Source organism: Odontesthes bonariensis, chromosome 14, assembly GCF_027942865.1.
Source record: "Odontesthes bonariensis isolate fOdoBon6 chromosome 14, fOdoBon6.hap1, whole genome shotgun sequence".
In the NCBI taxonomy this organism is placed as follows: Eukaryota; Metazoa; Chordata; class Actinopteri; order Atheriniformes; family Atherinopsidae; genus Odontesthes; species Odontesthes bonariensis.
Genome location: NC_134519.1, coordinates 8,387,230 through 8,496,108, shown reverse-complemented (window position 1 = coordinate 8,496,108; position 108,879 = coordinate 8,387,230). Strand labels below are relative to the sequence as shown.

Genomic DNA, 108,879 nt, shown 5'->3' with positions numbered 1-108,879 from the left:
AATTAGGGTAAATCCCACAGATGTTGTCTGACTTTTGCTTAGTCATTAAAAGCTTTACAAATCAAATCAAATCAAATTTATTTTTATTGCACCTTTCATGTACAGAACAGTTCAAAGTGCCTCACATAAAGTAAAAGCATTGCAGCAGGGAGTGGAAGAAGCATTAAAAATACATAAAAGAATATAAAGAGAAACGAATACAAGAATTTAAATGAATATAAAAACAAGCAACAGTCCAGATAAATTAAAAAGATATCATGCAGAAAAAAAAGGAGGCAGGACTGGAGGTAAGGGGGCAGATTTCTGACTCCAACGTGACACAATTGTCTTTATTTTGATTTCCATCACTGCACATTCTGTACTTCTTCGTTAGACGTGAAAAATAACTTGGTCAAGGTTTGGAGAGAATTGTGGGTAAGCTTTACAATTCATGTCATGTTAATATGTAAAATAGGTCATACGTGTCCTACTCAGGGATCCGTGCGCATCCCAAAGTGGCTATAAAACAAACACAGGGGGCCTCTCACCCAGGGTACATGAGCAGTAAACTCAGGGGGGGCAGACTGCAACAAAATGGAAAACACACGATTCAATTATATTCAATTCAATTCAATTCAATTCAATTCATAATGTATTTATATAGCCCATTAAAACAACCTCAGCTGACCAAAGTGCTTCACACAATAGCAACTGCATCACATATTAAGAGAGCCATCAATAAAATAACAATAAGAATAACTTCATCACAGATAAAATTAAAATTTGAGATAAAATTAGCAATAAAATAACAATAAAAGTAGCAATAAAAGGTAAACTCCATTTCAGCTAGTGGAAGCATGTTGTGATTTAGTTTCTCTGCCTGTTTTTTGGTGTTTGTGTTGTTTTTCACCTCAGGGCCGTCTGAGCAATAAGTAAAGAACAAATATGATCCATAAGTTGAAAGCAAGCGTTGGAGGGAGCTCTCTTACTCAATGCACGATCTGGGAAGAGGAGGCGTCTATGTGTACGTGCGTGCAGGCGTGCGTGCGCGTGTTGTGTCGAAGGGGGCGGTAACCACTGCAGTCTACTACGCTGACCCCCCCACCCACACCACCACCCTCCCCGTCTCAAATATCCGGTGTGTTATCCGCGGCCGCCGGTGCGCTCGCAGGGGACTTCTTCGCGTCTCACTCACAGGTGGCACAGACCCGCGCGGAGATGGCAGGCACGACGGGACCGAAGCGGCAGGACACGCGCAAATTTTTTGAAAACCTTTCGGGCACCGGTAAATCCATCGCGGTGCTGACCAGCGGCGGAGATGCTCAAGGTAACAGTGCTGAGTTAGTTTGGAGGAGACTTTGTGCTGTAATCAGTGCGGCCGCAGAGGCGCAGCGGAGCCGGGGAACTAAGTGCGCCCCGCAGCCCTGCTGTCTGCACACTTTCTGCTTCAGATGGAGGTGTTTGGGTCACTTTAACTTTCAGAGTGCCACTTTCCTCCTCACTGTTACTGCAGGGAGGTGTGACAACCGGCAGCTTTGTTGGTTGCTCAGACTTAATTGGGTGTAGACATGTCCGGACAATGGGTGTATTTTTTGGGGTTGGTCTGTCTCAAAGTGCGCCCTCCCAGGGGGGGGTCCAAGGGAGAGGCGCGTTTTTTTATGTCAGAAATACGAGCTTTATTCCCTTGTATTCATGAGTAATTTCAAATAAAATGTCCTTATGTCCCGATAGCATCTATTTATAGGGCCTTAAAAGCATTTTTAGTGACCGTTACGCAACAGCCTCCAGGCGCTCCTCTGTCCCTCATGGAGGCTGCAGCGTTTGGAGCATTTAGCGGGGAAGTTATTCTAAGAATTATGATGTGCTGTAAGTAAACACGGTATAAAAATGTTCTACCACTATACCAAATGATCAACAAGTGATCGGTGAACAACTCGTTCTGCACACGTTGTCCCCATCATGCACCAGTCACGACTGCATTAGTGTGTGATGCCATGCCCGCCCGCCCGCACGGATGGCGCAGCTCTGTGCGCGCATCATCTTCAGAGCGTTCCACCTGCACGATTCATCACTTTAATGTCCCACTATAGTTGCAGCTGCATTACCTGATCCAGTCCACAGTTTTGTCTAACTTACTTTCTGAGATATTTGGCTTTCCTGATGTAGGATTTTCAGGTTTTCCTTAAGCAGTGCTTTTCTATGCAGATAAAGCAGATTCTGTAGATAAACATACTCAGGCCTATTTATGAGAGTAGTCGCGTGAAAACAAGTCGCCCTGCATCATGGAGGATGAGTCACGACAGGACCAGTGTGAAGCAGCCCGAGTCATTAAAAGTCCAACTTCCGGGTGGGACATCAACAGTAAAGCAAAATGTAGGCATTTTGTGCTTCTGCGCTTTTATTTTGAAGAGGAGCTGCACGGGACTTCCTGCGCCTTTCAGCAACTCCGCTCACCCCTCCGCTGAAGGTCGAGCAGTCTGAGTGAGGAGCAGCGAGATTTCACAATGATGATGCAGAAAGAGACGGAGGGAAACATAAACAAATCAGAGTTTAAATTTGACCCTCAAAAATGATATTTTGAGATGTAAAAACGACGTTAAATCATTCAAATGAAATCAGTAACTATTGATTATCAGTAAAGGGAGTATTTATGTTCCCTTAGTGTGTTTGAATCTCTATTATCACCCTTGTAGTGTGCCCATAATGTGAGTTAAACATCTTCCTCTTGGATTTTCACAGACAGAACACATTGTACTCTGTTGTCTCCTGCACACATGACCCAGTAATAACCGCAGCCATTGGCTTACAGGCTGTTACATAAGACAGCCGCCCAATAGGCTGAAGTGGAGTGATATCTTCTTTCTCAGGCTCACTGCAGCCTCATCAGTTGCTCGTGGTGAATATTGTGGTCAGCCTTTATATTCAGCACGTGTTCCTTATGGCGGCAGCTGAGCTTTAATAATAGCTTCACCTTTTAAGTGTGGAGCCGGTGTGGAAATAATGACTCTTCCGCCCCAAAGGAGGACGCAGGGTGTTGGCTTTTTTTTCTAGTGACACAAAAATCTCTCTGCATTTGAATCCTTTGATGGATAATCTTGGGTATCCTTTAGGAGCTCGTCCTGCATGTTATGTAATGTTAAATACTCGCCTCTAGCATTCATACAGTTATTCAGATAGATTGCAAACATGCACCGGTGGCTTGCAGCTTCCATCATAGAAGTTTGAATAAAATAGAAACTGTCTTTATATACAACCAGAATTCTCCTTTGACCAGGCGTCCCCACCTTCAGGTTTTGCTTTGTTACTTATTACAGCATAGGAATGAGGTAAATAAATACCAGGGAACTAGATTTCTGGCCGGTAGCAGTCTGTATTTGAATCGTTCTTTGGTAAGGCGCAAGGATCCCAGTCGAGACTATCAGCCTTTAATTAAAGATGTTGTTCACAACAAGTGGCAGCAGCCATGCTGAATGTTTTGCCGCTTGGGGCTGTGTGTGTGTGTAGATGAAATGGTGACATTGATGCATTCCCTTTATAGACTCTCATTGAAAAACTTTAGCGTCGTGCGGTGTGTTTATTCACTGTGGTCATTTAGAAAATAATTCCAGAATTAAACATGTATTGTAAGCTTCAAAGATATACACTCAGTGGGGTCACATGGGACTGAAAGGATCGGATTATTGGCTAAATTACAATAAGAATGAGTTGAGCAAGGGTAATTCTCCTTGGATATATGGCGGTGAATGAATGGGATCAGAGGCACAAAGCGTGTCATACCCCGGTATGATAGGTGGCGCTGTACCCATTTCAGCTATTGCTAATAGAGCCACTTCCTGTTGACCTCTTCACCACCAACAACAACAACAAACTCAGGCATTGGAGAAAGATGGAGAACGCAGAGCAAGATGAAGCTACGTCCCTCTACATTTGGTCTGTGATGAGCTGCTTGTTGCACAAACTCGATGCCCAACGGAGCATTCTCCATCGCGTTGTTTGTTTCTTTCTGACGGTGACAACAACAGGAATATCGTGTCCTTTGACTTCCGGGTCACGACCCCGGGAAAACATCTGGAGCATGCGCAGAACGCAAAGTCTAATTCACCACGTGCTTCACCGTCTACAAGCTGGTTTAGAGTGACTTTCAACCCAGTTATCTCGGGGTCTTAATCCGATCGCGAGTAACTCGATTCGATCCAATTTCTTGTCAGATTAAGGTGTCTACATGAACTTAATAACTCAGTTTTATTGTAATTTAGCCAATTATCCGATCCTTTCAGTGCCATGTTACCCCATTGACTTATATATAGAATTAGCATCCAGACATTATGATAAAAAAGACTAAATTAATTGAATCAAACACACATCGTGACGTCTGCATGTGAAGATGAAGAACAGCCATTGGTTTCATTAACTATTCTCATGTAGTGCCGTTTGCTTCCACATATTTTGACTTCTGGAATGAAACTTTCAGGGTTTTTTCCTGCAGTGTTAACCTTTTTGATTCTTGCTCTCACATTTAGCCACAGATGTGTGCTCATAGCAGCAGACTGGGGAGGCTTTCTAGAAGCTCACCTGAACATATTAAAAAGTAAACGAACATGTACCCATCACCTTTAACCGTCATCTGCTGAAACCACCTGTTTATTTCCTTTATTGATTATTTCTAAAACTCATTAACCGCACTGTGCAGTTCAAGCACATTTCACATGTTTGCATTGACACCCTGCAGCCAGTCTGCGTGCTCAGGTCTCTAAGCAACACGAGAATCAGTTAGCATTTCTGTTAGCATCTATCCAGAACACAACATGCATTGTACTGTTAGCACTGCAGCCTCCATGTCACCAGTCTTTAAGGAAATGGGACTTTTTTACTGAAAGTTTGTGTCAGTGAGGCAAAAAATACAATTCCTGTTGAATCAAGGAAATTTCCGTGCAAAGACGGAGGCTGCGTTTTACGAGCACATGCTAGGTCAACAGAAAGGTGACATAGTGGCTGAAGCAAACACCTCTTGGGATTTTTTTCTGGAATCAAATTAAGACTGAAGCCTAAAGGGCATCTTATAGAAGTGTTAACCAGTATGGATTTTTCAATAGCAAATGTTGACTAGAGAAAAAGGGAGCCGAGGTTATATGTAGAATGCAGATATTATGTTATTGTTATTGTTTTCGCATCAAATTAAGTTCAATTGGTTGACTCGGGTGATGTCTATTTGCTTACAATACATTTGAGAAAAATTGGGACTGATTGGCAAAAATAGATGAAGAATGTTTATTGAGGTATGACAGGACAGGAAAGTGATTATTTTTTATAGTGTTTTATATTTTTTATATTATTTATATGTGTTTAGAACTTGCATTTAGACATCAGTGACATCTGACACCCATTTGTCTGCGTTGTCGGTTTGTTTCAGCACTTTTGTTCTGTCATGTGCTTTCTGTACACTATACATGAAAGTGAATATTAACTAAATGATCATCCACAATATCATTCTCACAAATTCTGCTCCACAGCATGTGTCTGCTGTCCATTTTTGTTCTCTGGCCTCATGAAGTTATTGTTAGCCAAAGCTGATTATATGAAAATGACAAATAATTGTCCTGATTACCCAGCCTGTCTCTACTCTGTTCTTTCATGGCCAAAACTATGTGAACAAAGGCAGAAATATACATATGTATTCTTTGTGCTAGATTTATAAAGACACGGGCAGATATTCTTTAATAGATCTCAATCCTCATGACATTTTCTGTACATGCACAAGCGAGATTTCCACTCCCATTAAAGGCTAAAAATGGGACTCTCTCCGACTTGCATATAGAAACCCTGTTAGTTTGACCAAATATGAACGGGAAAATGGCCTGTAAGTTAAAAAAAGGACCCTGCAGAGATAAAAGAGTATTATAAACAAGAGGCCAAGAAGTGCATCACCTCACAAGAACAGTTTTCTTAAATTTGCATGAGCAAGGTTTCCCGACAACGCCAAAGCAGCCATCTTTAGCTACAGTTACAAAACCCACAATTAGTATATTATAAAACCTAAAATTGAGAAAAAAACTCACCTTTTTGCACATTTCCACAGCACCATATCACGGCTCATTTGATCCAGAAAGCTCATGCAAACATGGACTTCAGAATGTGTGAAATGTGTGCAGTCTCAACATACATTCTTCCATTTTTCCATGTTTGTATGTAGGACATGGTTTTTGTGTTAAGGTGGTTTATGCATCCGGTCCCAGGCATTATGAGATACTGATACATCCATTCTTTTATAATTGTTTTACCTATATTTATAAACTTATATTAAGTGTGTGTGCCATATCCATGCACCTCCTTAAAGGACGTTTAGTCTCTCACTGGTCTTTTTAGATGCCTTAAATGGGACGCTGCCTAAAGTGTCTGAACAGAGTCTGAAGCATGACTTTGCCATCCAAGGAGCAGTCACATCCCATACGGGGTTAGTGAAAGGTATCGACTGTTAACAGCATGGGGTGTGGGAGGAAACCTGGCGACAGAGTCATGTCAGCTGTGAGGAGCAGCTTGTGCCCTGAGCTCAGTGCTTGACTACACTGATATTGCCTCTGAGAATGGGCCCAGCAAAATCCATACCATGGTTTTTCCTCACTGGTGACACAACACGCTGGACTCGTAGGGCTCCTCAGTCCTCTAACGATTTGTTCTTATTCTTGTGCCTCATTGATTAATCATTAATTTGAAATTAAGGCTGGGCAACGCTAAAAAATTTTAATCTAATTTATCACATGATTTCCCTGATTAATCGCGATTAATCGCATTTGTACGCAAAAATGAATCCAAAAATGAATCCAAAAGTAGTGTATAGCTTTTAGCATTTAGTTTTATTTTAAATGTGCTGCCATATGAATGAAAGTGCCATAACATTTGTTGTGCAAACACACTTTTAACATCAGCATCTTTCTGTAGTTTTTATGTAGAAGCCTCGCTCCACTGTCTGTTTCCTTGAATGACTTGCTGCTATCAGTTGTGTGTTTTGCCTTTAAGTGATATTTTAGACTGGAACTACTACGCTGAGAAGACAATTCAACTTGGCAGTGTTTACAGATGACTTTGGTTCTGTCGACTCCGCCGTCTGGAAGAACTTTAAAATGAAAATGGCCGAGTAAAAGTTTCGTACCCTTCTCCGTGTTTGGTGGATCCGCCGATTACTTTCTTTTCTGGTTCCACAGCAGACACCAACAGACTTTTACAAAATAAAAGCCTGTGAGCAACAGATTTTTACAATAATAAAATAAATAATAAAACCTGCGTTAATGCGCGATAAAATATTAAATATTATATTAAATAAATTATTTTATTATTAAAATGAAATAATTAGCTAGTTAACGCGATAATAACGAGTTAACTCGCCCAGCCCCATTTGAAATTCAATTGAATGATATTTCTATCAGTCCCCAAAGGGGAAATTGTGTTGTTGCAGTATAAGTTGTTTAACATTATGGTGGTCGACAGTGTTTCCTCACAGTAAGAAGGTCCTTCTGTGTCTGCGTTCTGTGTGGAGATTGCATGTTCTCCTTGCACATGTGTGGGTTCTGTTAGGTGCTCTGTCCTCCTTCCAACATCCATGTTAGGGTGACTGGTCATTGTAACCCCACATCCAAATTCGACTCACCCTGAATTCGATTAAGCGGGTGTAGAAAATGGAATACAGTATACATTATTGAGTAAATCTCAATCAATTAAACCATCATTAGTGGATAAGTCAGTTGGCAGCCTGTGGGATAGTTGAAATGTCGCAGAGTGAGGGAGATGTGATTCAAAATCATATGCTTTTTGGGTGTTTTTTTCATCTTGTCAACAACTTTGTGTCGGCACAGTGTCGACAGGTGGGGAAATCTCTTAGTAGACAAAATGGGATAAACGTCAAACCCAAGAGTTCAACATATTGGATGCGGATCGGCTCCTCTACAGTGACATGTCCAGGATTACACATCTGGTTTAGCAAACACCCCTTTGTCTGACAGTTGTGTCTAAAATCTAAAATCCTGAAGAAACACGAGGCTCTGTGGCGCAATGGACAGCGCGTTGGACTTCTAGTTAAAAAGAGAGATGTAATTCAAAGGTTGTGGGTTCGAGTCCCACCAGAGTCGTTACTTTATATGGCACTGGATAGTGTGTGGTGGTAAGATTGCCTCCTTTCATGTGGGTGACCGGGGAAATGAAAGGTACAACCTCCAGTAAGGGTCCTTAGGCAAGACCCCCTTAAGGCTTCGGTATGCTTCTCCGTCCCTATCCGTCAGTCCGACTCCGTGGTCACTAAACCTTTCAAAGGTTGGGATGTCGGATACACAAGGCAATTCAGTAGGCGTCGCTACATTAGACGACCCAATCTCGCAACGTCTATCCTGAAAGTCGTTGATTGATTGTTTCTCCATCGACCGTGACCCTCCCGGAGACGCTCTCCGTAGACGACCATAAATCACGCTGGTAGCGTACCTGGGATATGAGTGAGTGTAAGTCGCTTTGGATAAAAGCTTCTGCCAAATGCATAAACATAACACATAATAGTGCATTCCCAATAATTCCACGACATCCTCATCAGCACTCCAAGCTTGCCCAGCCTGTAATTTCACCTTCCACCATGATATCCTTCTTCTTTCTCTCGGCTTTGCTCCTGCATCTACATCTATGATGTCTCCTTTTCAGGTCTTTGAAAACCTAAACCAGTTTCTCCCACATGTAAACAACCTCCCGCATGGCATTGTTATTTGTCATAACAGATGTTAGAAAGTGGCACAAATCCCAGAAGAAGCAGGGTAGAAAAATGTTTCAAACATCAATGTTTGCACAGAAAAATAGCTAAGTGAACTGACCTCAAAAAGACATAAATACATAATACGACCTCGGTGACTTCAGCAGGCTGATGCCAGTACAGCACCTTTCTGGAACTTGATTCATAAATGATTGATAGAAGTTGATTAGCTGAGCAAATGTTTTTTGTGCTAAACGTTTGTGCCTCTCTTTGCTTTATTTATTAAAAACTAAATATCACCTGGCTCTGCAAACCTGTCCGAACTGAAGACAATCAGTTCATTTACTAAAAAGTAATAGATGAACTGATAATGAACATTTCATCAGTTCTAATTTAGTCTTTCTTTCTTTGCTTTATTCTCTTATCATACCTATTTTTTTCATTAGGATCATTGGTCTTCAGCTTAACATCAGCCTGACGCGTCCTCTGAGTTTTCCAGCAGACATTTCTTCTGATCGCCCTGATCATATCGACCTCTCCTCGCTACTATTCTACAAAGCTGTAGAACCTGTGTGATCCCAGACTTGTCTGAGATTTAAAGCTTCTCCTATTTCTAATTGTACAAAGTGCTCCGACAGACTCTTTAGTGTCTTGGCACAGAATCTGCAGGGGGACTCTTTACTCTGTCCTCTCCCTATTCTGACCTCATTACCCTTGCCTTTGTCTTCTGGTCTGTCTGGCTTTTGCCACTCCCTGAAACTGGTTTGGTAACTGGGGGTGTCATTACTTTTTTTTTTTTAAGATAATAAAAAGAACTGACGCTAACAGTATTAACATCTATCTATCTATCTATCTATCTATCTATCTATCTATCTATCTATCCAATCATCTTGTCAATCAAGTCGTATTTTGACACCCCGAGGCACGATTTCCCACCGTATAGTTAAAACCTGAATTTATTTGTACGTGTGAGTGTTACAGCAGACTTGAGCAATCGATCACGAGTCAGTCTGATCTATTCCAGCACGTTCTTCATCTAACAGATTTTTAAGGATTCATGGTTAATTTGCACATCTATTCTTTAAACACATGCTGTTTACACGAGCACATTTTTAACAGGTGCTACACTTGGCTTAAATACTTGCAGTTAGCTAAAACAGCAAGATAATGCCTCTGTCCTATGTTTCCAACATGGAGTGATGAGTCGTTTTTTGTTTTTTCTATGACATATGATAAAGACACAAATAAAGACAAATAAAACAATAACCTGGTTAAAAAAAACCCCACCAGGCTATAAACAGACTGCCCGGTAATCAGGGTTGGGGAGTAACGGATTACATGTAACGGCGTTACGGTAAAAGGATACAAAATAAAAGTAACTGTTATCCGTTACAGTACAAGCAAAAACGATGTACTCAGATTACAGTTACATTCAGTGAGAATGGGGGTTACTTAACAGGATTACAATTTGTGCGAGGTTGCAGTGACAGAAGTACAGAGCGGCAGGGTCGGACTGGGGAAAAAAATCGGCCCTGGCAATTTTCCCCGGGACCAGCCCCCCCCCCCTCCCCAGTATTAATTAGTATCTCCAATCTAATTAAATAAAAATAAAAAAACGAGCACAGACCGCTCATACAGTCAATGGCATGTACCCATAGAAAGAATACACACTCACTCACACATCACACAACCTGACTATCGACTGCTAACAACCATGATCAGTAACCCACACAAACCCAGACACATAATGGCTCAACGCCAGCATCCAGGAGATCATCGTCACACACTGGCATCAGTAAAAAATAATATCTTAAGGTAACAACACTGCATGTGCTCTGTTTCCTATTGTCAAATTGTGGCAGAAAGTCATATTTTATGAAGTTAACTCTGCCAGCCCCATACTCTTGCCCCTGCTCAGCCAACTCCTTGACGTCGGGTATGGTTGCTAACGTTACGGCGGCTAGCATTAGCAACGAGGCTGCTAGGCTTGCTAAATCGGTAAGCATTAGGCTACTGAAGAAGAAAGCTAGTCTTTTTAGCTACGTTATATTATCATCTTTCTTCTCGGCTATAAGTTAACCTTTGTTTACGGCCACTGGCCCTAACCTGACGCGCTAGCTGTCAAATCACCGGAAGTTTTCACCGGAAGTACTGGCGCACACACACAAGCAAGGGTGTGCAAAGAAAAATAAAATGTGATGTAAAAGTTTTACTTTGCTTATTTATTACTAAAGTAGAGCACTTCATTGTCATTGCACATGTATTAATGAAATGCAGTTCGGCATCTTATCAAGTGTAACGCGTGCAGATTGTATAGCATGCAGTATTTAGAGATAAAATGCAGTTATTTACAGCTAATGTAAGGAAAGATGGTTAATAGATATGTTCAGAATAGATCAATTACCTAGGGAATTGCATGTATGTGCAGAGAATGTATAATGTAGTTATGGCAGTACAATGAAAAGAAAAATAGCATGGTATAAATAAATGTGATAAATACAGATGGAATCATACATATAATATACAGATTATCCTATACCACAAATAGGTAAAAGTAATCCAAAAGTAATTAGTTACATTACTTTTTTTAAGTAATCCAAAAAGTTACACTACAATTACATTTTAAACAAGGTAACTTGTAACTGTAACGGATTACATTTTTAAAGTAACTTACCCAACACTGCCTGTAATACTACTTGTGTTAATCTGGTGCAAGTGTTAGCGTCTCTGTGGGAGTGGGTGTGCATACTCGTATGTACCTACCGACGGGTCGTACTGTCGACAAAGAAAAACATAGAGGTCAGCTAAAATAATGGAGGGATAATGGTGGTGTTAGGGTCAAAGGTGGAGTGGGGGTTGGGGTTGGCAACCAGATCAAACAAAAACAAAGCAAGTTCTTCTCTTTCTTTTCCCTGCCCTGCCCTGCCCCCTCCCAGCACTGTCACAATTCCTGGTGTTATTAATAAGGTTTTGGAGGGTCTTCATAGGACATCAACCCCCCATCCAATTGGGCCTGAGTGGGGACAGGGCATCGTACAGCAGAGCCTCAGAGAACTGGCTGGCAGGGTTATACCCAATCTTCTGTTGCTCCTCTCAGAACAGGGCTGAGTTTAGTCCTTTCTTAGACTGTCCACAGACCCTGTGGAGGGAACCTGTTCCCAATGGACTGGCTACCGGACTTGTAGATGCTTTCAAAATAGAGGAACACCCAGTCTAAGCAACATATGAGCAACCCATCGGCATGCTGTTAGCTCGATTCTTTCATTGGAAGCTCTAGAACAAGCCGGAGGAAACTCAAGTTAAATTAAATCTGTAGGACGAGTTCGATCTTATGCAAGGCGTGGAATCGGTAAAAAATGGCACGAAAACGCACTTTCCAATCAAAATGGCCACCTTCCTGTGGACGTGGGACCATGGCGGCATGAGACTTTTTTGTGCGTCTGGGCATGATGAATGAGTGTATCGAATTTCGTCGTCCCACGCAAAACTAACCCCAATAAGGGGACCATTTTTGAGCATCGTAGGGGGCGCTACAGAGTCAATGAGCGACTCCCCAAAATATAAAGTTTAGATTCTTTCATGTCGTCGACTGCCAGGTGGCGCTTGCAAAATTTCCTGAGTTTTTGCGTACCTTTTGCAAAGAATAAGAAGAAAGAAAGAATAAGAAGAAGAATCCTTACAAAAACAATAGGATCCTTGCAGTTTCACTGCTTGGTCCCTAATTAAGTATTTATTGGTGGTCACATGTGAAGTATAGCAGCGCTGGACTTGGTGGGACAGAGCTCTCGCAGGATATCCGTCAGACCGTGCCCCGATTTCCGGAAACATTTCATATTTATATGCCCCTTTATTTCCTAGAGGTTGGACCTACACTCGACAGAGTATAATTGGACATGAGCAGGTTAAACACCGTCCTCGTCATGTTCTCTGGATCAGCCAAACAATGTGTGTGTGTGTGAATGTTGCTTTAAGCGTGCATCTGCTTTCCCAGACTCTTTATCTGACCCAGTTATTTAGTCCCGTAATGTCACCCTGAGGTCTTGGACATACATTGCGTTTATATGAGCAGTGGAAAAGTACAAACTAGGAACATAGATTATTTAGTAAAATACAGGATATGCATTCATAATGTCTAAGAACAAAGCCAATTTTAAAACTCTGAATCACCTCCTCCGCCAGAACAACTCAGGATACAAGGCAAAGCACCACCTGAACACCTTAGAACAGATGGTGGCTTCAGTGGTGACAGAAAGGGCAGAGAATATAGTAATCATCATCATCATCAAAACAATGATAAAGTATGTTATGTCAAGAGTGATGTGAACTTGTTTCCAGTGTTGTTTTACAGCCGTTTGTGGATGTGAAAAGTCTGTCTACCATCCACAAAGCTTGAGGTTCTGTAAGTCAGAACATTTTCTGTGTTAACTGAAATAGATAACGTCCATCTAAAAAACCCTTTTTGGGATAATTCAACAGTTTGAAACAAATTCTCAAATAGTAGAATTACTTGTGAAAAACAGCCTTCGAGGTAGTTTAGGGAAAAACAAGCAAACGGTACGTCTCATTTGTCAGTCTGTGGAAACGCACCAAGCTTTTATGCCACATAATACATTGATGCATTTATATGATAATGTCACTAACAAGGCTTCTGCTCTTGTCCTCATTCCAAGGTATGAATGCAGCTGTCCGAGCCGTGGTCCGAATGGGGATCTATGTTGGAGCAAAAGTCTACTTCATCCATGAGGTGAGGCCCGACTCCAGATGTGATCTCAGGAGGGAGTGAACTGAATTAGTACTGATGACTGGCTTCTTTACTGGGCTGGGATTGTCTTTCAGAGAGAAAGCATTCCTCAAAAGCTTTTGCTGACTATACTTTAATACAATTTAGATTTAATGCAACAAAAAGACTTTCAAGTCACATTTACTTAACTGATTTTCCTCCAATTTATTTGATTTTCCGCTTAAACATCTTAAAATAACTTATTCTGTATTAGAAAAGGACAACTCTGGTGACTCTGCAGGGTCGCATAGATGTAAATGTTGTAAAGTTAGCAAATTCAAAAGTTACACACGATATTTCATGCTACCCAATGAGCACTGGACGTGATGTCACAGTGGGAGGAGTCAAAGCTCTCATGCATATCTCCGGCTAAATTTAGACCACTGCCCGAGCAGTTTAGTCCCTTCATTAAATTTTATATCATTTAAACAACTGTAAATATGTAAGACTGAGTCTGTAAATTGTGCTAATGTCCCATAAGATGTAATTTAAGCACATTTAATGTTATATACTAATTGCTATGAACATAGAACTGTACAGGCTGTATGCTGCCAACATGATGCATTCGGAACATTGTAAAGGGGCTAATTAAATACATAAATATGAATAATAAATTAAGCTTGCTATTGTAATACATGTTTGATGTAAAAATGGTTTATAACTGCATTTATCCATAACTCTTAAAAGAATTAGTTCGGATTCCCTTTTGATTTCGGAGTTACAGTTAGTTAGTCTTAAATGGCTCGATAGACAGAAATGTCCCCTGGGATGGGCATCACACTGATGTGCTGCCCACCGTAATAATATGATTACTCAGCTCATAAAGTTACAAGCAGCATGGGAAGGTGAAGCTCTGAAGTGCAATTTCTGAATACTTCTTTTTTTATACTACCAATCCGGGTTAAATCTGGGCCAAATGCGAATTTTTAATCGACATTTTCTAAGTTTGAACCGCAACATTCACAGACCATTTACGTGTCTGATAGCTGACTTTTCATCCAAAATGTTCTCAGTGGGTTGGCTTACCAGGAGGATGGGAAACGTGTGTGTGCAGCCATATCCAAAAATATGAAAGATTTAATGTTAAAGCAGCCACCCATAGCAACACTCACTGATATATTGATCAATGTAATGCCTGTTTCCAGTGTTTTATTGCATTTAATTTCCAAAAACGCCTGCATTTTCCATCCACCCTCAGTCATGGTATATCACACACCAAAAAACAAACAAAATAGATCAATAAAACTATCTATCTGGCACAAATGTTTGGGTTATTGAGCTGAATCAGTGGGTTGTGTATGTGAAAAGTTTCTGTTCTGTAGTACAAGTTGTTCAGTCATTCATCTGCATTAGTTGAACATACTGTATGACATACAGTGTATGTCATGGTGGACTGTCTTTTGAAGATTTCCTTTGATATCTTATTACAGTTGCTGTGAAGGAAACACCTTAAAACAATCATCTTTTAATTCTGGACTCTTGGTCTGTGTTGGTGTCATGTTCTCTGCAGGTTAAGCATATTCATTGTAAGCAGTAACAAGAGAGAAATTTGAACCCTCTGTAAGCTTGGTATATATTTATAAACTGTTGGTTGCTGGACAGGTGTTTGCATTACATAGATAGTGTACATATAATGTAGTTTGCGTGGAATTTAACACCATTGTTGTGTGTGTTGACTGACGGATCAGCGGTGCAGTGCAGAATTCACACAGAAATCTAAATAAAATCCATAAAGACTGAGAGTATTTACTATTTTTACACACCCTGGAGTGCTGTAATAACTTGTTATAACAATTCCAACATCCCCCTTCTCATAGTCAGCTCATAGCAAACCGCTGCCACTCATCGTTAAGCAACAACTTTTCCTGAATGTCGTCGGATAATAAACATCTGACACTCTGACACAAATGAGCCGCCTCTAATTGGCACTGATGGCAGTGACCGGAGCAGGTAGACACAATCTGGTCTCACTGTGGATATAATTGGATTGCCAGGGGCAGGATTCATCCTTCACCGGCAGCATGGTCATTCTCATCATTCTGGAATAACCACTGGGTTGTGAGTAATGACAGCTGAGTGCTGTGATGCTTTTATTTAGGTTGGGACCTCGCCTCTGCTCTCTACATGACTCTGCAGCTATGGAAACAGGGCAACCTAAAAAAGCATGGTCTGAGTCAAAAGAGGCCTTTACCTTCACTATGACTTTTATCTGAAAAAGTATGTTGTTGTAAATTCTTAAAGAGAAGCCAACTGGACAGGATGTTTCACCTCATCCGAAAGGTGTTTTTAGTTTGGAGTTTCAGCCTTCCGAGCTGTTTTTGGGACGTTCAGATTAACATTTTATGAGCCTGAAAACTTCATTCTGAAATGCCTTCAGAAGTCCAGTTGCTTTTCTTTTAGCATTTAAGAATGCAGACCCAAGATACTATATTTCATGGTTTGTCTTCTCCAAATCATTTAATTGTCTGAATCCAATGAGTGTTTTTCTGATGGATATAAGTATAAAAATGGCCCATGGATGAACCATAGTCCCACTGAGCACTTTGGAAAGGTGTCTAAAAGCTTAAAATTGCTTTCCAAAGTGAAGAAAACTCTGTTCTCAGTGTATCCATGTGCAAAAGGCAAACTGAGGTTTTCGCACATGCTCACTACTCTATGTGTAATGAGAACGCCTTGGAAACCATAACAACAATGGCATCTGTTGATGTTTTTCTCATGATTTTTTTAGGCTTTCGTCCCTTTTTACTGCAACGTCACATGAGCAACAAGTGTACTTCACTGTCCTGCAATTAAAGACCAGCTGGGTAGTCAAATGTGCGTTTTTTTTTCAAATGAAGATGGTCTGCAGGATGCTCCACATGTGTGTTTGAATGGATCATAAAAAAATGACTCTGGTGGGACTCAAACCCACAACCTTTGAATTACATCTTTCTTTTTAACTAGAAGTCCAACGCGCTGTCCATTGCGCCACAGAGCCTTGATAATGCTACATTTTACAAGGAAGAAACCTGCAATTGAAGACCAACTGGGTAGACAAATGTACATTTTTTTCAAATGAAGATTGGTCTGCAGGATGCGCTATGCATGTGTTTGAATAGATCATAAAGTACCAACTCTGGTGGGACTCGAACCCACAGCCTTTGAATTACAACTTTCATTTTAACTAGAAGTCCAACACGCTGTCCATTGCGCCAGAGAGCCTTGTTAATGCTACATTTTACAAGGAAGAAACCCGCAATTGAAACTGACTTGTTTCATTCAATCAAATGAAATGTCTGCACTGAATGTCTTAACCAGTTCAGTTGATTGAATGAAACAAATCAGCTGTGCTGCTGCAGGGTTGGAACAAAAACCTGCAGCCACACCGGCCCTTTCCCGGTTCACTTTGACACCCCTGGTCTACAGGATGCTCTGCATGTGTGTTTCAATGGATCATAAATTACTGACTCTGGTGGGACTCGAACCCAAAACCTTTAAATTACATCTCACATTTTAAGTAGGAGTCCAATGCACTGTCCATTGCGCCACAGAGCCTTGATAATGCTACATTTTACGAGGAAGAACCTGCAATTGAAGACCAGCTGGGTAGACAAATGTACATGGGTCCACTGGATGCTCTACATGTGTGTTTCAATGGATCATAAATTACTGACTCTGGTGGGACTTGAACCCACAACCTTTGAATTACATCTCACATTTTAACTAGGAGTCCAACGCGCTGTCCATTGCGCCACAGAGCCTTCATGTGACAGCTGTAACTTCTTCATAAAGACGAGTCTTGTAGTCATTTGTCTACAACACTGCTGCAGATATGTCACATACTATACAACAAGTAGGACTTCTAATATCCAGATCACAATCAAAACACATCTTGTGAACCGTACACAATCTGACAACTCTTAAAGTCATGTAGTCTGAATTAGACTTCACAGAATGGAGGATTTACTGTGTGACCACAAACAGAAGGAGAAGGACGATATAAAAACATATTAAGCTCTGTTCTTTAATCAGAAGTAGAGACAAGTAATTTATTTAGGAATTGGCATCAGTGCTGCTCTGTGATGACCTGGCGACCCGTCCAAGGTGTGCTCTGCCTCTCGCCCAATGACAGCTGGGATAGGCTCCAGCCCTCCTGTGACCCTGAGCTGGATAATGCGGGAATAGCACAGGGATGGATGGATGGATTAATGCAGTTTTAAGCCTGTTAGAGGTTTTTCCCTGTTATGCATTATTCTAAATTAGTTGGAGGTTTTGTCAGTTTATGAACAGCTTTATGATTATCTGTGATATGTGTTGCTCCTACCAGGGGTACCAGGGGATGGTGGATGGCGGAGACAACATCAAAGAGGCAACGTGGGAAAGCGTCTCCAGCATGCTACAAGTGGTAAGCAGAACCTCCTACTTCTGATTCAGGTCACACACACTCACACACGTGTTCCTCTCATGTCCCAGAAACAATGACGCTCTTATTTGCAGTAAACAGCAACACAGTAAAAGTGATTCTTTGTTGGTTAGCATTAGCATTTTGAAATTATTTGTAAAGAATAGACAGAGCAACTAAGCTTCTAGCATGCAGCCTATGATCAGTTTTTTTTCTTTCTCTAAAGTTTATGAGGAGTGAATGAACAGAGTATCTGTCAGGGTGTTTTCTGGCTTTTCCGTATTTAAACCTCTTGGTTTTCATCTTTTTAGGTTTCATTTGTCAGCTCAGGATGTATTTTAATGCCTGGTGTGAACATACACACATAAAAGTGTCCTCTTGTCATGTGATATTCTGGGAGACATGGTAGTAAAAGTAAAACAACTGGTGGGACTTGAACCCACAACCTTTGAATTACTCCTCAAAGTCAAAGTCAAAGATTTAAAAATGTCTCCATTTGGTGAAAGTTTAACCTCCACTGGCAGTTTGTTCCACTTGTTTGCAGCATAACAGCTAAATGCTGCTTCTCCATGTTTCTCAAGCATTAACTAGAAGTCCAACGCGCTGTCCGTTGTGCCACAGAGTCTGTTGATGCATATATTTTCATAAAAGTCCAAATCTTAAGTCTTTCCTTTGCTACACACACCCTTTGCCCTTCTGTTTCTTCTCCAAAAACTATGAATCAAAAAATTGCTCCACCTTTCCTCTCTGACGTTATCTTCAGTCCAATGAAACAGATCTGCGGTGTCATATGACACTTTATGTTCTTCAGCAACAAAACCACCATTTACGAGTCAAATCCTCTGAGCGGTTCATCTCTCGCCTTGTTCCACTGGTTTTTTGGATGTCATGATGTGACGGAGAGTCTGAACAAGGTGCTTTTTTATTCGATTATCTAGATACTCAGTGACAAAATAGTGCTTGACTTCCTCCTCAGCTTGATGCTGCTTCCAAGGAAAATAGATTTGGTGCTTTTTTTTAGGAGAGTGATTGGTTGAGCTGCTGGTGGGTGATCTGTATGTGCAAAGAGCTACAGGTTTGAGGTAGAATGTATTTTATATTGAAACTACTGGACCACTAGTAGTCAGGTGCACTGTTTATTATGCCACAGACCCTTTTTTTTTTTTAATGGAGCACTAAGCAAATCATAACCTTCAGAAAAATTCTCTTCTTAGAAAAGATTGTAAATGACGTCGTTTGTAATGTAATTCTGATTAAAGTATTACTTTACTGAGAAAAGTCCAGCTTTAGTCATACTTGAATTCACAAGGGCCTTTCTGCTATGACTCTATATATACACAAACAGAGATCTGCACTTAGAATACCACAGATTGTTTATCTTGCCATATTTTTAAGGGTTTTGGCTGCGTTCCAAGTAGTTTGGTTCAGCGTTTGCAGCTATAAATCCAAGATTTCTGAAGGAGCATAAGGAGAGAAAGTATAACTGAAATATTTGATCTTCTGTTTTTCACTAAGAACATTTCTAACTGATTGAAATGACCCAGATGTATCAAAGTAGCAGCTATGATAAGACCTGTCTGATTCCCCCAGTTCCTTATCACCGCAATGTGACACTCCATGTGATTCATATGGATAAATATGAGGACAGGAGGGTGAGCGTGTGCACCCAGGGGCAACAATATCTTCCACTTTTGTGTCTAATTCTTTCCTTTCTTAATTACTTAATTCCTCGTTCAGTGAGTGGGGACAGATGAATATGCCACAACTCAGGCTCTCAGCTTTTCCTCCAACTCTGCTATGCTGCTTGTAAAGTGCAAATGAGAATGAAATAACGATCAGAGTTGCGAACCCTGAGTCCTGGAATCATGGGCTTACACTGTATTTCTGCCCAGGTAACAGAGATGTATAGTAACAAAGTAGAACTACTTCACTACTCTACTTAAGTACTAAAATGCTGTATCTGTACTCTACTGGAGTATTATTTTTTTCTCCTACTTCCACTTTTACTTCAGTACATATTTTCAATGAGTTTAGTACTTTTACTCCGATACATTTTTTATGTGCTGCATCGTTACTCGTTATTATAAACGCACACATAAAAACGTACACTCATTCATGCACAAACACACCCACACGCATACAAACACGCAAACATACATATAAAAACACACACAGAGAGACACACAAGCATGCACATAGTTTAAGAAGGGGAAAAGTTGTAGAGAAAAATAAGCACAAGCAGGGAAGAGAGGGGACATGCTTGATCTGTTTGTTCACAAAGAAAAAAGCCCAGTGTTTTCAGGTGTTCAAATCACTTTGTTTTTACATGAAATTTGTATTTGTATGTGGCCTACTGGCCTTGAGATTGAGAAGTTGAAAGAAAATGACAAGGATGAAAAGAAAATGTGTAATGTGTGAAGTGATGGGAGATGCTTTAAAGGGGGAAGGGACATACTTGCCAATACATATTATTTTGTTCAAACGAGTTAAGCTCAATGTTTTAAGGTGCTCTTGTACATTCCGCTGTACTGCTGTTACAACCAAACATTTTGAATAATATAAACAATTTGATTTTCAAACTTTAGACTGATTTCTTTAATAACTACATTACACAATACTTTTACTTTCAGTACTTGAGTAGTAATTTTAAAAATAAACTACTTGCAATACTTAAGTACAAAACATGTTTAATACTTTAGTACTTCCACTTAAGTATGGTGCTTAAAGAGCATTTCTACTTCTACTCAAGCTACTCTACGCAGCCTTTGTTTGCAGCTACTGGCAGCATGAACTGAAAATGAGTGGGACAGAGAAAAAACATGGCCGCTCATATCCACGGTTTCTCCCAGATAAATGGTTGGAATGGAGTCACTTTTCATCAGAAGTATAGTGGCAAACCCAGTTGTTTTTTAGTCAAATTCAAGAGTGGAGGAGATTAAAAATGCAGAGCTTTTTTTTTTTTTTGATGGGACACTGTGTCTGTAGATAAGCTGAATCCACTTCTGCTTTAGTTTGACATCTTTACATAAAAGCCTACAGAATCCGATTTCATAGTCATAAACAGCACATGTCACATTAGTCATTTTAGCTACCAGAGGAAAACAAACCGACTTGCTTCTCCACTTTACTTGTGTTTGCTTGTCCTATAAATTGCTTGAGCCGCACTCACCAAGTAGTCCAACTAGTTGGAGCTGGTTCATCCAATCAGCACATTCAGGCTTTTTGATGGTGCTCTGCAGATTCAAAATGTAAATTTTGCTTGTGATATGTCTTGTACACATAAAAAGGTGAAAGGGTTTGAATATCTTACATGTCAGCTTCTAAGAGAGCATAAAACATCCCATAGTTTGTTGTTTTTTACGTAAGTGTACTTGATTTTCCTTGTGTGATTTCATTTTGACCTCAGGGCGGTACAGTCATCGGCAGTGCCCGCTGTAAAGAGTTTCGTACCCATGAGGGACGCCTGAAAGCTGCTCACAACCTGGTGCAGCACGGCATCACCAACCTGTGTGTGATTGGTGGAGACGGCAGCCTGACTGGAGCCAACCTGTTCAGAGAGGAGTGGAGCGGCCTGTTGAATGAGCTACTTGAGCAAGGTGAATGGTCGATGTTGTTAACTTTACCTATGAAAACACTGTGACTCTTCAAACCATTATTTGACACTATATATTTATTTATTTTCAGGTCTCATCGATGAGGAGGCCGCCCGCAGTAACTCTGTGCTCCACATTGTGGGCATGGTTGGCTCTATCGATAACGACTTCTGCGGCACGGACATGACCATTGGCACCGACTCGGCCCTGCATCGGATCATCGAGGTGGTGGACGCCATCATGACCACTGCTCAAAGGTGAACAAATTCACGACTTGAAGCTTTACAAGATCCGAAAAGAAGCAAAAAAAAGCATGATGACAAAGGGCAGAAGGGCAGTTGTGTGTAGTTGTGCTTTTCCTTGTTTTTGACATTCTTTCTGTTTTCTGCAGCCACCAGAGGACATTTGTCCTGGAAGTCATGGGCAGGCATTGTGGGTGAGTTCTACACAAAAATACTGAACACTTATGAACATAATTCTACTCATTCACGAAGCTTATGCAGACAACTTTTTTAACAGTTTAAGCATCTAGTTCCACTGTTTTTTTTGAGGGTATATTTCTCTGCTACAGTTAACTTTACGCAAAAAAGATGAACAAGTCAAGTGAAGTCTGTGCGTGTGTAGAAGATCTGTAAATATCTGTTTCACAGAGGGGATTTTTTTAAAATAAATGTTGGAATAAGAGAATTTATGTGTGTCTCCAGATACCTGGCTCTGGTCAGTGCCCTGGCATGTGGAGCAGACTGGGTTTTTATCCCAGAAATGCCTCCCGAAGATGGCTGGGAAGACAGCATGTGTCAGAAGCTGTCTGAGGTAACACACCCAGCTTTTTAAAAAGCTCTGAACCTGAACCAGTTGTGCATGTACTCAAACTCACCACAGTTGAGACTGCAAAAGTTTCTTTTAAAAAATGGTGAGTATTAGGATATTCCTGTTGAGAAGGTAAACCGTCAACTCTGGTGGAAATTATGGAAAGCCAAAAGGGTCATTTTTTAATACACTACAATAATACAAAAGCTGACAATTCAGTTGTCCTGTAGTCTGAATTAGACTTGAAGATGAAGATGGGTCTACAGGAGGCTCTACATGTTTGTTTGAATGGATCATAAAGTAACAACTCTGGTGGATCTAGACCCCACAACCATTGAAGTACATCTTTTGTTTAACTAGAAGTCCAACACGCTATCCATTGCGCCACAGAGCCTTTTTTCAAATGAAGATGGGTCTGCAGGATAGTCTTCATATCTATTTGAATGGATCATAAAGTAATGACTCTGGTGGGACTTGAACCCACAACCTTTGAATTACATCTTTCTTTTTAACTAGAAGTCCAACACGCTGTCCATTGCGCCACAGAGCCTTGACAATGCTACATTTTAATGGGAAGAAACTTGCAATTGAAGACCAGCTGGGTAGATAAATGCACATTTTTTTCAAACTTAAATGGATCTGCAGGATGCTCTTCATGTGTTTAAATGGATCATAAAGTAACAACTCTGGTGGGACTTGAACCCACAACCTTTGAATTACATCTTTCTTTTTAACAAGGAGTCCAACGCGCTGTCCATTGCGCCAAAGAGCCTTGATAAGGCTACATTTTACAAGGAAGAAACCCGCAATTGAAGACCAGCTAGGTAGTCAAATGTACATTTTTTTCAAACGTAAATGGATCTGCAGGATGCTCCACATGTGTTTAAATGGACCATAAAGTAACTACTCTGGTTGGACTCGAACCCACAACCTTTGAATTACATCTTTCTCTTTAACAATAAGTCCAAAGCGCTGTCCATTGCGCCACAGAGCCTTGCTAATGCTACCTTTCACAAGAAGGAAACCCGCAACTTAAGACCAGCTGGGTCGTTAAAAGTACGTTTTTTTCAAACGTAAATGGGTCTGCAGGATGCTCTTCATGTTTTTAAATGGATCATAAAGTAACGACTCTGGTGGGACTCGAACCTACAACCTTTGAATTACATCTTTCTTTTTAACTAGAAGTCCAACGCGCTGTCCATTACGCCACAGAGCCTTGATAAGGCTACATTTTACAAGGAAGAAACCCGCAATTGAAGACCAGCTAGGTAGTCAAATGTACATTTTTTTCAAACGTAAATGGATCTGCAGGATGCTCCACATGTGTTTAAATGGACCATAAAGTAACGACTCTGGTTGGACTCGAACCCACAACCTTTGAATTACATCTTTCTCTTTAACAATAAGTCCAACGTGCTGTCCATTGCGCCACAGAGCCTTGATAATGCTACATTTTACAAGGAAGAAACCTGCTATTGAAGACCAGCTGGGTCATTAAAAGTACGTTTTTTTTCAAACGAAGATGGGTTTGCAGGATGCTTTACATGTTTGGTTGAGTGGATCATAAAGTAATGACTCTGGTGGGACTCGAACCCACAACCTTTGAATTACATCTTTCTTTTTAACTAGAAGTCCAACACGCTGTCCATTGCGCCACAGAGCCTTGATAATGCTACATTTTACAAGGAAGAAACGTGCAATTGAAGACCAGCTGGGTAGTCAAACGTAAATGGGTCTGCAGGATGCCCTCTGCATATGTTTAAATGGATCATAAAGTACTGACTCTGGTGGGACTCGAACCCACAACCTTTGAATTACATCTTTCTTTTTAACTAGAAGTCCAACTCGCTTTCCATTGCGCCACAGAGCCTTGATAATGCTACATTTTACAAGGAAGAAACCCGTAATAGAAGACAGGCTGGGTCGTCAAATGTAAATTTTTTTTCAAACGTAAATGGGTCTGCAGGATGCGCTATGCATGTGTTTAAATGGATCATAAAGTAACGACTCTGGTGGGACTCGAACCCACAACCTTTGAATTACATCTTTCTTTTTAACTAGAAGTCCAACTCGCTTTCCATTGCGCCACAGAGCCTTGATGATGCTACATTTTACAAGGAAGAAACCCTCAATTGAAGACCAGCTAGGTAGTCAAATGTACATTTTTTTCAAACGTAAGTGGGTCTGCAGGATGCTCTACATGTGTTTAAATGGACCATAAAGTAATGACTCTGGTGGGACTCGAACCTACAACCTTTGAATTACATCTCACATTTTAACTAGGAGTCCAACGCACTATCCATTGCGCCACAGAGCCTTGCTGATGCTTCATTTTACAAGGAAGAAACCCGCAATTGAAGACCAGCTGGGTCGTTAAAAGTACGTTTTTTTTCAAAAGAAGATGGGTTTGCAGGATGCTTTACATGTTTGTTTGAGTGGATCATAAAGTAACGACTCTGGTGGGACTCGAACCCACAACCTTTGAATTACATCTTTCTTTTTAACTAGAAGTCCAACGCTCTAGCCATTGCGCCACAGAGCCTTGCTAATGCTACCTTTTACAAGAACGAAACCCGCAACTTAAGAACAGCTGGGTCGTTAAAAGTACGTTTTTTTTCAAACGAAGATGGGTTTGCAGGATGCTCTGCATGTGTTTGAGTGGATCATAAAGTAATGACTCTGGTGGGACTCGAACCCACAACCTTTGAATTACATCTTTCTTTTTAACTAGAAGTCCAATGCGCTATCCATTGCGCCACAGAGACTTGCTAATGCTACATTTTACAAGGAAGAAACCTGCAATTGAAGACCAGCTGGGTTGTTAAAAGTACGTTTTTTTTTCAAACGAAGATTGGTTTGCAGGATGTTCTACATGTTTGTTTGAGTGAATCATAAAGTAACGACTCTGGTGGGACTCGAACCCACAAACTTTGAATTACATCTCACATTTTAACTAGAAGTCCAACGTGCTACCCATTGCGCCACAGAGCCTCGCTAGTGCTACATTTTACAAGGAAGAAACCCGCAATTGAAGACCAGCTGGGTAGTCAAATGTACATTTTTTTCAAATGTAAATGGGTCTGCAGGATGCTCTACACGTGTTTAAATGGATCATAAAGTACCGACTGGTGGGACTCGAACCCACAACCTTTGAATTACATCTCACATTTTAACTAGGAGTCCAACGCACTATCCATTGCGCCACAGAGCCTTGCTGATGCTTCATTTTACAAGGAAGAAACCTGCAATTGAAGAGCAGCTGGGTCGTTAAAAGTACGTTTTTTTTCAAACGAAGATGGGTTTGCAGGATGCTTTACATGTTTGTTTGAGTGGATCATAAAGTAACGACTCTGGTGGGACTCGAACCCACAACCTTTGAATTACATCTTTCTTTTTAACTAGAAGTCAGATGCGCTGTCCATTGCGCAACAGAGCCTTGCTAATGCTACATTTTACAAGGAAGAAACCCGCAATTGAAGACCAGCTAGGTAGTCAAATGTACATTTTTTTCAAACGTAAATGGGTCTGCAGGATGCTCTACATGTGTTTAAATGGACCATAAATTAATGACTCTGGTGGGACTCGAACCCACAACCTTTGAATTACATCTTTCTTTTTAACTAGAAGTCCAACGCGCTGTCCATTGTGCCACAGAGCCTTGATAATGTTACATTTTACAAGGAAGAAACGTGCAATTGAAGACCAGCTGGGTAGTCAAACGTAAATGGGTCTGCAGGATGCCCTCTGCATATGTTTAAATGGATCATAAAGTACCGACTCTGGTGGGACTCGAAGCCACAACCTTTGAATTACATCTTTCTTTTTAACTAGAAGTCAAACGCTCTAGCCATTGCGCCACAGAGCCTTGATAATGCTACATTTTACAAGGAAGAAACATGCAATTGAAGACCAGCTGGGTAGTCAAATGAAGATGGGTCTACAAGATGTGCTTCATATCTGTTAGAATGGATCATAAAGTAACGACTCTGGTGGGACTCGAACCCGCAACCTTTGAATTACATCTTTCTTTTTAACTAAAAGTCCAACGCACTGTCCATTGCGCCACAGAGCCTTGACACTGTTACATTTTACAAGGAAGAAACGTGCAATTGAAGACCAGCTGGGTTGTTAAAAGTGAGTTTTCTTTTAAACGAAGATGGGTTTGCAGGATGCTCTGCATGTGTTTGAGTGGATCATAAAGTAATGACTCTGGTGGGACTCGAACCCACAACCTTTGAATTACATCTCACATTTTAACTAGGAGTCCAACGCACTATCCATTGCGCCACAGAGCCTTGCTGATGCTTCATTTTACAAGGAAGAAACCTGCAATTGAAGAGCAGCTGGGTCGTTAAAAGTACGTTTTTTTTCAAACGAAGATGGGTTTGCAGGATGCTTTACATGTTTTTTTGAGTGGATCATAAAGTAACGACTCTGGTGGGACTCAAACCCACAACCTTTGAATTACATCTCACATTTTAACTAGAAGTCCAACGCACTATCCATTGCGCCACAGAGCCTTACTAATGCTACATTTTACAAGAAAGAATCCTGCAATTGAAGACCAGCTGGGTCGTTAAAAGTACGTTTTTTTTCAAACGAAGATGGGTTTGCAGGATGCTTTACATGTTTTTTTGAGTGGATCATAAAGTAACGACTCTGGTGGGACTCAAACCCACAACCTTTGAATTACATCTCACATTTTAACTAGAAGTCCAACGCGCTGTCCATTGCGCCACAGAGCCTTGATAATGCAACATTTTACAAGGGAGAAACCTGCAATTGAAGACCAGCTGGGTAGATAAATGCACCTTTTTTTCAAACGTAAATGGGTCTGCAGGATTTTCTTCACGTGTGTTTGAATGGACCATGAAGTAACGACTCTGGTGGGACTCGAACCCACAACCTTTGAATTACATCTTTCTTTTTAACTAGAAGTCCAACGCGCTGTCCATTGTGCCACAGAGCCTTGATAATGTTACATTTTACAAGGAAGAAACGTGCAATTGAAGACCAGCTGGGTAGTCAAATGAAGATGGGTCTCCAGGATGTGCTTCATATCTGTTAGAATGGATCATAAAGTAACGACTCTGGTGGGACTCGAACCCGCAACCTTTGAATTACATCTTTCTTTTTAACTAAAAGTCCAACGCGCTGTCCATTGCGCCACAGAGCCTTGACACTGTTACATTTTACAAGGAAGAAACGTGCAAATGAAGACCAGCTGGGTTGTTAAAAGTGAGTTTTCTTTTAAACGAAGATGGGTTTGCAGGATGCTCTGCATGTGTTTGAGTGGATCATAAAGTAATGACTCTGGTGGGACTCGAACCCACAACCTTTGAATTACATCTTTCTTTTTAACTAGAAGGCCAATGCACTGTCCATTGCGCCACAGAGCCTTGATAATGCTACATTTTATAAGGAAGAAACCTGCAATTGAAGACCAGCTGGGTAGATAAATGCACCTTTTTTTCAAACGTAAATGGGTCTGCAGGATGCTCTGCATGTGTTTGAGTGGATCATAAAGTAATGACTCTGGTGGGACTCGAACCCACAACCTTTGAATTACATCTTTCTTTTTAACTAGAAGTCCAACGCGCTGTCCATTGCGCCACAGAGCCTTGATAATGTTACATTTTACAAGGAAGAAACGTGCAATTGAAGACCAGCTGGGTAGTCAAATGACGATGGGTCTCCATGATGTGCTTCATATCTGTTAGAATGGATCATAAAGTAACGACTCTGGTGGGACTCGAACCCACAACCTTTGAATTACATCTTTCTTTTTAACTAGAAGTCCAACGCGCTGTCCATTGCGCCACAGAGCCTTGATAATGCTACATTTTACAAGGAAGAAACCCGCAATTGAAGACCAGCTAGGTAGTCAAATGGACATTTTTTTCAAACGTAAATGGGTCTGCAGGATGCTCTACATGTGTTTAAATGGACCATAAAGTAATGACTCTGGTGGGACTCGAACCCACAACCTTTGAATTACATCTTTCTTTTTAACTAGAAGTCCAACGCGCTGTCCATTGCGCCACAGAGCCTTGATAACGCAACATTTTACAAGGGAGAAACCTGCAATTGAAGACCAGCTGGGTAGATAAATGCACCTTTTTTTCAAACGTAAATGGGTCTGCAGGATTTTCTTCACGTGTGTTTGAATGGACCATGAAGTAACGACTCTGGTGGGACTCGAACCCACAACCTTTGAATTACATCTTTCTTTTTAACTAGAAGTCCAACGCGCTGTCCATTGTGCCACAGAGCCTTGATAATGTTACATTTTACAAGGAAGAAACGTGCAATTGAAGACCAGCTGGGTAGTCAAATGAAGATGGGTCTCCAGGATGTGCTTCATATCTGTTAGAATGGATCATAAAGTAACGACTCTGGTGGGACTCGAACCCGCAACCTTTGAATTACATCTTTCTTTTTAACTAAAAGTCCAACGCGCTGTCCATTGCGCCACAGAGCCTTGACACTGTTACATTTTACAAGGAAGAAACGTGCAATTGAAGACCAGCTGGGTTGTTAAAAGTGAGTTTTCTTTTAAACGAAGATGGGTTTGCAGGATGCTCTGCATGTGTTTGAGTGGATCATAAAGTAATGACTCTGGTGGGACTCGAACCCACAACCTTTGAATTACATCTTTCTTTTTAACTAGAAGTCCAATGCGCTGTCCATTGCGCCACATAGCCTTGCTAATGCTACATTTTACAAGGAAGAAACCTGCAATTGAAGACCAGCTGGGTTGTTAAAAGTACGTTTTTTTTCAAACGAAGATGGGTTTGCAGGATGCTTTACATGGTTGGTTGAGTGGATCATAAAGTAATGACTCTGGTGGGACTCAAACCCACAACCTTTGAATTACATCTCACATTTTAACTAGAATTCCAACGCGCTATCCATTGCGCCACAGAGCCTTGCTAATGCTACATTTTACAAGGAAGAAACCTGCAATTGAAGACTAGCTGGGTCGTTAAAAGTTAATTTTTTTCAAACGAAGATGGGTTTGCAGGATGCTCTACATGTTTGTTTGAGTGGATCATTAAGTAACAACTCTGGTGGGACTTGAACCCATAACCTTTGAATTACATCTCACATTTTAACTAGAAGTCCAACGGGCTATCCATTGTGCCACAGAGCCTTGCTAATGCTACATTTTACAAGGAAGAAACCCGTAATTGAAGACCAGCTGGGTAGTCAAATATACATTTTTTTCAAATATAAATTGGTCTGCAGGATACTCTACACGTGTTTAAATGGACCATAAAGTAACGACTCTGGTGGGACTTGAACCCACAACCTTTGAATTACATCTCACATTTTAACTAGAAGTCCAACGCGCTGTCCATTGTGCCACAGAGCCTTGATAATGTTACATTTTACAAGGAAGAAACCTGCAATTGAAGACCAGCTGGGTAGTCAAATGAAGATGGGTCTCCAGGATGTGCTTCATATCTTTTAGAATGGATCATAAAGTAACGACTCTGGTGGGACTCGAACCCACAACCTTTGAATTACACATTTCTTAATTGTAAAATCATACATTTTACAAGGAAGAAACCTGAAATTGAAAACCAGCTGGGTCGTTAAAAGTAGGTTTTTTTCAAACGAAGATGGGTTTGAAGGATGCTTTACATGTTTATTTGAGTGGATCATAAAGTAACGACTCTGGTGGGACTCGAACCCACAACCTTTGAATTACATCTCACATTTTAACTAGAAGTCCAACGCGCTGTCCATTGTGCCACAGAGCCTTGATAATGTTACATTTTACAAGGAAGAAACCTGCAATTGAAGACCAGCTGGGTAGTCAAATGAAGATGGGTCTCCAGGATGTGCTTCATATCTTTTAGAATGGATCATAAAGTAACGACTCTGGTGGGACTCGAACCCACAACCTTTGAATTACATCTTTCTTAATTGTAAAATCATACATTTTACAAGGAAGAAACCTGAAATTGAAAACCAGCTGGGTCGTTAAAAGTAGGTTTTTTTCAAACGAAGATGGGTTTGCAGGATGCTTTACATGTTTATTTGAGTGGATCATAAAGTAACGACTCTGGTGGGACTCGAACCCACAACCTTTGAATTACATCTTTCTTTTTAACTAGAAGTCCAACGCGCTGTCCATTGTGCCACAGAGCCTTGATAATGTTACATTTTACAAGGAAGAAACGTGCAATTGAAGACCAGCTGGGTAGTCAAATGAAGATGGGTCTCCAGGATGTGCTTCATATCTGTTAGAATGGATAATAAAGTAACGACTCTGGTGGGACTCGAACCCGCAACCTTTGAATTACATCTTTCTTTTTAACTAGAAGTCCAACGCGCTGTCCATTGCGCCACAGAGCCTTGACACTGTTACATTTTACAAGGAAGAAACGTGCAATTGAAGACCAGCTGGGTTGTTAAAAGTGAGTTTTCTTTTAAACGAAGATGGGTTTGCAGGATGCTCTGCATGTGTTTGAGTGGATCATAAAGTAATGACTCTGGTGGGACTCGAACCCACAACCTTTGAATTACATCTTTCTTTTTAACTAGAAGTCCAATGCGCTGTCCATTGCGCCACAGAGCCTTGCTAATGCTACATTTTACAAGGAAGAAACCTGCAATTGAAGACCAGCTGGGTTGTTAAACGTACGTTTTTTTTCAAACGAAGATGGGTTTGCAGGATGCTTTACATGTTTGGTTGAGTGGATCATAAAGTAACGACTCTGGTGGGACTCGAACCCACAACCTTTGAATTACATCTTTCTTAATTGTAAAATCATACATTTTACAAGGAAGAAACCTGAAATTGAAAACCAGCTGGGTCGTTAAAAGTAGGTTTTTTTCAAACGAAGATGGGTTTGCAGGATGCTTTACATGTTTATTTGAGTGGATCATAAAGTAACGACTCTGGTGGGACTCGAACCCACAACCTTTGAATTACATCTTTCTTTTTAACTAGAAGTCCAACGCGCTGTCCATTGTGCCACAGAGCCTTGATAATGTTACATTTTACAAGGAAGAAACGTGCAATTGAAGACCAGCTGGGTAGTCAAATGAAGATGGGTCTCCAGGATGTGCTTCATATCTGTTAGAATGGATCATAAAGTAACGACTCTGGTGGGACTCGAACCCGCAACCTTTGAATTACATCTTTCTTTTTAACTAGAAGTCCAACGCGCTGTCCATTGCGCCACAGAGCCTTGACACTGTTACATTTTACAAGGAAGAAACGTGCAATTGAAGACCAGCTGGGTTGTTAAAAGTGAGTTTTCTTTTAAACGAAGATGGGTTTGCAGGATGCTCTGCATGTGTTTGAGTGGATCATAAAGTAATGACTCTGGTGGGACTCGAACCCACAACCTTTGAATTACATCTTTCTTTTTAACTAGAAGTCCAATGCGCTGTCCATTGCGCCACAGAGCCTTGCTAATGCTACATTTTACAAGGAAGAAACCTGCAATTGAAGACCAGCTGGGTTGTTAAAAGTACGTTTTTTTTCAAACGAAGATGGGTTTGCAGGATGCTTTACATGGTTGGTTGAGTGGATCATAAAGTAATGACTCTGGTGGGACTCAAACCCACAACCTTTGAATTACATCTCACATTTTAACTAGAATTCCAACGCGCTATCCATTGCGCCACAGAGCCTTGCTAATGCTACATTTTACAAGGAAGAAACCTGCAATTGAAGACTAGCTGGGTCGTTAAAAGTTAATTTTTTTCAAACGAAGATGGGTTTGCAGGATGCTCTACATGTTTGTTTGAGTGGATCATTAAGTAACAACTCTGGTGGGACTTGAACCCATAACCTTTGAATTACATCTCACATTTTAACTAGAAGTCCAACGGGCTATCCATTGTGCCACAGAGCCTTGCTAATGCTACATTTTACAAGGAAGAAACCCGTAATTGAAGACCAGCTGGGTAGTCAAATATACATTTTTTTCAAATGTAAATTGGTCTGCAGGATACTCTACACGTGTTTAAATGGACCATAAAGTAACGACTCTGGTGGGACTTGAACCCACAACCTTTGAATTACATCTCACATTTTAACTAGAAGTCCAACGTGCTGTCCATTGTGCCACAGAGCCTTGATAATGTTACATTTTACAAGGAAGAAACCTGCAATTGAAGACCAGCTGGGTAGTCAAATGAAGATGGGTCTCCAGGATGTGCTTCATATCTTTTAGAATGGATCATAAAGTAACGACTCTGGTGGGACTCGAACCCACAACCTTTGAATTACATCTTTCTTAATTGTAAAATCATACATTTTACAAGGAAGAAACCTGAAATTGAAAACCAGCTGGGTCGTTAAAAGTAGGTTTTTTTCAAACGAAGATGGGTTTGCAGGATGCTTTACATGTTTATTTGAGTGGATCATAAAGTAACGACTCTGGTGGGACTCAAACCCACAACCTTTGAATTACATCTCACATTTTAACTAGAAGTCCAACGCACTATCCATTGCGCCACAGAGCCTTACTAATGCTACATTTTACAAGAAAGAATCCTGCAATTGAAGACCAGCTGGGTCGTTAAAAGTACGTTTTTTTTCAAACGAAGATGGGTTTGCAGGATGCTTTACATGTTTGTTTGAGTAGATCATAAAGTAATGACTCTGGTGGGACTCAAACCCACATCCTTTGAATTACATCTTTCTTTTTAACTAGAAGTCCAACGCGCTGTCCATTGCGCCACAGAGCCTTGATAATGCTACATTTTACAAGGAAGAAACCCGCAATTGAAGACCAGCTAGGTAGTCAAATGGACATTTTTTTCAAACGTAAATGGGTCTGCAGGATGCTCTACATGTGTTTAAATGGACCATAAAGTAATGACTCTGGTGGGACTCGAACCCACAACCTTTGAATTACATCTTTCTTTTTAACTAGAAGTCCAACGCGCTGTCCATTGCGCCACAGAGCCTTGATAATGCAACATTTTACAAGGGAGAAACCTGCAATTGAAGACCAGCTGGGTAGATAAATGCACCTTTTTTTCAAACGTAAATGGGTCTGCAGGATTTTCTTCACGTGTGTTTGAATGGACCATGAAGTAACGACTCTGGTGGGACTCGAACCCACAACCTTTGAATTACATCTTTCTTTTTAACTAGAAGTCCAACGCGCTGTCCATTGTGCCACAGAGCCTTGATAATGTTACATTTTACAAGGAAGAAACGTGCAATTGAAGACCAGCTGGGTAGTCAAATGAAGATGGGTCTCCAGGATGTGCTTCATATCTGTTAGAATGGATCATAAAGTAACGACTCTGGTGGGACTCGAACCCGCAACCTTTGAATTACATCTTTCTTTTTAACTAAAAGTCCAACGCGCTGTCCATTGCGCCACAGAGCCTTGACACTGTTACATTTTACAAGGAAGAAACGTGCAATTGAAGACCAGCTGGGTTGTTAAAAGTGAGTTTTCTTTTAAACGAAGATGGGTTTGCAGGATGCTCTGCATGTGTTTGAGTGGATCATAAAGTAATGACTCTGGTGGGACTCGAACCCACAACCTTTGAATTACATCTTTCTTTTTAACTAGAAGTCCAATGCGCTGTCCATTGCGCCACAGAGCCTTGCTAATGCTACATTTTACAAGGAAGAAACCTGCAATTGAAGACCAGCTGGGTTGTTAAAAGTACGTTTTTTTTCAAACGAAGATGGGTTTGCAGGATGCTTTACATGGTTGGTTGAGTGGATCATAAAGTAATGACTCTGGTGGGACTCAAACCCACAACCTTTGAATTACATCTCACATTTTAACTAGAATTCCAACGCGCTATCCATTGCGCCACAGAGCCTTGCTAATGCTACATTTTACAAGGAAGAAACCTGCAATTGAAGACTAGCTGGGTCGTTAAAAGTTAATTTTTTTCAAACGAAGATGGGTTTGCAGGATGCTCTACATGTTTGTTTGAGTGGATCATTAAGTAACAACTCTGGTGGGACTTGAACCCATAACCTTTGAATTACATCTCACATTTTAACTAGAAGTCCAACGGGCTATCCATTGTGCCACAGAGCCTTGCTAATGCTACATTTTACAAGGAAGAAACCCGTAATTGAAGACCAGCTGGGTAGTCAAATATACATTTTTTTCAAATGTAAATTGGTCTGCAGGATACTCTACACGTGTTTAAATGGACCATAAAGTAACGACTCTGGTGGGACTTGAACCCACAACCTTTGATTTACATCTCACATTTTAACTAGAAGTCCAACGCGCTGTCCATTGTGCCACAGAGCCTTGATAATGTTACATTTTACAAGGAAGAAACCTGCAATTGAAGACCAGCTGGGTAGTCAAATGAAGATGGGTCTCCAGGATGTGCTTCATATCTTTTAGAATGGATCATAAAGTAACGACTCTGGTGGGACTCGAACCCACAACCTTTGAATTACATCTTTCTTAATTGTAAAATCATACATTTTACAAGGAAGAAACCTGAAATTGAAAACCAGCTGGGTCGTTAAAAGTAGGTTTTTTTCAAACGAAGATGGGTTTGAAGGATGCTTTACATGTTTATTTGAGTGGATCATAAAGTAACGACTCTGGTGGGACTCGAACCCACAACCTTTGAATTACATCTCACATTTTAACTAGAAGTCCAACGCGCTGTCCATTGTGCCACAGAGCCTTGATAATGTTACATTTTACAAGGAAGAAACCTGCAATTGAAGACCAGCTGGGTAGTCAAATGAAGATGGGTCTCCAGGATGTGCTTCATATCTTTTAGAATGGATCATAAAGTAACGACTCTGGTGGGACTCGAACCCACAACCTTTGAATTACATCTTTCTTAATTGTAAAATCATACATTTTACAAGGAAGAAACCTGAAATTGAAAACCAGCTGGGTCGTTAAAAGTAGGTTTTTTTCAAACGAAGATGGGTTTGCAGGATGCTTTACATGTTTATTTGAGTGGATCATAAAGTAACGACTCTGGTGGGACTCAAACCCACAACCTTTGAATTACATCTCACATTTTAACTAGAAGTCCAACGCACTATCCATTGCGCCACAGAGCCTTGCTAATGCTACATTTTACAAGGAAGAAACCTGCAATTGAAGACCAGCTGGGTCGTTAAAAGTACGTTTTTTTTCAAACGAAGATGGGTTTGCAGGATGCTTTACATGTTTGTTTGAGTAGATCATAAAGTAATGACTCTGGTGGGACTTTACCCAACAACCTTTGAATTACATTTTTCTTTTTAACTAGAAATCCAACGCGCTGTCCATTGCGCCACAGAGCCTTGCTAATGCTACATTTTACAAGGAAGAAACCCGCAACTTAAGACCAGCTGGGTCGTTAAAAGTACGTTTTTTTTCAAACGAAGATGGGTCTGCAGGATGCTCTGCATGTGTTTGAGTGGATCATAAAATAATGACTCTGGTGGGACTCAAACCCACATCCTTTGATTTACATCTTTCTTTTTAACTAGAAGGCCAATGCACTGTCCATTGCGCCACAGAGCCTTGATAATGCTACATTTTATAAGGAAGAAACCTGCAATTGAAGACCAGCTGGGTAGATAAATGCACCTTTTTTTCAAACGTAAATGGGTCTGCAGGATGCTCTTCACGTGTGTTTGAATGGACCATGAAGGAACGACTCTGGTGGGACTCGAACCCACAACCTTTGAATTACATCTTTCTTTTTAACTAGAAGTCCAACGCGCTGTCCATTGCGCCACAGAGCCTTGATAATGTTACATTTTACAAGGAAGAAACCCGCAATTGAAGACCAGCTAGGTAGTCAAATGTACATTTTTTTCAAACGTAAAGGGGTCTGCAGGATGCTCTACATGTGTTTAAATGGACCATAAAGTAATGACTCTGGTGGGACTTGAACCCACAACCTTTGAATTACATCTTTCTTTTTAACTAGAAGGCCAATGCACTGTCCATTGCGCCACAGAGCCTTGATAATGCTATATTTTATAAGGAAGAAACCTGCAATTGAAGACCAGCTGGGTAGATAAATGCACCTTTTTTTCAAACGTAAATGGGTCTGCAGGATGCTCTGCATGTGTTTGAGTGGATCATAAAGTAATGACTCTGGTGGGACTCGAACCCACAACCTTTGAATTACATCTTTCTTTTTAACTAGAAGTCCAACACGCTGTCCATTGCGCCACAGAGCCTTGATAATGTTACATTTTACAAGGAAGAAACGTGCAATTGAAGACCAGCTGGGTAGTCAAATGACGATGGGTCTCCAGGATGTGCTTCATATCTGTTAGAATGGATCATAAAGTAACGACTCTGGTGGGACTCGAACCCACAACCTTTGAATTACATCTTTCTTTTTAACTAGAAGTCCAACGCGCTGTTCATTGCGCCACAGAGCCTTGATAATGCTACATTTTACAAGGAAGAAACCCGCAATTGAAGACCAGCTAGGTAGTCAAATGGACATTTTTTTCAAACGTAAATGGGTCTGCAGGATGCTCTACATGTGTTTAAATGGACCATAAAGTAATGACTCTGGTGGGACTCGAACCCACAACCTTTGAATTACATCTTTCTTTTTAACTAGAAGTCCAACGCGCTGTCCATTGCGCCACAGAGCCTTGATAATGCAACATTTTACAAGGGAGAAACCTGCAATTGAAGACCAGCTGGGTAGATAAATGGGTCTGCAGGATTTTCTTCACGTGTGTTTGAATGGACCATGAAGTAACGACTCTGGCGGGACTCGAACCCACAACCTTTGAATTACATCTTTCTTTTTAAGTATAAGTCCAACGCTCTGTCCATTGCGCCACAGAGCCTTGCTAATGCTACATTTTACAAGGAAGAAACCTGCAATTGAAGACCAGCTGGGTTGTTAAAAGTATGTTTTTTTTCAAACGAAGATTGGTTTGCAGGATGCTCTACATGTTTGTTTGAGTGAATCATAAAGTAACGACTCTGGTGGGACTCGAACCCACAACCTTTGAATTACATCTCACATTTTAACTAGAAGTCTAACACGCTATCCATTGCGCCACAGAGCCTTGCTAATGCTACATTTTACAAGGAAGAAACCCGTAATTGAAGACCAGCTGGGTAGTCAAATGTACATTTTTTTCAAATGTAAGTTGGTCTGCTCTACACGTGTTTAAATGGATCATAAAGTAACGACTCTGGTGGGACTCAAACCCACAACCTTTGAATTACATCTTCCTTTTTAACTAGAAGTCCAACGCGCTGTCCATTGCGCCACAGAGCCTTGATAATGTTACATTTTACAAGGAAGAAACGTGCAATTGAAGACCAGCTGGGTAGTCAAATGACGATGGGTCTCCAGGATGTGCTTCATATCTGTTAGAATGGATCATAAAGTACCAACTCTGGTAGGACTCGAACCCACAACCTTTGAATTACATCTTTCATTTTTAACTAGAAGTCCAACGCGCTTTCCATTGCGCCACAGAGCCTTGATAATGCTACATTTTACAAGGAAGAAACCTGCAATTGAAAACCAGCTGGGTCGTTAAAAATATGTATTTTTCAAACGAAGATGGGTTTGCAGGATGCTTTACATGTTTATTTGAGTGGATCATAAAGTAACGACTCTGGTGGGACTCGAACCCACAACCTTTGAATTACATCTCACATTTTAACTAGAAGTCCAATGCGCTGTCCATTGCGCCACAGAGCCTTGATAATGCTACATTTTACAAGGAAGAAACCTGAAATTGGAAACCAGCTGGGTCGTTAAAAGTACGTTTTTTTCAAACGAAGATGGGTTTGCAGGATGCTTTACATGTTTATTTGAGTGGATCATAAAGTAACGACTCTGGTGGGACTCGAACCCACAACCTTTGAATTACATCTCACATTTTAACTAGAAGTCCAACGCACTATCCATTGCGCCACAAAGCCTTGCTGATGCTACATTTTACAAGGAAGAAACCTGCAATTGAAGACCAGCTGGGTCGTTAAAAGTATGTTTTTTTTCAAACGAAGATTGGTTTGCAGGATGCTCTACATGTTTGTTTGAGTGAATCATAAAGTAACGACTCTGGTGGGACTCGAACCCACAACCTTTGAATTACATCTTTCTTTCTAACTAGAAGTCCAACGCACTGTCCATTGCGCCACAGAGCCTTGCTAATGCTACATTTGACAAGGAAGAAACCTGCAATTGAAGATCAGTTGGGTTGTTAAAAGTATGTTTTTTTTCAAACGAAGATTGGTTTGCAGGATGCTCTACATGTTTGTTTGAGTGAATCATAAAGTAACGACTCTGGTGGGACTCGAACCCACAACCTTTGAATTACATCTCACATTTTAACTAGGAGTCCAACGCGCTATCCATTGCGCCACAAAGCCTTGCTGATGATACATTTTACAAGGAAGAAACCTGCAATTGAAGACCAGCTGGGTCGTTAAAAGTATGTTTTTTTTCAAACGAAGATTGGTTTGCAGGATGCTCTACATGTTTGTTTGAGTGAATCATAAAGTAACGACTCTGGTGGGACTCGAACCCACAACCTTTGAATTACATCTTTCTTTTTAACTAGAAGTCCAATGCACTGTCCATTGCGCCACAGAGCCTTGCTGATGCTACATTTTACAAGGAAGAAACCTGCAATTGAAGACCAGCGGGGTCGTTAAAAGTACGTTTTTTTTCAAACGAAGATGGGTTTGCAGGATGCTTTACATGTTTGGTTGAGTGGATCATAAAGTAATGACTCTGGTGGGACTCAAACCCACAACCTTTGAATTGCATCTTTTGTTTAACTAGAAGTCCAACGCGCTGTCCATTGCGCCACAGAGCCTTGATAATGTTACATTTTACAAGGAAGAAACGTGCAATTGAAGACCAGGGGCCTCATGTACAAAGCGTGCGTACGCACAAAATAGTGGCGTACGCACCTTTTCACGTCAACGATCAGATGTATCAAGAACGAAAAGACCGTGGAAATGTGCGGTGCCTCACGGCAGCTTCAGGGCTGGCGTACGCACGTTTCTGCAGCTGTTGATTCTTTGGCGACACCTAAGGTGATGTTGGGAAACTGTTATAATAAATACATGTGAAAACAATTTGTCGTCAGACAGTGATGTGCACATTTGAGACACATGAACAATTAATACTGATAAACAATTAATACACCCATGTGTCTCCATTTACACGAGTGGATATAAAAGCAGCGCAAAGTGGTGCAATGCATACCATTAAAAACAATGGCTGCTTTAAAAGTATTAGAAGACTTTGCAAATGGTGCAATTAGAAGAGAGCGTGTGTTCACTACAACAGAGAGGATTTGTGGCATATGATGGCGACTGGCTCATCAGCCGTTTTGAGGGAAATCCTCCTGGAACTGTGCGCAGAGCTGCGGCCGGCGTTGGAGCGCAACACAGCGAGGAGCCATGCGCTGCCTGTGCTCACAGGTGATGTGCACACTGGGGTTCCAACCGGAGCATTCCAGAGGGAGCTGGCCAACCGATTGGGACTGTGCCAGCCGAGCCATGCCAGCCGAGCCATGCCAGCCGTGTGGGACAGAATTATCCGCATCTGAGCCACGTATATCAAATTCCCAACAGGCCAACATTAAAGCTCAATTTGCAGCGAGAGCCGGTTTTGTAATCGGGGCTATCGACTGCGCACACATTGCTATAAAAGCGCCATCACATGATGAATTTGTATGTTAACAGGAAACATTTTCATTCGATCGATGTACAGATCATATGTGATGCATAAATGCAATTAACCAACATTGTGGCGAGGTGGCCTGGTTCAACGCACGATTCATACATTCTGAGTAACAGCATCGTTGGGAACAGACTACAGGGTGGCACTGTGCGTGATGGTTGGCTTCTTGGTGTGTAACTTCATTCTTGTAATGGTCCTAATATTATTCCCGTGACGCGCATTGAGTATGTGCGCCCCCAGTTTCTATCCCGTCTTCACAGCATCATTATTAGGCTATATTATATATATTAGTCGGTGGTTAAAGTTAGTTTCTTGCTGTTTTTTGCTGGTTAAACTTCAGCTTAAGATCTTTCTAACAAGCCCCTGATCGTCTCTGTGGGCATATATCAATAACCCCGTGCGTAAAGTGTGAAATATCTCAATCAGCCTTTTCCCCGGCGCACTTCTGCACGTTACTGTATGAACACGTTGTTGTGAGTTACACAAAAACATCGGTATTTACCTTGGGGGTAATCAGAGTGACCCACATGAGCTCCCACCACCCCATGAGAGAGCAGTGTCACCCATAGTTGCGCCGACTCTCTGTTCAAACCGGGTCGGTCACCCCCCCACCCGCCTGTTTTGGCCACACTGCAACGGTGGGCAGCCAGTCTCCGCTTCACCTCCACCTTAATGTGGGACCACTTCTTCTTCACCTCTGCTTGTGAGGCTTCTCAGACCCCCCAGCATTAACAGCCTCAGGCTCTCCCACCCACTCCTCTTGCGTTTGCTGCTTATGCCGGATGACAGCGTACCAAAGAGTACATTTTTGCGCGCCTCCACTTCGGACAGTAGCACTTCCAATTCACTTTCAGTGTAATTTTTCTTTTTTCCCGTCTTACTCATGTTTTTTTTCTTTATTTTCTGATCGTACACAGAGGGGAATCGCAGGTGCAGGGCTCATTTAAATATGATTTGCGTATTTAAGTAGGGGCGTGGACAGGGAGGAGTTGGGTGCTCCGACATGTGCGCTCAATTCCACGTTGATTGGGATGTACAAACGAAATGTGCTTGGATACATGCGTGCGCACATATTCGTACATCCGACGTTGGAGGTCATTTTGGTTTGGCCGTACGCCATGTTTCAGTAGGAAATCCACGCAAGTCTTTGTACATGAGGCCCCAGCTGGGTAGTCAAATGAAGATGGCTCTCCAGGATGTGCTTCATATCAGTTAGAATGGATCCTAAAGTAACGACTCTGGTGGGACTCGAACGCACAACCTTTGAATTACATCTTTCTTTTAACTAGAAGTCCAACTCACTATCCATTGCGCCACAGAGCCTTGATAATGCTACATTTTACAAGGAAGAAACCCGTAATTGAAGACCAGCTAGGTAGTCAAATGTACATTTTTTTCCAAACGTAAATGGGTCTGCAGGATGCCCTCTGCATATGTTTAAATGGATCATAAAGTAAGGACTCTGGTGGGACTCGAACCCACAACCTTTGAATTACATCTCACATTTTAACTAGAAGTCCAACGCGCTATCCATTGCGCCACAGAGCCTTGCTAATGCTACATTTTACAAGGAAGAAACCTGCAATTGAAGACCAGCTGGGTCGTTAAAAGTACGTTTTTTTTCAAACGAAGATGGGTTTGCAGGATGCTTTACATGTTTGTTTGAGTGGATCATAAAGTAATGACTCTGGTGGGACTCGAACCCACAACCTTTGAATTACATCTTTCTTTTTAACTAGAAGTCCAACGTGCTGTCCATTGCGCCACAGAGCCTTGCTAATGCTACATTTTACAAGGAAGAAACCTGCAATTGAAGACCAGCTGGGTTGTTAAAAGTATGTTTTTTTTCAAACGAAGATTGGTTTGCAGGATGCTCTACATGTTTGTTTGAGGGAATCATAAAGTAACGACTTTGGTGGGACTCGAACCCACAACCTTTGAATTACATCTCACATTTTAACTAGGAGTCCAACGCGCTATCCATTGCGCCACAAAGCCTTGCTGATGCTACATTTTACAAGGAAGAAACCTGCAATTGAAGACCAGCTGGGTTGTTAAAAGTATGTTTTTTTTCAAACGAAGATTGGTTTGCAGGATGCTCTACATGTTTGTTTGAGTGAATCATAAAGTAACGACTCTGGTGGGACTCGAACCCACAACCTTTGAATTACATCTCACATTTTAACTAGAAGTCTAACACGCTATCCATTGCGCCACAGAGCCTTGCTAATGCTACATTTTACAAGGAAGAAACCCGTAATTGAAGACCAGCTGGGTAGTCAAATGTACATTTTTTTCAAATGTAAGTTGGTCTGCTCTACACGTGTTTAAATGGATCATAAAGTAACGACTCTGGTGGGACTCAAACCCACAACCTTTGAATTACATCTTCCTTTTTAACTAGAAGTCCAACGCGCTGTCCATTGCGCCACAGAGCCTTGATAATGTTACATTTTACAAGGAAGAAACGTGCAATTGAAGACCAGCTGGGTAGTCAAATGACGATGGGTCTCCAGGATGTGCTTCATATCTGTTAGAATGGATCATAAAGTACCAACTCTGGTAGGACTCGAACCCACAACCTTTGAATTACATCTTTCATTTTTAACTAGAAGTCCAACGCGCTTTCCATTGCGCCACAGAGCCTTGATAATGCTACATTTTACAAGGAAGAAACCTGCAATTGAAAACCAGCTGGGTCGTTAAAAGTATGTATTTTTCAAACGAAGATGGGTTTGCAGGATGCTTTACATGTTTATTTGAGTGGATCATAAAGTAACGACTCTGGTGGGACTCGAACCCACAACCTTTGAATTACATCTCACATTTTAACTAGAAGTCCAATGCGCTGTCCATTGCGCCACAGAGCCTTGATAATGCTACATTTTACAAGGAAGAAACCTGAAATTGGAAACCAGCTGGGTCGTTAAAAGTACGTTTTTTTCAAACGAAGATGGGTTTGCAGGATGCTTTACATGTTTATTTGAGTGGATCATAAAGTAACGACTCTGGTGGGACTCGAACCCACAACCTTTGAATTACATCTCACATTTTAACTAGAAGTCCAACGCACTATCCATTGCGCCACAAAGCCTTGCTGATGCTACATTTTACAAGGAAGAAACCTGCAATTGAAGACCAGCTGGGTCGTTAAAAGTATGTTTTTTTTCAAACGAAGATTGGTTTGCAGGATGCTCTACATGTTTGTTTGAGTGAATCATAAAGTAACGACTCTGGTGGGACTCGAACCCACAACCTTTGAATTACATCTTTCTTTCTAACTAGAAGTCCAACGCGCTGTCCATTGCGCCACAGAGCCTTGCTAATGCTACATTTGACAAGGAAGAAACCTGCAATTGAAGATCAGTTGGGTTGTTAAAAGTATGTTTTTTTTCAAACGAAGATTGGTTTGCAGGATGCTCTACATGTTTGTTTGAGTGAATCATAAAGTAACGACTCTGGTGGGACTCGAACCCACAACCTTTGAATTACATCTCACATTTTAACTAGGAGTCCAACGCGCTATCCATTGCGCCACAAAGCCTTGCTGATGATACATTTTACAAGGAAGAAACCTGCAATTGAAGACCAGCTGGGTCGTTAAAAGTATGTTTTTTTTCAAACGAAGATGGGTTTGCAGGATGCTCTACATGTTTGTTTGAGTGAATCATAAAGTAACGACTCTGGTGGGACTCGAACCCACAACCTTTGAATTACATCTTTCTTTTTAACTAGAAGTCCAATGCACTGTCCATTGCGCCACAGAGCCTTGCTGATGCTACATTTTACAAGGAAGAAACCTGCAATTGAAGACCAGCGGGGTCGTTAAAAGTACGTTTTTTTTCAAACGAAGATGGGTTTGCAGGATGCTTTACATGTTTGGTTGAGTGGATCATAAAGTAATGACTCTGGTGGGACTCAAACCCACAACCTTTGAATTGCATCTTTTGTTTAACTAGAAGTCCAATGCGCTGTCCATTGCGCCACAGAGCCTTGATAATGTTACATTTTACAAGGAAGAAACGTGCAATTGAAGACCAGCTGGGTAGTCAAATGAAGATGGCTCTCCAGGATGTGCTTCATATCAGTTAGAATGGATCCTAAAGTAACGACTCTGGTGGGACTCGAACGCACAACCTTTGAATTACATCTTTCTTTTAACTAGAAGTCCAACTCACTATCCATTGCGCCACAGAGCCTTGATAATGCTACATTTTACAAGGAAGAAACCCGTAATTGAAGACCAGCTAGGTAGTCAAATGTACATTTTTTTCCAAACGTAAATGGGTCTGCAGGATGCCCTCTGCATATGTTTAAATGGATCATAAAGTAACGACTCTGGTGGGACTCGAACCCACAACCTTTGAATTACATCTCACATTTTAACTAGAAGTCCAACGCGCTATCCATTGCGCCACAGAGCCTTGCTAATGCTACATTTTACAAGGAAGAAACCTGCAATTGAAGACCAGCTGGGTCGTTCAAAGTACGTTTTTTTTCAAACGAAGATGGGTTTGCAGGATGCTTTACATGTTTGTTTGAGTAGATCATAAAGTAATGACTCTGGTGGGACTTTAACCAACAACCTTTGAATTACATTTTTCTTTTTAACTAGAAATCCAACGCGCTGTCCATTGTGCCACAGAGCCTTGCTAATGCTACATTTTACAAGGAAGAAACCCGTAATAGAAGACCAGCTGGGTCGTCAAATGTAAATTTTTTTTCAAACGTAAACGGGTCTGCAGGATGCTCTACATGTGTTTAAATGGACCATAAAGTAATGACTCTGGTGGGACTTGAACCCACAACCTTTGAATTACATCTTTCTTTTTAACTAGAAGTCCAATGCGCCACAGAGCCTTGATAATGCTACATTTTACAAGGAAGAAACCTGCAATTGAAGACCAGCTGGGTAGATAAATGCACCTTTTTTTCAAATGTAAATGGGTCTGCAGGATGCTCTTCACGTGTGTTTGAATGGACCATGAAGTAATGACTCTGGTGGGACTCGAACCCACAACCTTTGAATTACATCTTTCTTTTTAACTAGAAGTCCAACGCTCTAGCCATTGCGCCACAGAGCCTTGCTAATGCTACCTTTTACAAGAAAGAAACCCGCAACTTAAGACCAGCTGGGTCGTTAAAAGTACGTTTTTTTTCAAACCAAGATGGGTCTGCAGGATGCTCTGCATGTGTTTGAGTGGATCATAAAGTAATGACTCTGGTGGGACTCGAACCCACAACCTTTGAATTACATCTTTCTTTTTAACTAGAAGTCCAACGTGCTGTCCATTGCGCCACAGAGCCTTGCTAATGCTACATTTTACAAGGAAGAAACCTGCAATTGAAAACCAGCTGGGTTGTTAAAAGTATGTTTTTTTTCAAACGAAGATTGGTTTGCAGGATGCTCTACATGTTTGTTTGAGGGAATCATAAAGTAACGACTTTGGTGGGACTCGAACCCACAACCTTTGAATTACATCTCACATTTTAACTAGGAGTCCAACGCACTATCCATTGCGCCACAAAGCCTTGCTGATGCTACATTTTACAAGGAAGAAACCTGCAATTGAAGACCAGCTGGGTCGTTAAAAGTATGTTTTTTTTCAAACGAAGATGGGTTTGCAGGATGCTTTACATGTTTGTTTGAGTAGATCATAAAGTAATGACTCTGGTGGGACTTTAACCCACAACCTTTGAATTACATTTTCCTTTTTAACTAGAAATCCAACGCGCTGTCCATTGCGCCACAGAGCCTTGCTAATGCTTCATTTTACAAGGAAGAAACCCGTAATTGAAGACCAGCTGGGTCGTCAAATGTAAAAAAATTTTCAAACGTAAATGGGTCTGCAGGATGCGCTATGCATGTGTTGAAATGGATCATAAAGTACCGACTCTGGTTGGACTCAAACCCACATCCTTTGAATTATATCTTTCTTTTTAACTAGAAGTCCAACACGCTGTCCATTGCGCCACAGAGCCTTGCTAATGCTACATTTTACAAGGAAGAAACCCGCAATTGAAGACCAGCTGGGTAGATAAATGCACCTTTTTTTCAAACGTAAATGGGTCTGCAGGATGCTCTACATGTTTGTTTGAGTGAATCATAAAGTACCGACTCTGGTTGGACTCAAACCCACATCCTTTGAATTATATCTTTCTTTTTAACTAGAAGTCCAACGCACTGTCCATTGCGCCACAGAGCCTTGATAATGCTACATTTTACAAGGAAGAAACCTGCAATTGAAGACCAGCTGGGTAGATAAATGCACCTTTTTTTCAAACGTAAATGGGTCTGCAGGATGCTCTACATGTTTGTTTGAGTGAATCATAAAGTAACGACTCTGGTGGGACTCGAACCCAAAACCTTTGAATTACATCTCACATTTTAACTAGGAGTCCAACGCACTATCCATTGCGCCACAGAGCCTCGCTAATGCTACATTTTACAAGGAAGAAACCCGCAATTGAAGACCAGCTGGGTAGTCAAATGTACATTTCTTTCAAACGTAAATCGGTCTGCAGGATGCTCTACACGTGTTTAAATGGATCATAAAGTACCGACTGGTGGGACTCGAACCCACAACCTTTGAATTACATCTCACATTTTAACTAGAAGTCCAACGCGCTATCCATTGCGCCACAGAGCCTTGCTAATGCTACATTTTACAAGGAAGAAACCTGCAATTGAAGACCAGCTGGGTCGTTAAAAGTACATTTTTTTTCAAACGAAGATGGGTTTGCAGGATGCTTTACATGTTTGTTTGAGTGGATCATAAATTAACGACTCTGGTGGGACTCGAACCCACAACCTTTAAATTACATCTTTCTTTTTAACTAGAAGTCCAATGCGCTGTCCATTGCGCCACAGAGCCTTCATGTGGTAGCTTCATCTTAAAGATGAGTCACATATGAAAAAGTCCCTCAAACTAATGTTACACTGAGTGAAGATTCAATCTTAAGCAATTCAAATATCCCACGAATTCTTATTCAAAGTCTCAGTCTCAAAGAGAACTGTCTTCAGAAAGGATTTCTCTGTAAATCGACAAATGGGATTTGAACCAACATCCTTTGAATTACATTAATTATCAATGTTTTGTTAAAAATATAGATAGTAATCATATATATATATGTCACTGGTTTATAATATTACTTTAGATTTAATGTGGTAAGTGTATTTTTCATTGTCCAGAGTCGATCTCGAGGTTCCAGGTTGAACATTATCATAGCTGCTGAAGGAGCCATTGACAGACAAGGACAACCCATTACCTCTGATTTAGTGAAGGATGTGAGTAGAGCTCAGTCATGGACTGATGCAGAGGGGAAACAGAAGCTGGATCAACTGGTGGAAGCAAATATTTCTCATGAAATCACTACAAAGCAGCACAGGACCTTCATGCATCCTGCCCAGATGCTTGCCACATTCTGAGAGGAGTTTCTATTGAATATTTCTGCAGTGTAGTATCTCTATCTGCACCACTTTTTAAGCACAAGTGCAACACAAAGCGCTGTACAGATCAGCTGGAAGGATTTGTAGCTCAAAGCAATTTACAAAATTATCCTGTCCTGGATGGTTGAATATCTAAAATTCTAAGTCAAGGGAATCTCCTGCAGATATTTCACATTCTTTTGAAAAACAAAAACAAAAAAAAGGGAAAACACAGCAGTTTTATACCTTCCTGAATGCCGTAATTGTTGATCTATCTTCGTCTTGATGTGTTAATGTGTGACTAAGGTTTTATTTGACAGCAGATAGAGGCAAGAAACACACTCACTATGAAGAAGTATCAAATGCAAAACACACTGGTGTACAAATACAATATATTCCGGGAAACGTGGGATATAAACGGTGTTGTTCGTAAGGAATAAACCATGAGAATTACCGACTTTTCTCTGAATAGATTTGATGCAGTTTCTGAGTGCAATTAGTGCCATGAAGCAATGTTTTATGACTACTTGCTGACTGCGAAAAGCAGCGATTAAACATGTTCCATCTGTTTGTGATAAATCGTATATCTTGACTGACACTAAGCTGAAGTCAGTGTGGGCCATGTGCATGGAAAAAAACTTTCCCACTGATATGTTGTGGATGAGGAAAAACAGTCAACAAATGAATGAGAAACTGGAGCGAAAGACTGCATACACCCTCAACAATTCCTTTCATTTAACACTTCTAACATGAGAAGAAGAATACGTGACAGAAGTAATCACGTCACAATTTAATTTTTAGATCACCTGTAGGTAGAAAGCTCCCAGAATGTGGCAAGCGCCTGCCTACAGAGGGCAATCCAGTGAAACGTCAAAGCTAAGGTTTCTCAGCCATTGTCTTCCATTGTCCGATCCAGCTTTTAGCAGTGCAAAATCTTTCCTGTCATATTTTCAAACGCTTGTGCTTTTTATATCCCTCCAGAACCGGGCTGATAAGAAAAGGCTGAACATTATTATTGTAGCCGAGGGTGCCATTGATTTCCATAACAAGGCAATAACCCCCGATTATATCAAGGAAGTAAGTACGGTGGGGAAGCCTCGTTGATGCACAAAGTTTACCTCAGACGCATGGATGTTTCTCCTTCTCCTCACGTAAAGTTGATTTCCTTCACTCTGGAAACACACACTGTGACACTTTATGCCTCGTGTGTGTTAAATGTTCCCATTTTTATTTAGTTTTTCTTACTTTAATGTTAAATATCTTATTTTCTTTATCTTGTTGCACATTATTTTCGTTCCTTCGAGTAAACTTTGCATGTGCATTATTTGGCATGCACCAGCATGGCAGGAAATGTTTTGCATGACCTTTCCCCTCTGTTATTTTTCACACTTGACACACATATACTCCTTTTTGTACTGTTTTTCTAATTGAACAGATACAGCCCCACTATATGTTATTTGATATAGTATTTGGGGCATTGTTGTTTACATTTTCAAGTACATTATTCCAACTATTAACCCATGTGCTCTTTGCAACCAGCTGGTGGTGCGTTGTCTGGGTTTTGACACCAGGGTCACCATCTTAGGCCATGTGCAGAGAGGTGGGACCCCCTCAGCCTTTGATAGGATCCTGGTAAGTCACAATCCCTCAGAATTAAAGTTAAATTTCCAGTTTTGACTGGATGGATTTTTAGATTTGTACGCCTCTGAGTCCTCTTTAAATCCTTCTGCAGGCGAGTCGAATGGGCGTGGAGGCAGTGCTGGCATTACTGGAAGCGTCTGCCAACACTCCGGCCTGCGTCGTGTCTCTTGTTGGCAACCAGGCTGTTCGACTACCTCTTATGGAGTGTGTTCAGATGGTAAGAGTGTGGGTGCACAATGCAGAGACAAGTCCCAGTATCATGTGTGCAGCACAGGGTATTGAATTGAAAATATCAGTTTTTTAAGCTGTATGTTTTCAAAGTTCACTGTTTCCAAAATAAGCACCAAGAATACCTGAAATTCTATAACAGGCTCAGATATTTGCATATATATACTATATACTGCAAGTTACAGCTCAATATACCAGAATTACACTCATATACAGTCTTTCAACTATTCAACAAGTTTGTTAAATAGCTCTTTTGCATGATGATGACACTTGCAGAGTGCCATGATCCAGCTGCATGTCATGTCAGATTCAGGATGCTGTTGATTAGCGTGGAAAAAAAAACATTTTCCAACAAACATTTCCTTGAATTAGATGTAACACATCACAAGGTTAAATAAATGTGTACAGGAAGACTCAGAAGGACAGCTGTGATGCTAAGAAGAAGCATTAGACTTCCTTTATAACGAGGCTTCTGAAGATGGATGTTACTGACATGTGTCTGCTGTGGTAAAACCACTATGTTCCAAAGATGGACGACTAAAAATACATCTTAAGTGTTTGACTTAGTCATTTCATGGTGGCTATTTAAACATGGAAAACACACTGTAAATTATAAAGGTTTAGATTTAGATAACAAACAGAACATAGGCTGTAAAACACCAATGAGCACCAGCACAAGTCAGGATTTCAATGTGGATTTTTGGTTCATGTTTGGTCTGAACGACCACATCTCGCCCTCTTTTTGAGCAGTTAAAACGTGGTTACATCCCCAATATGCCATTTTTATACAAGTTCTATTATGTTGGTTGTATTTTAGGTTTAAGATTGAAAGAGAGAACACATTTCAACACATGGAGGAAAAAGAAAAGTTTTACATTTGGTTTGTTTCATCATCAGACCCAAGAAGTACAGAAGGCCATGGATGAGAAGAAATTTGAGGAGGCAGTGCGACTGCGTGGCAGGTTTGTTCGATACAAGAAATGATAAAATGTTATTGCAATTGATTTAATAGCTATAGATGATTAAGTTGTGCTGGGAGATGTAGCATTAAGATTAAATCCTTTTTGTCTGGTGGACTGCAGATAGAAGTCATCCACATGATTTTTTGGCGGGATGCGCCTGTTTAATGTGTTTGCATTGATTCTTGATTGACTCTAAATGCTTTTGGGCACACAGCAGAAGCTATTGTGCATTAACTCTGTTTTGAATCTGCAGGAGCTTTGAAAACAATCTGAGCACCTACAGACTGCTCTCCTACCGCAAAGCGGACTCTGAACTTCCAAATGTAAGCACTACTGAAAACAAACTTTTTGAGAGAGGAAAGGAAAGCAGCAAGAAAAAAATCCCCGTTTTAATCAATCTAATGTGTCTTCTCCACCAGCTGCTCTGAGATTTGTACGTTAGTTAAGGTACTTCTTGGACAGGTGCATTGTGGGCGCTGCAGTCTTTTTGTGACACTAACAGAGTCTGTTTTTCTGTGACTGTCTGTACGAAGGGAGAAAAGGAGGAGGCAGGGGATGAAGAGCAGTTTGATGTATGTGATGGGTAATGAGGCAGCAGCTGAACAGCCTCTAGGTCAGCTGTTGGAGCTTCTGCAAATGTAGTCCGCAGCATTAGCTTTTTAGAAATTAGTTTAGATACTAATCAGTGTTTGGCTTCCAATTCCCTCCATGATGAAATAAAACCTCCCTCGTGGAAAAATAATAATAAAAATGTGGGAATTTTTTATATTTCACACCTTCATACTGTATGTTTATATGGTGACAAAGTGCCACAAAATGACAGGATCAATGCTCGTTACCTGCCGCTCTACCTGTGCTGATTTTCTCATGGCTCTGCTTAGAAGTAGAAATGCGAAAAGATGCATCAGTCCTGCTGTGAAGGATAATCACAGTGAGAGCTGTGATCTGCTTCACGTGAATCTGAGGCAGCTTCCTCACGGTTTATAGTTGAGTCCGTGGAGACAGTGGCTGCAACCGTTCTTGCTCGCCCAAAAACTCAGACTGGACAGGCTCCGTGCACTCTGAGGGGTTTGATTTGATCAGCTGAGATCAATCGATTGATTTCTAATCGCTCAGCCTGGGCTGGCCCCAAAACAGTTTCCCTTGTTTTTTTACTAACAAACTTTACAGGAAGGTTAAAAAGTTCTGCAAAGGTTAAAACCACAGGTTAATTATAGGTGGACTTGATTCAAAACCTACTTCCTGCGATGGTTGAGTTAGCCTAACTCAAAAAAATCCCCTAAGAGGCCAGGCATCTTTATTTATATAGCGCATTTCATACCACAGGCAACTCAATGTGCTTTACATAAAGACAAGGCATTTAAAAAGAACAGCATAAAGCAGCATCAAAACAAGCAATTTAAAGAGAATAAAAAAATAGAATAAAAATTAAAACACACAGTTAAAAGCAATCAAAGAAGAGGGGGAAATATATATATATATATTAAAAACAATTAAGAGGATTTATAGCATTATGCTTTAAAATTATTTAAAGGAACTCAACCATAAGCACACCAAAAGAGAAATGTTTTTAACCTGGATTTAAAAGTGCTTACAGTTGGGGCTGATTGAAGAGGCTACTATTCCAGTATTTTAAAAGAGAAAAACAACTACTGAATACTTCTAACTGATCACATGCAGAGAGGGGCAGTGGAGGGCTCTAAGTGCACAACAAAAATCCTCAAAAACATTCTCTAGCCAGGGCAGAAATTGCTCCTATATCAAAGATAAAAACAAAGGCTCATTCATTCTTGCCATCTTCACCACTCATGGTGGCCCCTCGTTAGCTGAGCGTGGTATAGAGAGCTGTTTACTGGGTGAGGATATCTGTGGCTGGATGCCAGGCCGGCAGTCTCTCCCCTGGATAAAGGGTTAAACAACACTACACAGTTAAATGGAACAGGAGCCTGGGATGCCTGGGTTCCCATGCCATGTATTTGGCACTAAATGTTCCATAAAGCTCCCCTATATATATGTGGGATTCCCATCTTAGCTTGGAAATAAGCGCTGTCAGCTGCACTGGAAAAAATGCCCCTCCAAAAATAAGTAAGAAAAACAACAAATACAAGACGTTTTTGCTTGAAATAAGCAAAAAAATCTGCCAATGGAATGAGTGAAAATCGGCTTGTCAAGATTTCTTGAAATAAAATGTGATATTTAGGACTTTTGATTTAAAAGTGATCTTGAAATTAGCTTAAAAACCTCTTAAAATGAAAAAAAAGAAGCTTGTTTCATGTAAAATATGACTCAAAACAAGATGTTTTCAAGACTTTTTCACTTGTACACACTGGAAAAAATCTAAATCTTACCAAGTATATTTGTCTCATTTCTAGTCAAAATATGTCATTACACTTAATATAAGACACAACTGCCTAACAAGTACCATTTCAGCCAGATATAGGGACTTGTTCGAAGACAATACATCTGGAATATCTTGTTAAATGAAAAAGTCTTGAAAACAAATTTTTTTGAGTCACATATCATATGAAACAAGCTTTTTTTTCATTTGAAGAGGTTTTTAAGCTAATTTCAAGATCACTTTTAAATCAAAAGTCCTAAATATCACATTTTATTTCAATAAATCTTGACAAGCCGATTTTCACTCGTTACATTGGCAGATTTTTTTGCTTATTTCAAGCAAAAACGTCTCGTATTTGTTGTTTTTTACTTATTTTTGGAGGGGCATTTTTTCCAGTGTAGGTTGTTGTTAAGGTGAATTTTTTGATTTGTTGATAGTTTTCCTGAGTGTTCACAGCTTCAGATATTTTACACACTCATTGCTGCAGACACTTTTTTAAATTTTTTAATCAGTTAATTTAATGTTTCCCATCCAAACCCAATGAGTAAAAACTAGCATAAGGGCAAAAAAAAACGGGATTTTCAGCAGGGCATTGGATGCCTGTCCTTTCTGAGGTTCTCCACATCGTCTTATGTGTCATCAAATAGATGAACTTTGAATGCTCAATCCATCAGTGATGCACAGACGATCTCCAACTGTAGTCTTCGTGCATGTGTTGGTTACATGTGAACATTACAGATGCAAACATGTGGGCCTGCTCACATCGGTCCAGTCTAAAGTTTGGCTTAGAAATGCAGTTCTGCACTGGGGGCATTGACCGAATCAAAGTATGTCGATGTTTTCATTGGTTGTCAAGAGGAAGCAAAGAAAGCTGCTGCTTCTCTGCATCTTTTAGCAGCATGTGGCTTCTTGCATGCAAGGCTCTATTTGCCTGTTGCTGTTCCGCTGTGAGCAGTTAATCGGACACGGATGGTTTTTAAGGAAGTGCAGAAGGACAGCTCCCTTACAAGTAGAGGGAGCAATTCCCTCAGGATTTACTTCACAGCCTCTAAAAAATTTGCAAACCTGAGCTTCAAACATGCTGTTTGCACTCGAAATGCAAGATTTTACACCTAAAGTGTGATAATTTAATAAAAATGTGGCCAAGCGTTGCATTAGATCACATGTACACCAGCCAGATTCAGCTTTCTCTGCGGTTTCATTGCATTTCAGAATGTTATGTGTGTGATTGCTGCTCTCCGTCACCCTCAGAGCTCCTTCAACGTGGCAGTGTTGAACGTCGGTGCCCCGGCTGCAGGTATGAATGCCGCCGTCCGTTCTGCCGTCAGGGTTGGAATCACAGAGGGCCACACAATGTTTGCCGTCAACGACGGCTTCGAGGGATTCTACAAAGGGCAGGTGAGCATCAACGCATGAGATGCATACAGCTACAGATGGGTGACACATCAAAGGAAATATCCTAGATGAGAGGTCAAATACTTTGGCCTTAAAAGTCACCAGATCTCATATGTTTAGAGTAAAGCTGTGCAACAATTAAAATTTTTAATCTAATTAATCACATGATTTCACTGATTTATCACGATTAATCGCATTTGTACGCAAAATCCAAAAATGAATTCAAACGTAGCGTATAGCCTTTAGCATTTAGTTTTATTTTAAATGTGCTGCCATGTGAATGAAAGTGCCATAACATTTGTTGTGCAAACACACTTTTAACATCAGCATCTTTTTGTAGTTTTTATGTAGAAGCCTCGCTCCACTGTCTGTTTCCTTGAATGACTTGCTGCTATCAGTTGTGTGTTTTGCCTTTAAGTGATATTTTAGACCGGAACTACTACGCTGAGAAGACAATTCAACTTGGCAGTGTTTACAGATGACTTTGGTTCTGTCGACTCCGCCGTCTGGAAGAACTTTAAAATGAAAATGGCCGAGTAAAAGTTCCGTACCCTTCTCCATGTTTGGTGGATCCGCCGATTACTTTCTTTTCCGGTTCAGCAGACAGCAGCAAACTTTTACAAAATAAAAGCCTGTGAGCAACAGACTTTTACAAAATAAAATAAATAATAAAACCTGCATTAATGCGCGATAAAAATTTGTCAGCGTTAAATAATTGATGAGTTAACGCGATAATAACGAGTTAGAGTCATATGTTTAAAGCAGTGATGTGCTATGATACTCATGTGTTTGTACTGGATTAATTATGCACGTATTCTCCGTCCTTTCTTGAAAGATTTCTGTAAATTATTCTAAAGATTTACAAGTGCATGCGATATTGACTGGACGTTGTACTTATGGGGTCGTTTTTCTTGACATTTAAGTTGTAAAGGTGCCTCGTGTTCTCCACAATGTCGGCTTTAGTTGTGCTCTTACATTCACAGCTACAAATCAGGGTCCGTTTTTAAGATTCATCTTGTTTCAATTGAAATATGTCTTCAGAAATCGGGTCATTCAACTTTTGAATGGCACCTGTAGAGACTGTGAGAAAAACAAGAGCTCATATTAACTTTCCAGCTGTGCCACAGCTGTGGACGATCCAAAAGCTGAGCAGGGGCTATATGTAGGAAGTGGAAGTGGAGTCACCACCCAACCACATTGATAACACAGAGTGTGTCCAGATAAACAGTGCTGCTTATTGTTAGCCGGTTATTTCACTCCCACAGTAGCTAATACCACACATACTTGAACATGCACTGTGCTGGCTGTGGTCTACTCTACTGGTTGCATGTAAGCCTTCCCTGGCCATAAACACAAGATACACAAATACACGCACCTGCATGGACGCACATAGGGGGATTAAACGTGATTGAAAAGTGAAGCTGTGATCCCTGACTAAAACCCTGTCTAAATAGGGCGCAGATTACAGTGGAGAGCTGCTGGTTGAATGTAGCTCTGCTGGCATGGTTATTAGATCATGGAAACTGATCACAGGGCGCGAATTCAAGCCACACCCCCCCCATTGAGCTATTTTAAAACATACTTTAACTGATCAATGGAGTTAAAGTACATGCCTTCATTCCCACTCTCTCATTGTGCTGTTCGAACATTCAGTCGGTTTTATCTGTCCAAATCTCCAGATAGCTGCCTGAGATTTGTTTCCATCTTTATACAAACTAGAAAGAGCTGTTCCTACGAAACAGCAGTGAGAATGCGTATGAGCTGAATGGTGATAGCTGACCATGCTAAAAAAGCTGAAAATAGTTCAATTTTAGCAGTAAAAACTGTTGCTGAGGTATTGGTTGAAGGGATTTATTTTTTATTTTTGTGTATTACCAAACTTAACATTAGAGTTAGAGAATTTGAGAGGTTGATCTCGGTTCAAGGCTCATAGCTGAAATTCTGTAAATGTGAGCTCTTTAGTAGTTACATTGGCTGAAAGAGGACGAGTTTTCCTACATTTTAAGGTATAATTTGTTTCTCTAAGTTAAACTGTATGAAAGTTAGAGGAATTTGTTTGAAAAAACTGAAAAATTTTAAACTTATCAGCACGCACTCAACTGTGTGCTCATTCATTAAAATCATGAAGGAGCAAAAATGTTCATGTTTTTGAAACTGTCATATTTCAAAATTGGCTGAAGATTTGAAAAAGTTGAAACAATTGGTAATAGCTGAATGTCTTGTGACCCATCTAAAGTTTGAATGGTGTCTCTAGCTGAAAGCATGCAGAAATAGTTGGGTTGGAAAGAGGAAGATGATTTGGAAGAGCTGAATGACGGGAAAATTAGAATAAAAGCTGAATATCTTAAAAAGTGTAAAAGTTAAAAACACCAAAAAATCATAGCAGGAATCTGCTCAAAGAGCTGAACGTTTTGATACCAAAATTGTAGAAATAGCTGAAAGTATGCAGGAGTAGTTGGGTGCCGAAAACTGTCGGAATAATAATAATAAAGAGAAACAGGAACTTAGTAGTGAGAATGCTAAGGCATTCTCACTATTAAACTTACACTGCAGAACACCTTTCATAAAAGAATAAAGTGAAGAGTATGGTTTAAGCCACTTCAGGAACTAAACTCACACTTTTGTTTTTTTGTCAGATCAAAGAGATCAAATGGGGAGATGTTGGTGGCTGGACTGGCCAGGGAGGGTCCCTGCTTGGGACAAAAAGGTGAGCTGCTGCAGTCAGAAAGATGTGATTAATCCTGGTAAATCTTTTATTCATGTTTCATGTGTCTGGATAGAAGCTGTATCTGTGGACAGGTTCTAATTTTAGGCACCAAACGTGTTATAAAATGAGTGGAATGTGTTTTAATTCCTGTTTTGTGTGTCAGGACTCTTCCAGGAAAACATCTGGATAAGATCGCAGAGCAGATGAGGATCCATAATATTAATGCTCTGCTTGTAATTGGAGGATTTGAGGTATGCGACTTTTCCCTGGCAGCTTCTCTTTTTTAACATCAATTACACTTTTATTTAACAATGTTGTTCTATACAATCCACTGAGCTACTGATAACTGTACAAAAGCAGAATTCCTGAGTAATCTGAATTGTTTTCTATTTTATCTGTCAGCCTCATCATGGTTGCCATTCAAGCTTATTAAGCTCTTTCTCTTTCCAGTGTTTTACATCCCCTATGAATGAAGCATTGTCGTGCCCTTTGTTTTTCATTGACCTGCTCTTTTTCCATCCTGCAAAACACATCTTATCCTCTTTAATGTATAAAAATACCAATTAAGACACATGTAAAAGCTCTAGATTCCTTTTTATTTTGGGCATTACTTACTGGCCAAGCTGCAAAGCCAAAACTGGTGTATCAACCTGAGTAGAATCATCACAAAAAAGGGTTTGACAGTCGCCGGTGCAGAGAACTACATGTTAAAGATAGCTCGTTATATTTGGGAGTTTACAGGTTAAAAGTAAGTTACACATATGTTTTGATTCTATTAGATTAGAAGCACACTCTCAGTTTGCTGGTTTGCATTCTCTAGTGAAGCAAATCTGCAGCGATCATTTGAAAAGCCTTAAAAAATAAACGTGAGGCAGACACATTTCCATCTTGACTGGTTTGGAGCGAATAAAGTTGGCTTTGTAGAGTCCCCAGAGGGCGGTGTAACGGGCTACGTTGCTAAAGGCTGTAATTTAGTGGAGGAAGCAGTTATTTTAACCAGAGACTAACCTTGAGAACCCACCGCAGTGGACATCCACACCAGGAAAATAGAAAGGGTTCTTTAACTATAATTGCTTTGATCTCTGGAAATTTCCTGGATATTATAAAATATCTGGGAGGACACAGGTTTACTGTTTGCATATAAGATTCATGGTTTTCATTCATACTAGCACATCAAGTCTCCAAAACACACCTTTTTTTTTGCGCTTTAGTGGAATTTTTTTCAATTTTTACTGTTTCTTTTTGCTTTTTCCGATAGAAATCCTCTTAAAAACAATGGAAACCCGGCTTTATTTCTTTACAGATATGACCTTTACAGCCACCTGCACAAAAACTACACAGCCTAATTAATTTGAAATATAGGTGCAACTGCATGATGCTAATTATCTATGAAGCATCATTTTGAAAGTGCATTTGAGATTAATCTGATAGTTTGATGAAAACACAGTTGGTGTCTATTTGGGGGGGGGGAACAGCTTTTGGCTTTGACAGCCTGGCCAATAAAATAAAAACTTTCTTCATCTTTGTCTACTTTGTATGAGGAGCTACAGCATCTACTTCCTGTGTGTCTCACCGTCTGTCGTGATTGGCTTGGCTCTCCCCCCTTGGCTTCTCCCACCGGTACTCTTGTCCCAGGCCTTTGCTTGTCCCATTGCTGCCTCTGATTTTTCCCACCATCAGCAGGCCCAGCCGACTTCCACCCCACCCCCACCCCTCCACTTTGTTATCAAAGTTTATGTCCTCCCCCCTATGTTCCCAACAGACACAGTTTCATACTATAGATCTGAAGATATTTGGGGCTCTTCCCTGTTTAGAATCATAAATATAGACTGTATATCAGCTGATTAATTTGTGACATTTAAAGGGCCGATGGCGACAATCAAGAAAAAATAATGTGACTTCAGCTTCTTAGACAAGTAAAGCTACCTTTTAACTTCAGTGTTTAAATCAGGAGCTGGTAGAAACCATACAGCTAAAGTAAAGCTGAAAATCGGATTAATAGCACCAGGACTACAAAGACTCCATCTCTGTGGTGTGCAGAACGGAGTTTGTACTCATCTTTCCCATCTCTTTGAAGTTCCAAATGGTTCCCACCTTGGCTTTTTCCCCCTAAAATCCCACCTGTGTCCTCTTGTCCTTTGTGGAGACTTCTGCATTAAGCTTCTTCACCTTTGTGCCATCTCTGTATACCTCCTCAATAACAACCAATGAGTCACTCTCACTACTGCAGGCCTACGTGGGATTGCTGGAGCTTTCCTCTGCACGGGACAAATATACCGAGCTCTGTGTGCCCATGGTTATGATTCCCGCCACCGTCTCCAATAACATACCAGGTTCAGATCTCAGCATTGGCTCAGATACAGCTCTGAATGCCATTACTGATGTAAGTGGGGCTGGGTTAGAGTGCATGTGTGTGTTTGTAGACGTAACAGTCTAACACCACCCAGTCTGTCAGAGTTTGGGGCTGCGCTGACTGATGGTTCGCCTCCGCTCAGTAACAAGGAGAGGATGGACTTCGTTTGGTAGGTTAAGGCCGTCGAGATATTTCTGTGAGAATGTCTTGCTGAGCAGTTTGAGGTAGGGGTTGGGATTTAGATATAAAAGGTTGTGTCCTAAGTTTTTCTAGTGATTACAAATTATTGTTATTATTACACATTTTTTGTCTTTATCACTAGTTGTGCACAGCCTTCTCGATGACATCATGCCCATTTTGTGGCTTATGGTGCCATTTACAGTAAAAAATAGACGATAAAGTACAAAATGCATGCTGTATTGTGATTAACGAGCCACTACTCAAAAGAAGTGCTTTGCTTTTGTAGCTTTCAGTCAAATCAATGGTTCAGTCATAACTTCCCATTTCAAAAGACTAAAGAACTGAAGGTTAAAAGTAGGACTGGGCAACGATTAAAATTTTTAATCTAATTAATCACATAAGTTCCTTGATTAATCGCATTTGTATGCAAAATCCAAAAATGAATTCAAAAGTAGTGTATAGCCTTTAGCATTTAGTTTTATTTTAAATGTGCTGCCATATGTATGAAAGTGCCATAACATTTGCTGTGCAAACACACTTTTAACATCAGCATCTTTCTGTAGTTTTTATGTAGAAGCCTCGCTCCACTGTCTGTTTCCTTGAATGACTTGCTGCTATCAGTTGTGTGTTTTGCCTTTAAGTGATATTTTAGACTGGAACTACTACGCTGAGAAGACAATTCAACTTGGCTGTAAATGCAGGAGTTTAAAAAATATATATATTTTGAAATACGTGCTTTTATGTTGAAACAAGTAAAACAGGAAGTAGCGCCGGTTAGCTCCGTGAGCTTCACACAGAGACCGAGGAGCACCTGTAACGGTGATGTTACCTGCTAGTTTATTTTTATTTTATTACTCCATGCTTCGTGGTGTTTGCTGTAACTGTGTGAATGTAATGCATTCAACAGACTTTTACAATAATAAAACCTGCGTTAATGCGCGATAAAATATTTATCGCGTTAAATAATTAACAAGTTAACGCGATAATAACGAGTTAACTCGCCCAGCCCTAATTATTATAAATTTTTTGTCTTCATCACTAGTTGTGCGCGGTCTTCTAGATGACATCCTGTCCATTCTGTGGCTTATGGTGCCATTCACAGTAAAATAGACGATAAAGTAGAAAACGCATGCTGTACTGTGATTAACGAGCCACTATTCAAAAGAAGTGTTATGCTTTTGCAGCTTTCAGTCAAATCCATGGTTCAGTCATAACTTCCCATTCCAAAAGACTAAAGAACGGATTGTTAAAAAACATTAAACCATACGTTGTACCTTGTTCCTGCCATTTCAGGTAATAAAACTCTTACTCGAGCCAAGTTTGACTGATAGCTGTTAAAAACTGCTGACAGCAGAAAGATGTAATGTTTGGTATAAACACCGGCGGCCTTCCACTTAATCTGCGTTGGCCTAAACAGAAGCATGCTTTCACACAAACAAAGTCTCAATAGCGGTAAATATGAGTGCTACAAAGCCCACAAAAGCTATGAAAACAGACCTGGCAGCAAATAATATTGCTTATTTTAGAAGTCCACTGAACTTTAGTGCACCACAAAGCCACCAAACCTTCAGCAGAAGCTGATAAACAGAGTTCATCCGGCTGCTTGTTGCTGGAGGCGAGCGTGTCAGCGGTGGTCCCAGGTAAGTGTTGAGGCATGCAGTGGCATATTGCATGTTTCAGGCCTTTGTCCCCTTGTGTGTTTGTGCAGCCCACTGTCTCTGTGTTTGGCAAAAAGAAAAGCCGGTGATCTCAGTCAGTCCAGGGAGGACCCTCACTTACTCTTTCTCCAACAAACGGGACAGAGCCGGAGTGTTCGGCATATGCATGCGTAGCTTTTTCAGTGTTTTCAGGCCCGAGCTTCAGGTCTTACCCCCTCGTCTTGGACATAAAAGGACACATCGCTCAGGGCTTTTTGAGTCCCACCACAGTTTTTTTTATCTTGTCGCGTCAACACGGTTACATGTCGGCCACGATGGTCCCACCCCTTCTCCCATTTATATCCCCTTTCATCCAATGAGAAGCCAAAGCCCCCCCCCCCCCCTCTCCCGGAGAGAGCCAGCCAGCCAGCAGCGCACACATCCCAGGCCTTCATGGTCTCAGTTTAATTACAGTTGCTCCCTATTCCTCTTTCCCTCCTTCTTTAATGTTCACAAAGTCCAATTTTAATCAAATGATTTTACACTTATCATGAAGCTCTAAGTTAGTTCTTGTATTATAGCAAACTACATTTTCTTGTGAGGTTCAGGCAAAAAGTTTTAAATCTCTGGTCGTGTCTTTTATCAAATCAATTTACTGATGGACCAGTATCTAAAAGTGACTTTGAGGTGTTGGGGAAACAGGTCCAGAAATGCTCAAGGAGTACGCCGTATGTTGCTTAACATAACACAAAAGTGTCCATAACACATACAGCATTGACTGTATGTGGCTTTGATGCAGTTCTGTTTCAACCCAACACATGAACTACAGTAATGAAGGATGCGAGATGAGGGAGCCTCTGGTATGGAAGTTTTTCTGTGCCATCAGAGTTTGAATACGAATTTCTAATATTGAATTTTTTACAGCATCAAAATCAGACTTTGAATTTGAAAAACCAACAGTGTAAAAAAAAAAAAATCAATTTCTAACAAAAATCTTGGAAAAAAATTCAACACCTAAAAAAAAATTCAGTGGAAAAAAATTCAACTTGAAAAAATTCAGTGGAAAAAAATTCAACTTAAAAAAATTCATCCAATGGCAGCCAATTAAGTTACGCTCCATTGAATTTTTTGAAGTTTAAATTTTTCCACCGAATTTTAATGTTGAATTTTTTTCACTGATTTTTGTTTTTAGAAATTGATTTTTTTTTTTTTTCACTTGGTTTTTCAAATTCAAAGTCTGATTTTGATGCTGTAAAAATTCAATATTAGAAATTCGTATTCAAACTCTGATGGCACAGAAAAACTTCTATACTCTGGGCGCCATGAAGCAGCCTGCAGGAACATGCTAATCTTATGAGCACACAGACACAGGCATGTAGGTCTCCCCTTAGTGGTCTAACCGCATCTGATGCACCTGATGCCGCCATCAGGCCCTCGAGTCCCTGCTGCAGCTGTACGAGGCCCGGGCCGACTATGAGGAGTTTTGCATCCCGATGTGCATGCTGCCTGCCACCATTAGTAACAATGTCCCCGGCACCGACCACAGTATCGGAGCCGACACGTCGCTCAACGCCATTGTGGAGGTAAGGGCCCAGAGAGAGGCTTTATTGGGGAGATATTAACAGCTGCAGTGGCTCTGCAGCGATGATTAAGACAAAGTGTTTCCGGAGTGAGACGGCGATCAGTGGGATGTCGAAAGCAAAATAAAAACCCAGCATCTGGAGCTACCCCTCAGTTCTTTGGATTTTTTATAGATAGATAGATAGATAGATAGATAGATAGATAGATAGATAGATAGATACTTTATTGATCCCGAAGGAAATTCAAGCATCCAGTAGCAAGACATAATAAAGCAATAAAAATGTTTATACAATCACAAACACTTTAAAAACAATCTTAAGAATTTAAAAAACAATTAAAAAAATTAAAGTGACCAGTGAAGTAAGACGAAGATGAAATATAAAGTATAAAGTGACCAGTGAAAGTCAGAAGTGCCCTCACTGAGAGCTGCTGTGGCGGGAAAGAGTTTGGAAGCAGTGGGACGTGTTTGTATCGAAGCAATAGTTCTCCAGGCTGTCTGAAGGTGTTTCAAAGGTTTTCTTTGGACGGGCTGCTCTTTCACTTATTTTCAGTCGGGTCCTTGAATAGGATAAAATAAAAAAGGCCCCTCGTGTGAGCACTGAACCAGGGTTCTGTCTACATCTAACAACTTGGCAAAGACCCAATTCTGAATTGTATCTTTAGGCACTTTGCTGTTATCAGCCTGTCAGAAAGAATCATCTTTTCCATTTTCTTTAGTTGTATTAATGAAAAATGTCAAAGATAAACAGTTTGACAGGTTTAAAAATGCACTTTAGCACCAAGAGGATAATTCCCAAAGAGCTGTGAGCTGAAAATTTGGCTTATTTCAGCACGGCGTGCAGTGTGTCCTTAAACAAAATCTGAGGCAACTAAAGAAGTGTCAGGCCTAAAGAGCTATCTACAGCAGATGAACAGGATCTGAAAGTGATGTCCTTAAGAAAGAGGAAAACATCCAGCAAAGACCTGACACAGGAGCTGAGAGATGCATCTGGACCTTCAGCTGATCCATCTGCTGTTGGCCCAAGCCTCATCAGAAATGGGCTCCATGGAAGGGTGGCTGTCAGGAAGCCGTTCTTAAGGAAGGGAAACAGGGAGAAAAGGCTGAGCTGTGCCAAAGGACACAAGAAGTGGGCTGAAAATCAGTGGCAGCAGGTCTGATGGAGGGATGAATCCTCCCCAGAGCCCGGAGCTCAACATTACTGAAGCAGTGTGGGATCATGTTGGCAGAGAACGGAACAAAAGGCAGCCCACATCCAAAGAAGAGCTTTGGGATGTCCTTCAAGAAGCCTGGAGAACTATTCCTGAAGACTCCTTACAGAGAGGACAGAAAGCTGGTCTGAGAGGGTTCAGGGCAACATGTAAAGAAATGAGGGGTAATTATTATTGTTATTTCTTAATTTAAAGCTGGAACTCCCAACTAAAAATGGGAGATATTCATTTTTGCTTCTTTTATTAAAAATAAAACCGAGGATTTCATCTTACGACAACGAAAAAAAACAAACCCATTGAACTTGAATTGTACGTTTATGGGTGAAAAGCTGCCAGAAAAAGTCTGAGTTTAGCTCCACATAACCCCGAGTCAGTCCTGCGAAGAAGAACGAGCCAACAGAAGCTAAAGCACAGTCTGACTGTGAGTACATATTTTGCTGATTTCAGAAAGACACCAGCGCACCTGCATGTCAGTGGCTGCTCTTGTGTTTTACTAATGAAGCAGTTATGTGCTGATAAAGTTTGTGTTTGAAGTCGCTGTGATTGTTTTTCAGAGCCTGGTTTTATGTGCTTTACGCTTGGTCCCGGGTGGGTGAAGTCCCTCGATCTTAGACCACCGCAGAACGTTTCTGAGGGGTTTCTGAGAGGTTACGTGTGTTTGGAGTCGGTGGACTTCACTCATCTGATCAGAACAAAGAAGTGCACAGGTCGACTTTGATTGCATCCAGATCCTGATTGAACGATTTCCTTCTCCTTCCTCATCATCCCTGCTTCTCAGGGTGAAAAACTTGGCCTGCTAAAGATTAACTGAGCTTCTCTGTCACACAAGAAGCTATAAATCACAAGGCAAAAGTTTGCAATGTTAAAGTCAACCTGTGCATCACTGACAGAATGATCTGCAGCTATTTTATTCACTTTAAAGTAGAGCTGCTACTCATTTTTCCAATTACACTGGAAAAAATGTCCCTCCAAATATAAGTAAGAAAAACAACAACAAATACGAGACGTTTTTGCTTGAAATAAGCGAAAATAAATCTGCCAATGGAACTAGGGAAAATCGGCTTGTCAAGATTTCTTGAAATAAGATGTGATATTTGGGACTTTTGAGATAAAAGTGATCTTGAAATTAGCTTAAAAACCTCTTCAAATGTCAAAAAAAAGCTTGTTTCATATGAAATCCGACTCAAAACAAGATGTTTTCAAGACTTTTTCATTTAACAAGATATTCCAGATGTATTGTCTTCAAACAAGTCCCTATATCTGGCTGAAATAGTACTTGTTAGGCAGTTGTGTCTTATATTAAGTTTAATGAGATATTTTGACTAGAAATGAGACAAATATACTTGGTAAGACTTTGATTTTTTCCAGTGTACCTCTTATTCTCGTAATAGATTACTGAAAAACAAATCCAAAGCATCTGAGAGATGATGGCACACAAGCCTTAAATTGACTGAATGAGTAACTTTATTGATCCTGTTTTTTGGCGTCTCAGCTCTACTTTAAACAGCAGAACTATTCTGATTGTTTTATAACTATACACCCTGTGTGCGTGTGAACCAGACATGTGACCGCATCAAGCAGTCGGCCAGTGGCACCAAGCGGCGGGTGTTCATCATAGAGACCATGGGGGGCTACTGCGGCTACCTGGCCACGGTGGGGGGTCTGGCCGCAGGGGCCGACACCGTCTACATCTACGAGGAGCCGTTTGACATCCGCGACCTGCAGGTCAGACAGATTTTTAGTCCTCTTCTATGTCATAAAGAGCTTTGGTGTTTGTAGATCCGCAGGTTTAAATTCGTGTTGCACACATTTTTTCCCCTCCTTCCGAACAGAGCAGCACAGACTGTTCTCACTGTTCATGTGAGCGTTGCTGCCCGGGGCGGGGCAGTGATTTTAAATGTAAACACGACGCTGAAGTTGGTATCCGATTCATAAATTAAATGGATGGGCATAAAGGGCCATTTTACTGCATTTTATGTTTGTATTTTGATCACACCAAACTAGATCCTGTATGGAAACTACAATAGTTACACTGCTCAAATCTGGATGGAATTATTCTAAAGAGGGTACAGAGTCTTTAAAACACATTTTATGATTTGTTAAAACTTTATTTGGTCATTGAAAATTCAAAAAGGTGAAATCATCTTGCTGTAAAAGTGGGGGTGTTTCCCCCACGGGTGCGGCGCCCATGGTTGCTGCAGTCTGTCAGTCAGTCACTGCCGCTGCCTGGATGCTCAAGAGGCTGCAGGTGACCCGGATTACAGCCATCTTAATGAAGCGACTTATTAATAACCTCTGAGCTGCATCATTTATTCCATAACAGTCGGATCCCTTCAGGTGATTAGAGACGTCAGGACCATCAGTGTTTGTTGTCACGGACGCGTGGCCGCACAAACATGTGCCTCTCTCCAGCTTGTTTGACCTCATTTTTACCTTTATACACCACCTTTTTACCTTAATGTGCTATTTTAGGCAAGGCATCTTTATTTATACAGCGCATTTCATACCACAGGCAACTCAATGTGCTTTACATAAAGACAAGGCATTTAAAAGAACAGCATAAAGCAGCATAAAAACAAACAATTTAAAGAGAATAAAAAAATAGAATAAAAATTAAAACACAGTTAAAATCAATCAAAGAAGAGGGGAAAAAGAAAAATATAAACTCAACCATAAGCACACGGAAAGAGAAATGTTTTTAACCTGGATTTAAAAGTGCTTACAGTTGGGGCTGATTTCAGTTCTGCTGGTAGTTTGTTCCAGTTGTGTGCAGCATAACAGCTAAAAGCTGCTTCACCGGGTCCAGTCTGAACTCTGGGCTCCACTATCTGACCTGAGTCAGCAGACCTCAGAGCTCTGCTGGGTTTATACTCTACCAGCATGTCATTCATGTATTCTGGACCTAAACCGTTCCGTGATTTGTAGACGAGCAGCAGAACTTTAAAATCTATTCTGTATCTGACCGGGAGCTGATGTAAAGACTTGAGATCTGGGGTGATGTGATCTTTTAGTTGCCTGAAGTCTAACAAGTATAGTATTTCTGAGTGGAAATGCCACAAAGTCAAAGCATTTATTACAAATAAGCTAAGAACATCTGTTTGCCACACAGGATTTGCTTTAATTCTCTTTAATTCAGCAGAACTCTGCTGCTCGAGTCCTCACTAAGACCAGAAAAGTGGAGCACATCAGTCCAGCTCTGAGGTCTTTACACCGGCTGCCTGTCCATCAGAGGATAGACTTTAAAGTTCTGATGCTGGTCTATAAAGCTCTGAATGGTCCAGGACCAGAATGCATCAGTGACCTCCTGACCCAGTATGAACCTTCCAGACCCCTCAGCTCATCTGGATCCGGTCTTCTATCAGTTCCCAGAGTCAGAACCAGACATGGAGGAGCTGCATTCAGCTTCTATGCTCCACATGTCTGGAACAAACTCCCAGAAAGCCTCAGATCAGCTGAAACACTCAGTGTATTTAAGTCCAGGTTGAAGACACACCTATTTTCAGCTGCATCTGAATAAAGCTCCAAATCTGAAGCTTGAGTTTCAAAACTTAATCACATTTTAACTCCTGATTTTATCTATTGTTCTTATTTCTTTCTTTTTTGTTTAAAATTTAAATCAGGCTTTTTACTTCTACTGTTTTAATGTCTCTGTAAAGCACTTTGAATCACCCTGTAGTTGAATTGTGCTACACAAATAAAGTTGCCTTGCCTTGCCTTAATTATATTGAAAAATCCTCCAAATGTTGTCCTCACAGTGAGGAAACCTTGCAGCAACCTTGTCTTTGGGAGCAGTAGGAGCGGATAAGGCGCCCCCCAGTGGAGCAAACCTTGCCTCGCGCCTCTCTCTCCGTCCTGCACGGTGATGAGACCGAGGCAGGTGACTCGTGCAGGTTTGCACGCCGCGGTCGCTCCGGTTTCATGCTTTGTTCTGCGTTTTCAGGCCAACGTTGAGCATCTGACGCAGAAGATGAAGACGAGCATCCAGAGAGGCTTGGTGCTCCGGTGAGTTGCACTCCTTTCTGTTTTAACGCTGCTTTTGTTTCCTCGCTTCTTCACTCTGACACACAAATGCTTCAGTCTTTGGGGGGGGGGGGGGGTTTGCAAGTAAGTGTGTGTGGAGTGAAGAAAAGGGGCGAAAATGTTGCCTCTGCAGTCACTGTTTGTTTTCCAGTAAAATGCATGAAAACAGTTTAACATCAGGGACCCTACACACTTTCTATCATGTCCTCTATTGTGGTTATTTTAGTCCTCTGCACCACAATGCTGTTTAAATTGCTCCCAGCAGGACAGAGGTCTGTGGAAATAGGACGAATGTAATAGTTTGGATGGAGGGTAGGTGACATTGTGAGTCGGTGCTTAGGGCCGCACCTGCATAATTATTTATTAGGAGACGCTCTGAAAGACGTTGGTCTATAGTGAGTGTGTCTGTGGGCAGCACTGGAAAAAAATGCTCCTTCAAAAATAATTTAAAAAAAACAACAAATCCAAGACGTTTTGGCTTGAAATAAGCAAAAAAATCTGCCAATGGAACGAGTGAAAATCAGCTTGTTAAGATTTCTTGAAATAAGATGTGATATTTAGGACTTTTGAGTTAAAAGTGACCTTGAAATTAGCTTAAAAACCTCTTCAAATGAAAAAAAAAAGCTTGTTTCATGTGAAATATGACTCAAAACAAGATGTTTTCAAGACTTTTTCATTTAACAAGATATTCAAGATGTATTGTATTAAAACAAGTCCCTATATCTGGCTGAAATGATACTTGTTAGGCAATTGTGTCTTATATTAAGTGTAATGAGATACTCAATGAGACAAATATACTTGGTAAGATTTAGATTTTTATCCAGTGTGTAGTGGACAGCAGGCAGAACTAGTTCATTTCAACTTATTCCTTAATTAGGAAGACACAGACGGTAAATCTGAGCACTGCGTGGAGCCGCTTTCACACCCTCTGCCTCTGCTCTCGTTGCTCTGCGTTTCAGCAACGAAAGCTGCAACGAGAACTTCACCACCGACTTCATCTACCAGCTGTACTCCGAGGAGGGCCGAGGTGTGTTCGACTGCAGGAAGAACATTCTCGGTCATATGCAGCAGGTTGGGAACGCACACTTTACTGCACCTGCGTCAGGCACAGAACAATAAAGCAAGCGAGATCCACTCATTCTTTCCTACCAGGATGTTAAATGTAAATGTACTTTATTTATACAGCCCTTTACAGACAATCCTTATGATGTACCAAAGTGCTTTACAGCAGGTAATAAATAAAGAGAAGAATAAGTAAAAACAAATAAAAACAATAAAAGAACAGTGAAAGCAATAAAATACAACAAAATTGATAAAATACTACTGGGTATTAAAAGCAATCCTAAATGAGTAGGTTTTATATTAGGTGAATTTAGTAAAAAATAGTGGAGTGATTGTGATGTAATCAGTGTGTTGTACAGTCTGCACTTCTCTGATATCGCTCTTTTGAATGAAACACAGCTGTATTGAATATCATTTTTACATAAACTACTCATTTCAACATGAAAAAGATTCCAAAACATCTTTTTAAACCCTTTCTTCTATCGAATTCCATTCCAATCAATGTTAAATACTTACTTGACTGGAAAACTATGTTTATGCAAACATATAAATTCAGTGAATAAAAACAAAACTACAGTTTTTATTCATTTTGAGGGACTTTCTAGTTGTATTCTGACTGTGGTATTTCACTGAACTTACATTTAAGTTGCAGACAACAACAGTTTGCTGCTTAAATGTTTTTTTTAAAGAGACAGGACTACTTTTAACTTCAAATAACAAATATAAAATTGTTATTTCCACATTCCAACTGGGGAAAAAATGAAACAGGCAATTAGAGGTCAATCAGAGGTTTTCTACTTAGGATATTAAACTTTAAACAAAGTCCTGCTCAAGAATTATTAGCTAAACTTATTCTAAGACAATTTTGTTGTTAATAAATAAGCAAAAAGCACGAGTTTTTGACCCTCCACTTCCAAGATCCAGCAAATACAACAGGATTTACCTCAAGAGTCGGGTGGATAGAAAGACGTGGAGGTTGGATAATTCATTGCAAATCTGAGGCTGTTAGCAGAAGAGACATTTTAAAACCAGCGCAGGGTTGTGTTTACACTGAAGAGCACATGTTGCTCTCTCTTGTGATGAGTAACACAAACAGATTCTATTCTTCCATTTCTCAGGGAGGAGCTCCATCTCCTTTCGATAGAAACTTTGGCACCAAAGTCGCAGCTAAAGCCATACAGTGGATCACACGCACCCTCAAGGAGTCCTACAAAGGAGGTGAGTCAAGACTTAAGTGCTTGAGTGGATTTTCCGGGGTCCATCAGCGGTCTTTGCTTGATTAAATGCAGCTTGTTGTGCCTCGGATTAAAAAAAAAAACTAAAAACAAATGGTGCTTCTTCTCTTCAACGCAGGAAGAGTGTTTGCCAACTCCGAGGACACCGCCTGCCTGCTGGGGATGCGGCGCAGAGCTATGGTCTTCCAGCCCGTGTCACAGCTCCGGGAGGAAACTGACTTTGTGTAAGATCAACTTTCACATTTCATTCACAACATTTCAGAGCTCAGACAGAATAGCAGTAAAATGGAGACTGGGCGGGTGCCAAAATACCTACATTTTGATTTACACATGTAGAGGAATCGTTGACGGGAAGATGTTCTGAGTACCAGAGATATTAAAATGTTATTAAAACTATCAGAATAAATGCTCACAGATACTAAAATGGGTTTATTGAACTCTTAAATATGATGCTTTTCCTAAATAAACTCATCTTCTGCATCTGACTTGCTTTATGTTGGATTTGACAGAATAGAAACGTGTGTTTTTATAAGGAAGTTTCAGGATTTTAAGGTCTTATTGCACTGAAGCTAATGTGCGAATTTAACGGGTTGAGGAAAATACACCTTTCACTTTACTTTGGTCTTCTTCGTCATCTCTGTGCCGTCAGTTGTGTGCGTGAAAGTGAAGCTGCAGCAAAGGCCATTATTCAACAGAACATCAGTTATTTCATGTCCGGACTCTCTTAAAAAGTAGATCATATGCCAAATTTAGCCCAGCCGCCACTGTGCATGCCTGTTAATGTGACAGCAGCAGCTCACACTGTGACGTGCTGAGAGCTTGAATATTTCTAGATCCAGAGGTTGCCATCGCCATCAATGGTGATCTCACCCAAATGGAAAGCAAAGTGGCAGCGAGCGGCGGGTTTAGTGCAGGGACGTTGCCGGGCATACAGCTGTACAGGGGCCCAGGCCCCCAGCCAGAACCCCACCCACCAACACTGCCGTACTGTTTTCAGAAAATCTGCCTGTACTGGATGCATAAGAACATTTATTCAAATTTGCATAAACCTCAACAGGTTTAACAGAGCTATACACTGGAAAAAATGCCCCTCCAAAAATAAGTAAGAAAAACAACAAATAAAAGCAAAAAAAGCTGCCAATGGAACTAGTGAAAATCGGCTTGTCAAGATTTCTTGAAATAAGATGTGATATTTAGGACTTTTGAGATAAAAAGTGATCTTGAAATTAGCTTAAAAACCTCTTCAAATGTCAAAAAAAGCTTGTTTCATGTGAAATCCAACTCAAAGCAATTTGTTTTCAAGACTTTTTCACTTAACAAGATATTCCAGATGTATTGTCTTAAAACAAGTCCCTATATCTGGCTGAAATAGTACTTGTTAGGCAGTTGTGTCTTATATAAAGTGTAATGAGATATTTTGACTAGAAATGAGACAAATATACTTGGTAAGACTTTGATTTTTTTCCAGTGTAGGCTATCCAAGCAAATAAAAACACCTTTGAATTCAGCCATTTAGCTTTTCGATTCCTCCTTCTGTAGCTCATCAAACATAATCAAGTGAACCTTTTACAAGAGGCAATATTACTAAAAAACACAGTATGCACAGTGTTACAATCTTCAACAGATCAACAGATACAAAATAATGAACAATATTTCAGTCCAGGTCCTGAACATTTTAAACTTTTAAACTAGCCAAAATGTGTGGGCTACTATCCGCTGATAAATATGATGAGCGGGCCGCAGTATCTTGCCTTCCAACTCCAATTTCGAGCGCTACGCGTCACACACGGTCCATTCGCTGAACATGCACAGACGCACCCAAAGCCTGCGAATACGACCTCTTCACTTCACTATTTGGTAGACCTGTGCAGCATTAAAGGAGGTTATGTGGTTGAAATAGGGAAAATCGGGTCTATGTTACTCCTTCTTGGCACATCAATCGTAGCGTAGTCTGAAGGATGTATGTGGGAATTTTTACAGGGGCACAACGCATGTTCACAGGGGCCCGTGCCCCGGTAAAAAGTTTCTGGAGACGTGCCTGGTTTAGTGCCTGAGTCAAGTCTCATCCCCAAACTTTCTCCTTTCAGCCACAGGATCCCTAAAGAGCAGTGGTGGCTGAAGCTCCGCCCTCTGATGAAAATCCTGGCCAAGTACAAGACGAGCTACGACGTCTCCGACTCCGGCCAGCTGGAGCACGTGACCCGGGTCCGGCCCAAAGAAAGCGACCTGTCAGCCGCCATCTGAACCGCCACACTGCTGCCGGCTGAAAGCTTAAAGCTCCACCCCCCCAACCTCCCCAACCTCCCCCCAACCTCCCCAAAGGAAACAGGCTTCATGAATCGGTGACAGCTGCTCCCACAATGACTGATCGACTGCGAATATTTTATGGTAGAATTTAAGACAGGTACACTTAACAAAGGCACGTTCCATATTTAAGATCAGGTTAAGGTTAAGGAGAAGTCATTTGGAAACACTTCTATAAGTCTAAACTAACAACTCACGTAGTATTATCCGGATCCCCAAAGTTACACCTAAATATAAAATCTAATATATATGCACTCCTCGTGATGTAGCCTTTTAGTTTTAGCTCAAAAGATGTAGCCACCTTCTTCTTCTTTTCTTTAATTAAAACACCTTAATGAGCAAACATCTGGTGGTTTTAAGTCTGGCTTTTCTCTCTTGTTTTTTTTTTCTACCGCACTTTGAGCTCCATTATATATGTAAACCCCTAAAGCTGCTTTTAAAACAGGGAAATTACGCCAGGAGGATCACACGCACTCTCAATGCTGTCCACACCTCGATATTAAGAGGCTGAAAACCCCCCAAAGGAAGACGTGTAGTGAGGCTTCAGGACGAGCCGGTCGTGTCGTGTACGTGTGTTGTGTCGTTGCCTTTGCTGATGTATGCACCCCGGGCTTTCCATGTGGCACCTTATAGCGGTTATTTGTGAGTAGGGTCCTGCCGGCCGTCGCCGTACGTTGGCAGCGAAGTGGAGAATATCTGAAACTGCACGACGTTATTCGATGTGTGTTCTGTCACAGAGTAAATAAAGCATTTGTGTGGAAACCCCAGAGTTTTTGTTTTGTGTTAACGAGTCTCTTTTCTTTTCTTTAGCAAATAGTGGAGAACCTGGTTAAAAGGGTTACTTTGAAGAAGCATTTTATAGTTCAGATGTGGAGAGTTCCATCTCCGTCCTGATGAAACAGAGTTTAACTAAAATGTTACCGTCCAATGGACCAAACATGACTCAGAGGTTTCTGCTTGGGCCGAAGTTCAGCAAATTAAGTTCATCCTCAGTTCCTGTGGTCAGGACGCAATATACAGGGTACTACTTAAACACAGAGGGTACTAATTAAATACAGGATACTACTTAAACAGGGAGTACTACTTGAACTCAGGGTACAACTTACACACGGGGTACTACTTACTCAGGGTACTACTTAAACGCAGTGTACTACTTACACACGGGGTACTACTTAAATACAGGGTACTACTTAAACAGGGAGTACTACTTACACACGGTACTACTTACACAGGGTACTACTTAAACGCAGTACTACTTATTTACAGGGTACTACTTAAAGCGGCTCCTCAAGCTTTAATTGGCGGCTCGCACTCGCAAAGTAGCTGATAACAATATGCTAACAATAACTATACATTTTTTCAAATAACATACAACGAATACTGCACAATAAGTATTTTTATTAAGTTTGCGTTTTTGTAGTATTAAGTATTTTTATTAAGTATTAATTAAGGCTTAATGGTGTTTCCTAAAGGGGGAACTGTTAAACCTGGCAACGCAGCCCGCTTAAACCACCGTCACACTGACCGCAGAGCACGCTAGCTCCTTTAGCCAGCATGAGATGCAGGCACAATGGATCGGTTTTTGATTTTAAAAAATAAAAGGGCAAAAACCAGCACAAAAACCATGCTCATCTTGAATGTCTCACTATGATTACAACAACAAACTACAAATACAACATGAAGAAAGTCAAGGACATGCACGCCAGCTTCTGCTCATCCCAGTATTAAGGTAAATGTGGTCTTAATTGAAAATGTATTGGCTGTGTTTTCTTTTTTTGTGGGATGTTTTATATGTAGAAATGCATATTTGTAAAAGGGGACTTTAGTATGTTGTGGTAAAAGTGGCTCTTCCCTTGATTTTTCTCTGCCAATGTGGCTCTTGTGAAAAAAAATAGTGAGTATCACTGACTTAAAGAGAGGAACAAATCTCTGAAAGAGGAGGAAAAAAACAACAAGAAATAGATGATGCCGACGTTTTAATGACAAAAAGCTTTGAACAAAACAGAACTCATCCAGATTTTGTATTCAATATGATAACCTAACAGTTCATTTTCATGATTATAAATACATAACGGAATAAAAAAAGTCATTATCTGAACTACCATCTGAAACACTTTCCTCATCTCTGTACGGTGCGCTTCAGATTCCAAACGTAACAGCTGTGAGTGGGTTTTCAGTACATAGTCTGTTCAACACGAGTGTTTAATTCTTCAAAAAGTATTATTTTAAAACCCACGAAGGGTCTTTCTTGATTGCATCGTTCTCTGGGCCGAGCATGGCGACGCCACATGTCCTCTGACCCACACCGAGGTACCTGCAGGAAACAAAAACACCCGTTTTTTAATGCCTTTTATTCCAATTCTTCTTCGCTGACGCTGTAAAAAGAAACAGAATTCGAGCATTTGACCGTTTTACCTTTCGGCCACGTCCACCAGACTTTTATGGTCGACGGCGAAGAGTCGCTCTCTGTGACTCTGCTTCATCTCGTCCGTGATACCATTGAGAAAGCAGCCGATTCCTGCACCACGAACACATGGAGGATGTAAGATGTGTTAATTATTAACTCTAAAATGACGGAATCACAGATACAACTGAGCGGAAAAAACAAAAAACTCAGAGAAACTCGGCTTCTGAAAAGCAATCCAGATTCATTACATTTAATGCTGCCCAAAGTATATTTTAAATTGGGCTGGGCGAGCTAACTCGTTAATTATTTAACACGATAAATGTTTTATCGCGCATAAGCGCAGGTTTTATCAATTTTATTTTATTATTGTAAAAGTCTGTTGCTCACAGGCTTTTATTTTGTAAAAGTCTGTTGCTGTCTGCTGCGTAACCGGAAAAGAAAGTAATCTGTGGATCCACCAAACATGGAGAAGGGTACGGAACTTTTACTCGGCCATTTTCATTTTAAAGTTCTTCCAGACGGCGGAGTCGACAGAACCAAAGTCATCTGTAAACGTTGCCAAGTTGAATTGTCTTCTCAGCGTAGTAGTTCCAGTCTAAAATATCACTTAAAGGCAAAACACACAACTGATAGCAGCAAGTCATTCAAGGAAACAGACAGTGGAGCGAGGCTTCTACATAAAAACTACAGAAAGATGCTGATGTTAAAAGTGTGTTTGCACAACAAATGTTATGGCACTTTCATTCATATGGCAGCACATTTAAGACAAAACTAAATGCTAAACGTTATACACTACTTTTAAATTCATTTTTGGATTTTACGTACAAATGCAATTAATCGCGATTAATCAGGGAAATCATGTGATTAATTAGATTAAACATTTTAATCGTTGCCCAGCCCTAGTTTTTATTTATTTAACTAGATAAGGTTGGATATCAGCTAAATTTTTTGTAATATTCCAAGAAAACTATAGCTTCCATTTAGAATCCTTGTGGCAGCCAATCCTATAAAACCTCCGTCAGTATAAAACCGTATATAAACAATATAAACAGTATTATTTGTAATATTAAAATAGTATTTCATGTGAATTCAGCTGCTGTTTGGATGCCCTGTTATCCACTCTTTGGGGTGTCTCACCCTTGTTTGCGGGGGCCACAGGTGAGTCAACAGCTGAGAAGACTGACAGTTTGGCTTCGTCGATGTCTTGTTGAGTGAACTGCCCTGATTTCGCCCAGGCGACACCTTTACGAAACGCAGATAACGTCTGCGTTGAGTTTGGATCCCTTTGGGCACAGAGGAGACATAAACTGAGGTCAACACACAATCAGAACACATTGGTTGGTCTGTAAAAATGTAGAAAACTAACTTATTTCCTCAGAACTGTTAGTTTTTTCCCCCCCATTTAGCTGAAAAGTTTTGATCAGGGAGAAAAATATTCAACAGACATTAACTGGAAATGATCCAGTGCAGCTTCAGCTTGTGTTTTATCCACTGAGCCACCAGAGCAGCCCGACAATAAAACCAGCAAAGACTTGCATCTTCCATTTAGATCACCAAATAAATAATCCGCTCCATTTGTACACAGAAGAATCTAAAAACCCGTCAGAACCCGATGCATCATCAGTAGGATTTTACTCTTAAAAGTGTACCTCGAAACATTACAACAACAAACTACACTTCCACTGCAATGATGTCCAAAGGTGAGCCCTTCTCAGTAAACGGTGGCCCACCTGTAAGAGTAAAAGGAGAACAGACCGCCTCCTCCCATCCTGGCTCCGCCCCCATAGGCCCCACCTTTCTCCCGGATCTCGCCATGGAGATATTTCGCCGTCATCATTCTCGCCAAGATGCACAGACTGAAAGACAGAGAGCGGTAACAAGACTGAGGACGTGAAAAGGAACTTAAAGGGATAGTTCCCCTCTTTTGACATGAAGCTGTATGACATGCCATACTAGCAATATCATTTATGAACATTTTCTTACCCCCTGCTGCGTCCTGTGAGCCGAGTTCCGGCCTCGTTTTGGTGTTGACGAAAGTAGTCCGGCTAGTTGGCTGGGATTTAAAAAATAAAGCGTTTTGCTTTTCAAAACAATATGCGTTCAAAAGAGTAATACATTTGTATCACAAAATCGTTCTCCAGGAAAAAGTCAGACCTCACAATCGCTTGGCACTATTTTCTCTCCCTTCGTATCACTGCCTGCTGCCGCCTGCCGACAGCCGCGCCTGTTATGGTGTTTACTGCTCGGAAGCAGGGGACTTCTCGGTCTGCGCAGCAGGCAGTGATACGAAGGGAGAGAAAATAGTGCCAAGCGATTGGGAGGTCTGACTTTTTCCTGCACAAAGATTTTGTGTGGCAAATGTATTACTCTTTTGAACGCATATTGTTTTGAGAAGCAAAACGCTTTATTTTTGTGGCCCCAGCCAACTAGCCGGACTACCTTCGTTAACACCAAAACGAGGCTGGAACTCGGCTCACAGGACGCAGCAGGGGGTAAGAAGATGTTCATAAATGATATTACTAATATGGGATGTCATACAGCTTCATGTCAAAAGAGGCAAACTATCCCTTTAATGTAAGTGTGTTAGGTTAAATAAGGTGAGATACAATGCCGTTACAGAGCTGGATTACCTGGCATAATCCTGGTGGGAGAACGGCACCGTGCGGATACACTCGCTGATGAAGTTGACAGGGAAGGGCATCTGGAAGAAGGTTTTCATCTGGCACGGCTGGAAGTTTGGCTCCTTCAAAGTAAAACAAGCACAAATGGAGACTTTATATAAGATCAAAGATCACTTTTACTCCTTTAAACATGTGCGATGGCACTCTGTGGCAGACCTGCAGATGAACTTACAGTCAGCAGTTTTCTACTTGGACCAGATTCATTCAGAGGGTCGAGTGGCTTCTGGAAGAAAAGATAAAAAAAGAAACATGAAAGTGAGCAAAGGAATCTCATTTCTTTTTCCTACACGAGGCGATATTACAGCTCACCTGAATAATATTTGTTCTTATGGATTTGCGTTCTTTTCTGTTTACAGCCACGTCCTTCATAAACGTCTCCAACTGCGCTGCTGTGTGTGATATCTTCTGTGGAGTTGCATTGATTGCACACCTGTAAGGATATGGATCAGGTGAGATGTGCTGGTTACACACTCTGGAAAAAAGTTCTGCAGTTATACAAACACAAGTAAACAGCCTCAGGACCCAAACGGGCCTCTGCTTGGCTCAAAGAGCATCCCAACTACTGGAGAATTTCAGCCGTGTAGAGCGAACTCGCCTCATGTTGTCTGGGTTGAGAAGGTGTTTCTTGATCCTGGGTAACGTTCGGATGACTTGGCTGAGGTCTGGCATTTCTGCTATCCGCTTCATAAACTTCACCTAATGTTTAAAGAACAGCAACAAACTGAAACATCACCTCTAAAGCTGACAAATGTGCATAAAAATCACTATTGTACAGATTTCTGAAACCAATAAAGCTGATGCTGCAGCAGAATGATGGCTGCACAGACGATAAAGCAAAAGTACCTGTTCCATCCCACCAAAAGTCTCCTGGAGGTCTCCTGCTGGTGTCAGGTGACGGCCCGCCCTGGTCATGGCATACATGTGACCAGAGTAAGAGATCCCATTGGCCAGCTCCTGAGCTGCCATCATCACCAACACTCTCAGGCGCTCTTCATTGTCAAAGTGGGGGCTAAAATGACGAGAAAAGATCAACGTTAGCCATCGTTTCTTTGCAAAAAAACTGAGCCGTGATTGTCTGATCAGAGGGTGCCGGAGGTGACACGGTCAAAAGGACCTGTTGAACAGGTCGCTCCACAGCTGGAACATGTGGGGGAGGTTCCTCTCCAGGCAAGAGGAGAACAGGAGGATGCCCTGAAAAAGGAAGCAAAAATTTGTTTTCAGGATATCTAATTTATTTTCAATTTATTCAGCCACGCAATGAGGAAAAAACCCACAAATTTCCAACTTCCTGCTTTGCATGCCTTTGCCTTTCAGCTCTCATATGAAAGCTACGTTCAGTAAGGACTGACCTGCTCAAATGTGTCCATATGTGTGGAGTCGGGGATGACCTGAGTGGAAACAGACATGCCCCCTGTTCTCAGCTCCATCTGCTGCGCCTGTTGCCTGTAGTCTAGGGTCCCACAGCCCATCCTAATCAACACACACACACAAAACTATTTCACATCTGTTGCACTTTCTTTTGATTGATTGATGTTCTGCAGTCAGTTGAGGTCATGCAGGCCATTCATTTAAACTCTAAGAAGTACCGGACTGCTTTGAGGACGTTGGAAATTACACTTCTGAACCTACAAAAATTAAACTTAGAGGCCCGCGAGGCTCCGCACTCTCTGAGCCCGCGAGGCTCCGAGGCTCCGCACACTCTGAGCCCGCGAGGCTCCGCACACTCTGAGCCCGCGAGGCTCCGCACACTCTGAGCCTCTCTGAGCCCGCGAGGCTCCGCACTCTCTGAGCCCGCGAGGCTCCGCACACTCTTGAGCCCGCGAGGCTCCGCACACTCTGAGCCTCTCTGAGCCCGCGAGGCTCCGCACACTCTTGAGCCCGCGAGGCTCCGCACTCTCTGAGCCCGCGAGGCTCCGCACTCTCTGAGCCCGCGAGGCTCCGCACTCTCTGAGCCCGCGAGGCTCCGCACTCTCTGAGCCCGCGAGGCTCCGCACACTCTGAGCCCGCGAGGCTCCGCACACTCTGAGCCCGCGAGGCTCCGCACACTCTGAGCCCGCGAGGCTCCGCACACTCTGAGCCCGCGAGGCTCCGCACACTCTGAGCCCGCGAGGCTCCGCACACTCTGAGCCTCTCTGAGCCCGCGAGGCTCCGCACTCTCTGAGCCCGCGAGGCTCCGCACTCTCTGAGCCCGCGAGGCTCCGCACTCTCTGAGCCCGCGAGGCTCCGCACACTCTTGAGCCCGCGAGGCTCCGCACACTCTGAGCCTCTCTGAGCCCGCGAGGCTCCGCACACTCTTGAGCCCGCGAGGCTCCGCACTCTCTGAGCCCGCGAGGCTCCGCACTCTCTGAGCCCGCGAGGCTCCGCACTCTCTGAGCCCGCGAGGCTCCGCACTCTCTGAGCCCGCGAGGCTCCGCACTCTCTGAGCCCGCGAGGCTCCGCACTCTCTGAGCCCGCGAGGCTCCGCACTCTCTGAGCACGCGAGGCTCCACACTCTGAGCCTTCTCTGTTCCAGCTCTCCTAATAACGCTGCCCTTCAATGTTGACTCACTTGGTGAGAATGCCGCAGAAGAGCGGGACATAGAGCCTGAGATCCTCTGGCAGGGTGTTGAGGCTGCACATGGCTCGGAAGTAAACCAAACCGTTGGTGGGCTGCTCGCAGTACTGAACCGGCACAGCTCCTTCGAAGGTCAGAAAAAAAGCATCGTCAGACACAGACAGCTCAGCTCTCATCAGACGGTCAGTGAGCAGGAAGAGTTCTGTCGTACCCGCCGTGCTCATGTGAAAAGGAGTGATGGGTATGGTCGGCTCGATGTCGGACACTCTGAGGGCAGGCAGACAGGAGGCGTCCTGCGTTTTACTCTGAGCAGCCAGAAGCTCCAGACCTTTAAATACATGATGGAAGGTTACTAAGCACAAACGCTTAAAAGAAACTTTATTTTCTTCCTTTCTAAACGTACATAAAGCAGGGGGCACACCTGAGAAAAGTTAACACACATGCTGTCCAACCTGACACTGAGTTTCCAGAAAAGTGAAACCGTTGTTACCCTTGTCGTAGATCTCCTTTCTGTCGCTGTCGGACAGACCGTGGATCTTTTCCTCAAGCTTCTTCTCCTCAGCTCGGGCTTGTTTCTCCAGGTAGGCCTCGTCTGGGCTCATAGACAGAGTCAGTCGGTGGGTGTTCTCCTGCGTGGTTGGTGAGTAGCAGAGCAGCACAAAGTACCATTAAACCCTGATAGCGACTCTGCTATGACCTTTCTAACCAGAAATAACGTTAGTGCTGCTGGTTGTCGTTCTCCCTTACAAAGGATGCTGCACGGCAGCTTTTACTTACCCTAAAGTAGTGTTTTACTTTGTCCTGGAGGAAGCGAGGGTTTTCCTCCAGAGCCTGTCTGAATTTGGCAACGTTGTCGCTGATTCGCAGCAGCTCCACAGGGTCGCCATTGTGGTTCCAGGATGAAGCTACATACTAACAAAATATCCAGAAAGCAGCGTCAGAGACGAGAGAATAAAGATGGAGTCAAAAAATGATTAAACAAACAATAACGGCTTCATTTCAATGAGGAATTTCACAGCTTCCCATCTGAACCGCATCAAATACTGATTTAATGCGGTTTCTTCTGGTGAATATCAATACTGGAAAAAGACAAAGGTCTCTAGAAATACAGCGAGACACCCAAAGGGAAGGAAAACAACAAAACTAAGAACAGCTGTTGACAGAAAATCATCTTCCAGGACAATAACTGAGACTGAGTAACTTTCTTAACTTTAGCAGAAATATACAGAGAAGCAGATAAGAAACAAGTTTAGGACTTTGAACTCAGAGAATCCAGCTAACACGCCACCTACGTGCAGGCTTCTGATTGTGTGTATCTGTGAGATCGAACTGAGGGTGAAAGATAAAAAGAGTGAACTCACCGAGGCCAGAGACAGGCCGAAATTTGTGGACTGATGTTTCATCTGAATCTCAATCTTATGAAGGAGAGCCTCGATCCTCTCCTCCTCAAAGCCGTTCCTGTGTTAGGTGACAAGTTACATGCTGCGATTTTTATTCTATTTATTACTGCTGCACACTTCTCTTAATCATGTACCTACGGTGGACAGGCTCCTGTGTTCACTTAGACTAAAAATTCTATTTCCAAATTAGGGTTAAAGAAAAGGGGAAAAAAAGAAAATGATAGATTTAGATGATGCCTGGTAAAAGAATTTAAAGAAATACAATAATTAAAATGATTAGAAACAAGCAACAGTCCAGATAAATTCAAAGATATCGTGCAGATTTCATGCATAGACGTATGAGAAAAGAAATGTTTTTTAACCTGGATTTAAAAATGTCTCCATTTGGTGAAAGTTTAATCTCCACTGGCAGTTTGTTCCACTTGTTTGCAGCATAACAGCTAAATGCTACTTCTCCATGTTTAGTCTGGACTCTGGACTGGACCAGCTGACCTGAGTCCTTGGATCTAAGGTTTATATTATCTGAACAGATCACAGATGTAAACAATCAGCAGGCTTTTAAAATCTATTCTGTGACTGACTGGAAGCCAGAGTAAAGATTTTAAAGCTGCTGTGATGTGTTCAGATCTCTTAGGTCAAAACTTAGGTTAAAACTCTAGCTGCAGATGTTTAAACTCACTCTATGATGTCATCGATAGTTTGGGAGATGATCTGTTTGACCCTCTCAGTGTCCTTCTCGGCCATGCCCTGCAGTCCGATGCTGAACGATGCCTCTTTGGTGCTGCCGTCATATCTGCACGACATTACATAAAAAACAAACATCACCATCAGTATTCTTCAGACGGTAAACTGACACACAAACAGCAGAATTACATGTGCAGCCACTTAGCAAACCCTTAAACTTTCATGCACGACATGGGTTTGTTGTCATTTTGAAGCCCATATACACACCCAACAACGGAGGAGAAGTCACTTCCTATCTTGGGTTCGATGAGAGACTTATAGAAAGGAGAGTTTGGGCCAGAGACCATCAGGGAGGACAGCAGGCTGAGAGTCAATCCTTCAAATGTATCAGTGATGCTAAACGGAGGAACGAAGCAGTCAGTTTTGGGATTCAAAATGAAATTCATCTGTGAATCATATGAGCCACGGAACATGAAATATGACTGATGTGATCTTACTCTCCCAGCAGGTAGCTCACACACAGGGTGTTCTGCTTGGCTGGGTCCGGAGCCAGAGCGTCGGGGCTGCAGGTCACATGGTCCTCCCTCTGGGAAAAAGAATGAAATCCACAGAAAACATCAGAGACATTATTCATTATTCAAAAACGGAAACTGTGAATGCAAATAATCCAGCTGGAAGACGTTTTGCTCTTCATCATACCACCTTAAGATGCTGCAGAATTGCAAACTTACAGGACTGGTCCAGTGTGGTTGGGATGGGACTTCTGTGTTTGGATCGATGCGCTCAAACTTGGACAGAGCTTCCTCTTGGATCTGCTTCAGATGATTCTCCAGAGGCAAGTCTCCATAAGTGAAGAACCTGGCAGTTCAAAAACAAAGGTTTCAAAACATGCAACTCCACTTTTAAGGTCCCACTTCTCATTCACCTGCAGCATTTTCCTCAAACCCAAATTCATCGACGACGTGTCTGCGTCTCATCACCTGGCGTTGCTGGGATGGTAGTGTGTGGCGTGGAAGCGTTTCAGCTCCTCCCAGGTCAGGTCTGGGATGGCCAGAGGTTCCCCTCCCGACACCACGGAGTAGGTGTGATCCGGGAACAGTTTGTTCTGTACGTGTTGGGCATACACACGCTCGTTGTCCGACTGTAAAAAAAGAAAAGAACATGCTTAAAAATATGATGCAGAACGTAATCCCCTCTGGAGTTTTGGTTTGGATTAAAAACATTATCGATTTCATTATTGAACTTAAATGTTAATCTTTAAAAACACTTTAAAAAGGGATAGTTCGCCTCTTTTGACATGAAGCTGTATGACATCCCATATCAGCAACATCATTTATGAACATTTTCTTACCCCCTGCTGCGTCCTGTGAGCAGAGTTCCAGCCTCGTTTTGGTGTTGATGAAGGTAGTCCGGCTAGTTGGCTGGGGCTTAAAAAATAAAGCGTTTTGCTTCTCAAAACAATATGCGTTCAACAGAGTAATACATTTGCATCACAAAATCGTTCTCCAGGAAAAAGTCAGACCTCACAATCGCTTGGCCCTATTTTCTCTCTCTTGGTATCACTGCCTGCTGCCGCCTGCCGACAGCCGCGCCTGTTACGGTGTTTGCTGCTCGGTCTGCACTTCGGTCTGCACGGTCTACACAGCAGGCAGTGATACAAAGGGAGAGAAAATAGTGCCAAGCGATTGTGAGGTCTGACTTTTTCCTGGAGAACGATTTTGTGATGCAAATATATTACTCTGTTGAACGCATATTGTTTTGAGAAGCAAAACGCTTTATTTTTGTGGCCCCAGCCAACTAGCCGGACTACCTTTGTCAACACCAAAACGAGGCCGGAACTCTGCTCACAGGACGCAGCAGGGGGTAAGAAGATGTTCATAAATTATGTTGTTAATATGGGATGTCATACAATTTCATGTCAAAAGAAGCGAACTATCCCTTTAACTGTGTGGGAAAGACTAAAAGTCAAAGAGATTTAAGCACAATACTGCGGCTGAAAGTCTGTGCCGATACAACAGATCCTGTTAAGATCTTAGACTTTATAAACTAACACACACATATCCTGGGTTGGTCGTTATCTCGTTGTACATAAATTTTTTATCTCCATAAACAGACACATTTGCTGAGTATTTTTGAGAGTTGCTACAGAATTGTTAACCTGACTCACGTCATCTGGCTGCGTTCACCAACTACACGTGGGGGCGTTCCCTTTCCTCACTCAACCATCTGAGGAGCCTGGGAGTCATATGTGTTTCGTCCAATTAGAAATAATCAGAGCCAATCATTAATCGCTGGGTGGGACTTTGGATGAATGGGCGGCGTTATGGCCGGCCATTCATGCTCCAAAGGGCGGGAGTCAGGTAAGCTCTGAGCCACGTCACGGGTTGAGTCATTGGGAGTGGCTGCAGTGGCGTGTCAGTCAAGATGACGGACAGATTCTTCATCCAATCACATGCACCAGTTTTAGAAAAAATAGCCCCATTTGAAATCATGTCGGTTGTGGGCTCGTCCCAGATGGTATGCGAATACCAGAGGGTGGGAGTCAGGTAACAGAGTTGTAGCTTCATTTTACAATTTAATCTAGAAATCTGCAAGTGGCCCACACAGGTATTCTGTTTTTCAATGTTGTATCATGTTAGTGTAAAATTATAAGAAAAAAGTTGTTTGCTTTACATAAAAGCTTCGACTCGTTGGTAATCCAGACTCACTTAAACTATTCAAGTGAAAACGCACAATACTGTCTGCCGAGTAAAACATTTAGAAGCGAGGACGCATCGACTTACAAATGCTCCCTTCATTTCATTAAACACCACTCCTTTAAACACCAGCGGGGAGTCAGCATTTGTGGGATCTTCATTCTCCAATCTCCACCCTTCCTGCCTGAAAAGTTAAAGCACACATACTTCAATAAGGTACCCTTGTTTTTCTTTAATCATTCTGACAGAGAAGCGGAACAGGCTGAGCCAAGATCACAGCACCTTAACCTAAACATTTGGGTTTTAAACGTTCGTGGCTGCAGCTAAACTCACCAGAAGTCTTGCTCTCGTAAACAAGGGAAGAAAACAGCGTCGAGATAGACCGACAGAAGATTCTGGAAGTCCTTTCCGTTTTGGGTGGAGAATGGATACATGGTGTAGTCACTGGCTGTTAATACAGAGCGTTTTATATGTGACAATCAAGCATTTTGAGAATGTGCTGCATGTTAACACCAATTTACAATGTATTACCTGTGAAGGCATTCATGAAAGTGGACAGGGACCTGTTCAGCATCTTGAAGAAGGGGTCCCTGCAGGGATACTTCTTAGACCCGCAGAGTACTGTATGCTCCAGGATGTGGGGAACACCTGTGCTGTCCATGGGTGTCGTCCTCAACTGCACGCTGAAGTACATAAAAGTACAAGTGAGAGTCTCTGCTTCCATGTACATGGCTGTGCAGTGACTTGGATATACATATAAATAGATATACCACTAAAACACATTCTAACTGACCTGAAGAGGTTGTTGGAGTCATCTCTGGCTGCATGCAGGTACTGAGCTCCAGTTTTATCATGGGTCAACTTTACTGCTGTGAGAAACAAATCTGGCACCGCTACAACCTGAGGATGGACAGAAAATTTGTATTTAACATAAATATAGTCATACGGTTTGTTTTAAAGTAGCACAGCACATCTCATTAAATTCTAATCCAGTGGACTGATTTCTCCTTGGGTTTACAATCTATCCATGAATAAGAATATTTTGTTTGTAAGGATGTGTTTTAATGAGCTGCAGGAAGCTGAGTGAAGCTGACACCCCACCCACGTGAAAAATTCAAGCAAATAGATTGATCGGTTAGTGCTCCGTTTGTGCTGGTTTGTGCCGTTAAAATTTTCGTTTGTGCTGCTTTGGTTTCTGAGATATTAAAGATTATTTTTTAGGTCATCCAAAGGTCACCATCCCCCCATATTACTCCAAAACAAACCAGAGTGGTCTACTTTTTTAGTGCTCCGTTTGTGCTGGTTTGTGCCGTTAAAGTGATACTCCGGAGTAGATTCAACCTGGGGTCATTTGAACCGTGATATCCAGCCAAGTAGCCCACCCGCAGTTTTTTCGATATTGGCTGAACATCAGCTGAGTTACTGAGTTATCCCGAATAGCTTCGTACAAGGGTTAATGGATCCTGGCAGTATCTCCAAAATTACCACACTAAAATCACATGCCATGACACCAAACTTCTACAGTAGTACAAATATGGTCTGTACTCACAAAGCGATGCATTTGGAAGTTTGAAAATAGTCCAGGAGTTTATTATTATCAACACAAGCCTGATAGCTTCTCTGCAGCTAAAGCTGCGTCGACGTCACTTCAGGGAGCTGGGAGCTTCAAAGTAAGATGAGGGTTGATCTACTACTGTAGACAACAAAGTATATGCTATATTCTACATGTTTTTTTATGAATTTTTTATGTTGTAGAGTTGTGAAATTATTTTATCAATGGAGAAATTGAGCAGCCTGTTTTGGAGCAAGATGGGGGGATGGTGACCTTTGGATGACCTAAAAAATAATCTTTAATATCTCAGAAACCAAAGCAGCACAAACGAAAATTTTAACGGCACAAACGGAGCACTAACCGATCAATCTATTTGCTTGAATTTTTCACGTGGGTGGGGTGTCAGCTTCACTCAGCTGCTGCAGGACACCGATCCACATTCTGGGAGCCAGAACAACACACAGTTGCACAGTTGGGGGTCTAGTGGAGATATGATGCTGTCAAAGTTCACAGATGTGTTTTAGAGACAGACTTTGGAAGATAAAGACGATCATTTTTAACTGAATCCCATATCTGATCGGTAGAGTGGCTCGGAAACAGGGGTTATACAAGTGAGGTGTGTGTTGGTACAACATCCTTTTACCCCAACATAAGCTGCACCTACCTCTCTGACTGTGAAGCCGTGGATTTTCTGCCCTGCTTGGTACTGAAGGGCCTTCTCTTTTGCTGAAGTGCTCCTCTGCCTCCACGCCTGCTGCTGTCCATTGAAACTAGAAGAGCAAAGAAGTCAAATGTGCATTACATTTTTCTTCCACTACAGACTTCTATGAAACTATACGTACCTGAGGTGGGGGGTTATCCCATTTTAAAACCAATTATTAGTATTGACATGCATTAAAAAGTATTTATTTCACGGACAGGTTATAAGACCTAACCCTCCGTGACATAAAAATAAAACAAAATCTTCCCACAGAAACATTATCTTACTCAAAAGCGACGTAGTCTTTCGTTACATTAGCTGTTTAATCACTTTAACTAACGTTTCAGCTTAATTTAGAATCAGTCAAACCACATATTTATAACAGAACCATATCTAACCACATATTTCACAATAAAGTAACACCGTCTACAACGTCGTCAGAATACACGAACAGCCTTTTATTTGGCTAGCAACATCCTAAGCGTCCCGTTAGCTAACTAACTTACCGTACATATCGAAGTTTCTGAAGCACCGCTCTCGTTTGCCGAAACATGATTTTATTTTTTCGTTATTGCTAAATTGAGCTACTTCTGTTTTAAGTTTGTTCGGATATAAAACCGCAAGATTTTACCATACTCTAATCATATATGTTTTCTTTCGGTCCAACATCCTCCCCGCTTGTGTCCTCTCATGCCGTGTTGTGTAGCTGACATATGGGTGAAACGTGCATGCAACAATGGCGGAGACACCTGCGCTTATCGTCGATCTTACAGTCATACACAACTGATTTTACCTTATCCAACCACTGTGAAACTCTGCTAATACAGATTCAGCTATTTTAGCTCCCACAAGCGGAACATCTGCGTCCAAGCGTTCATGTTTCTGATTGGCTAAATAGTGAAGAAGTCGCCATATGATTGGCTGAGAAACTTCCCCATAGCGACGGTTACCAAACGATGACTGGAGTTTTGAAGGGCAGTAATACTGAAATGCATGTGAAAAGAAATTCACGCAGTTCTCGAAACACTTTGGTTTGATTACACCTTAAAAAATAACATGAATCTATTTTTCCTCGTCATATATTTTAGTCATTAATACCAGTGTAAATATATATATATATATATATATATATATATATATATATATATATATATTCTAAATTGAGCTACTTCTGTTTTAAGTTTGTTCGGATATAAAACCGCAAGATTTTACCATACTCTAATCATATTTGTTTTCTTTAGGTCTAACATTCCCCCGTTCGTGTCCTCTAATGCCGTGTTGTGTTGCTGACATATGGGTGAAACGTGCATGCAACAATGGCGGAGACACCTGCGCTTATCGTCGATCTTACAGTCATACACAACCGATTTTACCTTATCCAACCATTATGAAACTCTGCTAATATAGATTCAGCTATTTTAGCTCCCACAAGCGGAACATCTGCGTCCAAGCGTTCATGTTTCTGATTGGCTAAATAGTGAAGAAGTCGCCATATGATTGGCTGAGAAACTTCCCCATAGCGACGGTTACCAAACGATGACTGGAGTTTTGAAGGGCAGTAATACTGAAATGCATGTGAAAAGAAATTCACGCAGTTCTCGAAACACTTTGGTTTGATTACACCTTAAAAAATAACATGAATCTATTTTTCCTCGTCATATATTTTAGTCATTAATACCAGTGTAAAAAAAAAATTAAAAAAAATTCTAAATTTAAACCCAGCAGATGTCGCCCGAGAGCCATGTTTATTTGGCCAAACGCCACCCTTCAGGACATACAGAGGGCAACACTACCACAAAAGCACAAATGTATATTTTTGCAGTTAAAACTGTTGTCTACAGTGTTCTCAACATTTCTAACACAAATAAATGCAGAACTTTGAGGTCAAATTGTATGACTGCAGTGACAGAGAAATCACCGTTGGCCAAAGCTTGAAAATTGAATAGTTTTTCTACAGTTAGTAAACGTTTTTATTCTTATTATTGGCTTTCTGATGCGCTGTTTTTTTTTTTCATTCATTGTGATCATTGTGCAACTTATTCCTCATCTTAAGTCATTTAGCAAATTGTGTCACAATACCTGTTGACATTCAAAGAGTCTTTGCACTTTAATACATGTCTGGATTCATCACCCTGCTATATCATCATTTTGTAAAGTTGAAATCAGCCTGAATAAAAGAGTGTTTCTCTACGAGTAGCAGTTTCAAGCTCACTAAAGCTTTGTAAAGTTATAGTTCACATTCTGCATGATGTAATAGTATTTATTTATTTTAGCCTGCACGCTTCAGGTTTGTGGTAATCTTATACGATTGATAGTCACAAACCAATTAGTTCAGGAAGATGTTGAAAGCATAACCTCAGGTTACAATGTACAGGCAGAGAACAGCAATAAAACACACTCAAGATTAAATAGATATAACCTATGATGTTATTTCTGCTTTGGTGTTTATCAGTAATCACACTGCATACTGTTGCCACACAGTAAGTAATCTTGGGGTTTGGTTTGGGAGGTGGTCATTCATTTGCATGGCATATTGAAACCAAGACACCGTTTTTTGCAATATGTGAATCCATAGTACAGGATTCAAAGTTGAAATATGCTAAAAACAAACAAACAAAAACAAAAACCAGAAACCTCACTTGATATCCTGAAAGGATATTATAAACCAGAGACTCACCATGTGATCTTTGGGGATTAGGACAGAAGCATCGTCGTCTTTTCTCATCAAAGAATAGACTTTTCAGTACCTTCCATTCTTCTCTACAGAACTCACTCTGCTTGCACTGAAAGCAACTGTGACTGCCTTTTCTTTTTTTCTTGTCTTGAATATCTTTTGAGGCACCCACGGTCATCCCTTGTGTTTCCACTGACAGCATGTGGGAGACTTTCCAACAGAATGAATAGGAGGCCTTGATTTTGACAGAGCAGCAGCCTCCTCCAACGTGTTGGTTGGCTCCTTGCTGCAACTGTACGCTGACTGTCAGTTTAAAAAAAAAAAGAAGAAGAATACGATGCATATCATACACACACATGTATATAAAGCCTTAAACCTATAGGGAAAAGAAAACATCTTGACTGCGAGCATCCTGCTTCATTCATTATCTTGTTTTTGCATCTCGAGGAAAGGTAAATGCAGGGATGGGATCAATCAAAAGCGTAAAGGGAAGAGCATGAAAACATAAAACAGCCTTGATGTTTCTGTAATGCACAATGAAAGAAACATTTTCTCTTACTTTACACTTTAATATTACAAAGCATGATGCGGTGGGGTGCTAAATTAGTCAACATTTTCACACAGTCAGTGTTCATTTCACGGTGCCCTTCAGGTGAACTGAATGATCGCGCGGTCCTCCGTTAGGTCGAGCAAACTCTGTGCCCCTTCCGCTCTAAAAGCCATTATTTGATCAAAACAATAAATAGATGGTGGCGGACATATACATAAGGAGGTTTTCATAAGCAAAGAGAGCCACACGAGCAAAAACAAATCTTCAAATGCAATGCAAATACATTTTACCAAAACAGGCTTTAGATAATGGAAAAAAAATCTGATTGCTCCACTCAGTCTATGAGATGTTTCCAGGGATGTGAGTGGATGGTGGTTTGTTGTTGTTCTCTGTTGATATGCTCTTTCCTCTCTGTAATCCACAGGATTTTATAAATGTCTGGACTGTCCTGACGCCGGTTCATCCAGGCTCCAGTGATCCATCAGTGTCAAATAGAAAACAACCCCCCCACCCCCTCCGGCTCTTCCTTCTTGGTTCTTGTACTGCTTTGTCATCCATCAGCAGTTTGCATAGACTCCATGCTTCTTGTTTCTTTCCCCAGCAACAAGAGGTGGCTGTAGTTCAGAAAGCAAAGAGGCTGTCTGCCTTTCAGAGGCTGAAAGTAGGTAGTTTGATATTCTTGGGCAAGGCACTGTACCCCATGTTGCCTACATTATGGGAATGTGTGTGACTGAGACTAAGCACTGCACAGCCGGTCACACTGTACTGACTAAGATGTGCTGTGTGAGTCTATCTGTGAATGGGCTGATGTGACCTGTAGTGTAAAAGAGCTTTAAGTGGTGAACTAGACTAGATGAGGGCTCCATTTAACAACCTCCCACATATTTACTGTTAAATGCATCGTGTAGTCAAAGATGTCGGCTGAGTTCAGTCCACTTTGGTCTGAGGCTGATCTGCAACGAAAATTTTTTATACATTATTTCCTAAGACATGGAGCTTTTTTTTCCAAATGATTTCTCCCAGATCTGTTTGGAAGATCTTGGTTGTCCTCCTCAAAGATCTGACGTCAACCTGATCAGCATCTTTGTTGTGAACTGACTGAGAGGAAAGTCGTCTCGTCCACTCTTTGATGCCCCAAGAAAATCCCATCAGGGTTTTCCACAACGAAAAATCAACAGCCATGTTTTTGGAATAAGATGTTTACTGTCACATGTGAACATATTGCTTGTTTGTGTGTACTGTCCAGTTTTGGCTGCATACTTTAGGTGCATACTTTACCTGCTTCTCTTGCACTGGAACTAATGCAACACTTTTAAAGATCTTTCATTGAACTCAAGTCATAATCTGTGTGCACCAAAGACAGCAAAATGAACGAGTGTTACTCACAAATCTGTCAGATTTTTCATTACACATACGATCATGGCCAAAGTGGGAAATTTAAAAAAAATGCAATGAAAACATTGATCTGTAATGTGTTGATTCATTTAAACCTTTATTTAACAGACACGAGCCCATAGAAATGATTTGCAGTGATTTTATCGGATCACTTGGTGACAGACGAGGGTGTCGAGATTCGGTGTAATGGGAGAATCTACAAAAGGCTCAGTCCTCAAGGAAGGATGAGTTGCAGCTCCCCGCTTTGTGCCAAACTCCGACAGAGAGTCATCAGGGTGTTCAGAAAAATATAAACAAATAAAACAACATCGCAAAGAACTTCGGTCTTTCAGCATCTACACTGCATCATTTTGTGTGAAGGTTTGTGGAGCCTCGGTGTGTAAAACCCAAAGATGCACTGGAAAAAATGCCCCTCCAAAAATAAGTAAAAAAACAACAAATACAAGACGTTTTTGCTTGAAATAAGCAAAAAATCTGCCAATGGAACTAGTGAAAATCGGCTTGTCAAGATTTCTTGAAATAAAATGTGATATTTAGGACTTTTGAGTTAAAAGTGATCTTGAAATTAGCTTAAAAACCTCTTAAAAAAAGAAAAAGCTTGTTTCATGTGAAATATGACTCAAAAAAAGATGTTTTCAAGACTTTTTCACTTCACAAGATATTCAAGATGTATTGTATTAAAACATTTTTTCCAGTGTGGAAACCACTGCTGGGGGACCTTTGAGAACTCAAAGTGGCAAACATTATTAAACACTTTTACTCAACAGAGTCCATTGTTGCACCCAGATATGGAACCTGAAACTGCATCAAACGAGGAGGAAACCGTGTCTGTGCAGAAACTGAGCTCTGTGGACACCGGCTCATCTCAGATGGACAGAAAGACAGAGGACTCATGTTCTGTGGTCAGGTTCTGTATGTTAAAGACGAGAAACACCATGTTTCAAGTGAAAGGTGTCATGGCCATGACAAGGCATGGCTGACTTGCATATGTGTGAGAGCACCCTGGCATACACTGCTATTCTGGAGAGATTTATGACACCACAAACCATTTTTTTCAAGACAGGCTGACAGAAATCTCTTTAACTTTTCTGTATTTGGAGATATTTGAAACATCTGGTGCAGCTGTCAGTCGTCGGCCAATCAGAAGTCTGAGGTTCGATCCCCACTTCCCACCGACAACATGTTGGAGTGTCCCCGAGACACTCAACCCCACATCACCTCCAGTGATCGAGTGTGATGGAAAATAAAGCTTTGTGTGATGTAATAGACCAGAGGTCTTCAACAGGGGGTCCGCGGAGGTACTGCAGGGGGGTCGCGAAATCTTTTGTTGATTAGACGATTTTTAACATTTGAAAGAAAACTTTTTTTTTTTTTTCACAAATTGTGTGCAAACATGTGCCATCCGCAGATGGTTTGAGGATTCATTGTCCCATCTACATGCATGTTTAAAGTTAAAATCTGAGGATTATTTGAATAGCTCAGTGTTGTATGCAAGATGTTTGTTTATAAATGGCAGTGGCACGGCCACCCTGTACCTTGCACATGTTTAAAATAAAAACATGAATATATTAACCTGTGTATTATTTGAATAGCTTAGTATTGAATGTACAATAACAGAGTAGCTATATTTATACACGGCACTAGGTCCCGTTAAATATAAAACACAATTGTATGCCATTAAAATAGGGGGGTCCCTGCACCAACTCTCCTTTAGTTTGGGGGTCCCTGGCCTGAAAAACGTTGAAGACCCCTTTAATAGACTATGAAGTGCTGTATGAGTGTGTGTGTGTACATGGGTGAATGTGATATGGATTGTAAAAGCACTTTGAGTGGTCCAAAAATATTTCCCAAGTTAATTAACAGTATTATGGTGAATTGACCAGGAACCATGAATGTTGAGAGATTTCTTCATCAAAGTGGCCAACAAACCAAATTAGCCAAACCAACAGAGTTATTCAAAAGACTTCATTTTCCTGTCATTAACATTTTTTGTTTTATTTTTCAACGAGAACACACGGGAAAAAAATCCCGGAGCAAAAAAATGTCGAAATGTATCAAATTATTTGCACCAAAAGATCCCATCATCACTAAAAGCGAATAAAAAAAAACCAAAGCTGGTGTTTGTAATTTAGTCTGATCAGAAGAAGGCGGCGAGCAGGCATTTCTTCCACAGAAGTGACAGAGATGAGGATGTTATTTGCTCACACATGGGCACATTAAACTGTACACATAGATTACAGGAGTGAGCGTGGGATGACATTTAATGGCCAACGTTACATCCTATTATTGAGTGGATAATGAGTTCTGATGAATGAACACTTGCCAAGACAGACACGGTAGTTACATAACCTTCGTAAGAAGCATTAAGATTGATGTGTGAGTCTTTGGTGCATTCCTGTAATTTAACAAATAGCACTACACTCCTAATCATGAGCAACCACAGCGCCTGCACGCGTGGCAGTCACATCCGTTTGTGGTGTAAACTGCACCACTGAGCGATCTGCTACAGCCACCATTAGCTTTTTCACACAACACCCTTGCAGCTGACTTCGCTTTTCTCCCCTGAGGGACCAATAAAGGTTGATCATTTGATGAAATAGATAATGACAGAATGTTTGGCTTCGAGCTCAGTCCATTATTGTAAGACAAAGCCTTCTCCCTCAGCTGAGCCTCGTTACAACACGCTGCATCGCGTAAACAGTGTGAAAAAGCTGGGTATGTTTTCACACGAAATGAGCCACATTTTCTCAAATGGAACAAAGTGTCATTTTGCACAATGCCAAAATATTTTGGTCGCCTTAAAAACTGGATCGATTCAAGAAATGCGTTTTTAAAGTGTCTGAGGAGAAGCTGTTTGCATCTGTTTAGCATGTATTAGAACACAATGTGTTTTTTTTTTATGTCACACATCAGTGCATGTGCTATTTGTGTAAAAAACACTCTGAGGCAGGAATCAGCAACAAAATTTAAATGTTCTGTCTGACACCTCTTGGGGATTTTGTCCTCATCGCGGTTCCTCCTGCAGGTGCCAAAACAGGATGAAAGAAGTTTTACAGACGATTTCCATGTGCAAAAAAGGCAAAAAGTTGTACGTCAAAGGAAAATCCATCTAATTAAAAGCATACCTTGTGATCTGAGGTATGGAGCTGCTTTCAGTCTCACAAAGCGCTTTGCTTGGCCACTAGCCAGTCTGATAAGCCTTTTTTGCACCAAAATGTCAATTCCTCCCGAGACCTTTTCATTAGTGTATGTTTTAGATGGATAGTTGGCCCTGGGTCCATGCGCTCATCCCATCCATTTTCCTTCTCACCTCTGGGGCCAATTAGGGTGCTGGAGCTGAAAATAAATTAAATGTGGTGGCAAAACAGCGTTTACTTCAAAACCTCACGCTTAATTTGGAGATCTCCCTCTGATCTGAAGTTGAATTAGCAGGGTGATATTCCCTTTCATCTTGCAGGGTACTGCATTTGCTGCCAACTTATTGAGTGGAGACTCCTGAGGAACAGTTAGTGCTGATGTGTGGATACATGAAGTGAACAAACGCAGGCAAAAAAAAAGAAAGAAGGATTTTCAATTGAGAATGTATCCCTAAATCTTGCTATCCACTTTATGCAACCACACTACTGTGCTCAACCTTGTGCAATGATGATATCGTAGACATATAAAAGTCTTAGTTTCGGAAATGATAACATTTTCTGATATCTGAGAAGGCTGGTTGTGCAAAAGCAACTCATAGTTGGAGATAGGTTTTCTTAAAACCTTTGATTGTATCTGTCAGATCATCTCTCATTTTGCAAAGTGGTACAGAAATATTAGGTTCCAACCTGTTTCTTACTGAGAAAGCATCCCTTTCTGCCATTCTATGAGGACCCCTCGGTGTCACAAATCGATGTAGAGGGACACCTGTGCTGCAATGTCTGATTTCAATGTGGTTTTTAAATGTAACTGTAGTCAAAACTGTGCAAAAAATCCAAAATCTTTTCCTAAACAAAACAAAAACCAACCAGTTTGAATGGCTGAATGTAACCAAAACAGCGAATTAAAAGGAAAACAAGGAGATGAAAAAGGAAACTTTGAAAATTGGTCTCATGAGTGCAATACTGTTGCCGGCTGGTGCATTATGGCACTAACACTGAAGGACATCTTGTGTGTCTCTGGGATGAGAATGGCTTATTCTTTTGTTCAGGATGCGTATTCAACCATGTGTCCAAGATATTACGTTGCTGTCAGATTAATGAAAAGATTAAGGGTATGTCTTAAGCATCATTATAGCAATTTTTTTTACTCTTTGGCTACCCTTACAGTTATGGGTACTAATGTTGCTGTCATGAAACAAAGCTGGTCTTAGCTAGCCTGACTATGTCATACTCACGATTCTTGTCAGAATGTGAGTCTGATGCCGCTGGATAGAGTTTTGAGTATGGGGCGTGTTTCAACCGAACCAGAGAAAAAAATGCCTCTTCGCTCAATTGGATAGACCTACAACCAATCAGAGCAACGTAGTATGCGACGTAGATTATGCGACACACACTTGTTGTAGGAAGGACGGCAAAAACATATTTTCTATCGATAAAAGCCTTTATCGCGTTCCTCTGTTCGTCTTTCAAAATGAATGCAATGTGGAGATCCTGTAGAACAGACTCGATTTTAATCCGCCTGCCTAACGATCCCGTTTATAGGTTCTGCTAACGTCTGACGCATTTGCAGAAGCGCTCTAAAGTTTGGTTATATTTCACCAAAAGGGACAAAACTAGGGCCTGTTGATCACATCAAAGGGGGAAATACCTCCAACATGCAGAAACATTTGACCACACAGCATGCAGTTACTTTGCACGAATGTAAAGTCTCTGACATGCTGCTAAGCTATGGCGCCGACTTTTCCATCTCAAAAGTACCAGGTAACGTAAAACTTCCAGGTCCTGTTGATGGTAATGATGTTAGTGACATGCTGTATGAATAATTTCCATCTGATGTTAATATTTAGTTGATGAGGACTGCAGTAGGTGAGGCAGGCTCAGAGGCAGGATCAGAGGCAGGATCAGAGGCAGGCTCAGAGGCAGGCTCAGAGGCAGAATCAGAGGCAGGCTCAGAGGCAGGTTCAGAGGTAGGTTCAGAGGCAGGCTCAGAGGTAGGCTCAGAGGCAGGCTCAGAGGTAGGTTCAGAGGCAGGCTCAGAGACAGGTTCAGAGGTAGGTTCAGAGGCAGGCTCAGAGGCAGGCTCAGAGGTAGGTTCAGAGGCAGGCTCAGAGGCAGGTTCAGAGGCAGGCTCAGAGGCAGGCTCAGAGGCAGAATCAGAGGCAGGCTCAGAGGCAGGTTCAGAGGTAGGTTCAGAGGCAGGCTCAGAGGTAGGCTCAGAGGCAGGCTCAGAGGTAGGTTCAGAGGCAGGCTCAGAGACAGGTTCAGAGGTAGGTTCAGAGGCAGGCTCAGAGGCAGGCTCAGAGGCAGAATCAGAGGCAGGCTCAGAGGCAGGTTCAGAGGCAGGCTCAGAGGTAGGTTCAGAGGCAGGCTCAGAGGCAGGTTCAGAGGCAGGCTCAGAGGCAGGCTCAGAGGCAGGCTCAGAGGCAGGCTCAGAGGTAGGTTCAGAGGTAGGTTCAGAGGCAGGCTCAGAGGCAGGTTCAGAGGTAGGTTCAGAGGCAGGCTCAGAGGCAGGTTCAGAGGCAGGCTCAGAGGCAGGCTCAGAGGCAGGCTCAGAGGCAGGCTCAGAGGTAGGTTCAGAGGTAGGTTCAGAGGCAGGCTCAGAGGCAGGCTCAGAGGCAGGATCAGAGGCAAGATCAGAGGCAGGCTCAGAGACAGGCTCAGAGGCAGGTTCAGAGGCAGGCTCAGAGGCAGGGTCAGAGGCAGGCTCAGAGACAGGTTCAGAGGCAGGTTCAGAGGCAGGCTCAGAGGCAGGCTCAGAGGTAGGTTCAGAGGAAGGCTCAGAGGCAGGCTCAGAGGTAGGTTCAGAGGTAGGTTCAGAGACAGGCTCAGAGGCAGGATCAGAGGCAAGATCAGAGGCAGGCTCAGAGGCAGGCTCAGAGGCAGGCTCAGAGGCAGGTTCAGAGGCAGGCTCAGAGGCAGAATCAGAGGCAGGGTCAGAGGCAGGTTCAGAGGTAGGTTCAGAGGCAGGCTCAGAGGTAGGCTCAGAGGCAGGTTCAGAGGTAGGTTCAGAGGCAGAATCAGAGGTAGACTAAGGCAGGCTCAGAGACAGGTTCAGAGGTAGGTTCAGAGGCAGGCTCAGAGGTAGGCTCAGAGGCAGGCTCAGAGGCAGGCTCAGAGGCAGGCTCAGAGGCAGGCTCAGAGGCAGGGTCAGAGGCAGAATCAGAGGTAGACTCAGGCAGGCTCAGAGACTGGCTCAGAGACAGGTTCAGAGGCAGGCTCAGAGGCAGGCTCAGAGGCAGGCTCAGAGGCAGGCTCAGAGGTAGGTTCAGAGGTAGGCTCAGAGGCAGGCTCAGAGGTAGGTTCAGAGGCAGGCTCAGAGGCAGGTTCAGAGGCAGGGTCAGAGGCAGGTTCAGAGGTTGGTTTAGAGGCAGGCTCAGAGGCAGGCTCAGAGGCAGGCTCAGAGGCAGGCTCAGAGGCAGGTTCAGAGGCAGGCTCAGAGGCAGGCTCAGAGGTAGGTTCAGAGGCAGGCTCAGAGGCAGGCTCAGAGGTAGGTTCAGAGGTAGGTTCAGAGGCAGGCTCAGAGGCAGGATCAGAGGCAAGATCAGAGGCAGGCTCAGAGGCAGGCTCAGAGGCAGGTTCAGAGGCAGAATCAGAGGCAGGGTCAGAGGCAGGTTCAGAGGTAGGTTCAGAGGCAGGCTCAGAGGTAGGCTCAGAGGCAGGCTCAGAGGCAGGCTCAGAGGCAGGCTCAGAGGCAGGTTCAGAGGCAGAATCAGAGGTAGACTCAGGCAGGCTCAGAGACAGGTTCAGAGGTAGGTTCAGAGGCAGGCTCAGAGGCAGGCTCAGAGGCAGGCTCAGAGGCAGGTTTAGAGGCAGAATCAGAGGTAGACTCAGGCAGGCTCAGAGACAGGTTCAGAGGTAGGTTCAGAGGCAGGCTCAGAGACAGGTTCAGAGGTTGGTTTAGAGGCAGGCTCAGAGGCAGGCTCAGAGGCAGAATCAGAGGTAGACTCAGGCAGGCTCAGAGGCAGGCTCAGAGGTAGGTTCAGAGGCAGGCTCAGAGGTAGGTTCAAAGGCAGGCTCAGAGGTAGGTTCAGAGGCAGGCTCAGAGGCAGGTTCACAAGTTGGTTTAGAGGCAAGCTCAGAGGTAGGCTCAGAGGCAGGTTCAGAGGTAGGTTCAGAGGCAGGTTCAGAGGCAGGCTCAGAGGCAGGTTCAGAGGTAGGTTCAGAGGCAGGCTCAGAGCCAGGCTCAGAGGCAGGTTCAGAGTTAGGCTCAGAGGCAGGCTCAGAGGCAGGCTCAGAGGTAGGTTCAGAGGCAGGCTCAGAGGCAGGTTCAGAGTTAGGCTCAGAGGCAGGCTCAGAGGCAGGGTCAGAGGCAGGATCAGAGGCAGGCTCAGAGGTAGGCTCAGAGGCAGCCTCAGAGTTAGGGTCAGAGGCAGGCTCAGAGTTAGGCTCAGAGGCAGAATCAGAGGCAGGCTCAGAGGCAGGGTCAGAGGCAGGCTCAGAGGCAGGGTCAGAGGCAGGTTCAGAGGCAGAATCAGAGGCAGGGTCAGAGGCAGGTTCAGAGGTAGGTTCAGAGGCAGGCTCAGAGGTAGGCTCAGAGGCAGGTTCAGAGGTAGGTTCAGAGGCAGAATCAGAGGTAGACTCAGGCAGGCTCAGAGACAGGTTCAGAGGTAGGTTCAGAGGCAGGCTCAGAGGCAGGCTCAGAGGCAGGCTCAGAGGTAGGCTCAGAGGCAGGCTCAGAGGCAGGCTCAGAGGCAGGCTCAGAGGCAGGCTCAGAGGCAGGGTCAGAGGCAGAATCAGAGGTAGACTCAGGCAGGCTCAGAGATAGGCTCAGAGACAGGTTCAGAGGCAGGCTCAGAGGCAGGCTCAGAGGCAGGCTCAGAGGTAGGTTCAGAGGTAGGCTCAGAGGCAGACTCAGAGGTAGGTTCAGAGGCAGGCTCAGAGGTAGGTTCAGAGGCAGGCTCAGAGGCAGGTTCAGAGGCAGGGTCAGAGGCAGGTTCAGAGGTTGGTTTAGAGGCAGGCTCAGAGGCAGGTTCAGAGGCAGGCTCAGAGGCAGGCTCAGAGGTAGGTTCAGAGGCAGGCTCAGAGGCAGGCTCGGAGGTAGGTTCAGAGGTAGGTTCAGAGGCAGGCTCAGAGGCAGGATCAGAGGCAAGATCAGAGGCAGGCTCAGAGGCAGGCTCAGAGGCAGGTTCAGAGGCAGAATCAGAGGCAGGGTCAGAGGCAGGTTCAGAGGTAGGTTCAGAGGCAGGCTCAGAGGTAGGCTCAGAGGCAGGCTCAGAGGCAGGCTCAGAGGCAGGCTCAGAGGCAGGTTCAGAGGCAGAATCAGAGGTAGACTCAGGCAGGCTCAGAGACAGGTTCAGAGGTAGGTTCAGAGGCAGGCTCAGAGGCAGGCTCAGAGGCAGGCTCAGAGGCAGGTTTAGAGGCAGAATCAGAGGTAGACTCAGGCAGGCTCAGAGACAGGTTCAGAGGTAGGTTCAGAGGCAGGCTCAGAGACAGGTTCAGAGGTTGGTTTAGAGGCAGGCTCAGAGGCAGGCTCAGAGGCAGAATCAGAGGTAGACTCAGGCAGGCTCAGAGGCAGGCTCAGAGGTAGGTTCAGAGGCAGGCTCAGAGGTAGGTTCAAAGGCAGGCTCAGAGGTAGGTTCAGAGGCAGGCTCAGAGGCAGGTTCACAAGTTGGTTTAGAGGCAAGCTCAGAGGTAGGCTCAGAGGCAGGTTCAGAGGTAGGTTCAGAGGCAGGTTCAGAGGCAGGCTCAGAGGCAGGTTCAGAGGTAGGTTCAGAGGCAGGTTCAGAGGTAGGTTCAGAGGCAGGCTCAGAGCCAGGCTCAGAGGCAGGTTCAGAGTTAGGCTCAGAGGCAGGCTCAGAGGCAGGCTCAGAGGTAGGTTCAGAGGCAGGCTCAGAGGCAGGTTCAGAGTTAGGCTCAGAGGCAGGCTCAGAGGCAGGGTCAGAGGCAGGATCAGAGGCAGGCTCAGAGGTAGGCTCAGAGGCAGGCTCAGAGTTAGGGTCAGAGGCAGGCTCAGAGTTAGGCTCAGAGGCAGGCTCAGAGGCAGAATCAGAGGCAGGCTCAGAGGCAGGGTCAGAGGCAGGCTCAGAGGCAGGGTCAGAGGCAGGTTCAGAGGTAGGTTCAGAGGCAGGCTCAGAGGCAGGCTCAGAGGCAGGATCAGAGGCAGGCTCAGAGGCAGGCTCAGAGGCAGGGTCAGAGGTAGGCTCAGAGGCAGAATCAGAGGCAGGCTCAGAGGCAGGGTCAGAGGCAGGCTCAGAGGCAGGCTCAGAGGCAGGTTCAGAGGTAGGTTCAGAGGCAGGCTCAGAGGCAGGTTCAGAGGCAGGCTCAGAGGCAGGCTCAGAGGCAGGATCAGAGGCAGGCTCAGGTGCCCCTTCCTGTATGTGCCCCTTTCATCGAGGCAGGAAAAAGTAAAATGACGGAGGCGAAACTAGATGAATGTTGGTGCATACTTGAAATTGAAGTGTTAATGCAACCAAAGCCATTTGAAGCATATATAATTGGATGAGAATCGATAAGCGATATCGATAATGGAACCGGATCTTAACAATTCCCATCCCTAGCAGGATGTAGCAGGATCCATCACTGTCATGGGTCACATCACTGTGGGAACCCAGAACACAGAGAAGGAAGGCTGTTTGGCAACTTTACTTATGTATTAGGGTCATTTAGAACTCTATATGCTAAACATGGACAAAACATAAGAAAGCAAGGAATATATAATACATTCATAGGTAAACATAAACAAGATATCACACACACAAGATCACATATACACATACAAACATGGAGACAGTTTCTTTTTAGTGTAGGCGTGTGAAAACTGGACCAGAGTAGCTGAAAGCACCCTCAGCAGACTTTGATTTAATCCTGGGAACACCTAAAAGAACTTAACCTACTGACCTGATCATGTTATGGACAGTGAGCAAGTCACAACCCATTAGGTGCTTTATGGACCAGTACGATGATTTTAAAGGTAATTCTGTAATGAACAGGGAGCCGGTGGAGGTACTTCAGTCCTGTTTGTGTAAGAAGTTGCCAAACTACTGTCATATAATATATCTAAATCCAAACCATGATGCATTTTTAAAACCACTATAAGTAGTTCAATCTGAACTAAACAGGAACTAAAAGGCAAACCACAAAATTTAGTCTCATGACTGACTCAGAGTTAAGTTACCTGGCAGGAATTCCATCTTTTTATTCCTGCACAATCCCTCCAAAGACAGACTTGACTGACAAAAACCCACATCCATCAGGTTATAAAACTAAAAACATTAGAAGCTACCCAGTGTACTGAACTGCAACAGCTAGGCTTGTTGAAAAGGCCAGAAGATGTGACAGATTGGGAGTGAGATAAGAAACGGCACACAAACATTCTGCATGAGTAATAAAGAACTATATCTAGCAACAAGAAGAGTGAGGGGTCTTCAAACAGATGGTCTGGCCCCCACAAAGCCCTCATCTCAACATCATGGAGTCAGTCTGCGATGGCACAAAGAGACGGAGGACAATGAGACATCTTAAATCAACAGAAGAATGATCTAACTGCCAAGTACCTTGAAAAGCTATGAGCAAGTGTTCCTCAGAGAGTTGCTGTTGTTTAAAAGGTGAAGGATGGTCGCACCAAATATTGATTCAAGTTTTTGCTGTTTACTGCGCTTTGAAATTAAGTGATAAATAACATCATTTGAAAGCTCTGTTTTCTAAAGACACTTTAGATGTACTTTTATCGCCTAAAACTTGAGACTGCGTATCTTCCTGTTAAATCTGGAGCATTTTGACACTAATCTGAACAGATCGTCCAGACAGACTCTCGCCTGCCTACCTCAGAGTCAGATGGCTCCCTTGTCACACCGCCCGAGGCTTTTCTTATTCAGGCTGTGGTAAAATTTAAAAAAGTTAAACATCCTACACAAACAATGCGGCCACCTGAGCTTAGGCAAGCCACATACTGTGTCTGCATGGAAAAGAAAAATCAATAACACGTGAGGCCAGCAGGTTCAAAACATTTCTGGCTGTGAATTCTCTTGTTCAGGTGTTGTGGGTTCAGTATTGAGCTGTTTGCTGGCTCCTAACAGGCCCACAGTGGGCTTGTGTGCTCCCAGAGTGTGGCTTTGAATGGGATTGATTCTCATTCCAATGCAACAATTGTGTGCTAAATAACAGAAATAACCCTTAAAATGTTGGTAAAGAATCTCAAAAATGATTATTTTTCACTCACAAGTTTGAAATTTGTATGCAAAGTATGCCAGTCATCTGTGTGTCAGAGTATGTTATTTTAAAAAGAGCAATAAAAAGAATTTATGCAGGTTGAAAAGCAGGTGTGTAGAACTATTCATACATATAAAATCCAAAAAAAAAAAAGAAGGGAAACATGCATAATTTACACATAATTTCCAGAAACAAAATGATCTCCTCACTTTACCTCTGGATTCATGTTTCTCTACAAATAAGAGCACCAAAACAGCGAAATGAAGGACTTGAAACCTACTAATAAAAGATTTTCCATGAATTAATGACCGAAGACTTGGCTTAGATTTAGATGACTGTACAGGTCCGAATAGTTTCCCCCATTCAATGAATGTTTTTAAGGTTTCTCATTGCTCACATTCATTAGTTTAGATGGTTTTGAGCCTCTGCATCTCTATGAATTTCATTTAGTCAGACAAGCTTGGACATCTTTTTCTGTGAAAGAAGCAACGATTCGGAACTGAAATTTGGAGAAAACTTAAATAAAGCTGTTAAATTTTGGTTAATGAATAAATAAATAAACGTATATGGAATCAAATGGGAGATTTTTACTTCTTCAACACAACTCTACTCATTGAAGACTAATTTTCCACTGCGATAGAAAGTCCTGCATCTCAGTGGAAACAGCATTTATTTCCAATTAATTTTCAAATTATAAGAACATTTTATAATATATAACGTTTGGGTCTAAAGAGTCAAGGTTTGGGAAACTGTAACAAAAGAAAATACATTCTATCATGTCCTGAAAGTCAACTTTATCTCTTTTTAACCGTCTCATGGCGTTGTTTGAAACTATTGAAAAGCAAAGATTACCCATTTCAGAAGGTAAAAAACAATTTTTTTTGGAAGGTCAGAAAGACATTAAAATGATCTTCTTAAGGTTATAAAAACAAATTTTGTGTTATTAAAGTAAAACCCCTCACAGCCTCTACCACATGTTACTAATCTCTTCTTCTTTTTTGGCCTTCCGGGTGATAAGAGAAAAACATTGAGGTAAATAGAAGGATTTTTCATTTCGTGAATATAGTTCTCATTCTTTTGTGAGACTTGGTTGGGGCCATAGAACCCGTTGGACGGTGGGATGTTATGGGATGTTATTCCCTTGATCACAGAAGGACCACCCTGCCATCTCTCTTATCCATCCCCTCAGCAGCAGGGAGAGCGCACGGCCTGAGGGCTTATTTAGCTGCATGTGAGTAAGTCAAGTCTCTTAAACTTTGACATTGATGTTCAATCTGACTGAGGTTTGTGCAAGTCATAATCTATGACTTTGAAATATCAGCATCTTAAATGTGCTGTCTATTGATTAATCCAAGACGCTGTCCATGGTGCTGAAGTAGCAGATGGCGTTATGATCGTGGCTCTTTCTCTCAGTCCCACCCTTCTGCCTGTTTCCTCTTGGATCTCTAAGATGCCCTAAATGATGTGAAATGAGTTTTATGCTACTACCAGACATGTCTGTGAGTTGCACATGTGTGACCCCGACGTCTGCGACAAATGTTTCAAATTCTACATCTTCTCAGAGCAGCAATTAAACTGTAAAATTCATCACAGCCTGTGGGTCTATAGGACTGTGAGGATTTCTTACTTGAACAGCACTCACAAATTGTTTCAAGCGCCATACTTTGCAGACAATAATTTAGCGTGGCTATTCTGACCTGATCATCAAGGCGATGCATATCTAAGAAACTCCACTGAGTCCTCTTGATGTTTTTGGATCAGCCAACTAAAGTGACGCATCCCGCTTAAACTGTCATTATAGTGGGAGCCTTTATAAAAGCCTCTTTACTCTATTTTATGTCTACAAAATACACTTTTCCCCAACTGCTTTGGCAGCCTTTTATTTGGCTATTTACTTATATTTCATACAGTGAAGACAAATAATAGATTACCAACATGTCAGGGTGCGGGTTGGCAGGACACGGCAGCGGACTCCAGAGGTGAGAAGCAAACTGGGTTTATTATTCAAAAACAAGTATAACAAAAGGCCGGATGACAAAAACTAAGCTGTGGGATGAAACATTAAAACATGACTATGACAAAAACAAAACAAAGGACTAGACATGGCATGAAAAAACACTTATTTTGACGTGGCGTGGCATGAGGGGTGAAAAACTCTCTGTTTGAGAGAGAATTTCACCAAATGAAAGGGGAAACCTGGAAACTAAATACTGAACTGGGAGTGGTTGACAAATGAGTCTGGGTGGATGAGCAAACAGAAACTGCGGGGAAGACAATGGCAAAACTAAAACTAAACATGAACTCAAAAATCAAGACATAAACAACCTAAAAGATGATGACACTAAAAACATGGGGAAAACCCCATAGACGGGACACAACAACAATACACAGCAACAGCTCGTGCTTTTGATTAAAACAGCAGTTGTGTTGAACAGCAAAACTACATTCTATTAAAAATTTGGGTTTATCTTCACAGATTTGGGCAGCACACATATAAATTCCTCTATATAGAAATATATATATTTTTTTATCTAAGGATCACATTATGCTGTGTGAGTTCAGTATGTGGGAGGTTTTCCTTTTTGAGGAGGTTCCCAGCAGCCTTGGCTGCGACCTCTGGAGAGGACGGATAATAACTTCACTGCGATGAATGTTTAAAGTTAGTTTGCCCTCTACCCACAGCGATATCTCTAATTTCTGCATTCACTTTCAAGCTTGCACTCTTCCAGTCGCTCAGAAATGTCTTTCACACACACACACACACACACACACAGAACCTATCACTAATGGTGGTGTGTGTGCATTTCATGCGTCTCTCCTTCTCCATATCGTTTTGATTCATACTGTACCCAAACAGGAGTCGGCACATTTTGTTTTGTCTTTGCAATTGCTTGAAGGGGAAGCAAACGGTTTATCTCATACATTTAATCTACTTCCAATAATTAATCTATTTTTTTGTTTTTGTTAGATCATCTTTTTAATCATGTGAGTCAATTCAAACTGGTATTAATGTTGATATGAGGAAGCTTCCCGCAGAATGTGCTATTCCAGATCAACTTAGAAAGGAATGAAACATCGTTTATTATGTTACAGAATTAATAAACTAGAAAGCATGGCTGTTGCTGCGTTTTAGCCTCTTCAAGCTCAAAGTAATGAAGTTTTGATGCATCTCCCGTATCACTTATAACAGTGTAGGGAGAGAACAGAACAGACATTTTGCTGCAGTCCAGGTTGAAGATACACCTATTTTCAGCTGCGTTTGAATAAAGCTCAAAACTTAATCACATTTTAACTAATGATTTTATCTGTTGTTCTTATTTCTTTCTTTTTTGTTTAAAATTGAAATCATGGTTTTTATTTCTACTGTTTTAATGTCTCTGTAAAGCACTTTGAATCGCCTTGTAGTTGAATTGTACTGTACAAATAAACTTGCCTTGCCTTGCAAAAGCACTGGATGTTTTCCCTATTGCATGAAAGTTATGTTTAAAGGTTACAGTTAAAGGGATAGTTCGCCTCTTTTGACATGAAGCTGTATGACATCCCATATTAGCAACATCATTTATGAACATCTTCTTACCCCCTGCTGCGTCCTGTGAGCCGAGTTCCAGCCTCGTTTTGGTGTTGATGAAGGTAGTCCGACTAGTTGGCTGGGGCCACAAAAATAAAGTTTTTTGCTTCTCAAAACAATATGCGTTCAAAAAGAGTAATACATTTGCATCATAAAATCGTTCTCTCGGAAAAAGTCAGACCTCACAATCGCTTGATGCTATTTTCTCTCCCAACAATTCAACTAGCTTGACTACCTTCATCAACACCAAAACGAGGCTGGAACTCTGCTCACAGGACGCAGCAGGTGGTAAGAAGATGTTCAGAAATGATATTGCTAATATGGGATGTCATACAGCTTCATGTCAAAAGAGGCGAACTATCCCTTTAATTTACTATAGACTGTGTGTTTACTCGTGTAGGCTAAAGGCACCTTGACAAATTTCTTTCATCAAAGTTTTGGTCCTGAAAACTGTATTTTTTTACTATGAAATGATGATTCACTTTGAATAAGGGCTGCAACGATTCGTCGACAAAAATCGATAATAGAAATTTTCGATAATAGAAACAATAAAAATATTGTCGCCAGACGTGTTTTTCCAACAGAGTGAGGCATCTCACTTAATTGCAATGTCTGCGGAGAGTCGCACATAGCGTGTCGAGCGGGAACGTACACAGAAATGGCGGCGTCCAACACATTAGCTATGCGAACCAAAACTTCTAAAGTTTGGGAGCATTTTAGCCTGGATACGGCGAATAAAAAGATTACTTGCAAGGTTTGCAAAGCAGACCTCGGTGATGTACGAACATTTAAAGAGAAAGCACGTCGGGCAGTTGAACTGAACAGAGTCTGACTCGCCTCGGTAAGATTCAAGTAACATACAAGCCAATACGTTTTGTTTTTGATGTACATTGTACATTTTATAAGCGTTTTTTCGCTTTAAAAGAGAGCTTTAACGTTGTGCCTGACAAACGTATTTTACTTGATTGTAATTAATTATTTATTTTTTATAAAACACATCTGCCCGTCCTTAAAAAATTGACAGAGGTTTATTTATTTCTGGATTTAAGTCTATACTGATCGAGCACTGTGCTTAATTGGTTTTAGATGGGACATTTTTATTTACTTTTCGCATGAATCAGCAGCAAAGTTGAAGAAAAGATGCATTTTTCATTGAAGTACCCATCTTTCTTGTGTTTATTTATCATTTGTCACACAATTAAAGCAACTTCATGCTAAATTTAAGAAAAAATTTATAATTATCTGATTAGTCGACTAATCGTTTCAACAGTCGGTGACTAGTAGTCTATTAAAATAGTCGTTAGTTGCAGCCTTACTTTGAATTGATCATCCTATTTCAGTACCCAAGACTCCATCTTTGGACAATGAAAATATTTGCTTAATGTAAGGAATATATTATGGTTGGGCATTTCTCTGTCACATTCACCATGTTAGAAATATTAATTTTCTATGAATCAACTGTAGATTTTGAAAAACTTTATCAGTCGCCTTCTATGGTCACGACTACGTCATAATGCCATCTTGCACGGTTTTTAGGGGACGGACAGTTTCTTTTAACACAATGTTAACAGACTAACAGTCAAGAGGTTGGAGGGACAGGATCGGGAAGAGAGAGGGAGGCAGGAGGTCCAGGTGGAGAAGTTTTCGCCCTCTGGCATTGTAAAAAATGTCGTTACACTTTTGAAACATTAGGCCAAACTGACAGAAGGATTTCCACTTGGGTATCACTGCTGAATTCCAGGAGCTGATCCTGTATCAGGTCAAATGCGAATGATACACAACCCCAAATTTAATTCAATTCATCCAAGTTGCAAATGGTTGAATTTTGAAAATGAATTTATTGTTTTTGACATCAAGGATGTTGTATGTTTGGGATGCTTTGTTAAAGTTGAAATTCACAAAATTTAAGAGGAATCCGTTAAATCTGCCGTCGATGAGGACAACTTTTGTAAAAACTTTGAAATAACATTTGCTTGTCTGTTAGATGATATATTTAAAATGTTATCAACAGATTTACACAAGGGAGTCGTTCCTGTCCACAGTCGCCTCAGGCACGCTCAGGACGGGAGACTGGACTGAAGACAAGTTTCAGTGCAATCTGTTGGTTTCCTTAGCTGGGAAACTGTTTTTGAACTGGCTCTGTATGAATGAATTGGATTATTTTGAAATGAATTATGATTACAATGAATTAAACTCCAATTTAAATGCCTTGAGATGACATTTGTTGATGTCAAATGGTAGCTGGGTAGCTCTTTAGATGTAATTTGGCGCTATATAAATAAAACTGAATTGGATTGAACTGAATTGAATTTACATGGGCCTTGGAAATTCATTTAATTTCATTCATTTCCTTTTTGTTTCTTCCACCCCCGTTTAGACAACATTTAGACAACTTCCTAAACTGATGTTCCATCTCTTTCCATCTTCATTGTTCGTGTTGTTTCATCTTGTCGTGGAGTTTTCAGACAGGCTAAACACTACCTTTCTATTCATCGTTATTTATTCAATTTGAGGTTATGTCTGCTGTCA

General features: G+C 41.7%; 2 protein-coding genes and 80 non-coding genes across 86 annotated transcripts; 2 read left to right on the top strand and 80 right to left on the bottom strand.

Annotated features, from left to right (window-relative positions):
- The first annotated feature begins 1,100 nt into the window (after positions 1-1,100).
- Positions 1,101-72,966, top strand: pfkpb (phosphofructokinase, platelet b). 5 transcript variants are annotated; one of them, XM_075482748.1, is made up of 23 exons: positions 1,102-1,306; positions 13,372-13,445; positions 17,788-17,865; positions 21,269-21,458; positions 21,547-21,712; positions 21,847-21,891; positions 22,160-22,268; positions 48,334-48,429; positions 48,892-48,984; positions 49,085-49,210; positions 50,119-50,183; positions 50,437-50,506; positions 53,773-53,919; positions 56,553-56,623; positions 56,787-56,874; positions 58,854-59,006; positions 62,224-62,376; positions 65,144-65,308; positions 67,524-67,585; positions 68,563-68,674; positions 69,784-69,883; positions 70,019-70,124; positions 71,988-72,966. In XM_075482748.1, exons 1-23 carry the CDS (start codon positions 1,198-1,200, stop codon positions 72,142-72,144), a joined length of 2,535 nt encoding a protein of 844 aa, XP_075338863.1. In that variant the 5' UTR covers positions 1,102-1,197; the 3' UTR covers positions 72,145-72,966. The 5 variants fall into 5 exon arrangements, with proteins under 5 accessions (XP_075338862.1, XP_075338863.1, XP_075338861.1 ...); XM_075482747.1 differs by lacking the exons at positions 48,334-48,429; positions 58,854-59,006 and adding an exon at positions 47,116-47,211 and having other exon boundaries at positions 1,101-1,306; XM_075482746.1 differs by lacking the exon at positions 58,854-59,006.
- trnar-ucu (transfer RNA arginine (anticodon UCU)) lies at positions 8,009-8,099 on the top strand. The gene is given in 2 exon segments: positions 8,009-8,045; positions 8,064-8,099. It is a non-coding gene; the product is annotated as a tRNA-Arg (tRNA).
- trnar-ucu (transfer RNA arginine (anticodon UCU)) lies at positions 16,368-16,458 on the bottom strand. The gene is given in 2 exon segments: positions 16,368-16,403; positions 16,422-16,458. It is a non-coding gene; the product is annotated as a tRNA-Arg (tRNA).
- trnar-ccu (transfer RNA arginine (anticodon CCU)) lies at positions 17,131-17,221 on the bottom strand. The gene is given in 2 exon segments: positions 17,131-17,166; positions 17,185-17,221. It is a non-coding gene; the product is annotated as a tRNA-Arg (tRNA).
- Positions 22,725-22,815, bottom strand: trnar-ucu (transfer RNA arginine (anticodon UCU)). Its single transcript is given in 2 exon segments — positions 22,725-22,760; positions 22,779-22,815. It is a non-coding gene; the product is annotated as a tRNA-Arg (tRNA).
- trnar-ucu (transfer RNA arginine (anticodon UCU)) lies at positions 23,391-23,481 on the bottom strand. The gene is given in 2 exon segments: positions 23,391-23,426; positions 23,445-23,481. It is a non-coding gene; the product is annotated as a tRNA-Arg (tRNA).
- On the bottom strand, positions 23,838-23,928 carry trnar-ucu (transfer RNA arginine (anticodon UCU)). Its single transcript is given in 2 exon segments — positions 23,838-23,873; positions 23,892-23,928. It is a non-coding gene; the product is annotated as a tRNA-Arg (tRNA).
- trnar-ucu (transfer RNA arginine (anticodon UCU)) lies at positions 24,045-24,135 on the bottom strand. The gene is given in 2 exon segments: positions 24,045-24,080; positions 24,099-24,135. It is a non-coding gene; the product is annotated as a tRNA-Arg (tRNA).
- Positions 24,270-24,360, bottom strand: trnar-ucu (transfer RNA arginine (anticodon UCU)). Its single transcript is given in 2 exon segments — positions 24,270-24,305; positions 24,324-24,360. It is a non-coding gene; the product is annotated as a tRNA-Arg (tRNA).
- Positions 24,492-24,582, bottom strand: trnar-ccu (transfer RNA arginine (anticodon CCU)). The gene is given in 2 exon segments: positions 24,492-24,527; positions 24,546-24,582. It is a non-coding gene; the product is annotated as a tRNA-Arg (tRNA).
- Positions 24,717-24,807, bottom strand: trnar-ucu (transfer RNA arginine (anticodon UCU)). The gene is given in 2 exon segments: positions 24,717-24,752; positions 24,771-24,807. It is a non-coding gene; the product is annotated as a tRNA-Arg (tRNA).
- On the bottom strand, positions 24,940-25,030 carry trnar-ucu (transfer RNA arginine (anticodon UCU)). Its single transcript is given in 2 exon segments — positions 24,940-24,975; positions 24,994-25,030. It is a non-coding gene; the product is annotated as a tRNA-Arg (tRNA).
- Positions 25,166-25,256, bottom strand: trnar-ucu (transfer RNA arginine (anticodon UCU)). The gene is given in 2 exon segments: positions 25,166-25,201; positions 25,220-25,256. It is a non-coding gene; the product is annotated as a tRNA-Arg (tRNA).
- On the bottom strand, positions 25,833-25,923 carry trnar-ucu (transfer RNA arginine (anticodon UCU)). The gene is given in 2 exon segments: positions 25,833-25,868; positions 25,887-25,923. It is a non-coding gene; the product is annotated as a tRNA-Arg (tRNA).
- Positions 26,247-26,337, bottom strand: trnak-uuu (transfer RNA lysine (anticodon UUU)). Its single transcript is given in 2 exon segments — positions 26,247-26,282; positions 26,301-26,337. It is a non-coding gene; the product is annotated as a tRNA-Lys (tRNA).
- On the bottom strand, positions 26,470-26,560 carry trnar-ccu (transfer RNA arginine (anticodon CCU)). Its single transcript is given in 2 exon segments — positions 26,470-26,505; positions 26,524-26,560. It is a non-coding gene; the product is annotated as a tRNA-Arg (tRNA).
- Positions 26,695-26,785, bottom strand: trnar-ucu (transfer RNA arginine (anticodon UCU)). The gene is given in 2 exon segments: positions 26,695-26,730; positions 26,749-26,785. It is a non-coding gene; the product is annotated as a tRNA-Arg (tRNA).
- On the bottom strand, positions 26,920-27,010 carry trnar-ucu (transfer RNA arginine (anticodon UCU)). Its single transcript is given in 2 exon segments — positions 26,920-26,955; positions 26,974-27,010. It is a non-coding gene; the product is annotated as a tRNA-Arg (tRNA).
- On the bottom strand, positions 27,144-27,234 carry trnar-ucu (transfer RNA arginine (anticodon UCU)). The gene is given in 2 exon segments: positions 27,144-27,179; positions 27,198-27,234. It is a non-coding gene; the product is annotated as a tRNA-Arg (tRNA).
- On the bottom strand, positions 27,351-27,441 carry trnak-uuu (transfer RNA lysine (anticodon UUU)). The gene is given in 2 exon segments: positions 27,351-27,386; positions 27,405-27,441. It is a non-coding gene; the product is annotated as a tRNA-Lys (tRNA).
- Positions 27,574-27,664, bottom strand: trnar-ucu (transfer RNA arginine (anticodon UCU)). The gene is given in 2 exon segments: positions 27,574-27,609; positions 27,628-27,664. It is a non-coding gene; the product is annotated as a tRNA-Arg (tRNA).
- trnar-ucu (transfer RNA arginine (anticodon UCU)) lies at positions 27,796-27,886 on the bottom strand. The gene is given in 2 exon segments: positions 27,796-27,831; positions 27,850-27,886. It is a non-coding gene; the product is annotated as a tRNA-Arg (tRNA).
- On the bottom strand, positions 28,003-28,093 carry trnar-ucu (transfer RNA arginine (anticodon UCU)). The gene is given in 2 exon segments: positions 28,003-28,038; positions 28,057-28,093. It is a non-coding gene; the product is annotated as a tRNA-Arg (tRNA).
- On the bottom strand, positions 28,225-28,315 carry trnar-ucu (transfer RNA arginine (anticodon UCU)). The gene is given in 2 exon segments: positions 28,225-28,260; positions 28,279-28,315. It is a non-coding gene; the product is annotated as a tRNA-Arg (tRNA).
- Positions 28,449-28,539, bottom strand: trnar-ucu (transfer RNA arginine (anticodon UCU)). The gene is given in 2 exon segments: positions 28,449-28,484; positions 28,503-28,539. It is a non-coding gene; the product is annotated as a tRNA-Arg (tRNA).
- On the bottom strand, positions 28,656-28,746 carry trnak-uuu (transfer RNA lysine (anticodon UUU)). The gene is given in 2 exon segments: positions 28,656-28,691; positions 28,710-28,746. It is a non-coding gene; the product is annotated as a tRNA-Lys (tRNA).
- On the bottom strand, positions 28,879-28,969 carry trnar-ucu (transfer RNA arginine (anticodon UCU)). Its single transcript is given in 2 exon segments — positions 28,879-28,914; positions 28,933-28,969. It is a non-coding gene; the product is annotated as a tRNA-Arg (tRNA).
- trnar-ucu (transfer RNA arginine (anticodon UCU)) lies at positions 29,104-29,194 on the bottom strand. The gene is given in 2 exon segments: positions 29,104-29,139; positions 29,158-29,194. It is a non-coding gene; the product is annotated as a tRNA-Arg (tRNA).
- On the bottom strand, positions 29,550-29,640 carry trnar-ucu (transfer RNA arginine (anticodon UCU)). Its single transcript is given in 2 exon segments — positions 29,550-29,585; positions 29,604-29,640. It is a non-coding gene; the product is annotated as a tRNA-Arg (tRNA).
- On the bottom strand, positions 29,941-30,031 carry trnar-ucu (transfer RNA arginine (anticodon UCU)). The gene is given in 2 exon segments: positions 29,941-29,976; positions 29,995-30,031. It is a non-coding gene; the product is annotated as a tRNA-Arg (tRNA).
- On the bottom strand, positions 30,332-30,422 carry trnar-ucu (transfer RNA arginine (anticodon UCU)). Its single transcript is given in 2 exon segments — positions 30,332-30,367; positions 30,386-30,422. It is a non-coding gene; the product is annotated as a tRNA-Arg (tRNA).
- trnar-ucu (transfer RNA arginine (anticodon UCU)) lies at positions 30,539-30,629 on the bottom strand. Its single transcript is given in 2 exon segments — positions 30,539-30,574; positions 30,593-30,629. It is a non-coding gene; the product is annotated as a tRNA-Arg (tRNA).
- Positions 30,762-30,852, bottom strand: trnar-ucu (transfer RNA arginine (anticodon UCU)). The gene is given in 2 exon segments: positions 30,762-30,797; positions 30,816-30,852. It is a non-coding gene; the product is annotated as a tRNA-Arg (tRNA).
- Positions 31,171-31,261, bottom strand: trnar-ucu (transfer RNA arginine (anticodon UCU)). Its single transcript is given in 2 exon segments — positions 31,171-31,206; positions 31,225-31,261. It is a non-coding gene; the product is annotated as a tRNA-Arg (tRNA).
- On the bottom strand, positions 31,378-31,468 carry trnar-ucu (transfer RNA arginine (anticodon UCU)). Its single transcript is given in 2 exon segments — positions 31,378-31,413; positions 31,432-31,468. It is a non-coding gene; the product is annotated as a tRNA-Arg (tRNA).
- Positions 31,601-31,691, bottom strand: trnar-ucu (transfer RNA arginine (anticodon UCU)). The gene is given in 2 exon segments: positions 31,601-31,636; positions 31,655-31,691. It is a non-coding gene; the product is annotated as a tRNA-Arg (tRNA).
- On the bottom strand, positions 31,826-31,916 carry trnar-ucu (transfer RNA arginine (anticodon UCU)). The gene is given in 2 exon segments: positions 31,826-31,861; positions 31,880-31,916. It is a non-coding gene; the product is annotated as a tRNA-Arg (tRNA).
- On the bottom strand, positions 32,272-32,362 carry trnar-ucu (transfer RNA arginine (anticodon UCU)). The gene is given in 2 exon segments: positions 32,272-32,307; positions 32,326-32,362. It is a non-coding gene; the product is annotated as a tRNA-Arg (tRNA).
- Positions 32,663-32,753, bottom strand: trnar-ucu (transfer RNA arginine (anticodon UCU)). Its single transcript is given in 2 exon segments — positions 32,663-32,698; positions 32,717-32,753. It is a non-coding gene; the product is annotated as a tRNA-Arg (tRNA).
- On the bottom strand, positions 32,888-32,978 carry trnar-ucu (transfer RNA arginine (anticodon UCU)). Its single transcript is given in 2 exon segments — positions 32,888-32,923; positions 32,942-32,978. It is a non-coding gene; the product is annotated as a tRNA-Arg (tRNA).
- trnar-ucu (transfer RNA arginine (anticodon UCU)) lies at positions 33,110-33,200 on the bottom strand. Its single transcript is given in 2 exon segments — positions 33,110-33,145; positions 33,164-33,200. It is a non-coding gene; the product is annotated as a tRNA-Arg (tRNA).
- On the bottom strand, positions 33,334-33,424 carry trnar-ucu (transfer RNA arginine (anticodon UCU)). The gene is given in 2 exon segments: positions 33,334-33,369; positions 33,388-33,424. It is a non-coding gene; the product is annotated as a tRNA-Arg (tRNA).
- Positions 33,541-33,631, bottom strand: trnak-uuu (transfer RNA lysine (anticodon UUU)). The gene is given in 2 exon segments: positions 33,541-33,576; positions 33,595-33,631. It is a non-coding gene; the product is annotated as a tRNA-Lys (tRNA).
- trnar-ucu (transfer RNA arginine (anticodon UCU)) lies at positions 33,764-33,854 on the bottom strand. Its single transcript is given in 2 exon segments — positions 33,764-33,799; positions 33,818-33,854. It is a non-coding gene; the product is annotated as a tRNA-Arg (tRNA).
- Positions 33,989-34,079, bottom strand: trnar-ucu (transfer RNA arginine (anticodon UCU)). The gene is given in 2 exon segments: positions 33,989-34,024; positions 34,043-34,079. It is a non-coding gene; the product is annotated as a tRNA-Arg (tRNA).
- trnar-ucu (transfer RNA arginine (anticodon UCU)) lies at positions 34,435-34,525 on the bottom strand. The gene is given in 2 exon segments: positions 34,435-34,469; positions 34,489-34,525. It is a non-coding gene; the product is annotated as a tRNA-Arg (tRNA).
- On the bottom strand, positions 34,826-34,916 carry trnar-ucu (transfer RNA arginine (anticodon UCU)). The gene is given in 2 exon segments: positions 34,826-34,861; positions 34,880-34,916. It is a non-coding gene; the product is annotated as a tRNA-Arg (tRNA).
- On the bottom strand, positions 35,217-35,307 carry trnar-ucu (transfer RNA arginine (anticodon UCU)). The gene is given in 2 exon segments: positions 35,217-35,252; positions 35,271-35,307. It is a non-coding gene; the product is annotated as a tRNA-Arg (tRNA).
- Positions 35,889-35,979, bottom strand: trnar-ucu (transfer RNA arginine (anticodon UCU)). Its single transcript is given in 2 exon segments — positions 35,889-35,924; positions 35,943-35,979. It is a non-coding gene; the product is annotated as a tRNA-Arg (tRNA).
- Positions 36,111-36,201, bottom strand: trnar-ucu (transfer RNA arginine (anticodon UCU)). Its single transcript is given in 2 exon segments — positions 36,111-36,146; positions 36,165-36,201. It is a non-coding gene; the product is annotated as a tRNA-Arg (tRNA).
- Positions 36,333-36,423, bottom strand: trnar-ucu (transfer RNA arginine (anticodon UCU)). The gene is given in 2 exon segments: positions 36,333-36,368; positions 36,387-36,423. It is a non-coding gene; the product is annotated as a tRNA-Arg (tRNA).
- Positions 36,540-36,630, bottom strand: trnar-ucu (transfer RNA arginine (anticodon UCU)). Its single transcript is given in 2 exon segments — positions 36,540-36,575; positions 36,594-36,630. It is a non-coding gene; the product is annotated as a tRNA-Arg (tRNA).
- On the bottom strand, positions 36,762-36,852 carry trnar-ucu (transfer RNA arginine (anticodon UCU)). Its single transcript is given in 2 exon segments — positions 36,762-36,797; positions 36,816-36,852. It is a non-coding gene; the product is annotated as a tRNA-Arg (tRNA).
- On the bottom strand, positions 36,963-37,053 carry trnai-uau (transfer RNA isoleucine (anticodon UAU)). Its single transcript is given in 2 exon segments — positions 36,963-36,998; positions 37,017-37,053. It is a non-coding gene; the product is annotated as a tRNA-Ile (tRNA).
- Positions 37,188-37,278, bottom strand: trnar-ucu (transfer RNA arginine (anticodon UCU)). Its single transcript is given in 2 exon segments — positions 37,188-37,223; positions 37,242-37,278. It is a non-coding gene; the product is annotated as a tRNA-Arg (tRNA).
- trnar-ucu (transfer RNA arginine (anticodon UCU)) lies at positions 37,403-37,493 on the bottom strand. The gene is given in 2 exon segments: positions 37,403-37,438; positions 37,457-37,493. It is a non-coding gene; the product is annotated as a tRNA-Arg (tRNA).
- On the bottom strand, positions 37,610-37,701 carry trnar-ucu (transfer RNA arginine (anticodon UCU)). The gene is given in 2 exon segments: positions 37,610-37,645; positions 37,665-37,701. It is a non-coding gene; the product is annotated as a tRNA-Arg (tRNA).
- trnar-ucu (transfer RNA arginine (anticodon UCU)) lies at positions 37,835-37,925 on the bottom strand. The gene is given in 2 exon segments: positions 37,835-37,870; positions 37,889-37,925. It is a non-coding gene; the product is annotated as a tRNA-Arg (tRNA).
- Positions 38,059-38,149, bottom strand: trnar-ucu (transfer RNA arginine (anticodon UCU)). The gene is given in 2 exon segments: positions 38,059-38,094; positions 38,113-38,149. It is a non-coding gene; the product is annotated as a tRNA-Arg (tRNA).
- Positions 38,284-38,374, bottom strand: trnar-ucu (transfer RNA arginine (anticodon UCU)). The gene is given in 2 exon segments: positions 38,284-38,319; positions 38,338-38,374. It is a non-coding gene; the product is annotated as a tRNA-Arg (tRNA).
- Positions 38,509-38,599, bottom strand: trnar-ccu (transfer RNA arginine (anticodon CCU)). The gene is given in 2 exon segments: positions 38,509-38,544; positions 38,563-38,599. It is a non-coding gene; the product is annotated as a tRNA-Arg (tRNA).
- On the bottom strand, positions 38,734-38,824 carry trnar-ucu (transfer RNA arginine (anticodon UCU)). Its single transcript is given in 2 exon segments — positions 38,734-38,769; positions 38,788-38,824. It is a non-coding gene; the product is annotated as a tRNA-Arg (tRNA).
- trnar-ucu (transfer RNA arginine (anticodon UCU)) lies at positions 38,959-39,048 on the bottom strand. Its single transcript is given in 2 exon segments — positions 38,959-38,994; positions 39,012-39,048. It is a non-coding gene; the product is annotated as a tRNA-Arg (tRNA).
- Positions 41,381-41,471, bottom strand: trnar-ucu (transfer RNA arginine (anticodon UCU)). The gene is given in 2 exon segments: positions 41,381-41,416; positions 41,435-41,471. It is a non-coding gene; the product is annotated as a tRNA-Arg (tRNA).
- Positions 41,606-41,696, bottom strand: trnar-ucu (transfer RNA arginine (anticodon UCU)). The gene is given in 2 exon segments: positions 41,606-41,641; positions 41,660-41,696. It is a non-coding gene; the product is annotated as a tRNA-Arg (tRNA).
- trnar-ccu (transfer RNA arginine (anticodon CCU)) lies at positions 41,831-41,921 on the bottom strand. Its single transcript is given in 2 exon segments — positions 41,831-41,866; positions 41,885-41,921. It is a non-coding gene; the product is annotated as a tRNA-Arg (tRNA).
- Positions 42,056-42,146, bottom strand: trnar-ucu (transfer RNA arginine (anticodon UCU)). Its single transcript is given in 2 exon segments — positions 42,056-42,091; positions 42,110-42,146. It is a non-coding gene; the product is annotated as a tRNA-Arg (tRNA).
- Positions 42,271-42,361, bottom strand: trnar-ucu (transfer RNA arginine (anticodon UCU)). The gene is given in 2 exon segments: positions 42,271-42,306; positions 42,325-42,361. It is a non-coding gene; the product is annotated as a tRNA-Arg (tRNA).
- trnar-ucu (transfer RNA arginine (anticodon UCU)) lies at positions 42,478-42,569 on the bottom strand. Its single transcript is given in 2 exon segments — positions 42,478-42,513; positions 42,533-42,569. It is a non-coding gene; the product is annotated as a tRNA-Arg (tRNA).
- Positions 42,703-42,793, bottom strand: trnar-ucu (transfer RNA arginine (anticodon UCU)). The gene is given in 2 exon segments: positions 42,703-42,738; positions 42,757-42,793. It is a non-coding gene; the product is annotated as a tRNA-Arg (tRNA).
- Positions 42,927-43,017, bottom strand: trnar-ucu (transfer RNA arginine (anticodon UCU)). Its single transcript is given in 2 exon segments — positions 42,927-42,962; positions 42,981-43,017. It is a non-coding gene; the product is annotated as a tRNA-Arg (tRNA).
- trnar-ucu (transfer RNA arginine (anticodon UCU)) lies at positions 43,152-43,242 on the bottom strand. Its single transcript is given in 2 exon segments — positions 43,152-43,187; positions 43,206-43,242. It is a non-coding gene; the product is annotated as a tRNA-Arg (tRNA).
- Positions 43,377-43,467, bottom strand: trnar-ccu (transfer RNA arginine (anticodon CCU)). Its single transcript is given in 2 exon segments — positions 43,377-43,412; positions 43,431-43,467. It is a non-coding gene; the product is annotated as a tRNA-Arg (tRNA).
- On the bottom strand, positions 43,602-43,692 carry trnar-ucu (transfer RNA arginine (anticodon UCU)). Its single transcript is given in 2 exon segments — positions 43,602-43,637; positions 43,656-43,692. It is a non-coding gene; the product is annotated as a tRNA-Arg (tRNA).
- Positions 43,827-43,916, bottom strand: trnar-ucu (transfer RNA arginine (anticodon UCU)). Its single transcript is given in 2 exon segments — positions 43,827-43,862; positions 43,880-43,916. It is a non-coding gene; the product is annotated as a tRNA-Arg (tRNA).
- trnar-ucu (transfer RNA arginine (anticodon UCU)) lies at positions 44,257-44,347 on the bottom strand. Its single transcript is given in 2 exon segments — positions 44,257-44,292; positions 44,311-44,347. It is a non-coding gene; the product is annotated as a tRNA-Arg (tRNA).
- Positions 44,917-45,007, bottom strand: trnar-ucu (transfer RNA arginine (anticodon UCU)). Its single transcript is given in 2 exon segments — positions 44,917-44,952; positions 44,971-45,007. It is a non-coding gene; the product is annotated as a tRNA-Arg (tRNA).
- On the bottom strand, positions 45,140-45,230 carry trnar-ucu (transfer RNA arginine (anticodon UCU)). Its single transcript is given in 2 exon segments — positions 45,140-45,175; positions 45,194-45,230. It is a non-coding gene; the product is annotated as a tRNA-Arg (tRNA).
- On the bottom strand, positions 45,365-45,455 carry trnar-ccu (transfer RNA arginine (anticodon CCU)). Its single transcript is given in 2 exon segments — positions 45,365-45,400; positions 45,419-45,455. It is a non-coding gene; the product is annotated as a tRNA-Arg (tRNA).
- Positions 45,590-45,680, bottom strand: trnar-ucu (transfer RNA arginine (anticodon UCU)). The gene is given in 2 exon segments: positions 45,590-45,625; positions 45,644-45,680. It is a non-coding gene; the product is annotated as a tRNA-Arg (tRNA).
- On the bottom strand, positions 46,708-46,798 carry trnar-ucu (transfer RNA arginine (anticodon UCU)). Its single transcript is given in 2 exon segments — positions 46,708-46,743; positions 46,762-46,798. It is a non-coding gene; the product is annotated as a tRNA-Arg (tRNA).
- A 1,199-nt stretch (positions 72,967-74,165) lies between the features above and the next one.
- On the bottom strand, positions 74,166-87,614 carry pitrm1 (pitrilysin metallopeptidase 1). Its single transcript, XM_075482742.1, has 27 exons — positions 87,385-87,614; positions 86,843-86,948; positions 85,420-85,526; positions 85,158-85,309; positions 84,960-85,074; positions 84,714-84,810; positions 82,911-83,071; positions 82,662-82,788; positions 82,428-82,516; positions 82,198-82,326; positions 81,926-82,039; positions 81,208-81,304; positions 80,624-80,758; positions 80,337-80,475; positions 80,058-80,174; positions 79,841-79,970; positions 78,642-78,762; positions 78,407-78,483; positions 78,136-78,301; positions 77,888-77,988; positions 77,602-77,722; positions 77,465-77,515; positions 77,242-77,354; positions 76,342-76,467; positions 75,749-75,894; positions 74,620-74,722; positions 74,166-74,518 (listed from the first exon to the last, which is right to left on the bottom strand). Exons 1-27 carry the CDS (start codon positions 87,429-87,431, stop codon positions 74,425-74,427), a joined length of 3,081 nt encoding a protein of 1,026 aa, XP_075338857.1. The 5' UTR covers positions 87,432-87,614; the 3' UTR covers positions 74,166-74,424.
- Between the last annotated feature and the right edge of the window lie 21,265 nt (positions 87,615-108,879).

Bases quoted from the DNA above. Each gene is read 5' to 3' on its own strand.
- pfkpb (XM_075482748.1), top strand. From the start codon at position 1,198: ATGGCAGGCACGACGGGACCGAAGCGGCAGGACACGCGCAAATTTTTT. The intron at 56,624-56,786 runs GTGAGCTGCTGC...TTTGTGTGTCAG, and splicing joins TCCCTGCTTGGGACAAAAAG to GACTCTTCCAGGAAAACATC. The intron at 69,884-70,018 runs GTGAGTCAAGAC...TCTTCAACGCAG, and splicing joins CAAGGAGTCCTACAAAGGAG to GAAGAGTGTTTGCCAACTCC.
- pitrm1 (XM_075482742.1), bottom strand. From the start codon at position 87,431: ATGTTTCGGCAAACGAGAGCGGTGCTTCAGAAACTTCGATATGTACG. The intron at 86,949-87,384 runs GTAAGTTAGTTA...TTGCTCTTCTAG, and splicing joins CAGAAACTTCGATATGTACG to TTTCAATGGACAGCAGCAGG. The intron at 85,527-86,842 runs GTAGGTGCAGCT...GTCCATCCTCAG, and splicing joins ACGGCTTCACAGTCAGAGAG to GTTGTAGCGGTGCCAGATTT.